This window comes from Trichoderma evansii (assembly GCF_050947405.1).
Source record: "Trichoderma evansii strain SZMC 28006 chromosome Unknown GGI43scaffold_12, whole genome shotgun sequence".
Lineage (NCBI taxonomy): Eukaryota > Fungi > Ascomycota > Sordariomycetes > Hypocreales > Hypocreaceae > Trichoderma > Trichoderma evansii.
In genome coordinates this window covers 688,662-815,434 of record NW_028145194.1, presented here as the reverse complement: position 1 = coordinate 815,434, position 126,773 = coordinate 688,662, and the positions used below count along the sequence as shown (strand labels likewise).

Genomic DNA, 126,773 nt, shown 5'->3' with positions numbered 1-126,773 from the left:
AATTAAAAAATGGCTGTAAGTCGGGATTTGGAGAGAAGCTCGGCTTAAAGGTGACGTCGTTGAATGAGCCGAGCTTAGTTTTTGGTTGCGGCTTGTGTCGGTGCTTGTGCGATTTGGCAGGAGAGTCGGCATTAACGAATTTGAGAGATGGCAAGGTAAAATACTGTTGACCGTGAGAGTGTATGGTATATTATGTGTATTTTATTGCTGTTGATATGAATTTCATTGCATTCATTTAGTGAAATGGTCAATTGTTGCCTTGATGCCCAATGTATAAGCTCTCTAAGCTCTTTAAGTGTCTTAGTGATCACTCATCCTTTTCCATATATATTCTCTTCTTGAAGTAAATACAAGCTCCTTAGGCTGCTATTATTATCTCGAAATAAAGTAAAAAAGGTGGATAACAGCCCACAGCAATACAAAAAACATAAAGACATTGTCACTTGAGCTATTGTCGTGGGTCTCAAAGCTCTCGTTAGCTAGAGCTCCGCGTGCTTCTAGGCAACTCCATTCACTAGATAAGCCGCATTTATGCTCATGCTATTGAGGCTAGCTTTGGGTTTCCATTGGATCCTATCAGTTAGCGATAGTCTCACTGCTAATCTTTTACATGCAATAAGACGGTCATTCGAGACCGAGAGTTGAGGTAGAAGCGGTGTTATAGTGATATCATATGTCAGCTACCTTGGGTGCTGTCAACGACCGCACCTTCCCTTGTCTTGGCTCCAACATTGCCCAAGAACCCTAATCGATAGCATCAAGCTACTTCAACTGTTCCTCTAGGACACCATTTTACAACCCATGCTTCTTGTTCCACTCTTGACACATCACTAAGGCCACCATGGTGCGTGCAATTCTTCATGCCGCTCACCCGCCTCGCCTGCTTCTCGTCTTGGGCCAATGGCGAGCTCCGCCATGCACCAGCTGCAACCACACGTTTTCAATCTGGGGGAGGCGCAGCACTGCAGCGCTGCCTTCTGGCGCTGTTCGATCCTTAACGCTATAAGCAGCCCTGCAAGATCTCGCCAAACCCCTGGGCCCGATCATATATCTGATACATACAATGTTAATCTGTTGTAGATCGCGCAGCCTCCTCGTTATGGCCTTATCAGCCAGTCCAGTCCAATATTGTTTCTCGGAGTTTGCTTTAGCCAGCGCCCACCAAAAGTTCCCGCGGATAAGATGCCTGCTTCCCATGAGAGACTCAATTGGCCAAATTTGACATGGCCGCGTCTTGACCCACCGCTGGGCGGATGACAACAAATCACTTACTTATCCGAGATCAAGGAATATTTGTCAGTAGTGATATAAAGAAGAACCACCGAACGGAGAGCTCCTTGCCGACCACACCGACTTCGTTTCTCTTGTACCACTTCGGCCTGGGGCATGGCAATCGTCGCGGGCCATTAGCAGACCTGAGCAGGCTCTCTAGTTAGGCTACTGCTGAAATAGGCCCATCGTCGGTCGTCGCTGGGGGGGCATCAATCGGTAGGGCACCTATGCTCTCAGAATTTGCTCTTGGTAGTTGGGGGCCGACGAGCGTTCTTTCAAGGAGCCATGGCAGCGACCAGTAGTATAATCTCGTCTGTTATTCTTTCCACCACATTAACGGCGGCACCTACTGCGTCCTCACTGCCACTTTCGGTTGTGGTCGAGCCCAATATTGGGGGAACTCTTGATTTTTTCCCTTTCGACGACCTAGCCAACGTCGGAAACCCGAATGCCGATGCCTTCAGCTTCAAGGACCTCATCAAGTCGAGCATTGCTGGCGACCAGAGCATTGTGCTTTTCGGTACTGGCTGCCTGATTGATGGCGTAGAGGACTGCACTCGCGCTTGCAACCGCACGGATGTCTTCTTCGGCTCTCTCGAGACGTTTTACGACTGCATCGCGCTAGCTTCCATTTCCCACTGGACTCATGATACCGAGAGCTACTACATCACTCCCCAGACAGAGCAAAATGCTAGCGTTATTATGGGTTCTGGGAGCCTCGCCGATTTCGATTATAAGCCAACTCTCGATTCTTTCATCACTTGCGCACAAGCATCCTGCGGCAGTGACCAGTTGAGCGTGGCATGTGACCCCTCTATCAAAGCGCTCTCAATAGGGCACTCTACTGCTGATGAGATATTTGAGGCCATGAACACGTTTTGCCCAGATATCCCGGCTAATATTGACCCTGATATCTTTGGACCTGGAGTAAGATTATATCAATAAGTAGCCATATAGAGTGAAAATAACACTAATCTTGCTGGAATAGGTGCTCATTTCCTATGTGCTTCAAGTATGCTTCTCAGGATCACTGTATCTAGCTGTTCAAGCATTCACAATCTGGGCGCGTCACACTGAAAAGAAACGGGAGCCTTACACCCTCACCCGCGCCGAGTCGCTAATCTGGAGAGACACATCTACCTTGTCGCGGACCAGTGTGGCCATGGCCACCACCCTGGTCGAGTTCCAGGAAGCTCAGTGCTGGTTTGTGTTCGCGTTGCAGATCGCCTCTATCCTTGCAATCGTCATCAACTCCCAGGATGGCACATTCTGGGGCGAGATCATCGTCAATGGCGCCGTCGCATTCCATGTCAGCCTTAATGGTGTTCTTCCCATGTTCTTGGTTCAAGTTTGTCTCCATAACGAAGGCATCCGAAACTGGCATACGTTCCTTGGCTTTTGCGCAGAATACCTATTGGCGATTGTTGCATCTACGCAAAAGATTAGCTTCTCATCTACTTTTGATCTATTCAAGCAGCAGCATAGTATCGAAGAATGCGGTGGCAACCCAAGTCCGCGCACGTATTGCGCTGCTACTCATGGAGTTTCTGGACTAAGCTTGACTTTTTTCCCACATCCACTCTTTTACAAGGTTGTGTTTCTATTATTGGATAGCGTAGCATTTATTGCGCTCGTCATCGACCAGCTGAGCTGGACACTGCGAAAACATAGACGGACGAAGCATTTGAGATTCGGTCGCTGGACGCCTGGTCGATGGCCAGAAAATAGACTTCAACGTCACTGGAAAAAATTTACCAAGTACTTCTGGAGAGGGTTAGAAATATTATATTTCTTTATCAATATCCTATATATGGTTTCACTGGTCAGGGTGATCAGTGCCAAGAGCTTTGAGGCAAATAAATGGTCGTATGGGCAGATCATTGCCATCACTTGTTGGGGTCCTGTCATTGTCAAGCTGATAGACCTCATCATATGTAAGTTTAAACCATCCACGATTAGCTCCATTTCTGATATCTGACCCTTTGCCTATAGCCGGACCACCAAAGAATGGTGAAAAGCTCAATTCCGGGCCGCCACGCTTGCGCATAGACAATGTCATTAACCATAGACTGATATCGGAATACACCGACGAGGAGCCGTTTGAGTCTGATTTGAAGACAGCTCGCGCGGCTTACTCTCGTCAAGAGACACTATTTTCGAGGACAGAGACGGAAGCGTCTCATATATGAGAGATTGGAACGTCGGATGATTATACGAGTTATTCATAATGACTGATGCCCTTCATGATTTAATGTAATGTCACTTTTTTATGCATGTATATATATATAGAACTATCAGTAATCATATAGAGATAACAGATTAGATGCAGAGAAGGTTTCGTAAAATCATTATCTATAGTATTACACAGGATTGGCCACTGGACGTGCCTCTCCTTCTTGCCGGTGAGAGCAGAGAGTTTATAACGGCCTAGACGGGTCAGTCGACTCGAATTTGTCTGGCACAAACTGATAATTCACGTTTTCTCGCTCTCTTAAGAAGTGGTTGACCCTCTCATCCTTGTTGAGCCCCGCCACCATGACTTCATTCCTCTGCAGCCGGCGGCCGACGTTGTTGTTTTGATCAACCACCCACCCAGCGTACACCGTGCTGCTGTTCTCGGCACGGTTTGTCTGCGCAATGGCCCCGACGAGACAGAACATGACGACGATGGTGGCGAACGCTCCATGCGACATGAACACAGGCTCGCCTGCCTTTCCTGCCTGGGCGTCCCGCCAGTTCTCCCAATCCTCCCACGTTGCATTGTTCGCGGCGGTGCCCTGCTGGTGGCGCCAGTTTTTGTCAATATCGCGCAGTGATGTGGCGCCGTCGCCGTGAGACCAGCCTAGGCCATAGTTATCGTACATGCGCCTCTTGGAAGAGTTGCTGAGGAGCTCGTTGGCGGCGACAATCATGCGGTATCGTTCGAGGCGGGTAGCGTGGGGGAGTTTGCTGACATGCGACGAAGTTGACGACGAAGATGACGATGCGGATGGCATTTCTGATGAGGAATTGCTTTGGTGGTCGTGTGTATCGGGATGATATAGCTTAACGAGATCATAGAAATGTCGCTTGTCATAGGTTGTTGCGCTTTTAGAGACACCCAAAACTTCGTATGGCGTGGGCCGCGGTGATTTCGGCCATTCGGGGATACGATCGCCAGATGAGGCTTTTGTGTCAGACCACTTCTTTTCGTGAGCCTCGTTTGCAGTAGCATATCTTCGCTTCAATCGATTGCATAGAGGCGAGGCAGAGGCAGAAGATCGGGCGCAATGTGAGACGTGATGAGAGCTGCGGAGGGGCGAGACGAAGGAGGGGAGGACGCCAATGGCTGGCTTGACGATGGCCATGGCTTTTCCTGTTGTTCTTCTATGAACTAGTAGCAGGCTGAAAAAATAGCAGTTCTAAGAAAAGAGAATTGGCTGTTTAAGAGTGTTATCAGTCAATCGGCCAATGCAGTCATGGCGAAGTTGAGAAGGGCGCCTGACGCAGAATTAGTTGACGCTGATGATGTAGTTCACAAATCGTGCTTCGCGGGCCCGGAGCTACAATGGATCGGGTCACGCTACTCCCCGCTATTTTGGCATTTCTGGCAGCTGTGGTGGGGCGTGTTTAATGGAAGGCATTTGGGCGATTTGCCTACCATTTTTTTAGGCTGCTGCCAATCCACTGTCTTGAGCTAAATTGCTAGCGGCCAACACTGGCATCGTATACAGTATGAGATGTGACCTACGACAAAGGTTTGAATAGAAGACGTAGTGATAGTTGTTCTGGTATTTAGAACAAAGCCACATAAAAGTTGTAATCCTGCTCTCAAAGGTGAGCCAGATCTTTTCTTTTAAAAATTATTCAGCCCTAACTAAACTCAGGGTCGTATTCTCAACCTATCGCTAACAGTTATAGACCGCAACGACTGAACCGGCACGGCTCTTATTCACAAAGGCACAAAGTTATTACGCTGGGCCGGTGGCTAGATATGGTACTTTCTCCTCACTACTTCGCTTCAGTAATTTAACAAGGATTAGACACCGGTAAAAGTAGTCCTAATATTCCATATCAATATACCCTCTCGCTCTACCTCGATAAAGATAAAGGGCTGCTTCATGGCATTTGTTCGGTACTACCAGTGGGCTGCAGACCCTCAAATTTGCTCAAACATACATGTAATTTTGAAAACTGCCTCTCCAGGGCTTACAGCGTGACATCCTTCTGCACGACCTAGAAATGGGCTAGGCTCGGTTGAACCCTTTCGAGACCCTGCTTGGCCGAAGTGTCTGTGCGTACATCGTCAGAAAACGAATTCCTGGCTTGCATTACGGCGTATTATTAAATCATCTCTTTGGGGGAGGCTATGTTCTCCTAGCTACCGTAAATGTAATTGCTCAGGATAGCGCCGCTCATAAACGTCGTATTTTCATCTGCTTGCTTGTTACTTCTCCTCCTTTCTCCCAAAAAGAAGCCACAAATCACTCATTCGATCGTTAGAATTATCGACCTTCCTCTATCTCTTTGGCCCGATCGATCCCCCATCCATCCGTGCTACCACGCCTAGGTTGCACAGGCCCGACATGTCCATTTAGCGGGTCTGGTCCCCTTGCGCAACCTCTACGAGCAGTAGCACCATACATAGTACGAATACTAAAAAGAGCGTTCTGCAGGAGAAGCCCTCCGATGTGTCATATCCAGCTGCAGCAGGATTCTCCAGGCACTCACTTGCGCCATCCAAAGTCGTGGGTTGCAGTGTTGTTGGTTCGTAGCTTTTCTCTGCTCGAGTCCCGATGGCTTGGGCCAGAGCCAATAGGCTCAGTCAGGATGCCGAAATTGGAATTTCCACGTGGGTTCTAGCCGCCGCCCATCTGAACCAAACTGCCGGGATTTGCCCCAAAGCGAGCGCCACGGGGAATAAAGCTCCCGCCCAACGCCCAACACAGCATATGGACTACCAACGTCCTGCTTTCGTTTCGCTACAGCATATTAATGCGGACCGCTCCCTGTCCCGGGAGGCTGCCGGGGAAGCTTGGGCATGTAATACAAGCATATACGAGTAATCGTAGTATAGGTTTAGTATTAGTTAATATTACAGACGGCGCCATGATGACCCCCTTGACAGCTTGACAGTGCAGCTGAATTCGGACGCGCCAGTTGCCACACCCTAAATGCCCAGCACCGCTCCAAAGACACCGCAGCACCCATTAGCCATTTAATAGCTCGTCGGCAAACGGTGATGGAACCTTTGTGGGCTGGTTCCATGCCACCACCACCGCGGGTCATGGAGCTCTCTCTCTGCACGGCGACTCTCATAGTCCCTTTTTGGCCCACCGCAAACGCCGTCGACTCACAGACCCATCAAACCATCCCCCCTTGACCATGTCTTTTTTACCCATACCCATCAAAAAGCATGGCCTATTTATTACATGTGGCGTCGTCGACCTAGCATGGCGGAAAGAGGCTATCCGCTCCCCATGGCCAAGCCGGAGAGAAATATTCGATATACTAGTCTAGAAGGGAAACGGTTCGTCAGCTAGGCAGGTAAATGACCAGTGAGGGGACTAGCAAGCATTGTCTACCTTTGGCAAGAGATTATTAAGGGTTAAGATGGCCGCAGAGGGTGGCCTCTTGTGAGCAAAACATACTAAAAGGGCGTTTTTGTTTGTTTCTTGAAAGCTTCATGGCTAGCCTTCCTCAGCTAGGCTTGTTTTCTCACGTCAAAGCGAATCCCTACAGCTCCTTCACCCAGTTGCTAGAATAGGAGAAAAATGCGCGTTGCCATCATCGGCGGCGGTCCCTCGGGCATCGTACAACTCAAGACACTCACCGAGGCCCATCGGCGCTTTTCAGTCCCGCCCTTTGAGGTTCGGCTCTTCGAATCTCAAGATAGGCTTGGTGGTATCTTTTCTCGTCATAGTTATGAAGAGGCAGAACTGGTCTCGTCCAAATATCTGACAACCTTTTCTGATTTTCGCGCTCGTAGCGATGATGACGATTTCTTCACCACTGATCGCTATCTCGAGTATCTCGACGATTACGCCACTCATTTTGAGTTGTGGCCTTACATCAACTTGAATACATGGGTCAAATCAGTTCGAAGAGGTAGCTCAAGTGAGCATATAGTCACTTACCGGACATTGGCTGGCGAGGAAATTGAGTGGGAATGCGATGCCATTGCAATATGCTCCGGCGTGCACGCCGTCCCAAATATTCCTGATTTACCGGGTATCAAGCATGTCCCTGTTGTTATGCATTCCTCCGAATTCAAATCCCGGGAGCAGTTTGGAAAGGAGAAGACCGTCATGGTCATTGGTAGTGGCGAGACTGCTGCAGATATTTCCTACTTGGCAGTAACAGGGGATACGGACAGAATTATCCTATGTCACCGCGATGGTTGGCTCGGAGCACCAAAGGCATGTATTAATATGCAAACTCTGTTTTTACAAAATGTTCTTTCTCATGGAACGTTACTAACTTGACTTACAGAGAGTCCCTGGTCAGCGATTTCTGCCTTGGCTCTTTGGCTCCAAACCATATGAGTATCCGCAGCTGCCTCTTGATGTATCTCAAATTACTCTGTTTGACTCCATGTATGTCCATCCTATTGTAAGAGACAGCATGATAATATGGAACTATTACCATTTTATTGCACTACCTGCTGGATGTTGGCTCTGCGGCGGTTCGCCATACGGAGTCGACCAATTTGTTGGCCAAATCTATAGTGAACGATTTCACGCATCACGAGGTATGAAGCGTGTACGCCCCAAAACACAGCTATGTTTATGCTGATCAAATGTTATTTTCATTACTTCAGTCTTCTTCAATAAAGCCTGGCAGCGCATCAGCAATCATGTCTCTACTCCCTGGCGGCCAACGAAATGGCCTCTTGCGACTCGCATCCGTCGCTTCTTCTTTAACACCGATATACCTCCCGTCTCACGCATAATCGAAGTCGCACCAATTCCTTCTCACATCTCCAAGGACGGCGTAGCACACTTCCCTCACAATGGCCGTCCAGAGTCTGACCGCATCAACGAAACCGTAGTCAAGCCAGACGTCGTCATATTTGCTACTGGTTACCACTCATCATTTCCTTTTCTAAATACGTCTGATCACGCCAGCGACAAACCTTATCCTATAGCATGGCATGCGGATGTCAGGCAAATCTGGAACTCGAATGAACCGACCGTGGGCTTCATTGGCTTTGTGCGTCCGGGTTTTGGTGCCATACCACCCCTAGCTGAAATGCAGTCAATGCTATTTACCATGAATCTAATAAATCGGATCCCTAAGCCGCTTAATCCAGATGATGAGTGGCATTACCGCATCATCCACCCCCCTGATGCACGTGTCTTCTATGGCGTCGAGCACGATAGCTATGCATATCAGCTGGCAAAGGATATTGGTGCGGCGCCAACATTCACAGAAGTGCTTAAACTGGCTTTCCGTACGAAAAATGGCTGGAGATTGCCGTACGTTTGGGCCGCAGGAGCATGCTTCAATACCAAATTTCGCATGAAAGGTCCCTGGAAGTGGGATGGAGCCGGCGAGGTTATGACTGGCGAATTATGGGAGACTATTGAGCGCCGCGAAGGCCTATTCGGTAAGTAAATTCCTTTCTTTTCTTCCTCTTTACCAGTGATTATACAAGACACTTACTCGTGCGTGGTTAAAGGCAATATTCCACTTAGCATCATCCCAATGATTTATCTCGGCCTCGTCAACCTACTGTTCTTACTTTACGCACTGTTTTGGGGGTTCCTTGCAAAATTGCGTCTAGCTCGGCCAATTGTGATTCGAAACGAGCCGAAGCGAATCATGCAGGAGATGGGACAGCTGCACCGCTGGGGAGAAGAGCGTTGAATCTGAGTCTGAGCATTGTCAAGATGCAAGCTCCGAGGATAAATAGCATCTGCTGAAATATCTGCTCTTTTACAACGTCTCTGGCTTAATGTATGTTAAAAATTCGTTTTAGACTCTTAGATGATACCAACTTTTTTCTGAATTCATTTCAATCTTTTGCCACTTTCCATTATGAATATTGTGAGTCTCTGTCGTACTTGTACTAGGGATTGGGGAACTTCGGGGTGCTCGCACTTTCACAGGCTTGGCTCTTAGAATGAAATAGTCTCCAGCATATACATCAACGGCGAGATGGCCGAGTTGGTTATGGCGTCAGGTTAAGGCTACCTTAACAGCAATTCCTGGTGGAGCAATCCGCGTGGGTTCGAGTCCCACTCTCGTCAGCGATATCTTTTTTTACACTTTTGGCCTGGTGAATCGAAATACTCTTTTTCAATACGGCGAATATTCTCTCCATTTTAAAGCCTCTTTTTTTTTTTCCAACACGCAATTAAAGTTAGGACAAAAGTCGCTTTCGTTTAGTTCCTGTAAGTGCGTTTCCCCCAGCCTACGAACGGTGCATCCTTTCAAGTCGCACTAACGCTCTCAGATATCAAATCCCCAGACATATACGTGACTGAAGTCGGATCTAGAGCGTGTGCTTGTTCAAATGTTTGGTTAATTTCAAGTACAGTGATTTAATATAATTTAATTAAGCATCTAAATTTGCCCAGCGAAGCGCAGATTCTTGGGCTATTATACCTGGCACCACTCCATATAGCATGATGACGATATTGCACTGACGCTCTCGGAGGCTTTAGCAGCTCCTTTGAAAGACGACTGGTGACCAGTATTGATAGTAATACTACCCCAGCTCATGTAACACACTTCTGGTAGGAGGGTAGTAATGGCCAGATGCGTGCATCCTGTGCCAGTATTATGGCTGCATGCTGGCCAGGACGACCTTGCTCGTCAAATGCGCCGAGTGTTGTTAGCTGGTGCCCGTGTTGAGTGCACCTAGAGTTCATGCGAGCGCTAACTGCAACATTCAAGGCTCTAAATTAGCGCACAAGCACCGCCATGCAAACCATCAATCCTATCCGCCGTACCTTACAGAGCGACTAGACCTATAACATGCTGTCTCGGCACAAGACAATGAGACATACTAATGGTAAACGCCAGCTACCGGTTTTTGTCTCAGATCTTCTATCCAAGAAGCGTTTCTACATCGTATACGTACCAGGTAGATATTTCATCTCGCGTGACTTGTCGAGCCCGTAAAGAGCACGAGACGCGGTGCCTTTTGCGTGCGATTGTCATCCGCATGGCTGGCTAAGACACTGCCGATTGTTCCATGTGCCTTGGTAGATACGAGTACCGGCTTCCACCTCCAAACTTCTTTCTCTTCCACAACTTCAACAACCACACACCACATTCTTTTGTTTATTCATCCATCCTAGTTTGGACCCCAAATTCCTCCATGATTTACTTGATGCAGCCATCCACCGCCTTTAGCATTCGTTAGCACCATGACTCCACCCATGATCTCCCCTGCCAGGGCCAAGAAATGCCTTGCCGAGACTCCCAAGTTTCGCATCTGCAGGTCTGCTGACGCTCCTCCACACCATGGGCGAATGCGGACTCGCCAGCTGATCGATGTCCCTTGCTCAGCCTTGCCCTATGTGACGTCCCACTGGCTGTGTCTGCTCCTATACGGCGCCTCTCTCGCTTGGCCTGCCGAGATGATGCGATGTGTCAGAGCCAAGATCCCCAGGCAGAAAGTAAAGTGTTGAGAAGTGCCCACCGCCGTCATACCGGGCAACTAAACATGTGATGGCACTTCCCATGGGTCTTATTCCTCCTCTCTCCGCTGCCTACAGCTACAACTCGTATGCGACTAGTGACTAGTCGCAGCATTTATAAGAGAGATAGCCAGGGGTCAAGTGCCGTGAAAGGAAAAGAATAAAGGGTATATGTTTGCTAGCTCACCACCATTGTCTAGACCTGCGGTGCCTGCGCTTTCTCCAGCTCGGTTCAGCCCTACCTACCCATTTGCGGAGGATACATGAGAGTACAAGTGACGGCCTTTTTTTTCTCTTTGTTTCTTTGAGGCGCGCTTACTGCAGCTGCGTTATTGGCCAAGATCACCCAGTATATACATCTCCCAACTGCTTATCCACGCACCTCCGCAATGAAACCTCCAAAGCATCCTAACGGCGCATCGCCGAAATCATTCATGAGCTCTGTCACCGAATTTTACCGCTGCCAAATCGGCGGCGAGACCGTCATAAACTACGCCTATACCGACTTCCCTCTTCGCCTCCTAGCCAAAGATGTCTACTACTTTTTTGCCTACTGTTGGGCGCTGCCTTGGGTCTTCTTCCCTATACACCCCTTTGGGTCGGGCGAGCTTGATGAACTGTATCCATCGCGGATGAACATATTCTGTCTCACCGTGCATTTCTTCCTATTTATTTCTCAGATTGCTTTTCTTCTCGCTGTGCCATTTGCGATATTTTTTCCAGCCTGGATGGGGTTCGCAGCCATCGTCGGCTTTCATTTTCTCAACAGGCTGGTCTGCATGCTGTTGAATGGCAAAGACATCATCTTTCACTCTGATGAGAAATATGCCAAAGCTCGGCCAGAACATGAACATGAGCAGTGGGTATTCTTAAATGGCGTTTCTACCGGGTGAGTTGTCCCATCATAACTTAAAACGTATAGTCTTTGTAGTTCTCGTTTGTCTAACCTGAATTGAAAAACAATAGCGAGCACTGGATGAAGACGAATCTTAACCGTTTAGCCATTACATTTGGTCGCCCAATCCTCGGCATCCATAATCGCACTTCCGGTGTGGTTTTCGACGTCATCGAGTGCCTCATCCAGCGCAACTTTTCATATGCAACCGGCGATATTCGTGTTTGCTATAGACATATTAAAGATATTCTCTATAACCCCAAAAAGACAAAGGTGGTGTTCATCATGCACTCTCAGGGGGCCATAGAAGGTGGCATGGTTCTAGACTGGCTCCTACAGGAGATGCCCCAGGATCTTCTCGCAAAGCTTGAGGTATACACTTTTGGCAGTGCCGCTAATCATTTCAATAACCCTCACCGCCACGCCATTTCACAAGATTTAACCCGGTCGAAGCCATTTGAGGCCATGCAGACGATCGTCTCCGAAACCTCCTATGAAACTCCGGTCACCACTCCGCTGGAAGTCAAGAAAGATCCAATGATTTCCGCATCCTTATTACGACGATCGTCTTCTATAACGTCGTACCATACTGTTTCTGCTGCCAAAGACAGAGCTATTGGCCATATCGAGCATTATACCCACAACACTGATTTTGTTGCTATTTGGGGCATTCTTCACTTTGCCACCAATAGAATGGCTTCCAGTCAGCTACCTCGCTTCCTCGGTCGTCTTTTCAACCGGTCTAATGGCCACGGCGGACATCTTTTCGTCCAACACTACCTTGATGGCTTGTTTCCTCTAAAGCGCGATCCGAAGACTGGAGAGTTTGTCGGAGTCGACGAAAACAATGTATTCATGGAAGAGGTTATCAAGTTTGGTATTGAGGGCACCGCAATGGAAAATGCACGAGAGGCCTTTGAGATTAGTTACGGAGGCACGGGGGGGTTTGGAACAGGCGAAATATCCACCCCGATCGAGGTATACGACCAGTTCTCTAATCGTAAGAGGCAGCGAAAGGACGTTAAAGTCAAAGAACTCAGCAGGCTGTGGATGTACAGAAACGGACGGAGCCCGCCTGAGATTTCAGCTGCCTTGGCAGCAGAGTTGGCTAGCATAGACAGGAGGAACTCATTGCTGTAAGAGGCTTCCTGAGAATTTGTGCTTTGTGTACGTCGCGTCGAGAATGGATTTGCGACGAGGTTTGTTTGCACATATTACAAGTTGACCGCATGCCACGAACATACACATGTCTGGCTTTATGCATTATCCGGAAATTGCTACTGCTCATTTTCCTTTTTTTTATTTCCTACTCCTTCTTTTTATAAGTTACGAATAGAATGAAACATCCTACGGAAAACGAATAATAGAAATGATACCCTTCAAGATTTATAAGGCTATGGGTATTCAGATAAAAGGCACAATATATATGCTATATCAAATTAATATATTACTATAAAATGAATGAGCATCTATCTCCCATGCCGATCATGAAGCAAAGGGCAAAAAGGCAAAAAAAAATGACGAGAGTGGGACTCGAACCCACGCGGATTGCTCCACCAGGAATTGCTGTTAAGGTAGCCTTAACCTGACGCCATAACCAACTCGGCCATCTCGCCAATCATATCGGTTGAAATTCGGCGTGCGTATTTTGTGTAATGAAGCTGGCACATGAACAATAGCGTGAGACCTTGTACTGACTTACCCTAGGACATAGGAATGATGAGACTTGATATATCAAACTTACAAGAGCTCTTTCTCAGAGAATGTGTATTTCGTCGTATATACTTATAATGAGAATAAATTTTGGTTCTGTTCTTGTTGAACAGCTATCAAGGTAATTTGATAAACATAGCCAAAGAGGCTCGCCGTGTGTCATTACTTGTATCTGTGAATGAATGATATCATACCAGAGGTATGTAAATTGTCTTGTACACCAGACCGAGTTAATGCCACGTTGCAGGATCGATGCTAATCGAATTAGCACTTGGACAGACAGGGCAGTAGTCATGATAGTAGGCAAGACTCCGTGAGGATATTCACGCCTTGGTTGGCCCAATGAACCAACTAGGCTTTAGATGTCGTACCGCCGCAGCCTGTATCTGGAAGTGGGCATGGTGGAGTTTCAAGACGTGGCGACTGTGGCAAGGATCTAACGCGTCCGCCAGCGAATCTTATCGCCCGCCTACCCCTCCAACTCGAGCCCGCCAAATGCCAGGTCTAGCGGCGCATTCTAACATGGAGAGCAGATCACAGGCAGCAAGTTTGTTTGGCTGGGCTATTAGTGGAAGCTTGTTTGCTATGACGCAGTCAAGTCTCAACCGTCGAGGATGTACTAATCCGTTGAGACCCCTACGAAAGATGGCATCTGCCCACTTTATTACCTTCATCCACCAACATTATTTTCATCAACTCTTCTTTTAATCCTTCTACTGCACGTTGCGTCAAGCCCCTGTAAGAGGCACCACTACCTTGTGTTGCAGGTTCTGACTAGGCCTTTTTCTCCTGACGACGGTTGCTACGACACCTTTGTTTTTTTTACTCCCCTCCCCCACCTTGTTCTGCCTACCGTTAATTTCCTCTCGCATTGCTATTTTCCTTGTGCGCAAACTCTGAAAGTAGCAACGACGACTGTAGGAGAGCAAAGGCAAATACTCCTGCCAAGATGTTCGTCCTTAGAAATGGTAAGTGAAGCAGTGAATGCAACCTCAAAGCATGCAAGGCTCCCCAGAAACAGTGTAGCTCAGCTCGCCTTTGTTTCCAATAAATGCCCCTCGGTTTCTGTTACCGCCCTCTTATTTTAGACTCTGGAATCCTTCATTCACCCACGTCAATTTCATCTTCTACTTCTTCTGTTTTTGTTTTCCCCCATCGCGCCACAACCCTTCTGCTAACACCAGCCTCCATCTAGTTGGCAAGCTGATCTTCGGCTCAACTGCCCAAGAATCCCTTATCGAGCTTCCCCAAGGCCAGCTGTACCTCGTACGACCGCTCTCGCCCAAGGGATACTCAGAGCTCATCTTCAAGGACTCTGCTATCCGCATCCGTCGGACCAACCAAGACTTCCAGTACCAGCTCGTCGTGCAGCGAGTCTTCGAAGAGGGAGAGGCAGAACTGCTCGCTGACGAAGAGGGCGAGGACGCTGAGATTGACGCTCTTGTAGGCGAGCGCGACGAGAAGACCTTTTTGCTCGACGAAGCTTTGCGCTTCCGCGTCGAGATCAGAGAAGAAGGCGAGGAGACTGTTCTCGCCTGGAGGGACCTGAACGGCGACAACGGCGATCTTTACGAGTTTGTCTGCGACAGTGTTGTCACGTCTGCGGAAGTGAAGCGTTTCTTTCAAACGGCCCAGGAGTGCCAATACGAGCGGAAATATCGCAAGCCGCATACGACAGCCTCGGACGAGGATCTCGAGCAGTTTGACTTCCCTGAAGAGCAGCCCATCCCTCCCGCTAGCCCGCTTCATAGCCCGACTCTCACCCGGTCTATTGACTCCATCGACGACATGTTTGCCAAGCGAACCGCCAACTCAGCTCAGCGCGGATCCGCGGTAGAGCAGCTGCCTGAAGCGGCTGTCCAAGAGGTTGCGGCACCGCAAAAGGCGCCAGAGCCAAAGACTGTTCCCAAGCCCTTGGAGATTTACGCTGCCGTGTCCGGTGAATTACATCTCTACGACCCGCAAGCAGGGCACTTCTCTCAGGTTGAAGACTCTGTTATTGCTGCTGTTTCTGAAGTCGGAAACTGGCAGTATTGGCTGCAGATTAATGCAGATGACAGGTCGATTCTGGGCACACCCGTTGTTGCCGAACTCAACCCAGTATTTGATTTTGAGCATCTCTCTTTCATCTTCAACCATTGGTCAGAAGATGGAACCGGAAGATCGTGGCTTATCCGATTCAAGGATCAGCCAACTTTGGAGAAATTCCAAGAAGGCGTGATGCAGGCTCTGTGGGAGAAATTAAATGAAACCAAATGGAAGAAGATTCAAGAGAAAGAACGTGAATATGTCTTGGATGCATTTAATGATCTTACCATGGAAGATGCGCCACCAATCGAAGACGAAGAAGAAGAGGAAGATGAGGAGGAGGAGAGAGAAGATGATCGCGCGCGATATGATGAGGACGAGGAGTATGACGACGATGAGGAACAGCAGGATAGGGGCGATGGAGACGTCAACTCTCAGCTGGCCGTTGGCTACAAGCATGATCGCTCCTTTGTCGTTCGCGGTTCCAAGATTGGAGTTTTCACCCACACGCCGGATAACCATCTCAAGTTCTCTACCAATATTTCAAAGGTGACTACTCCGGGAGGCAAACTGCTAAACCCAAAGAAGGTCATGCTTCACAAAGAAGACAGAGATCTCATCATGCAAAACAATGTGGACCCGAATAAGCTCTACCGCATGGACATTGAGTACGGCAAGGTTGTCGATGAGTGGAATGTCAATGACGATATAGCCGTCACAACATTTGCTCCCGAGAACAAGTTTGCACAGATGACTGGAGAACAGACGTTTTTGGGTATCTCTCACAACGCACTCTTCCGAGTTGATCCTCGCCAAGCTGGCAACAAGATTGTCGATTCAGAAACCAAGCAATACGTTTCAAAGAATGATTTCTCCTCCATTGCCACCACCGAGAAGGGCTACATTGCCGTAGCAAGCAACAAGGGTGACATTCGTCTCTTTGACCGCCTTGGAATCCGAGCCAAGACGCAGCTTCCCGCTCTTGGTGATCCCATCATTGGTATGGATGTTTCAGCCGATGGCCGATGGATTCTGGGAACTACAAAGAACTACATCCTCCTCATCGATGCCATGCAGCATGATGGCAAGAACGAAGGAAAGCTTGGTTTCGAAAAGGCATTCTCTGTGGATTCGAAGCCCCGCCCTCGACGTCTGGCCCTTTCACCAGAACACGTCGCCCAGTTTTACCACGAGACTGGCTTGCCTGTGTCATTTACTCCTGCTAAGTTCAACACGGGCGAGGGTGCTTCAGAGACTAGTATCATCACTGCTTCCGGACCATACATCATTGAGTGGAACCTCAAGCGGGTCATTCGCGGTGGCAAGACGCCGTACATGATTAAACGATATGAGGAGAAGGTCATGGCAGATGACTTCAAGTTCGGCTCTGACAAGAACGTCATTGTTGCCCTGCCCAACGAAGTCAATATGGTTGCCAAGAAAAGCCTCAAGGAGCCTACACGAGAAAGTATCATCGGAAATGTCCGACTGTCGGGTGGTGTCCGAAAGTCGGGGAGAATCGGTACGGGCAAGAGTGGCCAGTATAAGCTCGGAAGGGACGACATTGTCGAGTCACCTTATTAGAGCGGCTTCGTACTTGCTTGATATATATCGACCATATTGAGAGTATATGAGAAAGAATACTGAAGGAACAGATAGGAGAAGGGAAAGGGAAAGAAAACGGACGGAATGATGACGACGATGACGACGGGATACCACAGGTTGCTTTATTTAACGCGATTAGGAAGATGGAGTTCGCCGGGTTTACGATGATGCTTACAATTGTTGTTATTACTTTTCTACTAAGATACTCCAGAGTACATAGTTCATAACGAATCAAGCCGATGGCTTTTATTTCGAGATTGTCAACATCAGTGATTGTGGATGTATATTTTGAGGAAAGAATAAACTACTTAGGTAATTTGCTTTTCTATTTTCAACTAATAAACACTTCATGTATTCCACCTCGGCACACTACCGCTAGCCGTCCTTTTTGTAAACCAACAACCATAACAGACACGTTCATAGAATATCTAGATATATATGTATATAATTCCCACGAGGATCCAAAAGAGAGAAGAAGTGGGAATTAATATGATATAAAAGGGATAATAATAATAATAATAATAATAATAGACTCATACATACACAATTTTCACTCGCTAACCCAGCGTAAACAAATACATGGCAAGAAAAGAAAAGAAAAAGAAAACCTTTAGGCTACCAAAGACGGGCAATCAGAAAATAGAGAAGTAAAAGGTAAAGAGAAGAAACAGCTAGTAAGCCTATTCAGTCGTCTCTGGCACCCCAGAGGAAGCCTGCTCGCCGCCTGCTATCAGTTCTTTAGCCTCTTCAGCTACCTGTTGCACCTTTTGTCCTAGACCCACGACCGCACCAGAGATGTTGCGCAGCGTCTTGGACTGCGTATTCTCCGCAGAGAGGCGCGTCATCTCAGCGACGAAGCTGGCTCCCCACCAGGCACTTGTGTACTTGAACACGTAACGCTCGAGCTTACGGTAGTTGGCCTCACGCTGCTCGGGACTCATGGTAACAGCGTCGTGGATGGCATTGGCGAGCTCCTCGGTGTTCCAAGGATTGACAATGAGACTGCCGTTGAGGGATTGGGCGGCGCCAGTGAACTCGCTGAGAATCATGACGCCATGGTTTTCACGCTGAGTGGCAATGTATTCGTAGGAGACCAGGTTCATTCCGTCGCGCGTAGACGAAACTAGACACACGTCTGAGACGGCATATAGAGCTGTGAGCTCTTCAAAAGAAACAGACTGGTGGAGGAAATGGATGGGCATGAATTCGATGGTGCCGAATTTGCCATTGATACGACCGACGAGTTCGTTGACGACGGCACGAAGGTTTTGATATTCCTCGACATCTTGTCGAGATGGAACGGCTACTTGAACGAGGACGATTTTGCCAATCCATTCAGGGTGCTCTGTCAAGAACACTTCCAGAGCATGTAATTTTTGAGGCACACCCTTGATATAATCCAATCGGTCGACGCCAACAATAAGCTTGACGCCCTCAAACTTACGGCTGAGGGCGGCGATGCGCTCTTGGACTTTGGGTCTCTGAAGACCTTCGACGAATTTCTCGGGGTCGATGCCGATGGGGAAAGCTCCGACGGTAACAAAGCGGCCGTTCCAATCAACACCGTTGGGGGTAGTTGGGGTATCAAGAATTCGGGAACAGCTGCTAAGGAAATGGCGAGCGTAGTCGTATGTGTGGAACCCAATTAGGTCGCAGTCGAGGAGACCGGTGAGCAGAGCCTCTCGCACAGGCAGAATTCGATAGATTTCACTGCTGGGGAAAGGTGTGTGCAGGAAGAAGCCAATCTTGACATCCTTCTTTGTGTCGCCGATCTCTTCTCGCAGCATCTGAGGCAGAAGCATCAAGTGGTAGTCGTGGACCCAGATAAGGTCGCCGTCCTGCACATCCTTGATGACGGTCCTCGCGAAGAGGCGGTTGACTTCTTGATATGCGCTCCATGCCGACTCGTCAAAGGTAATTTCGCCGGGGTGGTAGTGGAAGAGAGGCCACAGGATAGAGTCTGCAAAGAGAAGAACAAGACGTCAGAATCAGTTATGGTTAAGGCGACACGCTTATAGAATAGAGAGGGAAGACCCACTGGCAAAGCCGTTATAATGTCTGTCGGCTAGTTCATCGTCGATGAAGACGGGATGAGCGCCGTACTCTTCCTTCAGACGGAGCTTCATGCCATCGACCTCGTTTTCAGGAACCTCAAGACCCGGCCAGCCATACCACTGGAAGCTGGTCGTTTTGCTGAGACCACTGAGACCGGTGACAAGTCCACCAGACGACATGGAGAAGCTGTAGCTTCCATCATCAGAGCGCTTGATGGTGATGGGAAGTCGGTTCGAGAGGAGGAGAAGGCGGCCAGGGCCGTCGGAGCCAACTGTGGCGGGCATTGTGTTTGATTGTTTATCAAGAGATCGGAGGCTCTCAACTCAAATTCGTCGCCGTAACTCGTTGTTTGAGATTCGGCTCTTTAATTAGCTGTGAGAGAGATGTCGAAACAAAGTAAAGCTATTCAGCGGGACAGTGGCGGCGCCTAACGGCCGAGGCTTTGTTCGATCGCTCGGGATGACGACAATCGAGTTGTAGCTCTGAGACAAGAGCTGAGAAGAAGCTCTGGGAGGCGCAAGCTCAAGAACGTGGTTGCGATCGCGCAAAAATGCTTGCAATCGTCAAGCGCACTGGGACAGGCAGACGCGAGACTCTTGCTGTGGCTTTGGTGCTGGAAGAAGTGAAAATTGGGAAGATGATTCGCGCTGAATGCTTACTTATAGCATCCCGTATACAAGAAGCAAAAAGCTTGGAGAGGAAGAGGGGCAGTTCTAGCAGCGGGAGGGGGAGGGGCAGATTTTAGCGGCCATTGCCTGGGCTACGGCGCATTTAGCACAGGCCTAAAGTTGCATTACAGCTACCTGACGCAGTCACACATGCAGTTGCAGCGCGTACTCGTCACTTATTACTTATAGTGGTACATGCTATCTACAGCGCTGATGAGGGATATTTTTTTTATTCTCCTTGATAGCTTGTCGGATAATTAGATGCTCACACGCTTATACCTACTCGGCCAATGGTGATAACAAGTTCTGTGAGGCGTCAGCTCGAACGCGCGACCACTTGTGCATGTGCTATAGCGGAGCAAACAGTCCGTTTTGCACCTGGAGAGATCACCGATCATCGACCCAGCAATACAGCGGGATCCATCAGCATGGGAAATGGGAGAAATACATGAGTAAAGTTCGACGTTATAACATCAGCATTCTACGTCAGTCTATGGGGCAGAGAGCTACCGGGCAGAAAACTTTTTTCTTCCTCTGTCTTATTCATTTTGGCTGGTTGGGAGCTAGGTAGTATCGAGGTGCGCCAAATTCTGTTCCTGGAGGCCCTGGCCAATGGATGATTCTGGCTTGGCCATGCATGAACTTGGGCTGCGCAAATTGAGCAAAATATTTAGATTAAGTGATTCATCCAACCGGGCCGAAGCAACATAAAGCGTAAAAGTAAAGTCGTTGATACAAGCTACATGTAGAATAGCCAGGGCTCGTCATCCACCTTTCACATCTCGCAGCTGCAGAGCCGTAATGCGCCAAGAAAACAAGACTCGCCCGAGCTCAGACCTATTTCGTCATCCTTCTTTCTCGTTCTTTTACATGGTGGTAACACAGGATAAGCACATGATGTTCATGACTCTCTCTTTGCTGAATTTTTAGTTTGAGTAGCGATGAGCCAAAAAGAGAGGGAAAAAGGAAGAATGCTTGGTCTCTATACAAGAGAATGTCGAATACTAGGAGATTCTACCTGGGCTGCATTAACAACTAAGAGATTAACCCGTGTAGTTTAGACAGGTTGCTTGCACTAAATAATTAAAGACTTAACTTGCCTACCTACTGTACGGATAGAGTTGTTACAGTAGAATAGCAGTGCCCACTTTTGCAGGTTCTCGGGTTGCCACTAAAATTCATGCGACAAGACGCGACTAACTCTGCTAACCACCTTTTTTTTTTATCGATAAGCTCTTCCTTGTTTGAGAGCCGCATTTTTCGCAGAGAGTCAATCGCGGCGCCGACGACCTCATCATCCTGTCGCTTTTTGGGGGAGCGGTTGATCACAATGGATCCGTCACAAGATTTCAATTCCCTCCAGGAGGCGATCCAAAAGTCGCTTGTCTCGACCGTCAAGTCCGCCAATCGCATCGCATCCCAAGATCTTAGTTTCCAGCGCACCATCAACCCAGATGTTGCTGAGCAGCTCGATGAGAAGACGTCGCGTATTCTCGACCTTTCTACCCGGCTATTAAGTTCGGCAGCTCAAGCATGTGGCCTCAAGCCGATCAAGTTCGAAGACCCCGAAGATGTAGATATGAACTGGCGCGCGGTGGTGGACGTTGTGGACTCGGTTCTAGAAAAGGCCGATCGATCGATAGACGAGTATACGGGTCTTGTCAAACAAAGAGAAAATGGCGACTCAGATTCTGTAAGGCTTCTACAATCAATATTTATGGATTTAATTCTAATTTTCGTTACCAAACAAGAACTCCAAGACGAAGCAATCCAAATCAACAGGCAAGGTTATTCGCAACGCCAACGTAAAGAAGCCGCAGCTGGACTTCGAAATCAAACCGAACAACTTCTTTGATGGACCTTGGAAGCCTATTCTGACAGAGAAGCCGCATGCAACTGTTCCCTTGGATGAGAGCCTGGTCACATTTGTTCGAAACGACGGCACAACTCAGTATGTTTTCCATGCTTTCTATTCGCCGTATAGCGATCTCGAGACTAATAATCTGTTTTCTCATATAGATACCGACACCCATACGAACATGAGATAACAAACATGCAATATCCGGACCGAATATTCCAGATCCATGATCCGATCCCGCCCCAGCCAGCCGAGACAACTTCAGCTACATGGGTTGACACATATGAGGGCGTTCTTGCTATGCTTGAAGAGCTAAAGGAGGCGAAAGAAATCGCAGTTGATTTGGAACACCACGACTTTAGAACCTATGTTGGCCTTGTCTCCCTGTTGCAAATCAGCACACGAGAAAAAGACTGGGTTGTCGATACACTGAAGCCCTGGCGACATAAACTCCAGGTGCTCAATGAAGTGTTTGCTGATCCCACCATTGTCAAGGTAAGGACTCTATTAGACAAATTTAGTCCATGTTGCTCACAATTTTAGGTCTTTCACGGCGCATATATGGATATGGTCTGGCTTCAGCGAGATCTTGGCCTCTATGTCAACGGCCTCTTCGACACGTTTTTCGCCAGCGATGCCTTACACTACTCGAGTCGAAGTTTGGCGTTTCTCCTTTCAAAATTCGTCAATTTTGATGCCGACAAGCGATATCAACTGGCTGACTGGAGGATTAGGTATGGCGCAATAGCTAATCTTTATCTACTCGTTTTGTCCCCCCCCATTTTACTAACACTAGCTAGGCCTCTCTCTGAGGAAATGATGTATTACGCTCGTTCAGATACCCACTACCTTCTCTACATCTACGACAGGATTCGAAACGAACTTGTTGAATCATCAGACTCTGATAAACACCTCGTACATCGCGTCTTGAACAGATCGCGAGAGCTTTCTCTTTCACGGCATGAGAATCCTGATTGTAACTCGGAAACTGGCGAGGGGTCAAGGGGTTGGTTCAACTTTGTTCTGAGGAACTCACAACTCGGCTATAAAAGCGATCAATTCGCCATATTCAGGGCTCTCTGGAACTGGCGAGACTTGACTGCTCGCAGGGAGGATGAAAACCCCAACTTTGTGCTGGGTAACAACAACCTGACCGAAATTGTACGCGTCAACCCACCAGACGCCAAGGCCCTTCACAGTCTACTACCGCTGAGCGCATCTCTAGCTCGATCTAGAGTGAATGAGATATGGACTCAGATGCAAGAGGAAAAAGCTCGAGGAGGCCCAAGTCTGCTACAATTCTTCTCTTCCCGAGACCCAGCAACACTACAGAGCCAGAGTGGAATTCCGAGAGTAACAAAAACGCAAACCCCGGTTCTAAAAGCAGACGGAGATGTCACGGCCACTAAACTTGCACGATCGCAATTATTTGGAAATATTGCCGTTAGCTCGCGATGGGATGAAACGAAGGAGTCAACAGATGTTAAGGAGGACTACTTCCCCTTCCCTTGGCAGCGGTTTATCGGCGATGTAGCCGATGTCGTGGTCGAAGCCGAGCCCCAACAAGAACCTGTAGTAGCTACTCCTGTAAAAGAGGATACTACACCTGCTGCAGAGGTTGATAAAGACGAGGAATTCACGCTGCGGAGAGGACAAAAGAGAAAAGCTGAAGAGGCTGTTGAGAACGATGAGTCAAGATCTAGCGAAGCCGACTCGGCTTCTGATGGTGACGAAGATATGCAAGATGAGAACGCTGATGACAACGCTGTCATTGAGATAGAAGATGACGATGTTCCTTCTAGGGCAGCGAAGAAAGCAAAGAAGCTAGAGAAGAAGAAGAAGCAGCGAGATGAAGCTCGGGCGGCTCAGGAACAGCAACGACTAGAGCTTCGCACTAAGCGACAAGAGGAGAAACTCGCTCGCAAAGAGCAGCGAAAGAACCAGCATCAAGCGAAGACGGAAGAGCCCACCAAGTACCAAGCTGTTCCTTTTGACTACAGCAAGGCAGCTTCGGTCCTTCATGCGAAGAGAGACGAGACTAAGGAGTCCGCTCAAGAAGCTAAGAAGAAGGCATTTGATCCATACGCTAAGACGGGCGATGATGAGATTAAACCTGCAAGAAAGATGCCTCCAGTTCGGGGCGAGAAGAGCGCTACATTTAAGAAATGAAAAGAAGAGTGTCATAGGGTTGGTTATATGTATAGATTATGATAACATTTAGCTATCTATTGGAAGGAATAAAGGGAGAGAATGGCGTTGCACATAATTGAATAATTGAATATCTTAGGATACAGACTACCTTTCTTTTCATACCGGGATCATTCGAGCTCTTCTTAAATAACATGTATCTTACGGGGTTTACGCTTGATGAATACGCCGTTCTATCAATAAAATAGAGCTACGGCAGTTGCACAATAGCTATCCAACAACCTGGGTTGGCTGTCCAATGCTTGAAGTTTTTCAGAAGACTTCAGAAGACTTCAGGAAAGTCCTGGCCTGTTCATGCTAAACTTGTTAAAAAAAAGAGTCGTTAAGCAAGAGGGATCGACCTCCAGCCCTGAGGCAATCAAACACTCCATAAGGAACTCAGCGGTCGCCATATCAAACGGTTATCCTGTAGTCCCTGTTTCCAAGCGCAGAGAGATTTTACCCGACAGTTACAATATCGCCATACAAGGATCTCAACTCCCCTTAGCTCCCATAGATCCTATAAGTGCTGAGAACCCTATTCGGCTCAGTGTATTTTGTGATGGGGCTATGTTAAGGAGGGGACTACGCAGGCCTTCCTGATTCGAATACTTAGTGTTATACATTAAAACACTCTCGTTCCCTAGGTATTAAAACAACCCGAGATCTAAAGGAGTTCGCCCGAAAAAATTTCATTATAGATATAGTTTACTTGGCTCTTTATATCTGGCACGACATTACCTCATCAGACACATTGTTACTTGAGAAATGCATGGAGGGTTCCTCAAACGCTGAGGGGCGGACAGTCCCCTATGTGTCGCTGGTCGAGTGCCTTATTTATTTGATACTGTTACGCTGGCAGGCATTGAAAATGCATCAGTTATTCATACTATACGGAGCATTACAGACGCGTCCGCATTATAGCTTAACCTGATCAAGCAGCGTGGCGTGACTGATCGTCCGACAACAGCCGTATACTCACCCTCGTTGCTCTTTTCATATACTTACTGATAGCATCACAATTTATATGTGACTAGACTGCAGTGCCTCTTTCATAAAATAGCGAGACCCCAATGGCTGCCCATGTTGGTGGCTTCGGCAACCTAAAGCCATGGCTCAAACTCAATCTTCGCAACGCAACCCATACAGCACACCGTACCGCAGCACATGCTGCAACGCGGCTCTCTGGTGATTTTCATTTCGAGGATACCAATTTATCAGCCCATTCAGCAGGGCTAATTCGACAAATATTTTCTCGAAATGCAGGGCTGATGTAACGTCGTTGCATCTATTCCAGGAGAGGTCATGTGACACGTGAGGGGAATCGTGAGGGGAAGGCATCTCAACCGCATGCCCCTTGCGCCTTCCCCGTGCAACTGTCCATTTACATGCATCTTCTGCTTGTCTCTTAGGACTAGACTTTTCAATCATCCAAAAGTCGACCGCACGAACATCGACACGATGAATGAAGTCGACAACCGGGCTAATCGGATTGGTCCGACAGGTGACGCAGAAGTGCCGTGATACACGGCCATCAGTAAATTGTCCCTGGATCATGGATAAAATTGCAGCTTGCTAACATCCAATAGAGATGTTCCATGTCCTAAATCCAATCTTGAGCGGAATGGCACCATCTGAGCGCTTGATCAACATGGCGGGTTTTCTTCAAAACCTCAACACGAGTAAATGATTACTCCAATCCACTTGGATCATATAAGAACGGCACGCCAAGGATATCAACAATGGCATTTAGCAAAGACCATGGATCCCAGTACTCAGTATTCCTTCCTGCGATTCGAGTATCCAGTAATAAAGGCGATTGTTGGCGATAGCCAGTTTGACTTCCAGGGAGCCTTTGCTATTGGCGCGATTCTTTAGCAACGATTCGCATCAGCTTGCCGAAATAGTCTATAGAAATTGCTAAGTCGCTATTCGCTTGATCAAAAGCCGCAAGGAATCGAAGGTCTCTCGTTTTTACTCGTCAAATGAAGTTACCCAGCTGTTGTCTGAGTTGAGACATACGAGACGATTGGCTGGGCGCCATTTCAGCCCTTAAAAAGAGGGCATGCGCTGCCTTACAAACATCCTCATTTCTTAAACCGAGACGTCGAGATATATAAACGCCAGCTACTGAGACACTCTGCTGATATATATGGTCTCATGCTCTTCAGTTGATCCACTATGGGGCGTACAGGTCATTCCTTTCCTCTTATCTCGTTTAGGTCCACCAGACCATCACTGGGCATTGTTCTCGAGTCCACTCTTGAAACCAGCTCGTCAGCTTTGAGTGAAGCACAAAACAAAACCCCTCCCCCGCTACCAGACTCGTCCAGCACTTTAACACCGTGTGGAGCAATTCATTCCCTCAGTTTGTGGACACCTTAGTCGATATATCACGCACAGTATAGCCCTCAGCGCTCACCAAGTCGGTGAAAACTACAAAAATAATCGCTGATGAGCTATCTGCCCGCATAATAGCTATACCTCCTAAGAGGAACTTCAGTTGCAAAAATTAAACGCTTCTCTGCCCTGTCATACAATGGATTTGTCCTGTTAGAAAAAAAAAAAGTGGCTTGATAGTTATAACAAGTGTTTCTAAATCAAGTTCCAACGTACTTAGTTGGTGCATCAGATTGAACAGATCAAAGCCCTTCATTTACTGAAGAGACGGGATGAAAATTGAGGCTTTTTTTATTTTACAATCGGCTCCATGACGGAGCGTGACGGGTTTTAACCCAAAATCTATGAGACAGAGGACATCATTTTCATCGATGACCAAATTCCCCAATCTCTAACACCGTCTATGATGCAACATCTTCCTTATTTTATTGTGCACGTTGGCACCCCAATTGCATTTGACAAACCATCAAACTCCAAATGGAGGACGGTCCAACGTCGTCCCCTTTTATTAGTTGCTCCATCCACTGGCCGGAGCTGTTCCAATCTCTCGATAGGCAATTTAGGTCTGCGCAATGATCGGTCAGGCGAATTCAATTAAATGGCTCAGGAAGTCTCGGAAACACTTACGAACTTGGCCATCAGGGCAATCATGAGATCGAAAAGAGCGATAGCCTCAACGAAAGCGAAACCCAGAATGGCGTAAGAGAAGAGCTGGCCACGGAGAGCGGGGTTGCGGGCAACACCGTTGATGAGGGCAGCGAAAACAACACCGATACCAACACCAGCACCGGTCAGACCGATGGCAGAAGAACCCATACCCAAGTTCTTGGAGACCTCAACCATGGCCTGGGCGATCTCGGAAGAGTAGGCACGGCGCTGAGCCTGGAAGGCGTTGCGGCCAGCAGCCTGGATGGTCTGGCGCTTCATGGCCTGCATGGGGCTGCCTTTACGAATTAATGTCAGTCATGGAGTTCGCCAATTGCGCTATGCTGATGCCCTCTGGATGATCGAATACTTCACATCGACCATCATTTGTTGAGGGGCATCATTTGCTGAGGGAAAAAGTTTTTTTTGACTCACCAGTGGTGATGGTGCGCTTGGCGGCAGCGACGGGAGCACGCATGGCAGGGCGAGCGGCCTTGGTGGCCATCTGGGAGGCCAGGCGGGAGGCGAAGACACGGGAGGCCATTGTGATGGTTTGAGGGGGATTGGAAGTTGGACTGGATGGATTGGATGGAGTGGTGAAGGTCAAGTCTGGAGGAAGAAGGAGAGAGAGAAAAAGAGAACTGGAGCTGGATAGAGGAATGGCAAGAAAAGAAGACCCACCTTGGGGATTGGCCAAGGAGGTCAGCCGGGGCCAATGTTGGACAAACGAGTGAAATTCCCACCGCCGGACCAAGTGGATGACTGAGGCCGAACGAATTTTTCTTCGAAAATTATGGTGCACATCTTAGCATCAGTTGGGGGATACCATCGGTGGTCTCTCATCCAATCGGGGGAAGCCGGGTGCGGATTCGCAGGATTTGCGAATGCCTGAGGAAAGCTCTTCGTTTGCACCCTCAAGATTTTACAGCCTGAGGCTCCTACAGTGTTTGGCGGTGCCAATTGGATTTCTACACTAGAACGGATGAAACTTTGAGCGTTGGCATTCCAATGAAGGGCTCCGGGGCGTCAGCCAGTGGCCATTGACGTTTCTGCCACAAAGCCATTGGCTTCACTGAGAGAAGGTTTAAAACTCTGCATACAGAACGACAGAAGTCATTGGCTCAAACCTTATTCTAACCATATGCATGACAGCCACTATTACTTCTAAGGTGTGAAAACTATCAACTTTCAACAAATGATACATATTTCCCCGGATGATACTGAGTGAGAATGACGCCAAGCGTAATGCCAGGTGTGAGTGTTGGCTGCCCAGTGCTGGCCAACAAGCGAAGAAAATTTTTCTGCTTCGTGGTTGTTGTCTGAGGCATAAAGGAAAAAAATTTACTAGTACTGCTAGCGAATTTTGAGACTCCTATTACTCGTGCTATCAGGATCTACTTATCCGATAGAGAATTTTTACCGCGTTCAGATAGCATGAAGTTCTACGAGTGGATGAGGCTCGCTGGCTCATGCCCCCACGCCCCACTTGGTGTCATTGCTAGGAATGAAAAAGAAAGATACGAGTACAGCTCAGAACAGGGCCTGCAACAAGTTTTCCAAAGAGTCGTGCCTGACACGTGGGTGGATCTACAAGGATTCTCGGCTTTGATTGCGGTTTAGCTGACCTGCTGCTGTGATACGGCTCTCTGGGAGGGGTGTGCCAGAGAAAATAAGAAATCAAGTACATTGAGTCGATGTATCTCAAAGGGCTACTACAACGCAACTAGAAGCAATCTTGAGCTGCAATTATACTTTAAAGTCAAGTATACATTCCCATTGAGATAAGGATGGAGACGGAGTCACAGCTCATGCTGAAGTGCTCGAAGCTCAAGCTGTAGTCAGACCTGGGCTGGGCCCCCTGATGACTCTTCTGCTGCGTGCAAGAAGCAAAGTTTGCGTAGCAGTATAAAAGGGAAGCCGCCCTGCTACATCTCTTTTCATCTTTCTCTTTGAAAGATTTGGTGAAATGTCTGACATTCCCTGCTGCAGGCGCAGATATGGATGTGAGCCGAACCCCCTCCATGCAAATGCAGCTGGCAGGGTGACCTTGCTCGGGTCTCAGAGCATTACCTTTTACCAACTGCTGCTACTACATCGTGCGACCTCTACTACCGAGCTCCATCCGCCCTTTCGATTTTCTACCTACCGATTCAAGCCATTTATTCGGTACATTTATTCAGTACGCGATGTATGACACGATGCACTCTTATTGAGTGATAATAGTAGTCAGAGACAGCAAACCGACAGCTCCGGAATAATACGCAGGTACCAACCAGAGAAGTAGCCATGCTCACCGCATGCCGATGATGAACGTCGACTACCGAACCTTGCCGCTTGTTCGCCGCTGCTACTGTGCAGCATGACGTGCTATGGATACGCTGCGACTTCATCAATCTCGCTGCAACCCTTTCCAGCGCCGCGGTGTATCCAATAGGAGCGAGACGCCCGACACCATCTTCCAACACTATTGCCGCCGCTACTCGTGCCGCCGCGCCGCAGCTACGTTGAAATTGCAGGGGTGGAGCGTTTGGCGGTGTCCGACCAGTCGCCCGATTGCTCGGCCTAAAATATACACGGAGCGCACATCCCGAATGGCGCATGCGAAAAATTTTCCATGAGCCCGAGCCTCGTTGCTCAGCTGGGAAATTCAGGGTCCACACGAGCTACATAGTATCTGGTACAGGGCCTTGCATCCCCGAAGAGGCGGCATCGCAGTGCTTGGAGACCAAATGGCTCAAAATGACGCATGTCTGCATATGCCCTGCTGGTTTCTGGACCGTATCGATTTTGGATATGCGCGAGAGCCATGAAAGAAAAGCTGAATATTTTGCCGGCCAATTGGCAATTTGTACAGCAAAATGGCGGCTGTTCAACTAATCAGCTAAAGAGCGCTTTTCTACTCCACTCTGCGGCCACTTGGCCAGATCTTTGCGTCTCGAGCAAAAATGGTGCTCAGACTGTAATTATAGTAGTAGTATGACGACTTTCATCTAACTGAGAGAAAAACGATGGAATATGTCGTTTGGTAAGCACGTATGGTAGCTATAGCTGCCTATCGAAGCTGTCGTTATGGGGGTGAGGTTGCCTTAGGCTTAAACCGGGCGCATGGATCTGTCAATCTGCCGTCCAGCCTCGTTTTCCCACGCCCCCTGTCCTCAGGCATTCATCCCGCGCAGCATCTGTAGCAAGGGGTCTTATTTCCCACTCACACACGCATTGGTGCAACGTAGCGGTTATCTTGCTCCGATTTGCCCAAAATAGGAACAAGGGTGCAACTGCGTCAGAGAGGATCCAATTGTGCCTTTGTGCCTGGCTCCGAATTCACGAGAATTATCCGGATCATGCTGGACCGGTCAGATATCAAGACTCTGTGTTATATCGCGCATTTATGGCCGAGGTAGCAGAAGGAGACATTTTGTATCTCGGCCCGTTCTCACATGGTGTCTAACTCAAGACGGGCTCTAGATACAGAGCTAAGGTTAGCACAGAGACGGGCTCTAAAGCTCCTTTTTGCCGCGGAAGCTACTGTATTATATCGCTCCGTGCTTTGTAGATGAGCTAGGTTTCCTCTTTGGGTGAGCCATATAGAGTAGGCTTGTCCGCCAGAGACCTAATTCGGCTATTCCATGAGCGTCAGAACAAGAGCTAGAACCGGCTATTGTGTTCTTTCGCAGTAACTAACTCCAGATGTGAGCATGCTGCTAGCATATGATTAGCCAGAGAAAGAGTCTTAGGTAACTTGCTTCTAGCCTCTGAAGATATGTGTTTGTATATTACACAGATACCATTTAATAAACACATACATGATCGAGACAGCGCTGGTAGACCATATTAATAAATAAATCAAAAAAAGGGGGTATCATTGTAATTCTCGTTGCGCCAGACCCAGCCGCCATGTTTCTATCATTTCGCCAAAGCCTCATCTCTGGATTCCGCGCTTTCGCTTGACGCCTTCTCGGCCCTCTTCATAGCATATCCTTCTATGAATCCGTTTGGATCACACGTCTTGTCTAGAACAATTCGATGAGCCGCCACATATCGCCGTACCGCTTCTTTGTCAAGTCGGACACGAGGAACTTCCTTGACGACCGGTTTCGGCTGTTGTTTCTCATCTTCTGCCTCGGCTGATGCCCCCTTGCTGCTCTGCTTCCCTTCCTCTTCGCCGGTTGCCTGTTTCTTTTTCTTTTCTTCTTCGGATAGGTGCAACTGCGTGTCTTCCAAAGGCTCCGGCTTTCCGGGTCCGATACCTGCATCCTCTACGATGCCCATATCCCTCAACACGCCCAGACAGTCCTCAGGTGAAATCCATGTCGCTTGGCTGCAATCTTCAACGTCCACCAGCGTTTCCAAGGCATTTTCTGAACCCGACGGCGCAATTTCGAGGCCAAGTAGCCAACGGGCAATCTCTCCAGCCCAGAAACGCTGATATCCCTTCTTACCCAAGTCAGATATAGGTTTCTCAGGCCCTCCCATAATACCTTCGCGCCGGGAGATTTCGTAGGAGGCACCCATCAGAAGGGCACCGAGACCTTTCCGCTGCCACGGAGGGAACATGAGGATACATGCCAAGTTGTTATTATCCCACGACATCTTCTCCTTTGAGAAGAAACCTGTGATTTGTGGTGTTGTAGGAGGAGCAGCCGTGCCGGACGGCGCCGCTGGCGCCGTTGGCGGTGTATATACCAACAAGAAGTAGTTAAACCCAGTCACGTCGAAGAAGACTGACTTGTTATCTAAAAAGAGCTTCGCAAAGAGCGATAGATTCTGACAGAAGAGCTGAGTCAAGGGTTAGCACACTGAGATCTGAGAAAGTGATAACCTCGGTAAAGACTCACCACATCCTGCTCTCCATCCACCTCCCAAAGGCTCCATTCGCCCTCATCCTGCACAACTTCTTCAACGTAGCGTATATTTCCTTCTCCTCGCCGCTTCTTCTGTCCTGGGCCCCGGCTACCATCCTGCGCAACGTATACCATCCGTCTGCCTTTGGGATGAATATAAACCTTCTTCCCCGGTACATGAGCCCGCTGCTGGCATAGTTTGACATGACCCCACCAAGCCACAAGCTCTTTGGCATATTTGAAGCAACAAGGGCAGACATATAGCCTCTCTAGCATGGGAACGCCATCCTTCTCTTTCTTTGCTGGCGCCTTCCCGCCTGTGTCCACGAGCCCGTCCTTGCTGCCCCCCTTTGCATTGCCTGATGTAGCTCCTAGCACTTCTTTCCCGTAGTAACTCGGATACCACGTCCGGAAGCATAGATTCCCCAGAACAACCTTGTCAATATTGCGATCTGTTCTCGGGGGCGGTCGATCGGATACGGGCAGCGTCGGTGGCTTAGGTGGGAGCACCGGCGTAATGACCATTGGAGCTGTCGTTATTTTATCTAGTCTGGGGGGTGGCGCGGACGGCCCATGAGGCCTCACCAATGAAGACAGCCGGCCATGCTGGTTCGCCTGGGGAACGTGATATGTAATCTCTGGTGCGACAAGATCCGAGGGTCGCCTACGCTCTTTGGCAGAGACACCGCTAGTCAAATCCGCCGCGGCAGCTCCTCGCTTGAGAGGAACCGGTGCGGCTACTCTGATAGAGTTGGGCGACGGTAGCGGCGGTACTATCGTGCTACTTGGAGTAGCGCTATTTGGAGCAGCCACCTCGAGGCTTGGAAGAGGCACAGGCAGAGGAGAAATCTTCGCGCCAGCTGGACGAGCAGTGCCGTTACGACCAAGTCGCTTTTGCGGATCTGTCATGAGCATCTGAGGCAGAGGAACGGCCGTCACGGCAGGCAGAGGAGCAGCAGCCATCTTCTGAGTCGCTGGCACCGGCGGCAGAAGCGCAGACGCGGGAACTGGTGGAGGATGCACAGGAGTCTGACGCGTCGCACGACGCGTGGACGAGGATTGAGAGTCAGGATCGGGCTGGACAGCGGGCTCGTCTGGTCGCTTGCGCTTTTGGGGCATCGCTTGATGCTTTTGGCCAGGAGAAGACGAACAATTGTAGTTATAAGCCGGGCAAGGGAGCCGAGAGCCTCTCGAGCCTTGTGGATTGGATTCGACGGTCGACGAGGGGCCGCTGGCTGGGATGTCACGGGACGGCTCGGCGCAGATGAGGATGCGACGAAGCCATCTAGGAGCAGGAAATCTATCAAATTCAAATTCGTAGTTTAGAGCATACGAGTAGACGTGCACTGGTTCTCTGGTATGGATTGCTGGAGGGGATGCTTTGGCGGTCGTTGAGCGAGGAAGAAGCTCAAGCTTGGTCCGTCACGTGGGGCCGCGTAAAGGGCGTACATGAGGTCCAGGCCGAGTTGGTTTACAACTGGCATTTTGAACAATTCGATGCTACTAATTGGTAACAATATAATGGCAACATATATTTGATTCAGATTTGATATTGTAATTGATGGTGCTGACAATATCTTTGATTTCTTGGTAGCTTCTACGTCTATAAGTGCTATGTCAGCCGCATCCCTCAGCAGTTGACATAACGTCTATAGCTCCAGTAGCTAATACGACATATGTCATGGGATTAACTCTATTAAAAATTCAAAGTTTGTGAGTTAGATTGGCAGCTTAAAATGACTACATTCGAAGACACAATATATGCCAATGCCCCAAATTGCGGGCAGATAGGCACCACTACGGTTAGGCTATTGGCTCTTCCATCACAAGATGGACATGAATTTGCAATGACATTGCTTTTTAATTTTAAATGAGTGACTAGCTAACATTTTTTCTTCTTACAGAAAAAAGAACGAGAGGAGATGCTGTTATTAAACATTCATCGCAAGGGGCAGCTCAGTTCTGTCCAACATCCAGAACCCGTTGCAAAGTCTCATCGCCCTCCTCCCAGTCTTTAACAAGAGTCAGCAAACGGCGGCGAGCCAATCCAGCATCTCGATTGCGATACACGCTGTCGATTTTGCGAACCACTTTGTCGCTGACCAGCCAGCGTTTCTCCTCAGCCATGAAGTCTGCGTATGACACGTCTTCGCCAAAAGTCTTCTTCACATTAGCCTCAAGGTGCTCTCGGATCGCCTTTTCAGACTTGATCTGTTCTGTAGAGGGAGCATCTGGGTGAGGGAATGCCGAGTCAATTGACGGTACGAAAGCCACAGATTTCCTAGACGGATCAGCCAAGATCGATGTCGCAAAGAAGTATATCAAGCTTGGGTTCTCCATAATTGCCGGCGTCAGCTTGATAATACCAGGCGGCGTGGTGGCGCAATGGCCCAAGTTGAAATACTGCAGCTGAGGCGTGTTCCTGAAGAGCTCCGATATGGCTGGCACAGCTTCATCTTCGATATAATTATACGCTTGGCCAAGATCCTCAGTGGCATATGCTTGACCCAGGTCAAAAGTTCTGATACCAGGATGTCCAGTCAATGCTTTGCACAGCGCCACGGCACCTTGGGTGCTGACTCCAACCGATTGTACGAGCAGTCGAGCCAGATACGGTGCCTTGGGCAGTGCTTCAGCGAGAGCCTGGACGCCCTCGTCTCCAAGCGGATTAAGTGACATATAAATCGAAGTTACGCCACAATGCGGCGATGCGAGAAACTTGCCGATAGCAGCAGCTCCCTTGGCCGACATGCCAACGCCGTTCAAATAAATCTGTCGAAGAGGTAGCTTGTTACCATCGGGGGCAGAATAAGCGGCCAGACGGGTGAACAAGTCAGCAACGCCGCGGTCTCCAAGCTCGGTTTGATCAAGATCCAAAGTGTTCAAATTCTTCGTCTCGGTGATGAGACGATAGACATCCTCGGCAGCATCTGGCCCAAGAGGATTGCGTTTCAACCAGATATTGGTCACGGCAGGCGACTTGACCAACGCATCTACAAGAGTCTTGAAGTTCTCACCGCCTTGGATGCAGTTGCCTGCAAGATACCAAGTGTCCATGCGATCTGGGAAGTCATTGATGAACCGAGAAATGGCCCGGACGCCAGTTGGGCCTATAATGTTATTGCCCAGCAAGAAGTGGCGAACATGGGTGTTCATCCGCAAGCTCTCCATCAACTGCCCAATATGGTCAGGGCCGACGACCATTTTGCAGAGATCCATCCGACCATCTTCATACACGACTCCTCGGCGGAACTCTGCGCCACGGACGCTGTAATATGGCTCGCCGTTGCCATCATGAAGCTCAACAGCACCATCCACGCCGTTAATCTCATGATCGCCGCTTTTGGATAGATGCTCGAAGAATGGGGCCAGCTCTTCTGCTTGAGCAATCTGTACCGGCATGGGGACAGCTTTCGGGCCGCCGAGCGATATGGGTTTCTTGACGGCATCCCACGGTCCCTGGCCGGTGATACGGCTGGCCCAAGCAGGGGCCTGGACGCCAGGCTCGACCCCGCCGGTCATTCCAGGAGCCATTTTACCGTTGCGTTTGGTGGCTTGTAGTAGGTCATAGCGACGCTGAAGTGAAGCCCATGCGCGGAGTCGAACACGGTCGGCGTCGTAGCGAATGATGGATGTCAGTGAGCCATCGTGAACCGGGTGTAGTAGCCCAGATACAGCCACGGCGAGGTTGTGGCGAGTCGATTTCCGGCTCGGCAGATCGTGTAGTATATCTTCGATTCGGTGTTTGTCGAGTGGCAATTCAAGGATTTCATCTGCCGTGTAGCCATGCGAGGGCTTAAGAATGTCTACCATATGAGTATTCAGATCATTGAGAGCGGCGCGGCAGAGGCCGGCCAAGTAGGCTGCTTCATCAAGGGAGACATTAGAGTCTGCGTTTGAACCATCTACTGGTTTGATTCGAAGCATGAGAGAAGAATTCGAGCTGTCAAGCAGCTTAACTTGTGTAGCTGAAGCCATGGTACTCAATGACAATGTAGCAAGACGTCGAACTGATATTGCTGCTAGATGCGATGGCCAATGTCTATCTACCCTCAAGAAAACAAGCGACATCTGATCCTTATATATAGACAAACACGCACAGACACATTAACTAGACGAGGCAGACTTCTATACTACTCCCAGCCATCGCTCTCGCGGCACGCATAGCAACGAACCCCCCTACCAATCAGCCCACGCCTCCATCCCCTCACTCCTCTCCAATATCCTGCAAGATGAACACACAACGAATAGGGAATACAGCTAGTCATCACCACTGCACTAACTCAATCGGAGAATAGACACGACATGCCAAAAGGCGCACGGCACGCAGGCAGGCATCCATCCGATGAGTCAAGACCACACACCGCTAACCGAGATCGAATCAGATCGAAGTGCGACGTAGCTGTAGCAAAAACCTTCATGTATGTTCCCCGCATTGAGGCGCAGATGGTGATTTACAAGGGCGTTAATGCAGGTTTAAAAAGACAAAGGGATTTTTTAGACGATCTTTTCTTTTCTTCCCTTGTAAAATGTCAATGGCAAAGGGCGTAAGGCTGCATATCCATGTCATGTCTTGTCGTGGGTGGCTGTGTTGATGCCTAGCTGTATTATGCATGGAAGTCGCTTAGAATGTCATGGAAGAATATGCGATACGCCTATTATACAGTTAGTATATGCTATCTGTTAACCACCTATCTTCTAGGATAAAATTCTCATTCTATACATTTTTAAGTATCATTTGCTGGATACTACCCAGTACGGAGTTTGATAATGATGGTAAATCAGATAAGGTGGCTTTCTATACACATCTCTTTAAAGCCCACCCAAACGTCTCTTGACAATGGGATGTATCTGTATACGGTGCATCAAATTGTCAAATATCAAATGCAATTGCTTACTGAGGCTATCCTCTCACCAATTTCTTCTCGTTGCCCGTGCGCCCTTAGCCTTCTATAGACCCGATCCTCGCCATTTTGCATGTCTACCAGCAGATATTAAGTCAATTCACAATCATGAATGCCTCCTAGCCATCGTCCACTAAGTATCTTCAGGGTGAAGCACAATCACTGATCACATGGTGTGAGCCACCCAATGAATCCTTTGTAGAAATCGGGCTATTGTTTGGTGTAATAGAAAGTAGCCATAATAGTAAACATATCAGCATGGGTAAAAAAATTATTAAATACCATCCAAGTCTCCACCAAGGTCATCGTCGTCCAAGTCGCCCTCCTGAATCTCCTTGGCCATTTCTCGCTCGCGCTCACGCGCCTCTTGAGCGTTCTTCAGCTCAAGACGGTGTTGATTCATGGGGAACCGCATTGCCTGATAATCGATTACGTTAGCTCAAACTGTCGAAATATATGGGACGATGGGAAAGTATCAAAGAAAGGGGAAAGATAAAAGGGGGGAAGAAAACTCACCTTGACGCTCTCATCGTGAAGAGCAAGGCACGCCCGGATTCGGTCGTGGAACGCCTCTCCTGGCTCTCTTGTCGCATACACATCGCCCACTTCCTTGCTCTTCATGAATCCGTTTTCTCTATCCAAAGTAGCCTCAATCACGCCGTCTCGAATGGCCTTGGCGACAATGTACTCAGCCGACTCCTCGCTACCAAGATGCAGACGGATGCAAATATCACGCAGAGAGATACGTGAGTATGACAGAGACATCATACGAATGCCAGTCTTGATGACATTTTGGCGCAGGCGGAGAATAAGCGTGTAGGTTCCGTCTCGCTTGAAGATGTCGGCGTTATCAGCGATGGTAGTCTCAAAGTCCTCCAAGTTGCCCACTCGCACGGCACGAACCAGCAGGAAGTATGGGTGTAGAGCATCCTCCAGAGAAGGCTGGCGAAAGGTGGCTCTGTCGGGGATATCTCCCATCAACAGCTCGACAACCAACAATAGCTTCGTGGCAGTTTGTGAGAAGCCCACGGCACAGCCGCTCGACGGCGCCTTACGGGTGGCGGCTGTGAGATGCTCGTGTGCCTCTGTGTATCGCAGTTGGATAGATCGGATCCGACCCAAATAGTACAAGAATCGTGCTACTTGGTTGTTCGCAGCATTCTCGGGGAACTGGGTATGTGAGACAAGCAGGTCGGCTTGCTTGATGTGCGACGTCAGGAGATAATTTCTTAATAGCAGGACGATGACCGAAGCCTGAGTATCAGTGTCCTTGCGCAGCACGGCAGTTCGAAGGACGGCAAGAAGAGTAGGTCGGATAGCCACAATGGGCGATTCGGGAGACGGGGGAAGCGGAGCAATGTACTCGCAAAAGAGTGAAAAGTAAAAGTAGACCTTGGCGGAGAGGCAGTCTAGCGTTCGGCGGTTCAGAGTCTGAATGCGATCAGACAGGAACTTGGAGAAATCGGCTCCTTGCTGGTACTGTTTAGCATCAAAAAGGTAGACTTGAATCAGGATGCCCAGGAAGACGTCGATCTCCGGAATGATCTCCTTGGATTCCTTCTTAGAGGCTCCGTTCTTGACAGTCTTAACGTCACTATCCACGTCCATCTCGGCGCTGGCAGCACGGCCAAGAGTGACGTCCTCTCGGCCAACCGCAGCTAGGAGATTCTTCGCAATGCTGCCCGACGTCGTGTTGGCGGGGTATGTGTCGGCAATCGCCTGTGCAATAACATCTGGTGATAGGTGCTTGCGGATGAGGGAGATGGATCGGAGGGCTCGCAGGGAGAAACGGGCGTCGAAGAGTGCAACAGCACGGTCAAGAAGAGCAAAGTTGCTTTTGATGTCTATATGTAGCAACAAAACGAGTGCATATGTCAGCGAAAAAGGGCGTCTTCACACTAGAGATTCATGCAGCCATCTTTGGTCCTCTTTTGCTTACCTGCTACGGCTTGAACTGCAGGATCAACCTTCTCCTCCTTGCCTTCGGCGTTGTCGACATCCATTGCCACGTCGCCTTCTGCGTCAGTCGCCGGGGCTGGCTGCTTAGGAGCTTTCGAAGGAGGTACAACCACAGTCATACTGTCGTCGCCGTCTTTTCCAGCTATTTCACCATTGATATTAGCTCCCTTGGTCTTCTTAGATGTCATTTTTCGAGGGGTCCTCTACCGTTGTTGTGGGGTGTTTTGCTAGGCATGATGATGGCACAGCAATGAATTTGTGGCAAGAGGATTCAAATGATCTTCCCGAAGGCCTTCGGAGACACAAAGGTGATCTATACGATTGACTCAAAAAGAAAACCGACCAAGTGGATGGACCACCTCTTGCGTTGGGTCTGCTGGACGTCAACGGAAGCGTGTATCTGCCCACAGCACGGAAGTACGGCCGGCGAAAGGCCAAATCTGGGGTCGACAGAGGCAAAGGGTTCGAGTTCGTTCGCGGCAGTCGGCCTGGGGTAGTTCGTGAGCGCCGAGCTGGGGACCGCTGAGGCTCGCTTGTTGTGATTACTTGGTATTTGGAGGTGCAAGAAGGCTCGAAGCTTGGAGAACAATTGGGACGGCCAGCGTATGAGGGACAAGGCTAGCGATGTCGTGGTACCCGCAGCTGCGCAGTGATTTGGGTGGGCTCTGAGGTAGCCTAGACTTATCTAATGCTATGTGCTGTAAGCTGTGGCAGCTGTGGGGCTGGGCCGCCACCTTGCCTGGCTGTAGTGACGTTTGCCATCCTGGTGCCTACGGCCAGCTTGAAGCACTGGGCAGATAGAGGCTAGCAGGGTGTAAAGGAGCAGTATAATGATAGCCGCCGTGTTTTTGATGGATATAATTAATCATAGAGTAGTAAATCATTAACTGGAATATCTCATATTGCATGGTAATCAATTTCAAGAGTCTCACGGCTACATAATGAGGCAGCCGATCACGCATCTGGTATACTGGGTATTATTCAGCACCCAGATATCCCTCGGATACAAATCACATCGCAATTTAAACCTCAGTCATCGCGTCACTTCTCGTATTCCGATTTCAATGCATTGCAAAACCCATTTTCTGTAATTCCTTACTACCCTTTGTGACTCTGGATTACCATGTCTTATCCCGCTCCGGTAGTGTAAACGGCCAGAAATCATCATGGTTTGCTCACACCTAGTAAGATTAAATGAGCAGTCAGTTCCTTGTGGCTGTTATTACAAGCAAGCCCTCATAAAAAGCAAAATAAATAGCCTATATCCACCTAGCCAGGTATCCGTTATTGTTCCCTAAACGCCGTTTCGTACCAAATCTCATTACCATCCAACCCTGAGAACCAAGATCATCCGAAGCGAGAATAGCAGCCGGGCTAAAAGTTCGCCCAGTTTTATCGAGAAATGCTATTAATAGATGCTCAACACGCCGCATTACTCGCCCTTTCCGGGCATTACCTTAGCTGCTTGCACAGCACTCATCTTTGCGATCCAGCCCGTAGATGGTTGGACTTTGCGTACTGTGCGCAGTTCATCGGAAGAGTAGCCCGGAACACGAATGTTATAGGTTCGCTCCAGCACGAGTTGAATATCTCGTATTTCGAGAACTTTGGAGCCGCGCTCTTTAGAGTTTCTGCACGCTGCATGAAGGACGTTGTCGACAAAGGAATCTGCCAAGTTCAAGACGCTCTATTGCACAGTTAGTCACGCACATCACTATACTCTTGTTCCATCAATTATGTATCCTTACCTCCTCTACTTCTGGAGTTAAAAAGCTAGCGTCTTGGCCCTCTGCGGGACCTCCGCAGACTTGTCGTACAAGCTCATCCAGTTTCTTCTTGCTCAAAACGTGGTCACCTTCAGCATCGTGATTGTAGGCTGGTATTCTGGGCACAGCAGGTTGATTCATGACTCCTCCCACAATTCCACCGCCTTGAGACATGGTTGGTCGTCCAGGGACGACACCGCCACCGACAGCCACTCCTTGAGGTACTGCAGTAGCCTTTTCTGGCAGTTGCTTGGGGATCGGCATTCTTGGTTGAACGGTAGCTGGCTGCTGCGTAGGGTGAGCATGGGGATGGCCTTGTTGGAGTTGCGCTCCTGATACTCCCATATTGGGATTGTTTGCAGTAATTGTAGCTGCAGCCGCGTTGATACTTGCCGGCTGATTAGGCAGTGGAGCGCTTCCGGGAGTGCTTCCAGCTGCTCTTTGATTAGCGAGAGACATGGCAGCTGAATGGCTGAGAGCTCGTGTTGGTTGTCCTGGGCCAGTCACGGGAGTTGCAGTTTGTGGGGTTTGCACTCGTGCCGCTGCTTGAGCAGGAGAGGCAGTCTGTTGAGCAACCTGAGCCTGTGCAGCAGCTGAAGCGAGAGCGGTGTTGACTGGTGCGGGCCGCGGTGGTTCCGTCTTGATTTGAACCTGTGGCTGAGGTTGTCCCTGGGGCTGAGCGTGCAGCTGTTGCTGCAATTGTGCCTGTTGCTGCGGCTGCATTTGTTGCTGTTGCGGTGCTTGCATTTGTGCTTGCATCTGCTGCTGGCCTTGTAGCTGCTGTTGTGCCGTAGCAGCCGCGTTGGGGACCGGTCGTGCTTGCGGCTGGGGTGTAGGCGCAGCTGCAATGCCATTTGGACCTGGAACACGATTGCCCGCTGCCAGCTGCTGTTGGTTTTTGGCCGCCTCTGCAGCAGCATTACCAGGCATTTGCGCAGGCAGGTTGCCATTCTGCTGTTTGTTTGCGGCAGCGCCAGCAGCTGCTACGACTGGCGAGGCGGCTGGCATGACTGGAGTAGCGTTGCCAGGCTGGCCAGCAGCAGCGGCGCCAGCTGAGGCTTGGTTGGCATGAGCAGCAGCTCCTTGAAAGTTTCCCTGCTGTTTGCGAACACCTTCCACCCACTTGTGAGCCTCGGAATAAAGCTTCAGTTGCTGGTCTTTTCTCAGCTGGAACTTTCTCAGTTCCTCGTCTTTGAGGGGATTTCCCTGAGCAGTTCGGTCGTTCATAAGCTTTTCCCAGTTGGCAACATTATTCTTCGTGGTGTCCATGGTCATGAGCGCCCTTGCAAAACGTTCCTTCATTTCCTCCATCCATTTGGCGCCTTCAGCAGATTTATCTGCCAGCTGCACCGGAGGTCGAAGTATAGCAGCGTTGGCCATTTTCATGTAGTTTTCAGGTATCTTAGGCCGTTGCACTGCCGCAGGAGCTGCCGCCGCTGATGCTTGTCCTTGGGTATTCTGCGCCTGACCGGCTGCACCAGCTGCCGCAACTTCGGTTCCTGCACCTTGTGGCTTCTGCTGCTGAGCTTGAGCCTGAGCCTGAGCCTGAGCCTGTGCCTGAGCCTGTGCCTGAGCCTGGGCTTGGGCTTGGGCTTGGGCTTGGGCTTGGGCTTGCAAAGCGGCGTTCGGCTGCTGCTGCTGTTGTTGCTGCTGTTGTTGCAATTGCTGTTGCGGCTGTTGCTGAGGTTGTGCCCCCGGTGGTCGTGCTTGCGGTTGTTGCTGGCCCTGCTGCTGAGCAGCAAGAGTCCTTCTCTGCTGGATCTTCCCAATCAGCATTCTAGAGAACTCAATGATCTTCTGTCGAGCTGCAATCTGGTCTGGGCTGTTGGTTGGGGACCCGTTCATCTTGGTCCAGAGACCCCGTAATCCTTGCTCATATTTCGTCTTCTCTTCGTCACTGAGATACGGCAGGTTTTTGATCTGGCCGGGCTGATACATTGGAGGCCGGTTCTGAGCAGCAGGAGCCTGTGCGCCCTGAGGCTGAGGCTGGCCTTGCTGGGCCATTTGGCCTGGGGCTGGATTCATCGTCGTTCGCAGACCGGATTCGGTCGAAGCAGGGATAGCAGCTGCTGTGTAATTAGGGGTCTCGAATAAAACGATAATTGAAGATTGTGAAAAGCGATCCCTGGGTGACGAAGCAGCGACAAAGCAGCGACGAACGGACGACGCGTTCTGAAGTTTAAAGTTGGCTGAGAAGGCTGTCACAGTTGCCTCGCAGCTGGCGCTATCTACCAATTAAATTCGTCCACCATGGGTCAGTCTGTTTGCACCAGTAAGACTCGGAGTTTTTATCGGTCCGCAGAGTGAATGAACTGTGATTACATAATCCAATATTGCCTGTTGTAAGCACAATACAGTATAAACGGAGATGTGTGAGATTGAGAGGTGTAGGTGTGTCCATTATAATATATAAAGATTAATTCTCAAATCTGATTTCAATAACTTCCGTCGAGTAGCTGGGTATTACGGAACTCCAGCTAACTTTGTCCTCATACCCAGTTTAAGTATATCAGGTATCCAGCTAGGATTTGGAAGATTTAGCTAGCTCTGTGGAGAGCCCAAGATCCAACTTTATATTCGTAATGGTTTAAATTTAAATACGCTGACTCTCTTCTAGCGTATGTTATACTTGTCAAAAATATTTTATCAAGAAACAAATTCTTGCCGTTTGATCTTGGCGGCCTACTTTGCACTATTACTGTTGGTAGAAGAAGTCTGCATAGACTGACACGCTGGGCATCAAGACAGCATACTAGGTTGAAATCAAATTAAGATGTAATTCTATTTATAGAGCAATCAAGGGTTCTTCTTGCCAACTTGGGAAGAACAGCAGCACTCACTTACGTGTCAATGAGCATTCCAGTTCCACCTTCATAGATAGGGGGCGAGAGTGCATAATGATCTAGCAATGCTTCGCGGAAAGTTCCTCTGATGGCTGCATAAAGATGTTTCTCGCGGCAGCTGTTCCTGTTTCCGTGGACCCTCCAAATCCTGCATGTGCTTGCTTGCTAATAGTAGCACTAGCATATTCCGTAGTACGGAGTACTATATCGATGTAATAGGTAGGTAGCTAGTGTGGATTAGACATATCCTAACTCCACAATTATATACTGTGGTAGAGTTATACGCGGAGAAAGTCCCGGGCAGTTGAAACCATATGTGTGCAGTACGGAGTATTTTTACTACTAGGTATGAGTATATACTATCAGGTGGTATGTATCTCTTTACAGGAAAGCAAGGCTAAGCTGGGTTGGTGTAAACAAGGTATTAGTACCTTAGTAGTTAGTATGTTTGCTACGCGGTATGCTTCATGTTGAAAAATGCCTTGTGGTCAATGCACTTACATCTACCATCTAGACTCTTGTTGCATGGCCGACTTCTCCTAACTCCTAACTCCTGAACAGAGCGATTCATCTCCTGGATTGGCACATCCCCCTTGATCCGGACTTATTACTCCTCACTCGATCGTCTTGTCATGCACCGCGATTGTCCAATAATACGAGCCAATTCTCCGGGCGGCGAGTAAATCCTTTATGCAGTTACTCGCCGTGGCCACCCAATCAAGCAGGGTCAGCTTTGCAGGCTCAGCTACACACCCCTTGACAGCACGCTACAGTAGCGCTGCTATTAGTGTTTGTTCCAGAAGCAGGTACGGAGTAGGTCTAGTAGTGCCATAAGATGATAAGATGGCTGAGCCGTAGATTCGCAATAAGCCAGCCATCCGCCAGGACACACCAATAGAATGGCTTATCAGGCAGTTTCATTTTACGAACGCGCGCGCGTGAGAGAGGGAAAGCCGGGACTTTGAGAAGAAGAAAAAATTTCTCATTAGATTCCGGCTATTTCCACCCAGGACGGAATTCTTGTATCTTGTTTCGATGGAAAGCAGGTTTGCGAGCAGTCTAAGTGGGCAATAAGGCCACTGATGGGGAGCAGCATTGCTGCCCAATGACCTGGGTGGATCATGTAGGTACTCGTACCTGCAGTATGCTTCTAGTAGGATCTGTACTCCATACTGCCAATTGCTCCAAGGAACTGTCAGAACGTGCCGGGATGGCGCCTGCAAGAAGATGAAGAAAGACGCTGGATGGATGGATGCGCCGTAAATAGTGATCGTGTGTAGGTTTGGGATAAGATTCGCAACGCGGCCGCAGTTCTGAGCTGGGAAGGGATGATGCTGTGCCACACCATACACCCCGGAAACTAACAGTGAGCAGCTACCACATCAATCTGGAAATGCAACACAAGACAGTTGAGGTTTCGTTGTTTTCTTTTCTCGCGCTGGATGAGCGGGCCGAGCCTGATGTGGCAGGGAGTTGCCATGTAGAGGTACCTCAGCTGCCAAGCCACTGCTGCGTATTTACGTGTATACTATACTGCTCCGTGCTCTGTCAAATCTCCTCTTTCTCTTTGTGGTTCTGGTGTTTATGCACCGCCAGCTACAGAGCGCCACTTTTGGCTGGCTGCATTGCGTCCGGCCTTTCTCCAGACGCTGAAACAAGGTTCATCAGCCCGTCGACCCGACGCTTCGGCTGATGCACATGGAGTTACATGTTGTCCTGCCGCTTAAAAAGGCCTCGCCATCCAGCAAGGCCATCCCGCGCCGGTTATTCGCCTGTCGCCTGCAGCCCTCGCTCGTCTGCAGCATCCAGGCAGCAGATCGCAGATCCGCCCAGGGCTGAATTTGGCCCTTTTCGTCTATTCCAAACCCGTCCTTGTGTGCCTGGTGCTTGTTTTGTTTTTCCATTTCTTATCGGTTGGTTCCCTTAGCCTTTCTCTTTTTCCTCTTTTCGTCTTTCATCTTTGTTTCTCCCTCTTGTTTCTTCCCTTCTCCTCTCCTCCCTCTTCCGCTCTACTCCCGTCTTATATACCGCCGCCGCCACTATCACTGCGCCATCTTCCTTTTTTCTCCCTCCAAGTCTCCAACCAGCAGCTGCTATTTCATACAAGCCGCCGCGTCGTGTGGGTGCCAATTCAGGTGTTACCAACACGCCGACAGCCAGCGCCAGGCCTTTCCGAAACATTATCATGCCCTTGACCGCAAACAACGTCTTTTCTTCTCCAAGCTGGAGGTTCCTACTTAGGACCCTGACTCCTTGACGCCGCTATTGTTTCCATCTCCTGTATCAGCTACTTACTACGAAGGCAGCACCCCTCGCAATTAGCCTGGTTACTGCGCAATTACAAGTAGCTGCTACCACGCCGTATGTCATGATTCCTGCTGCTTCTCCCCTGTTCTGATGCTGATGGCAGCCACCCCGCGCAGCAGACCACTCTTTGTTTTTCTCTCTCTTCCTTTTCTCTCATTCCAAGCAAAAGTACCCCACGCCATCTAAAAGACCCGCGCAGCCAATTGATCGCAACTTCTCGCGACTCTAGTCCGAGACACGACGATCTTAGAGGACCGAGACAACGGAACTACCCCGTGGCCAGATAAAAAGAGAGACAGCCCCCGGCGACTCATTCAGTCATACGTTTCACACGGACTAAAAGCTGCTCATCTACGGTTCTCTCCACCTCCATTACTACTACTACTACTACTACTACTACTATTACTACAAACAACTATGGTTCGACACAGCAGAATTTCGCGGAGGCGGTCATCAACGCCAAATTTAAAGCTGTCGGCAGCCCAGATGGCCGCGCTGCAGGCCGCTGACCCAGCTTCACCGCCCGATACTCCTGTCACCTCACCAGACTTCCCCCGCAAGGATAACCAAGCGGCATTTTACTTGTTGGCGAATTCCTTTGCTCAAGACCCAAATATCAGGCCATATGGGAGCGGCCATCAGTTCAGCTATCGCCCGCTAGAGCAATTGAGCCCGCGATCATCATCTTCGTCTGAAGCCGACAAGGAGCACTCGATTGGTGGCGATTCTTGCGAAAGCGCTAGCGTTGTCAGCCTGCCAACCTCGGCGCAGCGATTGCGACGTGCTTCGGTTGAAAAGAATGTCCCAGAGTCGCACGAGCTGGATGCATCTGGGGATGCAGATGTAGAATCGGAATCTGAGTCTGAGGCTGATTGCGAGGCGGAGCCAGACAAGCTTAAGCGAGCAAGGCTTGCGCACGGCCCCGCGACAAGCATCCCTGAGCGCTGTGACTTTACGATTGATTTTACGATTGAGGACATGGATCCAATGGACAGTGATTGCGAAGGCCTGGATGTCGTCTACCCCACTGAGATTGAGAGTGAATCCGATGCCGAGTCGCCCCCAAGCCAGTCTGCGCCTCAGCAGAGGGATCTGGACCAAGACATGATGCAAGACCTCGAGAATCTTAATTGCAGCAACGAGGCATCTGATGATGAAACTGAGCCTGAAGAGGATGATGAAGAGTCGGAGTTTATGAGAAGGCAGCAGGAACTGAAGCGCATTCGAAGAGTGAGCATGTCAAGCAGCTTTGGAAAGAGGACGCACAGCGAGCTGAGCGACTCGGATGACAATGACTGCGCTCTCGACGTTAACGAGGCCGGCTCCAGCGCTCGGCGATTCCGCAAGAGGGTCCACCGCGGAAGCTTACTGTTCCAGGATCCTCCTGCACCTCGAATTGATGAGCTAGAGGAGCCCAATTCGAGTGAGGATGAATATGCCAACGAGATACGCCTTGCACAGGAGCTACCGTACCACGCGATGGAGATTATGGACACAGATTCGAGTTGACGACAGAGAAAAAGAACCAAATTATGACAACAACAAAAAAGACAACAAAAAAGAAACAAAAAAATTCAAGAGCTCTCTAGAGAGCATTCCTGGCTATTAGACAGCGAGCCTGCTTTACTATACATGATGACGAATGATGTAACGAGAATATTAGAGAGGCACGTCGAAGCCTCAAGCGAAGTTCCCATGGGAAGCTGACATTTACTTATACGGCACGGTGAATATACAAGATAAATCATTTGGATATCCCCAACCAGGAATTGGCCTCACAGCCAGGAGAGCAAACTCGAAGGCGAGGGCATTTCAACCTGCTCGCCGTTGCGTCAATCATTTTTACATTTCAGCATGTACCGAAATGGTTTTCTTCTTTCGATACCTTTATAGATTACTGCGCTTGCATCAATTTTGTCATTTATTCATTTTATTTTTATTTCAGATTAGCGGGAAGTCGGAGGTAGATTCGCTTGATATTTTGATATTTATACATGGCTGATATCTAAGAGATGCATCGTTGAGATGTCATGGTTGATAGACAATAGATGAACATTGCTACTGTTTACCTTGGCTTTACTTGGAACTTGAAGTTGTTTATGGCACATGTATTTTATCTTGGAGTGGGAACACAGCAGATAAGCCCCGCTGTGGACCGCTGTTTGAAGCTCCAAGCCGCCACAGATCTTAGTGGGGTGGCGCCAATACCGCTGCCACTTTGTTGTGACTACCTGCCTAAGCTACCGTTATCAATCTCGTATCATTGAAAACATCCCACGATAAACGGCCACTACTACCTACCTAGGTACTGGCATTCTTTGGCTTCTTGTGTCTTACAATTTTCAATCTAGCCTTTGCCGTTACCTGAAAACATCTACATACACCTTTTCATTGCCCTAGTTCCACCAAACGCGTCGCCCGAGGCCAGCAGAAGCCATGGACTCGTCTCTATTTTCGGTTCACCTCGAGCAAATACAAAGCTCATGTCAGGGAATTGACTCGCTTCCGTAAGATACAATGTCATATCCAAGAAGTAGAAGGTGTTTTGCTAACTAGACCTACAGCTTCCCGCCTCCAAAAATATTCACCAATGCAATGCTCACCAACAACGACATCACATCCTTAATCCGAGACACCGAGGCTCATGAACGCGCACTCTTCTCTGTCCCCCCTCCACCCCCAGCCGCTGCCACGGCGTCGAAACCCTCCAAAGCCGCCGAAGCCGAGGCCGAATCCAAGCCTAAGAACCGCCGGCAAACAGTCTTCAACGTCGCCTCAGGCGAAGTAACGACGGGCCCGCCCACGCGAGGAGCGCCTCATCGTCGCACAGCGGTGGCCGCTGTCCTGGGCGGCGAGATGCACGAACAGCTACGGCGAGGAGAAACAGATCGCAAAGGCGACTTGGATGTGGAAGTGCTCTTGCGCGGCGCCGAGAAGCTCTGTGGAGTGTATGAGTTGCCAGGAGCTCGCGAACGCATTGTGGCGTTACGGGCCAGGCACCGAAATGGGAAGAATACAATGGCCTATTATGAGGCGAAGGTGGCTGAGCAGGCTGAGCAATTGGCTAGCATGAAGAAAGACTGGATGGACCAGGACAAGGACAAGGAGCAGGAAGCGGATGAACCTCTACAAAGCGGTAGCGATGCGTGGACTGAGGAGGATTTGAGGAGAGAGGAAGAAGAGGCAAAGCAGATGGAGACGAAGAAGAGAGAGCTGCAGGCTAGGCTAAAGTCTATGGAGAGAGATATTGGAGGGCTGAGAAACATGTGAAGTTATGCGATTAGAAGGCTAAGAAATTATGATACCCCCAAATATAAACGACAAAATACTTGTCTATAATTACCCATCCGACTAATATCTACATTTTAATCTCATCCTTCTCCTTTTCTTCCTTTGCCTTGTAAAGCTGCTCAAACATGGCCGTCACATCATCCGCACCTTCAATCACAAACTTCTCATCTATCAAGATCTTCGGCACTCCCTTCATCCTCAACTTCTCCATCTCCTCCACTTCCCGATCAACATCTTCGCCTCCAGATCCATCCTCAAGCCACTTCCTCGCCACATCCCTCTCAATGCCAACCTTTTCCGCCGCGGCGATCAAATCATCATAGCTCGTGATGTCGCCGCCCTCTTCGAAAAACATCTTCATCATCGCCACCTGCACCTTATCCTCCAGTTCATACCCGCCTAGCTCCCGACCCAAATGCGACATCCGATGCGAGTCCCTCGTGTTGCCAATCCGTCCGCTGAAAGAGAACCCGAAGCCCTCCTGGTCGCCCATCTGCGCCATCCGCGCACGCTTAGAAGCCAGGCGGTCGGCGCCAAAGCGCTCTACGGCGATGTCCTGCACGCTGGTGGATTGGCCGTGCGGGATGGACTTGTCCAGCTGGAAGGCGTGCCAGCGGATGGTGAATGTGGACGATGATGCGTTGGGGACGGTTTTCTTGAAGAGCGCAATGGCACGGTCCAAGCGGGCCCGGGCAAGATAACAGAATGGACAGACGGTGTCAGAGATTATTTTGATATCGTAGTTTGCCATTGTGCCTTATTATGAATTTTTAAGTTTGTTCTTTTTGATTTTGAAATAGGAGAATAGGAGGTTTGAATAGTATGAAGTTATATGTTGCCTTGCTTGATAGAAGTATGAAATGATGTGAGCTTTAATATGAGCTTGATTGGAGATGCCTACAACCTTATATAACATTTATCCTACCAATTCATTATTCTAAAAGTCAAATTAAAGCACAGGTAGCTAAAATAAAATATCGGCTGCCTAGACGAATCCGAGTTTCAGTTTTAAACTGGTTGCGTATCCAGCTCGTCTGTGGCCTTGGTGGACTTACATGGATCGGATCTTTTGCGGAAAACTACTGCTAGTAGTGGCGCTGGATCTTCCGCAATTCGACTAAGACAGAGGCCAGGCAGGCAATATTCACACCTCTTCTACGGCCAGCTCTTTAATTAAACTAAATATAATTCTATTATGAAGATGCCTAAAAACTCCTATTTTAATCACCTATCTAGTGGTATGGGTATCATTTTCTTCTATTATGCAGCCAAAGTAACTCCCAAATACGCCTGCCCTACAGATTTATATGTTCCGCAAGGATCGTCACTCCTTAAGCGCCCCTCTCTTTTCTTCGCCTACCATGAGTATACGGTTCATGTCTTGATTTCCGTATCTCTTCTCGGGAACCTCGAGCTGGTCCAGGGCGGTAATAGTCTCCTCTGGATCGCACCTGGTTCTGGTTGTGCCGTATTTGAGGCGCATCTTCATTTCGGCTCCGCCCCGGCGCCGGTCCAGATGGAGACTCCTCTGATGGAACTGGGTCATATTGCACGGCTCGATCCCAGTCTTCAAGCTTTGTAAATGGGCTTCTAAGCCATGATCGTAGCTCATGCAAAAACACCTGCGTATTATCTCGACCAATAAACTCTGATAGCATATCTTCTGCTTGGCCTGCGCTGCCCATGATATCCACAGTCTTCAAAATTGCAACAATATACTCCAGCAAGAACTCGGCGTTGTTCGCTCTTCGCCGCGCTTGAGCTTCGTCTGGACGAGAGGCAGCAGAGGCAGGAGCAGGCTCCTCAGCTGTGAGAAATGAAAATACTTGCAGTTCGCGGCGGATCCACATGCGTGCCCGAGACACAAGATGCTCGTCGCTGCAGAAGAGTCTTGGAGTTAGCTCCCGATATAGGGAGAGCCGATTGGAGCCAACATGCTTTGAGAATCTCTTATGCAGGTAAACATCACGCCGAAGTGTTTGAACCCTTTCTGCGGCATCATTATGAGCCGTATATCTGGGGGTCCTCGCCGTTCTAGCTCTAGGACGAGGAAATGATGGCCGATGGGAATATGTCCTAGTTGAAGATGGCTGCGGCTTCGGTTCTATGATAGTCGTTTCTCGGTGTTCCGGAGGGCCTCGTTGTACTTTGGTTACATCCCTCTTGCAAAGGGGACATAGGGGCTTATCATAGAGCCAGTTCAATATACAAACATAGTCAAAACTGTCATGCCCGCATGGAAAAAGTTCGCAGGCATCGCTAACAGTGTCTAGGCAGATAACACAGCATTTGGTAGCATTATCGGACTGCTCTCTTGCAGCTACCTCTTGCAGCGTATTCTCGAGGATCTTGCGATGTATTTCATCATTTTCATCAGCCAGCCCGCTTTCCATGAGATCAGCGCGACGATAACGAGGATGCGACGAAGATGCCGTGGTGAAGATGCAAGAGAAGAATATGGGAGAAGTTGCGATATCGAGTCTTGATGGCTTAGTGGGGCAATCGACAGCCTGTAGGCTACTCCGTCTAGGGCGCTTCTTCAGTGGGGTTAGCCTGTGGCGGTGGCGGCCGTTTTTAAGTGCTTCTTCTGCAAGACGCGCTTTTCTAATGACAAGCAGCGCGCTTGCATGCGCGACTTGCAGTTCCCCACATGACGCTTTTCGACAAAGGAGGATTCAGGTACACAAAACAAGTCCTCCCCAGCTCTTTGGGGCTGTTTGTTTATTCTTCAGCTTCTCTTTCTTGTTTGGTCACTTTTGGCATCCGTAGGCGTCCTTGTTAAAGACATGTCTCTTCTGTTATCTTGATTCATCACCTACAATTTCAATTGGTGTATACCTCTGTGAATCTTCAGCTTTTGACGCTACAATGGAAGAGAGAGTAAAGAAAGAGTATGAAGCAAGAGCTCAGAGAGTGCGAGCTGATCTGAAGCAATGGGAGGGAGACTGGGCAAAGACGCATGACGGGAAGAAGCCAGGCAGAGAGGACATCAAAAACAATCCCGATATAGGTAAGCTGGCATGCTAATTGCCCACCTTTAATCTACCCTCGCTAAATTCATAAAAGCCCAGAAATATAAAGACTATAATAAGCTTCGCGATATAATAGCTGGAAAGCTAGCTCCTCCATCAGATGCCTCTGCCTCCAAAAGCAAGCATGACAAGCGCAGAGCAGCCCCCGCACCGGCGGCCGAGACTCCAATGAAGCGAGCAAAACATGCCGAGACCCCTTCGAAGCGACTGGCCCCGAACGGCGAAGAATATATGAACAGCCCGGCTATTTCCAGAAAACTCTTCATCCCTGCGCCTGTGACGGCCATTGGCCCGACGCCTCAGCGGGACGGGAAAGTCCTCGGGCTATTCGATCTGTTGGTGGAAAAAGAGTTTAAGAGTCCGTTGAAGGGAGTGAAAGAGATGGGTCGTCCTGCTAGTTCACATGCAACTCCTAGCAGGCGCAAAAACAACTTGAGCGAAGATGCTATAGCCAAACTAGGACTTACACCAAGCTCCGCGAGCAAGCGAAAGCTGTTTTCGACACCAATTAAGAAGAGAGAAGGACAGAATATGGCCGGAACGCCCACGTCCGTATCCAAGCTTCAGTTTGATACACCTGCATTTCTAAAGAGGCATTCACTCCCAACACTAGACGAAAACACAACATTTGATGCTCCACCTCTGAGGCTGCCACGAAAGCCTCTGGTTCGTGGCTTGAGTGAAATAGTAGCTAGTCTTCGAAAAGTCGAGGAAGAACAGCTAGATGACGACCTCGAAGCGCTGCGCGAAGTCGAGGCCGAAATGGAATCTGGCGGCCCCCCTCAGCCCACGATCAAGATACAGAAGCCGGAGCCGAAGCAAGACATATTAGAGCCAGATAGCCAGGCTAAACAGCTACCCTTGGGTGGATTCGATGACGAGGGCTTGTATGATAGCCCTACAGAAGATGCTGTAGATCGTGACGGACAGCCATTGAAGGTATTCAAGAAGAAGGGACAGAAGAGAACAACACGACGAGCAAACATGCGACCAGTTCGAACCAAGCGACCAACGAACCTAGCTGAGGAGAATGGGAGCGATGAAGATGAAGATGAAATTGGTCAAGATACCATTCCAGATACCCAAGCTCATGTTGGCAAATCAGATGTCGCAGGCGAGTCTGATGGCGAGTTTGAAGATGAACATGATACCCAGGATGCGAAGATTGAGAAGACTCGGAAGAAGCCCGCCAAGGAAGAAGGCGGAGTAAAGAAAACGACCCGCAAAGTGAACCAGCTGGCACATGCAAACTTCCAACGGTTGAAACTGCGGAACAACGGTGCCAAAGGCGGACCAGGCTATAATAGCCGGTTCCGTAGAAAGAGATGAAGGATTAAGGGATTGGACGGATAATATCATTTTCGGGACAATGGGCAAGATGGGATCTACTATGGCTTGGGCTTGATTGGAAATGCATACAGGGCGTTCTTCAGGATGGGACGGACATTCAATACATTTACTCAAGCGACATGAACTTGAGAGCGATATATTTTGTGCTTATGAACAATCAAAGTACTTATTCTTATGAAGCATGCACAAAGCTGTTGAGACTATTATCCTATTATGATCCTACTGAACAATAGGTGCACGTGGGCTGCCTTCACCCTCACTTTTACATGACTCTACACCTCTTGTAGGATGGGTCTTTGGTTCTATTCTATTTTTATTTTTCGCCTTCTTCTTCCTTGTCAATCCTTCAATCCCCTTTCGTTCTCTCTTTGTTTCTCTGCACAAAGCTAATGCTTAGCCAACGAAACATGTCAAATATCTAAAAATAACAATCACTCCTAAGAACAAAGAGACCTTTCACCTTTACAGTTTACGGCTCGTCCTTTTATGCTTCCCCTCATCTTTCGGTTTCGTTCCGAGAAACCTTCCGATAAACCTTCCGAAAGCTTAGCACAACATCTTCTTCAACGCCTCTCTGATACCCTAGGATACGAGATCAAGTTATGACACGAATGAACTCTTAATTGCTATCGAGAGTTGCATGGGTATTTCGACTTGCAGGATATTTACCGTCTTTTATTTTGTTTTTGTTTTTTTCGTTCCATTTTTACCAGGCGTTTTCATTTTGTTTTGTTGAATTATCTCGAAATCCTTCATCAGAACTAGACTCGCACCCACTTTCCGCCGCAACCGCCAGCAGCTGGCAGGGCCCATATTCCTAAACAATTTTTTTTTCTTTTAATTCCTTCTCGATTTTCATATACGTCTATCTGGTCTTGTTTCTTTTTCCTCTTTGCCTTCTCTTTCCTTTTTTTTTCTACCTTGGCCATTTGCAAATTTTGGTGAGATTTTCACCTTAACTGGATAAGTTTTGCTGTCCTTTTTTTGTTCTTTTGGGTTTTCATTTGGAGTTATACAACTGATTTCGGAGTTATTTTTTATTTCATTTTGGTCACCAGAGAATTTATTTTCTTTTATTCAAGACTTTTGCGGATTATCGTCGTCATTTTTTGCCGTCTTTGGGATTTAGAAAGGAGCCTGGAAAGGGGGGAATGGAGGACAACGCAGTGCCCAACAACACAACTCAGATATTGGTTGTTTCATCTAGAAGGAAGATTATAACCAAGGAAGATGAGATTTGCTGGAGAACCGATGCTTCCAGGATTCATGACTGGCGCGCTACTGTCTTGAATTTCGATAGTGACAGCCCAGCATCACCACCAACTTATACCTATCATCGATTGCTACCCTTTGAGGTAGCCGAAACTCCACTGAGTTCCAACAAGGCCATTCCTGGCCATACCGAGCCGAGCCAACTTTTATCTCGCTCTGGCTCATCGCCTTCATTTTGCTCGACTATTGAGGACTCTGAGCCTACTGATCCTTTATCAACTAGTCCTTCCTGGAACGGTCATCAACTACACTCAACTGAAAAATCTCCTTCGCCTACACTTTTGAGTGTTGATATACCTGAATTCATTCTACCCGCACCAAAATCTAGCTATGAGGGCTTCGAACCTCCCGATGGCATGTCAATCATGTCCGAGTTGAGGGCTCTTCAAACACTCTCCCCATATTTGGATGGATCGCGGGCAGATAAATGTGCACACGATTTTACAGAGATATTGCTCGATGACTTTTCAATCTACCTCGATAGCAACGACTATCCGGAAGAGATGCGATCTTTGCATCACCTCAACACAAAAATAAGACATAGCAGCTTCTTTTTTGACGGCATTCTCAGTTTTGACAACAAGAGAGTATACGTGCGTCGTATACAGATAGCTGCGGTTCCCATCGGAAATTATGGCTCCCTCTCGAAACACACCGTCCGAGGAAACATCTGGCTACAGTCTCAGTTAGGTTCTAAACAGGCGTTATTTTACAAATTGGGTATACCAGCAAGGGAATATCGGCGTTTCTTTTACCCCTTTTTATGGGTTGCGGATTTGGCGAAACATTTTGTGGATTTTCTTTTCATCATGGCGAAGAATGGGCGCAAGGTTTCTATTCATCACTTTCGATCGACTTTTGCTGCATGGCTCAAGAAGAGCCACATGGATTCGCCGGAGTTTCTTGAGTGGCTAAGCCAACACCCAAGCGACGATTACAGAACTTCGGTTGTTGCCAACATAAAATTTCTTTATAAGGAGACTATAGGAGTGTTGGGCTACCTTAAAGCTTCCTTTCATACTATATGGGCTGAAATTTTGGATTTTCAGCTATTTAGGAGCTTACCCTTGGTTGTGGATCCCCCGACAATCGTCACTCAGTATATATACGCCTGTTTCGAACATTTGCCGTTTGGAGATCGTCTTAAAGTCATCCCTTTGAGTCTGAAGACCACAACGCTACGCAATGAATTGATCGGACAACGGCACTTGGAATACCCGTCGAATTTACACCAGACTATTAAGGATCTTCTAGTGCCATCGCAAGAACGTATTAAGAATATAAAACCCGGCGACACTATTTCAACGCACCGAGATGATGTGGCATCTGGTACTTTATGGGAGCGAGAGCTTTCCAAAGGCTTCTCAGATGTGGATAGGTGGTTCGCTCTCGTACAATCTGTTCACGTTGACAGATATGGACTACGTACATTTGATGTGATCTGGTACTATCGACCAGTAGACACTCTCTGTGGTTTGATGAAGTATCCTTGGAATAATGAGCTGTTTCTCTCAGACCACTGTTCTTGCTCGGAAACATCCAAAATCGACGAAAGCGAAATCCTCGGCGTTCATGACGTTGAATTTTGGGGCACATCCACGACAAAAGCAGAGTTTTTTTGCCGGCAAACCTATCTACAGGAAGAAAGAAGATGGATAACTTTGAAAGAGAGCCACCTATGGTGTGAGCACACTTCGGTGCAACCAAAGACGACCACCACGCCGACATATCAACCCGGACAGACATATTTATTGCACATAGATCTCAAGACTGCCGTTTCGGAACCTTGTGAATTTATAACCTCGTTCAGAGAAAGCGGCGCTATGGTTTATCGATTCAGACGACTCTTGCGCCGTACACAAGTTGATCCAAATGCTCCAAACGCGCGACCGAATGAGCTAGTATACAGCGATCAAACTATCAAGGTAAAGAAGAGTCAAATTTTATCCTCATGTTCAGTGAGGTTCTTTCAAGATGGTGATACAATTCCTACACCATATGATCGTGATGGTACGGGAAATCTCTTCTACATCACTCACCAGCAAGTTTTCATTGATGGAGCCTCATTTTACATCCCGCTGAAGATAGCACCAGCTTCTCTGCATCAAGGACATGATCCTCTCCAAACAATAGAAAAACTTCGTGGAATTGATTTATTCTGTGGAGGGGGCAACTTTGGCAGAGGTCTTGAAGATGGCGGAGGTATTCAAATGAAATGGGCGAATGATTATGACAGCAAGGCCATTCACACCTACATGGCGAATGTCAAAAATCCAGAAGATGTTCATCCATTTCTCGGTTCCATTGATGACTTGCAACGACTTTCTATGCAAGGCGAGTTCGCAAGGAATGTTCCTCAGATCGGAGATGTCGACTTTGTATCTGGTGGTAGCCCCTGTCCTGGCTTTTCTTCTCTCACCAACGATAAGACTACCGCAGCGCAGAGGAAGAATCAGTCGCTTGTCGCAGCATTCGCATCCTTTGTAGACCTCTATCGGCCAAAATATGGCGTCTTGGAGAATGTACCCGGCATGGTCAACAAGAAAACGGCTCGAGATCAAGATGTCTTCAGTCAGCTCATCTGTGCCTTGGTCGGTTTAGGCTATCAAACACAATTCTTCCACCTCGACGCATCATCATGCGGGTCATCGCAGCGCAGACCTCGCATCTTTATCGTCTTTGCCGCCCCGGGCCTCGAGTTACCAAAAAGACCGGTGCAAACGCATTCACATCCTCCAGCCACTCGAGAGCTCGGGATCGGATACCTGCCCAACGGCCAACACATGACAACTCGAGAAATGCCCAAAGCCACTCCATTCAAGTACGTGTCAGCAGAAGAAGCGGCATCAGACCTACCCTCTATTTATGACGCTCAGCCCGATATCTGCGTTCCGTATCCCGACCACCGCGTGACTAGAGGCTTCACCAGAACGCAACGGGCTCGCATATCCTCCATCCCAACTCAGCCATGGGGTATGAACTTCTCACAGGCTTGGTATGGAGAAGGCCGAGCCAAAGTACAAGCCGGTGAAGGGACAATGACGGCAGCTGAACGGGATATTTTTTCCACGGCGAGCCATACGTCGTCGAAACAGCCTATGAATACTCTGCCTGCCTCGAAAGCATACGGAAGAATGTTCCCAAACAAGCTGTTCGAGACAATTGTAACGTCGGCCCAACCGACCGATGCCAAGAATGGGCGAGTGCTCCACTGGCGAGAAAACAGACTCATAACCGTTATGGAAGCACGAAGGGCGCAGGGTTTCCGCGACGAAGAAGTCTTGCTTGGAGACCCCCATACGCAGTACAAAATCGTGGGCAACAGCGTGGCGAGACAAGTCGCCGTCGTCCTCGGGGTTACGTTCCGCGAAGCATGGGTTACGAGTCTGGAAAGAAACAAGAATCTCAAGGTTTCAAGTCACCACGTTGCGGAAGAGGCAGATGATATGGATGCTATTTATGGGCCTATAGTATCGGACATTATGTCGTCCTCCCAGTCCGGGACCTTTTCTCCTATTACGACGCATACCACTGTTTCTAGGGGCTCATCGCCTTTGGCATCAGTAGTTAGCATACGAGATGGCGGCTATGGCGTGATTCAGCAAACAGAACTCGCATCTAGTTATAAACGTGCACATTCAGGAGCACTGGTTGTGGAGATTCCTCAATTCTTAAAGAGACGAAAGTCGGGCGGTGGTGATTGAGTGCCTGCCTACCTTGAGCAGCAGAGCTGGGGAATAATGAGCTATATTTAGACAACATAGACACATATTGTTATCATCCAGTATATGGTGATAAAATCGCAGGCTAGAGTTTGACTTCTTTCTAAAGTTAACATATTTACTAGGTAGAAACAGAATGGATTATGTAACGCTCAAATCAATGCCATTACAAGAGCGTTTCTTCAAGCTGTTGCAAGTTAGACCAATACACCCAAGTATTACAATGTAACTTTATATGTGCTGCGATGCAAATCTGCACATAAGCAGGTACTTAAATGTATCGTATCTGTGGTGCAGTACCTGAAGCTACCTCTACCTCAAGTGGATATCCTTGTCCTGCAAAATGCGATCTGTCAAATCAAACCGCATGAGATCTACGGGAATACCATTTGAGAACGATGTGAATCGGGAAAGACTCATTTCCGGGTTTTGCTATTTAGCCTTATTGCCTGATATTAAGCGCTTAACGAATGTAGCCGACAGCAGGGCATCTCTGCCGAGTAATTAGAGCGATACTGTCTCGATATTCCCTGGCCTCTTTCGTCACTATGCTTACATTAAAGAGTTTATTCTTCGTATAGAGATTTTCGATTCAGCCATATAAGACTACTTGTACCCTACAAGCACCACCTATAAGTGTTAGTGTCTTTTCCAGGCTATGCATTCATTACTGCCGACAACGCCACTCATAGTCGCACACATGTCGCCCCTGATATTACAGTAGCAGTATCAAGTCATACACTCTGCAGCAGAGTTCTTTTCAGATGAACCCGAGGGCTCGGCACTCGGGCGCGCTGAGGATGACAAAAAGGACCGAAAATAAAGCAGGCTCTCGGGACACGATCGACAGCCTAGTTGTTTCGGACGATGTCGACCCTCGGCCTGCTTATCTCCATCATGGGCTTCATCGACATTTGGGTCGTTGAAGCTATTTCGGCGTTGCTCACGCAATTTCCCCATCGGGTAACCTCTTGTGGCAAGGGTCCGGTGCTAGCTCTGACGTATCGACAGGATACCCAGTCAATGTGCGCGGTTGGCGATATTGTCTCCATAGTGGACGGGAGGCTTGCTCGTACCTGTACCAGGTCAAGTAGTGGTGCAAGTAGTACTTGCTACCAACATGCCGTCTTGGCAGTCAGCCGAATCGCAAAGAAGAGAGTAGATGACGATGGCTTCGTAGGCTTACTACAAGTATTAGTAGAGAGCAGCGATGCTGACTGTGTATTCTCACACATAGCATCCATCGTAGCACTTGCATGCTCACACAAGGCGTTCATGGCTTGGTTGCATTTTTTAAGGCGCATGCCACACGCATGCCACATGCATGTGCGTCCCCGACTGATGGGTAAGCTAAGCTGAGTGCATAGGCCCTGTCCCTTGAAGCTCAATCTGCGACCTCTAGCAAAAAGCCTGACCAGGGGCCGTGGTCACGCATGCAAGGCCAGAATGTCAACTCCATGGGGTAAAGTATGCGGTTCTGGGCACGAATTGGCGCCATCTTCGGGATTCTGCTCCCGTACGCAAAACCTGGACTCCGGCTCCCGTATTTGCGCCAGCTTCACATGTTTTTCTCTTCCTCGTTGTTGTTGAATGCACTTTTTCTCTTCTTTCCCATGGAGTACAGGGCCGGGCAAAAGATCCCGTTTCTTCCCTGCTGCGCCGGTGGATTGCGGAAACCAGCAGGACAATCCTGGACAAGTTTCACCGAGAGCAGCACACACACAGATGCTGAAAGGAGGCCGTGATTTTCCTTTGCTACCCCTCACACCACGCAGACTTTATATGCCGCGTCGCACGAGCGGCTGGAGGAAATTTGGGGCGGAATGATGTCTATAGGTACTTGTAGCATCACAGGCCGAGATGGTGTGCCATGAGTAGTATTCATTCTTTGTCCTCCTACTTGTTGCTCGTGCCGCGACAGAGCGGTACGGCTTAATGCCAAAATGCTGGAGGCGGAATATCCATTCGTATAGGCGCATAGGATTAGCCGTGCTTTTGTTCCGTGCTCCATATTAATTGGTGATGGAGCTGCGCTTTCGGACTCGAGAGCACCCGCAGCCGATGCTATTCACAATCCCGACGCCACGTGGTCGATACGGACCAGCATCAGCAGCTAGGCTCATCTTGAAGAGGCTGCCAAATATTAGTTGCGGTGGCATTCAAGGCACGGAAACGAAAACGAATATGCATCCATTGTGTAACCCTTGTCGCAGCCAGGAACCCGAGTCGTGACGCTGGTTCGAGTGCCTTTGTAAGTGGGTGCAAGGAGCGAGCAAGCGAGCGCGCAAATCGACGTCGCGAAGTTTCCGAAAGTACCGACAGGGAGCGGAAACTATGACAGGGGATCTCAGCACGGCACTAGACGCTGCAAGAGCACTTGAATGATATTGATGCCAGGCCTTGGATCCAAGCAGCTGCATGTCGTATCACTTTGGGTGTCGCACTTGGAGTGCCGCACTTTACATGTCGAACTTTATAAGTCATATACTTCGCACAAATAAGGCAGCTACTATAAGGCGTAGTTTGGCACCTTGCACGTGCTAACAGTAGTAGCCGTGACAAGGGACACAAAATGGGTATTTCGTGTATCTGCCACCTAGGCACTACCTGCTCGCAGCAATAGTATACCTAAGTACCTATTCCAAAGTGATGCTATAATTTGTGCCCAGTATTACTAATAGTACTACGTTACTACCAGGCACCTACTAAGGTAATAAGGAAAGAACAAGGTAGAATAGTTTACAAATACAAGTGCTATTAATACTACCTAGAAGGCTAAGCAAGGGCAAGAGCACTCGTACGATTAAGATCACAAGAAGGAGCAGGCGCAACAGAAGGATCGAGTAGTCTGGCTTAGCACTTGGTAGTGAGTGCGAATTAGCTAGATCTGCAGGTACGGGGGTTTCTGTACCCGAAGGAGCGAATGATGTGAAGCTGCAGTCTCCATCCGCTGACAGTTGGCGTGAAGAGGAGCTTCAGCCTATCACAAAATGAGCCTTCACTGGTAATATGGAGAACAAGTACTGCGCACATGTACCGGCGGAGATAGGTACCTTAGGTACTTGCCTGCATTCTCTCTGCCTGAGGAGCCCTGCCGAGAATAGCAGCAGAGGAGCGGAGGGAAGATGGCAGCCATTGTTTCTCTCCTTTCTCACTCTCTATTCATTTCACCCTCTTTTGATGCCCCGGCATTTTAGAATTCGACTGGATGCGGGCCCGGTGCGCTGATCGTCAGGAAAGGCGAACAACAATACGAATACTGCTAGCACTCGTGCTACCTGGACAACTAGCAACCTAGCTCTTTTGCTTGGACAAGACGGCCCCCGAAAAAGATGAAAAGATGGGGGCTATGGAGCCATGCCTTTTGAAATCGGCGACGATTCGGGCATGGCCGACACCTCAAAGCGTCGAATCGAGCCTTTAACGCCCAACGCACCAAGCAGACTACTTGTGCTGCTAGTGCTAGCACCAGGAGCGGGTACCATGCCCAATGAAGTACCGAGCAAGTACAAGTATTTGCTTGTGAGAATTCTCAGAATGAAACAACTATGGAGGGCAATATGTCAAGTCACTTGGAAGTATTCTGTCTGCCTAGTCTACTCCTCGTGCGAGCTTGAGATTGCAACATGCCACTATACCAGGCATGGCTATGGAACCAGAGCGAACCTGTCGGATGTCTGGGGCCTTGCCCTGGACGGTGCCTGGCTTTTGACATCTCTCAACGGGGCGCGCGGGTCCTGCGAGGACAGGCAGAACGAGCGAATCAAAGCGGCAGTGAAAGATGACAGAGCCGGCGGGCACCTGCGGTCTTTAGATTTGAAAGAACCCACGGCGGTCTTCCGAGCTTGACTCCGCAGCGCATGGGGCGGTTGCAGGGCCTCACTGAACCAACGGCGGCTAACCTTTAGCCCTCCACTTATTTTTCTTTCTGGAAACTGGCGAGGAACGTTTGGTGCGGCGACCGGGACCTCGGGAGAAAGGACAGGCCAAAAATAAGGCATGCTGCGGCACAGTTTCGCCTCGCACGGAGTTGATGCAGCTTGATGGAGCCGTGCTCTTTTACAGGCGTCCCATGCTTTGCTCTTCTCGCTTTTGCTGTCCGTACCTGGCTGGGCGGCCGTCGAGACGGATCCCCCCGGCTGCTTGGCAGCAGGAACTTTATCCATTGCCGTACCATTGCCTGCTGGTCAAACATGCTGGATGATTACTCAATCATGCACGGCGGCTTTTGAAACTCTCGCCTTTGCCATGCTCGCCAGAGGTTATGGAGTGCCTATTGCCCTATTCATTAAAGAAAGTTCAATGCAACGGCTAGAATTGCCTTAGTTGGGCAAGACGGCGAATGAGAGTTTGAGCGAAACTAAATCGTAGACTCTAGCGCCCTTTGGAACCGGCACGGCTCCCTACTCGACCGTGTGGCCTTGGCCAGAGCAGCTAACCCGGCATCGAGTCTGTGTGAGAGAATAATTACTCGTAAACGGTTGGCAAAGTTGCCGTTGTGCGAACGGGCGAATGGGATGAAACTATGGATGAGATTGACGTCGAATGAAATGCCGCCTGTCGACCTTGTTATGGAGCGTGGAGCAGATGCTTGTTCATCTGTGGCAGCAAGGCATGCGAACAAGCATATCAATACTGTGTCCCATTGCAGCAACAAGGACCGGCTGTCGCCGCTCCAACGATTGCGCCGAGCTGCGCCTTCTTCTTAAGCCTGGTCGATTGACTTCGATCTACAGGTACTCGTAATGCGGTACCTGTACGAGACGCCTCACATCGCCAGCAGTAGCACCAGCACCAGCATCGTTCACGACAATGTCCAAGCAGAGACAAAGCCAGCAGAGCGCTATACGAGTCTGAATAGGTCGCCACCTGCCACCGAATCAAATCTCACAAGTACCTGTCAAGTACCCACGTCGAACCATCAGGTCAGCCTTTGCCTCTGCGACTTGTTTTATGGCTTGGTGCTTGTGCTTGTGGTACCCACCGCAAGCGCCTAGACCACCCCATCTTTAATCAATCAAGACTGCCGGCCCTGCGCGCACGAAAATAGCGAGCCAGCGAGCCTCCTTCAATTGAAAGGCCCGGCATCTTATTTTCTGTTCCTGCCATTTGCTCCCGGAGAGCTCCCCCAAGCTTACAAGGATTCCGTCACTCCTCTTTTTTTTTTTCCTTTTTCTACTTCGTCCCATCCATTCCATCTTCTTCTTTTTTTATCGTCCCAGGCTATTACCATTCACAGCTCATTGGGCCTCGTCAGGTTCGACGGAATTGGTCTCGCTGCTTTTACCTTTATTTTCTCTATTTTGAGATCTAATCTCCTCGTCTTCGAAAGACATTTCTTTCTTCTTCTTTTCTCCCCATCTACTTCTTCTTAGGTCACGAGATTGCCGTTTTCGATATTTCACACACAACCCCACACACTACGCGAGACGGTCCCTGAACGTGTGTTGGAGAAGTCAGTTTTCTGTATCAAGTACTCGAGAGAGCGTGTCTCAGAAAAAAGTGAGACCGGCCCAAGGGAGCGACGAAACCTGAGCGGCCCTGCGGCTGGACGCGCAGAGTGGCGAGTGCGACTTACATCGACGGCCGGCTTGCCTTTTTTTTGTGACCTGTTACCAGATTACAGCCTTATCAAGCACCAACGTCCGACTTTGAAATTAATCATCCCGACCAGGGCCTCCTAGCCCACGTACGCTCCGAATCCTCGTGTACGGCGGCATACAAGAGCTTACAAACGGGTCATCGACGACGAACATCCAACACCTTTCTCTCGCAGAAAACCATTGGGCTCAAGCGCAGGTCGTTGGGGAAATTCTTCGCAGGCACGCACGATTACGATAATCATCTGTCACCAACGCTGCTGCACATAATCGTGGAATACTTGCACGACGACCATAGGCTATCTCGCGGCTTAGCTTTCAACGTTTCCCGCGTGGACCACGTCTATCCCGTCTCCTTTTTTTTGGCCACTCGATATCATAGTACCGCTCAACTACGTGCGCCATGACATATATTGTAAGTCGCTTCATATCTGTGTCAGAATGTCTCTGCTGCACGTCACATGCATCTCCATCCTCCTCTTCTCGCTTCCCTCTCTCGCTTCCCTGCTTAGCCTTTGCGAAATGGCCCAATGCTAGGCCATTACTCCTCTCTCATGCACCTTGCATGCAATCCCAGTCCACTATGCAGCATGTGCATATGCGCAACCCAACTCATCTTGCAAAGCTGCATTTCTATTTCTACATAGCTCTCCAATCGAATAGCGCCACATTCAACCTCCACGCAAAGGTCCCCCTTTTTAGCCTTTCTTCTTCTTTATTTTCCCATGCTATCACATTTCTCAACTTGATTGCTGGTCAATCTACTGGCTCTTCGCCTACATAAACTTCGCCCCCTTGGCGTTGTTGGCAATCGGCCGCCTGGCTTGGCCTTTTTACTAGCTCCAGATTGGAAGTGTGTGTTGGGGGCTACTGGCAGCCTCAAGTGCCGTCACTATGATCATTCTTGGACGGTAGAGAAGCGGTACACGATGTCCGTTACATGCAGACTCGGAAGTGTACATTCTCACTTGCACACACCGCTTCTGTCAGTCTGTTCCTCCTATCTACCCACATGACTTCTCTTATTGGCATCATCCATGCTGCCCGCAGCCTTACTGGAGTGAGCCGAGGGAGCACAGTTGCCTTTCAGATCCCATGTATATCTGAATGCTTGGTCCCATTGGACGAGTGTCCTAGCCTCTAGGGAAGCCAAGAACAAGGGCTGCGACACTCTTGGTCGAGGCTCATATCACACAAGCATTCCTGTGTGTCGCTGTTGTTCCGTACGCTTCTGAATTCTACTTCAAGGGGTCAAGGGACGCCCTTCCTGCGTGCAAGTGCAATTCCTCTTATCTCACTGTGGCCCTATGGTTTCATGGCAACAGCTCGTTTATTAGATTTCAACGTCATTTAGACATGTCCCTTGGGAAAAGTTGACCCATGATCCGACGACATTCCTCCTATTGCATATCATAACTCTGACGCTCTGGTTACCTATCCACGCTTCGGTCAACAAAGCTTGTGAGCGGATCATGGATATGACGCTTTTGCTGACGCTCAATGTACAGCTATGTCTGGCTCATTACTGTGACATCCATGGGCCGACTCCCTTGATGGTCACCGAAGGTCTAGCGGCAGCTTGCAGCACATGTAATGAGGGCCCAGCCGTAACAATCGACAAGCCCCCGCGCTCCGCCCCAGTCGCATCAGAATCGCAGCCTCGAACCACCTCAGCCGCACTTGCCGACGGTATTCGAGATTTGAGCATATCTCAAGATGCCCAATCTCAACGCCCAGCCCTGCGTCGATCTCCGGGCACTGGCCCCAGCGCTGCTAAAGATGGCACTGCGATGACAGGCCTCGACACACCTCCCGAAAGCCCACGACCCTTGTCTCAGCAGCCACGACGAGACTCGAGTTACCGTAGGACTTATGACGAAACTGTCACCAGAAAACAAGGCCCCTGCGACAACTGCGCTATGACGTTGCCCCGCCGACAGCAGAATGCCGCAGCAGTCGCAGAAGATGTTATTGACACGAGATCACCAACCTTGCGTACCCGTGCGCCAGCTGAGCGTGTCTTTCTTCCTGTCGACCCAGCTGCGTCGCCGCCAAATTCGCAGTCATCTAGTGATACTGATGCGGATCATGACCTTCCTAGACAGGCACGCAGTAGAAGAAACGTGTCCACTGTGAGCTCTCGGACTACGTCGTGTTCTAGCACATCCACGACTTCGGAACGCCACCCCAGTCATATTCACTACGTAGACTACACGTCTACGCATGAGCCAATTCTCGCCGAGTCCTTTTCCCTAATTCGAGCTTCATGTCTGCGAGCCCTGACATTTGAAACTCTGCCTCGAGCTCCTTCAACTATAACACCAACGTCTTCTCCCCAGCATCACAACTCTCCCTCTTTTGTAACCACCCAAAGCGCCGGGGCGGCTGCATCAGGCGGTGCCATCTTCTTCGGAGATTCTGCGACTGGATATACTACAGCCTACATTTTTCGAATTCCCGATGTCCATGCTCGAGGGCATAAACGTGTCTACGCCTTTTTGGCTCTCAGCACTCACAAAGAGAGACTTGCCATGAAATCATTCACGGGGATTTCTTCCACCTTCCGCGAGCTCGCTATTTGGATTCAAACCCTCGCCGAGGCTGAGGCAGAGCGCACTGCAGAATCGTCTCCCATCGGCAGCGTCATGCACAGCGGTGGACCGAGCAGCCATGTGGCATCATCATCCACCACTGATGCGCCGAATGTGGAGCGCAGCGGCAGCAGCTTTCTGACAGGCGGAAGTGGCTTCACCAGACGTATGGGTGGTCCTGGCGGTGTTTCCGCGCTCAAAGCTCGTGGACTTGCGGAGCTAGTTGGGCAACCAGACTTCTTCATCACTCTACACAAAAAGTTTGTGCAGTTGTTGTTCGAAGTGGGCGTGTCCCTAAATTCATAAAGGGTTTACGAACTCTTCTCCACGCCTCAATACTGAGGTTTTCTTATATTGTATTATTCTTTTCCTATAATCGTTTCTACTGATACCCGCCGAACGGCATTGCGAAACATTATTTAAGGGATAATTGGGATTTACTTGATGTACATGCCTAATATTCCTCAAAACTGTCTCACGGGGCATGATTCCATGCCCTTGAAACTGTGTTCATTGTCAGCATAGCACCGGTGTTTTGTCTATTCTTGTCTGCACGAAACGAGGCGTAATGGGTAATGGTTATGCGAGTAAGCTCGGTCATTACGGTCTAACGTCTGGGGTTCAACCCATTCTCTAATTGTCTTTTCGACCTGCATTGATTTATCCTCATTGTTTGCAATGCGGTGACTATGATACAACCACATTTTCTTCAGGCCGATGGGCCATGTGTCACTTCTTATTAGCGAGGGAAAGGATCAAGGCAAGGTGAAACAAAATAACGCATTTCTCATAGACGGAAGCCATTGGATAGGAAAAAGGGACCAGTTTGGATTACAAAAATTGTCAAAAAGAAGAGAAAAAAAAGGAGCAAAGAGCGATAGGCGCTCTTTGATGGAAGGTCTTAATGGTTTAATAGCAAATAGGCTCTACTTGATAAAATTTTATCATGGATAACATTTCAACTGAACTGATGACTGTGACTACGGTCTTTGTGATATCATGCTCATGATTGTAGTTTACCTACCTCCGCATCGTAGAATCACCAGTCCATCTTACTACTAGTAAGAATTAACCATGCCAACTGCAGCAAACGGAATTCAAGATGATACTTTTCAAATGCTAGGAATTACATTACATGCAGCCTCATGCAAGAATCTCTCCCACTGTGCGGGTGGTGATGTTATAAGTACAGCCAGGAGACATGTGGAAGTGCATTGCCGCATTGAGAAGACGACTAGATAGATTCCAACGCCGCAGGTTCATTATTAAAGACGACACCAATAGCTATCCTTTCTTTTTCTTTTATGCTATAATCCCGAATTTGCTCAACTCCCTTGTCCCCTCCGTCATTCCTTTCCCAGATACTTCCCATAGTTTGCATAAGAAGAATAGAAGAGAGAGAGAAAAAGCTATAGATGTATTTAATAGCAGCAAGTAGCCTCTCCCAGTCGTCCCATCCTATTTCGCCAGAAAAACAAGCTCTTTGATCGTCTGACAACAGCCCATGAGATGGATACAATATGATTTTTTTTATTTGTAAAAGTCGAATTTGTTATCGTCGCTGGTTCCCTTTACCTGGCTTGAATAAGCATCTTCGAGATCGGTCTGGATGATGTTGTATCGGTTCTTGCGGACTGCCCGGAGACCGGCCTCTTGCATAATGGCAGCAATGACGGCACCAGAGAGCGGGTCGTTTCGCACGATCAAGCTGTCTAGATCTACCTCGGGGGCCAGGCTCATCTTGCTAGCAATGGTGGTGAAGATGAGTCGGCGCTCGCGACGATCTCGCAGAGAGGGGAACTCAATCTTTCGATCCAGACGACCAGGACGCAGCAGGGCGGGGTCCAAGGTGTCGGCACGGTTTGTGGCCATGATGACCTTGACATTGGAGGTCTGATCGAAACCGTCCATCTGGTTGAGCAGCTCGAGCAGGATACGCTGGACTTCACGATCGGCACCAGTCTGGGCGTCGAAACGTTTTGTAGCAATGGCATCGATCTCGTCGATGAAGATGATGGCGGGTGAGTTCTCGCGCGCCATACGGAAGACGTCACGAACCATTCGGGGACCCTCTCCCAGGTATTTCTGAACGAATTCAGAGCCGACAACACGGATGAAGCTGGCAGTGGTGGAGTTGGCGACAGCCTTGACAAGCATGGTCTTGCCGGTACCAGGCGGGCCGTACAGCAGGACACCGCGAGGGGGGTCAATACCAATCTGCTTGTAAAGATCAAAGTGCGTCAGAGGCAGCTCGACGGCCTCTCGGATTTCCTGCTTCTGCATGTCCAAACCACCAACGTCGGCATATGTCACATCGGGCTTCTCATCGGCGCCAAGCATGGCAATGGAGGAGTCGGCTTCCGGGGGCAGAATGTCGACGAGGGCATTGGAATGTCTGTGCAGCGCAACGGAGGAGGAGGGTTTGAGCAATTCGCGGTCGAGGGTGGATAGAATTCGGACGACATAGTTGGAGCCTGTGCTTGACTGGACAATGCCGGTGCTAGACCGTGCATGTTAGAATGACGAGTTTCTACAGCGCAGTCCCAGTGGGAGGAAAGGTTCATTTACTTTTGATCGATGGCCTCCATAAACTGGCCAATGACGAGGGGTACGCTCTGAATACGCTTGATCTCTTCTTGAGCTCGTACTAGCTCTCGCTTCAGACTCCTAAAGGATGAAAGAGAAACAGGTTAGTGATTCGGTTTGTGTAGTATGATATGAGCGTATATTTTAAGGGGGAAACGAACCTTTGCTCATCCTTGATGTATTCCTCTTGCAGCTGGATGTATCTGAAATGCTGGTTAGCAGCTGTGATCCAAGACAGCGTTGAGGCGGCGGTCCTCTGCGGGGAGAGGCTCTGCGCGGAACGCCAGGAGAAGGGGGGGCATTACTCCAACTGCCTCTGAAGCTTCTTCAAGGTCGCATAATCATCCTCTCCATCGGTCGGTAAGCCCTCGAAGTCGTCAATGTTGGGAATCGCTGAAGGGGCGGCCTTCTTGTGAGGTGGCACCGTGGTGGCCTGGCTTTCCACAGCGACGTCTCCCATGATGTCTGCGTGTGTCGAGTGTTTTTCGTGCAATTAATTGAAGGTTATCGTAATGAAAACAAAGAGAGGGAAAGGAATAGAGGTCAAAACGATGCGGAGAGAAACGTTGAGTTGGTAGCCGGAAGACGTCGATAACTGTTAGCCAGCTACTTCGTTACGCAACCAAAGCTATCACTAACCAGGCGTCAACACAAGACGCAGCCTTTCCCAGGCTCTGCTTAGTCAACGCACGTGATATGCACGTTATCGCGATACGGAGATGTGGAGCAAGAGTACAACTGGAAAGTACCTACATCCAGTTCAGCAGCTGTTGCCAAGACAAAGACGCGCTAAGCCAAATCCGGCACCAGTTGGCTGCCAACGGGGCATGCCTGGAGCTCCGCCCGATGCGGAACCTTGAATCTTAGTGCTTGCATTTGATGCCTAAAAACAGCTTCGAGGAGGGTGTCTCAAGCTGTTTAGTGGTCTCTGGCAGGGCCGTTCAGCGCGCTTCAGCACACTTCACACACACTTCAGCACAGCTGGCCACGGTGAAGTCCCCTCCAGGAGCACAGCCCAGCCAGCCTTAGGCGATCAGCCCCTCTCCGATTGGATCCAGTGCACGGCGCCATGGAGACTGCAGCCCCATCCCGACCCTTGTCCGCTGCTGGGCCTCGAGGTCGCCGCTACCTGCCGCTGCTAACGCCCAGTGCCAGCAGTGACAGCCAGTGCTAATGCCGCGCAGGTACCGGTGCCCAGCGCCTTGACGCCCGCTGGGCATCACGGGTTGGCATGATGGGGCATTGATGTCAAAGACCCAGCCAGATCTGAATCAGGCCTGTGACAGCACTGTACGGAGGTACTGGCTACTTGCCGCACCATGACGGGAGTTGCGCGACTGGAGAGTCATGCCGGCATCGCACGATGTATGGGGTACTTGCTCTGGCTGCCTGGCAACTTCAAACTGTTTGCTCCATGGAGGTACAGATAGATAGGATCAATGCATGTCCTGCCGTGCTTTGTCTGCCCTTGGCGTCTCTTCGATAGGCATTATTCACCCCATGCATGTCCTGCAAGTGGCCAGCACTGCTACAGTACCGCTACAGTACATGCTGGACGGGCCTCCATGGCGCCAGAGTCGCAGCACAGCGAGCCGCAGGATGATCCCGGGCCAAGTCCCGTCCAGTCACCTTGGTCGGTCGAGTTATCGCCAATACAAGGTTTCCGCTACTAGGGAGCAGACGCCCTTAGTGCTCGTACCTGGTACGAAGCCACCCTATTGAGCTGTTTCCTGCCCAGTGCCGTTTTACTGGAGCAGCGTCAAGTACCGAGTACTGCTGGCTATCGGCAAGGCGAATGAGGTACTCCGTAGGCCGGACTGTCTTGCAACTCATTCTCCATGCTCATCTCGCCTACTTGGACCTGCTCGTCACACTTTCATCTTTTGGCCTCACCTCACACCACATCCCGCAACGCTTCGCCGGCTCTCTCACGCTCTTCACAGGCCGCTGTCGGCATTTCTCTCCGCATCAGCCTTCAATAGTCTTCCCAACCTTTTTGCCCGGCTTTTGTTTACTGCCCTTGTGCCGACTCGCATCTTCATCTCTCTCCTGTGCCGACTCGCCTCTTTTGCGTCATTCACGATCCTTGCGTGATCAGCGCCTCCATTTGCCTTGCCTCTGCCACGGGCTGGTCTGGACAGCTTCTGCCTCGACTCCAAGCATGTCTTCATCAATCAACATCCCGGCGGCCAGATACAGCGTCTCTTCGGAGACGGCCGGCAGCTCGTCAGACTGCTCATACTCCAGCTCGCCATCGACCTCGAGCCCCTCCGCCTCCCCCAAGGGCAAGGAAAAGGCCACGGCACTGGGCAGTCGTCGTCCCAGCCTGCTGAGTACGTTTACCTCTGAATCTAATCTTTTGGCTGCGGATCATGGCCGGTGAGGGAGCTGCCAGTCGGCACAGCCCAATGAGCCGTGTGGTCCGCCTTGTGTTCCACCCGTTTGCTGACCACGTTGTACAGGCACGGCCCTTTCCAAGCAAGAGTGCACCGTTATCAACATTGGAGCACCAGATGGCCCTCCCCGACTCGTACGTGCCCCTCTCCTCTACACTAGCCTTGTCATGATGACCGTTGCTCATGCTGACCATATATTAGATTTCGTACTTATCCTCGGGCCAGGGCTTCATGTGGAATCCTGGTATGTTTCTTTATCTTGCACCGTGGGGGTTTGAGAGAAGTGGTAATACGGTGGCTAACTCAGCTTCCTTTTCTAGAAATCTTCCTTCCCTCCTACGTCGACTGCTACTACGTCCCTTTGGAGAATAGACGAGATCCCGTACACGAGATCCACCTGACCGATGAGGAGATAAAGAATATGTTTCCAGAGTAAACATACAACACTGCCTTTATCGTCACGCATCATACGCTTTTTCTTTCTCGCTTCCTTCGGGACCCTGAATTATCTAGATACCTTTTTTTTTCCTCATGAGATGCTTGCTTGGCTTTGTTGTATTCATCAGTGTCGGTCGGTACCCGACGGCGTCTGACGGCTTTGGGATTTGTTGAATGTTTGGCCTCTTGGTTTTTATTGGAGTGTATATTCCTGGCAGGAAGTACGGCTGCGGTGGCTTTGCGTGGAGTATGGATGACCACTCTGGTTTTTATTTCTTTTGGAGGACAGTCCTTGCAGGGCTGCCCGGCGTTTATATTCAAGTTTGGGCGAAGTGTATTGCGGTACTTATTCTGGTCTTTCGTTGTATTTGTTCGGTATTTTACAGGTTATTGGTTCCTAGCATCCCGCCGGATCGGCAGCTGAGGAAACTCTTTGAGATTTGGACTTTGTTTGGCAATCAAGGCACTGGGTTATTAGGTAATTAGGTAGATAGGTAAATTTCTACTCTTGTATCCTTTTGTATGCCTATTGTATGTTGTATTGTGTCTTGTGTATCATGCATCGTATAAGGTGTTTGTCTTATATGCTACTTGGATGATCATCTCCGACTTGTAAGACTGGGGATTGCGCCCTGCTGTGCTTACTACCTGCAACTAAACAGCTGGAAGCTGCATATGCATACAGATATTCTCGCTTCAAAAGATTCTTACTTCACTATGCACTGCGCATTATGTCCTCGCTTGATTGGTGCTCCCTCCTGGCATCGTATGGTATGCTTCATGTAGGCTTCTGTTAGCACTCCCTAACGTTCAGTTGGGTGGTGAAACCCAATCTAGGCCAGCAGGTTTAAGCAATGGGGCTGCCCCGCATGCGGCTGTGGGGATGAGTGCCACAAATATCCCCTCCTTGTACCGCTAAAGTCCGAGGTACTTGCTGGTCTAGGACTGTTACCCCACAGATCGATCAATTTAGCTTGCTCAGAGCTGGCTGCCTATGGTTTCTAAGGGGGGGGCAAGGTACCTGCAACTTGGCTAAGAGCTCAGTGGTACCCGCACATGCTGTGCGGGAATGCGGACCCCGAATTCTAGCTACTACTACTAGACCTACTAGCTTGTGTTTTAGGGGCCTCACCGAGCTGAGGAGGTGAGTGGTATTAGCTGGAGCTGAGAAGGAGGATATTCTTTCGCGTTTGGTTAGAACTAAGCTCTCTGGAGTATTTATACTTTTTGTCTTTTTAAAAAAAGAAATTATAGTTACAACCTGCTAAAGTACAAGTGCAATGTCCGTAGGGTCCGTATTTAGCCGTGCATCACACATGCTTGCATGCGCACGCATTCGAAGAGGAGTACAAGCTACCCCAGTGCGCCTTGCGACGAAGCAGCTGAGACATTGCTGCGGTTAAATGGTTGATGGAATGTGAAACTTTGTGTAGGTGGGCAGGTGCTGTGATGAGCAGTGCTTAATTAGGCTGAAGTAGAGCTGCCTGGTAAGGATGATTGAAGAGAATGTAGAGTGCTGCCTTTTAGGCATTCGTCCTGTTGATCATGCAGATACTTGCATGCATAGGAGAGGCCAAAAACATTTACCAGCGTACTTGGAATGTTTACCGATATAGTTAGCGGTACCTTGTTTGCCGCATACAAGAATAGTAGTGTGGGAGTATAGGTGTGGAATTGGTGAGGAGCTGATACCTTGATGGCCCCGGTGACTTGGGAGCTCCTTATATGGATATGATATTGGAAGTTATCTGTATCAATCCCATTTAGTCTAGTACATCTAACGATCTGCTTTGTACGACTGATAACATATATCCCGAAAGCCGCTGTGGAAGAAAGAAGGACGTTCTTCCACCTATTATACTATGTGACGTCTGCACCAAATGCCAAATAAATGCAACCCAATGTTCATTTCTATGCATTTACCTATAATCCATAAAGAATCCTGCACTGTCTTTATGATGAATTCCTTGCAAGAGTCTTTTTCATCAACAATAGTATCTTTGGCACTTCAGCTTTTTGGGATGAAAGTCGCATGAAATGCCATGCCCCACCCCCCACCAAAGATGGCACTGCCAACAGAAGTACTAGCACCACCGACGTAATGCGCTTCCTTTTTTTGACCATTTTCTTTCCAATTCATCCCACCAACGCGACACCGCATCGCGTTTTGCGCCGCCACGATATCGCCTTTTTTTGTTTTTGATTTGCGCAACCTCATTCTTCTTTTCTTCTTTCGCTGGCCATTTCCTCCTCCTCCTGTTCTTCTTCTTAATACCAATCGCAAAGATCTCGACAAAGCGCAATCGGATGCATCTCTGGACGAGCAGCCATCTTCCAATGGTCGTATAGCAAACAGATCACCAGCGAACGAAAAGCGAACGAAGAGCCAACAAAGAGCAAAGAAAAGGATTTATTTAAAAGAGCCTTGCATATAGCCGTTGTACATACATCGCTGCCAGCACATGGATTCCGACTCCGCCCAGCGCAAGATCGAGCTGCAAAGCCCCGATGATCTCGCCTACCTCATCACAAACGTGCGCAACGCGGCAATCGAGCACCTCAATGAAGCGTTTCCGCCAGTCGAGGGTGCAGATGGAGGGGAGGATGAGCTGCGCAACCAGATTGAATTGCTCGTAAATGAGGTAAAAAATACAATTTTACAATACAATTGCCTCCTTTCTCGTAGATGAAAGACAGGGTAGAAAAGAAAGATGGCTAACCTGTGGGCAAATTTCATAAAAACAGTACATCAACAAAACCTTTTCCCTCGCCGCTCCCAACCTCACCATCAATGGCCTCCCCGTCGCGCCCGAATCCTTTGTCGGCACCGCTGTCCCCGCGCCAAACACCGTCTACGAGCCCTTCGACGCCCGCAAGCGCCGCCAGGTCGCCGACCTCATCACCCAGGAGGAGAAGCTGCTCGAGGACGTCGCCGCGCTCAAGCGCTCCGTGCCCGCCAAGGTGGCCGCCGACCACACCGAGCGCATCCGCGCGGCTATACGGCAGGACGAAGAGGATCTCCGCGAGCGGGTCGCCAAGGACGCTTCGGCAGCAGCAGCGGCGGAGGCTGACGAGGCCGGGACGACAACCGGAGCTGGGAGAGGTCCACCGCTGGCTGCGCGGCTGCAGAGACAGGAGGGCGTCGAGGAGGGCTTCAAGAGTGCGGTTCAGGGGCTGAACCGGCTCAAGAGGGACATGCCGGCTGTTGTAGCCAAGATGGAGAGGGCCAGAGTGGCAGGCGAATACGTCGTATCCAAAGGGCGGTGATGAAAGAACAAGGCAGCGGTGTTAGGCGATCATTTTTTGTGGCGGAGAGGCGCATATGCATCAGTGCTTTTGGTGTTTTTGGGGACTCTCGTATCGGTGGTGCTGCTGCCCCCCATGTGGTTCGGTTCCGGTATTTGATTCGGGCATTTTTTCTGCCAGCTGCTTGCTTAGCTCCCGACCAATATTGCGGGATGCTACCGGGGGGTGCTGTTCTTTTGTTGGCATTCAGGCGTCAAGGGCACGGCGATCAAGTTTACGACTACGGAGTACTATTGCGATTTACATTTTGAGATTCATCTTTGTTTTGGCTTCTCTGTGGTTTTCATGGAATATGTTGGAGAGGTCTAGAATATCTTTGTGTTCTTTATTTTTATCCCCTATCAAGAAGACGGAGATTACATTGCGTAAGCAGACACTATTTACTATAGAGATGGGGCGGGATCTAGAACAAATCTTTTCAATAGGGGCTGCCTTATTCGGCACCCGTCCGGTATAAACGAACTGGCAAGCAATAGATCTCACAAGGCTTAGAACCATGGACGGAAAAATGTTTAGGCAAGGCGGCCTCTTCTCTGACAATTCCAAACATCAAAACCCCCCTAACATGTGTGTATACGAAAGTCTGGCTATCCCTGTAAACGATGTAAAAGAGCTAGCTTTCTCTGCTCCATCCCTTGTGTATCCCTCTTCCCTCTCCAGTCTAAATAATCCAGCTTCCCACTTTAACCCAATGTAATAATTTTTTGAAGAGCTCTTCTCTTCTTCTGCTCCGACAGGTCTTGATTAAAAAAAAAAAAGACAGAAATGAGCATCCAGAAGACCTTCTTCGTAGTGATATTCCTCTTCCCACCATACACCAAACCAAAACACAGACAAAATCACAGCTATCCCGTTTAAGCCGCAGCAGGTGCCGCGTCAGTGGCGACCTCCTCAGCAGCAACGGGGGCAGGGGCAGGGGCACTGCCGGCCTTCTGCTCCCACTTGGCGGGTCTAGCCCACTGGGGGTCGTGCCATGGGCCGGCGTCGCTGTTCTCGCAGCCTCCGGCACATTCGCAGGTACCGCCAAACGCCTTGGGGATGTTCTCGGCAGGGACGTGCTTCAACAGCTCGCTCTGGTAGCTGCTTCCAAGGATGTTGATCTTCTTGACGGTGACGGGGTCCAGCCAGCCCTTGACAACGCTCCAGACGGTAGAGAAGCCCCAGGGAGCATTGATCAGGAACAGCTTGCCCAGACGCTCGGGGTAGTAGTTCTGGGAAATGACAGACGCCTGCTTGACGTATGAGTAGACCTGGGGGACCTTGGTGAGGGTGACACCCTTGAGATCCATGATGGTGCAGCAGGTCTCGAGGAGGTGGCCAGCCTTGCGGGAGCAGGCAGGCAGACGCGGGTCAGCCACGCGCTCATACTCGACAGCAAGGTTGGTAAGCATGCGCTCAGCAGTCGAGATCTTGTACATGGCCGTCAGGTCAATGCCACCAAGGGTCTCGATGTAGACGGGGCGACCATCCTAATCCCAAGCTGTTAGTTTTTACATATAGACGAACTCGCGCGAACAGTCTTACGTTATCAATCTTGTGATAGAACTGCTTGTAGTATTTAGAGATCTCAGGCTTCTCGGGGTAGTCCCAGGTGGGAAGAATCTCGTCGAGCTTGGTCTCCGTGCGCCACTTCTCGGTGTCGAGGAACCTATAGCATAGCGGTCAGAATTGGGAACCCAAGCCAGGGTTGAGCCAGGGGAACTTACATCTGCTTGGCAAGCTCAACGTCGAACTTTCGTGCTCGGAGGAATCGCAGCTACAGTCATCGAATGTTAAACGCTGTCCTATCCCATGATTGTTCTCCCGTCTTCTGTCTTCTCTTCACCGCGTCGTCGAAGCCCGACTCAGCGCCATCTAAGCTTAGGAAATCATACCAGAGTCAGTGAATCCAGGCGCTCGGTGACACCCTCGGCCTCGAGCAGCATGCGCAGCTGGTGAATCTTGGCCTGCTGTTCGGGAGTGATGTTTCCGGAGTGGCCCTCAAGAGGCTCGGCAGCCTCAATGGGGTAGTCATAGTTGTCATATTTCTCGCTGAGCTCTATGGACGCCATGGTGGGGGATATTTAGGTATGAGGGGTTAGGAAGAAGGCGAAGGGGCTGTTAGGAAGAATAGAGAGAAGAGGGGAGGAAAAGAGAAGAGTTCTGGAAGCCCAAAGAGCGGATGCAAAATTATATAAAAAGGGGAGCGCGCGCTGGAGGCCCTGGAGGAGGTTGAAGGAGAATCCCTGGCTGGATGGGGTTGGCAACGTAACTTGTAATTACCACCAAATACGGCGTGGCGGTATAATAATGGTAGCCACGGGTACTTTGGCCTACGATGGTGGGGCTCTTTTCTCGTCATGGCGGCAAGGCGGTGTCTGGATGGGGCGTAGCGCAGGTGGCGGGCCTCAGCACCAGCACAGCTGGCAACCCGGGCGCAGGATGCGGTGCATGTGATGAGTCACATGGCGATAGCAGATCTTATCGTCGGTGAAATCGTCTTCATGCCTCGCTGCATATAGACGAAGCAAGCTCAACGTACAGAAAAGAAGAAAAAGAAACGGCCTTTTTTTCTTTTCCATGGCGAGCAGCAGCTGCAGCCGCCGCCGTCGACTTCCACCATGAGGAGCCCCTCGCTGCGCATCACCACCAACCTCGTCGCCCGTCACATCCACAGCTCCAGCATCGTGGCTGCTGTGCCTCGTCCCCGCCGCTCATTTCATCTCACCACATCTGCCAGCCTACCCCGGAAGCGCAACTTTTTCACATCAAACCCATATCTGTCGTCACAGACTAGCGATGGCGGCGAAGCTTCTTCTCGCGGCGGCGAGCAGCAATCTGGCACTGCTAGCAGCTCCAATGCCTCCTCTCCGGTAGCAAAACGAAAACCGACTCGAGCCACGCCGACCAAAAACTCCCTCCGTCGAGTCGCCATCATCGCCCAGCAGCCGAAGCGGGGTAGCAGTGAGCATGGCAAACTCGGATTGGAGGCTGCAGAGGCCGATCCGTCTAATATGATCAGCGCAACGTGCATTGCTGAGGCCTTTAACATGCCCGTTGTTCTGGAGATCTTGTCGTCGCATGGCTTCGCAATTGATCCCGACGGCACCAGCTTCGACGCCTCAGAGGTTGTCCATGCAAGGGGCGTCAATGGCGGGGATATTTTCGTATTCCCCTCCGGCACAATTGTGACATGGTCGCTGCCCCCCGACGTTGTTACGAAGCAGATACTGCGAGCAGCGGAGGAGCCTCACCCTGAAAAGCTGCGAGAGGTTGAGGATCTCGAGTTCACAACCGACAATGGCCGCGAGACGAGCACGCTGAAAGGCGATCTTGTCGTACTGGGCACCCGCAAGGAGCACAAAGAAGGCGACTTTCTCGACACGACGCTGGCCAAGATTGCCTTTTCATCTGGCCTCGCCCGCAGCACCAAACTGGCTGTCCTCGAGGCTGCACTGACGTCCTACTTCGAGAGCACACGGAACATCCCGGCCCTGCTCTCCCAGGGTGCCGGTGTCCCACTTAGCCGGAAATTCATCCTGCAAAAGACCGGCGAGCTGCTCAGCCTCCGCGCAAAGCTCAACCACTATTCGGAGCTGACGGATAACCTTCCGGACCTCTTCTGGGACAGCCGGTCTGAGCTAGGGCTAGAGGGTTACTATGACCAGGTTGGCCGCGCACTCGACGTCAACGTGCGCATCCGTGCACTAAACCAGAAGATGGATTACGCACAGGAGATTGCTACCGTTTTACGCGAAATGTCTAGCGAGCAACATGGCACTCGGCTAGAATGGATTATTATTGTCCTAATTTTCGTCGAGGTCATCTTTGAGCTTAGGAGGATAGTCATTGAGTACATCGAGAAGGCGGAGGCTACCAGGGAGCCAGATACTGAGATATAACAGCTTTCTCACGCCACTTTTATTTTTCCCATTACACCCGTAGATCACTCGTAGATCACTCTCCTCCACTAACCCCCCTGTTTCAACCTCCCTATCTTCCTTTGTACCACTACTCTACTACTTGTATGCGAAACTCGCACATCATATTATACGATATTTGAAATGACGACGATCTGAAAGGGGGGTGAGACACCTTAAAAAAGGGAAATAGACGGAACGATATGATACGATACCCCTCAATTCTGTATAAATAATTTCATTTATACTGCACAATTACTTGAATCTCCACCATACAACATATAAGATTAACAAAAAAAAAATAAAGAAAACTTCATTTTTTTACCTTTATACAACCACGAAAAAACTTTAAAAGCAAAATATTCATCCCATACCACAAGCATTTTCACGTTTGCTCGCGTATTGAAAATAAAGTCAAGAAAAAGAGAAAAAAAAAAGGCCCTCCTATCTGGCGTCTATTGAACTCCAATATTTGTCCAACGGTATTTCATACACTACAAAGTAACAATAACAGAATCCCAATCAATACCTTTCCCTTAGCCGCTTTTTGTGTGTGCATTCTATGCACACAATCCAAAAACCCTTTTCTTGTCAGCTCCTCTTGGCCTTTACCCTCTTCGTCGCAGAGTTCCTCTGAAACCCTCTCACGTCGCAGTCCCCGCAGAAAATAATAATAATAAGGTGTCTGTCCAGAAGCTTATTCGTGCTTCTGACTATTAGTTAATTGTTTCCCAAGCCTATACCTATGCAAGCATATCGACCATTTCACTAAACTTCAAAAGGGAGAAAAAAAAGGGTAGTGATGGGTCCATACTGCAGTCACCAGGGCCCGTTTTGTCATGTCCCCATCATGCGTTCATGCCCCTTCACGGCCGCATCTTGCACCTCTGTCTCCATATCTCCTACCTCCCAAACAAACAAACAAAAGGTATCGGAAATAGTCATCCCTTCTCCCATATCAACACCCCGTATTCCTCTACCCCGTAAAAAGTTTTGGGGGCAAGTCTTGCATTATCGTCTTCGAAAGCGTGTAATCATTCTCTCAAGTTAATTTTGTGCCGAAACTCCTTTATACGAACCCTAAGCCCTCTTAACGCCTTTTCAACAACGCCATAAAAGTGTTGCTACTCACAAAAGCGTAACTACCCTCCCATTTCCGTGACATTCGTTTTATGAGTTTACCTAAACTATGAAGTCGGCTTGCGTTGCAGAGTAGGGATGACGGGGACAGGGACTGGAGTCACCTTGTAAGGTACATGGCTCGTTCCTGGTGTCCCATTCACGCCACCAGGTTTTGAAGGGGTGGGGGACTGCGGTTTGTTCTGATTCGCCATGTTCGCTCGGATAGCTGCGATTCGACTAGCATCAATATTGACCCCCAAGCCCATGCCTGATAAGCCCGATGTACCCGTTTGTGAGAGCCTATCCGCAAACATGGCCGATCTCTCCTGGGCCGCGACACGAGCCTTGGCTTGGTCTAATATCCGCTGCTGCTGGGCTTCCGGGATGACTGTGTGGTATCCAGTCAACCCGGGGCTCTGGCTATGGCTCCCCGTTTGAGATGAGCCACTAGGAAATCGATTCATTTGGCTTGCCATAGTCGGAGTTGGTGCTGAATAACCCTGGTTTTGTGGCACAGCAGGCGACGGACTGAATGTTTGCCGGGCTCCCACTTGGGGAGACATGGTTCTGGCTGGGATTGCGGCCGGACTATTAGTGTACGTCCCGTAGTTTGCAGGCGCCTGCGGCGTTCCCGGCTGGTGCTGGTAGCCTTGTTGGAAGTTGTAGCGGGCGTTTGGGACGCCTTGTTGCGGCATTTGCCCATAGTTTGGCCTCTGTTGGGTTGCGTATTGTTGCGGCAGGCTTTGGTGGCCGTATGGAGTTTGGGCTTTGGCAAGCTGGGTGGCATACTGGTTCGGATAGCCATTGGTGCGAGTGTATTGATTCGGTTGGGGAGGCCTTTGCTGAGGAGGAGCTGGTGGCCCCAAGTTGCGTGGCTGCTGATAGTTGGGAGCTGGTGTAGGACGGTAGAACTGCTGAGGCTGAGGCGGAGGCCGAGCGGGTGCGCCATATTGGTTTGCCGCCGCTGCATACTGGTTAGGATATGGTACAGCGGAAACACTGGGTGTACGCTGCGGCTGTCTGGCATTGGCTTGCGCTGCCTGAGCAGCTTGCTGCTGCGCCTTAAGTCGGGCTTGCGCGCTCGCCTCATCCTCATCCATAGTACCATTATATTGGTCAGTGCGAACCATAATCTTGGTGCTAATTAGGAGGTCATCAAGCTGGTCACCGTTCAGCTTAGCCACTGCGTACGGCGGCAACGTCTTGATGATGAGCGCCAATTGGGCCTTGAGCATCAGGTAGGTGGCCTGTTCCTCTTCCGAGGGCTGGGGTCCAGCATTGGCCAGCATGTCTCCATTGATAGGGTCGCTTGACTGGCGGTTTTGCGAATTGGGCAATGTCAGGTTGCGAATGCGCTGGTAAGAGGCCAGCGTCTCGATTAAATCGCTGACCTCTTCGAGGATTTCATCGACCTCCTTGTCCTGGTCATTGTGCTTGGATCCCATAACGTCCTCTAATGAAGGGTCGACAACTGTCTCATCCCAGCTATCAATGGCTTCTTGCACTGCGGTTTCATCTAATTCTATTGGCTGCGTGGGGTCGACGGGTTCCGCCTCTTGGAGGTCGCCATAGTATTCCACTTCAATCATTCGCTGGAAGCTCTGCTTGCCACTGCGCTGCCACCAAATCCGGCCAGCAACGCTAGACGGCACTACTGCAGCAGTATCATCTTTGCATGGCGCAAATGTGGAAAAAGCCCCTCGGAAGAGGGTCTCCATTTCAGACATTTCTAGCTCGGAAAGTGAGGGCTTCCGGCCTGCAAGACTCTGTGCGCGCTCATGCTGCTTTGTCTTTGTCTGCCATGAAGGCGTCGCTTGACTGTAATCTAGATAATAGCCAGTAGACAATTTTGTGTTGAAATACGAGTTGCCCCGGTACCTGGAGCTGTCGGTCAAGTGCGGATGATAAAAGTCTAAGCGATTTCCCTTGGCTTGTGTCTTTGGCTGTTTGGGCGGCTGAAGAGGCGGAAGGGGACGCGGCGGAGCAAATAGCTCGCCGAGAGTTTGCGTTCGGTCTTGAGGGTTGGAGGGGATAACTCGGGTGATGGATACGCCAGGCGGGAGGCTTAGGTCAGACAAATCGACATCTTTGGACAGCGGTAAACTAGAAAACAAGCGCCTTTCTTGAGGCGCATAGCCGACCAGCGATAAAACCATTTCACTCTTTTCGGAGGCAGTATGCACCTCGACTTCTCCGTTTGTAGGCTCTTGTCGCGTGTTGGGATACGCTTTTTCGCGGCGGATTAGATCCATGGCTCTGTTTCGGAATTCATTGATCTGCGCGGCCCTTTTCAGGGTAACGGCTCTTGCACCAGAATCCGAAGGTCCCAAGTCCATTTCAGACAGTGAGGCCTTGACGGCAGAAGCGAGGTCTGCTGCGATGGCATCGAGGGAGGTGTATGCGTCGGCAGCCACTTTGTCGGCGATGCTCAGCTTCATTGGCGGCTCAGCCGATTTCTGGCGCTTTGCATGGGGTTCATCTTCTGATTCCGGCTCTGGCGCCGATAGTGGGCGACCGAGGATCGAGGGTCCGATGTCAAAACTGGTGTTGATGGTCAGCTTGCATCCTCTCTAGCTCTTTCAAAAAAACGCTGGGGACATGATTGTTTAAATGACGAAATTCCGTGGCAGCGGAACAGAAAATGAGAGAAAAAAGAAAGAAAGAAAAAAAAGAACCGCGGCGTGGCTCCCGGTTAATGCAATCGTACCTCCGCAAAACCTCGACGAAGGCCTTGACGAGCTCTGTGCTCTTTGTCGTGTCCTCTTCGGGCTCCTGTGTCTTGCTGTCGTCTTCGCTTTGCTGCTCGACCTTGTTATCCACATCCATCTCATCGCCGCCGTCCTCGGCCTGGTCGCCATTGTCGCTGTCGCGCTTTCGCTTCCCGGACGCCGCAACAACATGTCCATTCTCGCTGACATCGCCATCGGGTATCTTGACGCCATTAGCATCTTCGGGCGTTGGCTGCGCCATTTTGGCTCGATGCCTCTGTCAGTCGTCGAGGTGCTGGCCGCGCCCCGTCGCGATACGCGGTAGTAGAAGGGCTGACTTTGGTGCGACTCCAAAACCTTTTCATCAAGGCCGCGCGGGCAGAGCGTCTACATCCAACAAACGTGGTGCAATGAAACGCCGCGCCTGCAAATCGCCTCGAACAGCAGCCAGAGACGATAATAACGAAATTTCCGCAGATTTCCAGGCGGCTGCAGGATGGAATGCCGTTGTTGAGCCAGCTGAGGAAGAATGTGTCCTGGATCGCCAAGTACTTTCCCTGGACCCAGGATTGCGCTAAGGCCCTCGCGGGAAAAGTCTAAAATTGCCTGCACGTGATTTCCTCTCTCTGATGCTGCGAGAGCGCTGCCAGCCCGCCGTGGCTCCGCTAAAAGAGCCGTGCTTGCAGCCCGTTAGTGGTGCTTCGTACTAGTGGGTGCTTAAGCTCCAACGTTTTATACCTCCAGATCGATCTCATTGTATTGCCATTAAGAATACTAGCCTTCCATTGTATGCATGTTCACTTAATGAATGCACGCAGTAGTATTTATTGAATGGACAATAATTACGCTGTTTCTCATCTATAAAAATAGTACAATACACACAAGACCACATGAGAAGCTTACAGTACGGACTTTCTCCATCCAAGCCGTATAGCTCAAGTATCCAGTATTATTAGTTGAAGCGCTTCGGCTGGTAAAGTTTCTTTGTTCTAAATGGCACTCTTTCGGCGAGTGCTTTGCCCAACTTGGAAGTGCAGGCTACTCCTGGTAGGAGCTAGAACCGCCGTCGATGACGAAAGTCCGTTATGATTCAGCACGTATATAATGCAAGATAATGGATCCCAAGCGGACTTTTAACTGCTCCCGAGGTATAGTACTACTAAAATAATAATGCGCAAAATCCCACTACTTACTTCTTGCATTGATACATATTAATGATCCCCTTTCAGCATATGAGATTGGTGGATCAATGTAACTATCCTTACCAGAGACCACCAAAAGAGGATATTACAAAACACGTACTACTACTAACTCACAGAGCAGCCACAAACGCAATGGCCAACTCAATTTAAGCGTCAAGCCACTCACAAAGTACCAGTAGAAGATTAAAGATAAAATCGGTCTCGGATAGTATCAAGTAAAATTAGAGCAGCAAACAAGTACTAGTGTTCCATTATATTACATAAACGGCGCTGCAATCTTGATCCGTACACCTCGCAATACTGTATTCCTGCACGCAAGGCTGCTCAAATAATCAAAACTGCCTTCTGCCAACATATAAGCTGTGCCATCCTAGATACACCTTCATTCCACTATGTATTATTCAATTATTTAGCCTTGGCAAGACCAACGGCGTTCTTGCCGAGGTCATAGACAGAGTAGTATCGGCGCAGGAAAGCATCGCCGAGGATGACCAGGGGGCCCACGGGCTCAGGGAAGTCCATGCCCTGGAAGGTAGAAATGCAGCTACCAGACACCTCAAGGATGTAGTCAGAAGCAGGAAGGCTGTACTTGGAGCCAGCAAGGCTGAAAGTAATGTCGGGGAGGGAGTCGCGCTTGGCACAGTCAATAGTGTACTGGCCGCCGTAGCCCTTCTTGGCGCCAATCTCAGCGTTGAGCAGCTCAGCGATGCCAGAGGGGAGGACGTTGAGGGAGGTACCAGTGTCGAGGATGGCACCAGTGTTCTCAAGCTCAGCGACCTCATCGCCGAAGGCAATGGAGTCAAGGTCAACCTCCCAGTAGGCCTTGCGGCGAAGAGGAATGTACTCAATCTTGCCCTCGAAGTGGGACTCATCAACGCCACCGAAGGTAGCCTCAGAACCATCATCGCCGCTTCCAAGGTAGAAGGCGAAAACAGGCTCATCTAGAAGCTTCTGGTTCACCATCTGGTAAAAGGGAGGAACAATACCATTGACTGAAATGGTATCGTAACCAAGGCCAAGGATACCGTCGAAGCGGCCGAAGGCAAAGGCAAGACCGGGCTCGCTGGTAGCCTCGGCAAAGTCCTGGCCCTTGATCTTGAGGTCACCAATGGTGACAACATCATTGGAGATGAAGCCAGTCAAGCTACCTGATCCGTAGTGGATTTCGAAATCGGATCCATTCTTCTTGTACGTCGACGAGGAAGACGAATCGTACGTGGAGTGCAGGAAGCAAGCAATGCTGTTGCAGGACTGCGAGGGAACCCAGAGGTTGGAGCTTCCCGTGTCAAGGACGACCTTGAAGGTCTGGGGAGGAGAGCCGATGGTAATCTCAGAGAAGTCTATCCCATTCACGTTAGTAAAGCGGTATACTCGCTTGCTGGGGTATTGTCGTTCCACATTGACTTACATTGGGCATTCATGAAGTTGGTGACGGGGACCGGGTGGCCACCCTTGATCTTGGGCAGATTGTCATTGAACATGACATCGGCACGGCTGGTAGGGCGCACGCCCATGTACTTCTGGCCGAGCTGCTGGACTTGGGCCTCGATAGATGAGCCCTCCTGGTGGAAAAAATGAAGTGTTAGTGCTCGTGCGACCGGACAGAGGCAGATACGGGCAGTTCATACCAGCTGCTGCTCTAGGGAAACCTTTTGCAGCTTCATCTTGTGGACGCCGGCTTGGGCGGAGCCAACAAGTGCCGCAGCGGCAATCAATGCGCTCTTCATACTGGGCGACACTTTAGACGTGATGATGGGGTATTTTTGGAGTGGTGGGTGATGAATGAGGGATGATGAGTTGATGGTTTGGAAGAGCTTCCAGAGGAGAAGGGATGACGAAGCTGCCTTTGTAGTGGCGGCAGCAGCAGTAGTGGGAACTTAGATAAGAAGGCGGCAGGCAGCTTAGTACTGGTCAGTCACTGGTGTAGCATCGGTGGCTGGCGGTGATGCTCCCGGTGCTACAAACAAGAGGTCACTGGACCTGGGCTCATCAAACAGGGCGGACGGGGGCATTGGGCCTCGTGCTCGCGCCGTTTGCGTGCTGTCGCGCCTATTGGTGCCTGTGCTGACGGGCTGATGACGCACGGCGTCCCTGCAAGGGGGCCTATCGAGTACCTGTGTAACGATTGCGGAGGTTCTTTGCCGCCTAAATAGACCACTGAGCTACTTCCAATAGCGTACCTGGGTACTTTACCCCAACTTGTCCAGGCCCGAGCCTAACTGGCTGATGGGGCGACCGAGATCAACAAAGTCGCAATGTTATGCCTCAGGCCGCATTATTGCCAATAATATCGCCAGTATTAGGTACCACCAATACGTTGGTATTACGGCATCAGAAACGGTAGACTCATCTCTTGGAATGATTCTATGGATAGTGCTTTTGTCTAATCCGTAAATACAGCTCGTATCTCCGCTGCCCGTCATTTTACGGGCCCGAGCTGCGAATTACAGACTCGGTAGGACCTTATCTTGCAGAGTAAACGCGGCCTGGATTAAGCTGTGTTGGTGCTGGGTACATGTAAACGACCTCGAGTGAAGATAGAGTATCCGCTGCAGAGTTGTTCCTCCGCCAAGTCTACAGCTTGCATCGACGACTCTCGGGTACCAAATAATACGCATGATTGCCACCGAGGGGCTTTCTCATCATCTTGTCGAGTGTGAGCACAAAAGTGAGTCAATCACGCAGGTACCAAGTAGTCGAGACACAAGGGAGAAATGCGAGTACGAAGTACTGTACATGATACAGAGCGCATGTTAGTACCCAGTACCTTCGTGCGCAGTTCTACCGCAGCATTCATCGCTTGGCGCAGTGCTATTTCGTCCAAGTAGCTGAAACTGGACACCCCAGCCTCTGATACATTTCCGAGGCAAGCCGGTGCCAGGGGCCAATAATAGTATCGTTACCCTTCATCGTCATATCATGCCTCCCTTGGCCACAGTCATTGACTGTACCGGGTAACTATTACAGCTGGGCATCCATCAGTTCAGCTGGTATAGCAACTTTCTATTTGTTAGTGCATATCTATTTGCGCCATAATCGCTGTTTAGGAGCCAATTCTCCTCTTTTCTACCTACCCGGTTCCTCCTTATAGAAACTCTTCCTGCATTCATTGCTTGAACATCCAAGCTGAAATCAACAGGTATCTTGAAGGTAGTAAGCTTTAACTCGCTACTTTATCAAGGCCTCAACTGAAGTATAACATTTGGTATCGTAATCTCCAGCCACAGCGTAGTTACGGAGTACTAGCATCAAAGTCGAGTTGTATTATTACTATACGAAATTTATTTCCATCTTGCAGTCGGACTACCCAAAACATGAAAATACACTTTGGTTTACAAAACCTAGTCTACTCATAAAGTTAAGCCCCCAGAGCAATCTTATACTGCGCCTTACTCTCCTCTTAAAGCTTCCGGGCTTCTCCATGCCCAACACTTTAATAGAGCCGAGATGTATTTCATAATACCTATAATAATAGTCATAGACCTTGAACGAACAAAGTCAATACGCAAGCACTATTAACTTACCAATCCCTGAATAATATTTGCTCTTTTCAAAATAAATGCAAAAACATCAGGCTTATGATTAATTCGGTGTAATAGGTTCATCTTGGTGACTTGTACGATACAAACCACTCTACTCTGCTCTACTCTACTCTACTTCATTCTACTTGTTTTTGTCCAAAAAAGAAAGAAGAAGAAAAGGAGAAAGAAGAGGGTGTGTAATGAGTCATTCTTCTGTAATTACCTACCTAGGTGGCGCAACATCGCTGGCTGACCCCGTCATTTTGGTGAGCGCCTCCTGAATCGATAGCTAAGTGATACGACCGATAAGTCCATCGTCAGTTACGCAGCCCAGTGACGGTCAGTATAGTATAAGATGTCAATAGCTGAACAAATTCTATGGTTAGGTTGGCTGCCCTACCACTGATTGAGGCTTTGCTAGTTTCCAGTATCTTTCTTTAGAGATGCAGGAGATGCTTGTGAAAATACGTATCTTGGTAGGTTGTGAAGAAAGATGCGGAGAGAGTGATGTAATGTTACACAGCGCAGAAATTCACTGTTAGGTTCAAGAGCTCATCTGTGTGGATGAGGGAGATGGCAGTATTGGCATACTGGCTATTGTGTTCCGACGACGGACCAACATGAAGGAAGTGACACCGCGTGCTGTCTCGACAAACCATCCTTAATTCGCCAAGGTCCCTTAGGTATGCATTATCAGACAAAGCCGACATATACATTTGTGACCTAGACTACTTATGAGGTATGGATGTTTGCAATAGCAAGATATTTACGGGCTGTTGGCTCTCATGAGACATAAAAATAAAATATGTCGCTGACAATAACTGGTTTTCTGTTCCAAGGTGATGGATAACTAGACTGTTGGCTTCAGGTGCATCTACGTCTATGTCTATTGCTCTCTGTAGCTATACTCATTCACTTATATGCACCGGTCTTTGCGTGCCTCTATAATATATAACTGGAGGTTTCCGATAGCCACTATGCTGGAATTTATTTCGCTGCGTTGTATATTTTCTTTTGCCCAGACCCTCTATGCAACTGGTCCTTTGGCAATGACGGGTTTAGTATTTCTATGTCGATTGAAAGCTTAAGAATTTGGTGTAATATCCGAGTGACAGTTATTGGGCTCCCGGTACTAATATTGATATAAGAAATGATGTGGTTTATGCCTTATGGTATCAACGTCTAACCGTATCCGCGCTATCTAGCTGCAATATTGGAATGGGCATAGCATTCAATATCCATGCCATTAGGAAACTCATCCCATATCACACAAAGAGCTATTTTGCATACAAAGAAAAGTGGGATAGCATGGAATCATACATCTTGCGAAAGTGCGATATATATACACGGCAAGTCTTGAGAATCACCACAACTCATAATTGGCAGGCAACTAGGTGATCGATCGATATGCTGGGTAAGTTACTTTATATATATCCATTTCAGTGTCATGGAGATTATAGCTTCGTGTGCTGACTTCGCTATGAGATTTGGAGAGAGCTGCTGTATCACACAAAATACAATATAGTCTACGGGACATGGGACGAAGTGTTGAGACACAGCTGTACTAAAACCAAGCACTTGCTATCAACTTCAAGCCAAATTTTTAACTCATGTAGAAATATCGCTCAAGATACGGCATACCTAGTAGTGCTCGGCACAGCCGTGGTAGCTCGCAGATCCCATTGTATATTTTCTACTAAAGGCCGATGTTTAGGAAGCCAAACATCAAATGCCCTACGCGGCATAAACCATTACATTCTATGGAATATTTCTAATAAAGTGGGCTGTTATTTTTAGAATCCACCAAGCCCTCTCAATATGCACGTAATGCTCTCCTTTTACACGCATTGTTTAGATCTCGTGGTCAATGCGAGATGAGAGTACCCAGGCTCAAAACAAACGGATTCGCCTAGGCTATTGATCAAATTCTTGACAAATTCACAGCCATTTACGGAAGCTTCGGAGCTTATCACATGGAGGAACCATGTATCGGTTGAAAAGTAGTAGTGGCAATAGCAGTATTATTGGCACTAGCAGGAACTTCGGCTTCGGAAGGCATCTTCTCGAAGGAAATTTCCTAATGCTGTTAGTTGCCTGCGGGCTCCGGATTTTACCTTGGCACCTTTGGTAGCTGTACTCCGAGCTGCATTAGGATAATATTGTCTAGACGCCGAGTTAAGCAAACCCTACGCATGATGGCCCATGCATGTATTGCATGATAAGGCAGGCAAATGAGCGGCATTGAGAATACGCAAGACGTACATATGCACATAGTAAGTTGTGATACTGTATGTGAAAAAGCCGACGAAGATTTTTACAAGAGGATCAAATACTACTACAGTACGGAATACTGGTTGTACACGTTGGCACAGCAAGGCTCAGAAAGCCGGTTTGTGTCGATTCGATATCCGCCGCCAGCGTCACTGCTGCACTGCATAGGTACGCAGATAGCAGTCTTACAAGTAGCCGTTCACGTACTCCGTACCGGTGCTAGCGATGCATGCACGGTGCAAAACAGCAAGCGGTGAAGGTGAGATTGTGTGGCTTCGTTCAAAATGCTATCCTTGTGGCCGTGCTTACCTAGGGATGGGACCCGCAGCGGTGCGTCTTCGTCCACAACAGAAGAGGGCTTTTCGGCGCAAGTTCGAGAAGAGGACGAGCACTCGTAAAAAAACAGGGAACAAGGCGCATGGCGGCATTGACACTGAGATGATACTCCATCCTAGCGGAGACACACACGTGTTCGGCGCCGAAGACAAAGCTAAGGCTTCCACCTCCAATCAACAGCAGCTTGGCTGCCCGGCCGCCAAGTAAACATCTCGATCTTCGCCTCGCTACTGTGATGTGCAGCGGGAGTCGACAAATCAGGCAGCGATAGACGATATGCGCGAGGACATGAAGCACTGAGGGAACTCGTCGCTGTCGCAAGTTGGCACGAAGGAGGGTCGCGCTGTCTCAGCTTTGCGACCATCAAGGCGCCAAATTCGACGTGGCTGCAAGAGAAAGAATCAAGATGGCCGTTGTACAGGTACTCGCGGCCCACAATTGCTTGCACGTCGAGTTATGCATGCACAGGCCGGTGTTGATATCAAGTTGTGCGTCGACTGGATAAAGTAATGACATGAAACGCACTGCTCTCCTATTATTATGGAGCCCATGGGCCTCTGCCAGTTCCTCTTTTCGCTAGGCGCAACACGAACAAGGCCTCGGAGGTCGCACGACGACGCATCAGCAGCCGACTCTGTGCCTTTAATATTAGCCAGTTGGTCTGATCCCTGTCGATGGCGGGCGGCCGTTGGAGAGGCCGGGTCCAGCGCGATAACAGGCCGCTATTCCCTCAGTTTGTCTCGCGGCTCGACATGGCATCGCCACGAACAGGACAAATACGGGATGCAAATGACGGGCAGCTAGCCGTGTCTCCCGGCTCGCACGCAGCAGGTCGCTCAAGTGAACTAAATATACTCGGCCTGGTTGCCGCGTTGTCGTTATTATTGGAATGCCTGACGAAGGGCTGCATTGTGTGTGTGGAAGAGCTTTTGATTGAGGTGGAGTTGGGAAATAGGACGGAACGCCACTCGGACGCCGTCTGCAGGAGCTTCTGAATGTATCCGCGACACCGATTCCAGGCTCAATCCAGGGACGCCGTTAAGGTTTGTGCGCGCGCGCAGTGCTGCAGCACTAACACGACCGAGGCACAGCCCCCGTAGGCACTACCTCTGGCGCCGTGCTGCTCCACGCGTCCCTTTTTCCCCAGCCTGTAGCGTAGCTGTTCCTGAAGTTTTTTCTGGCTGTTTTGGGCGTCACCGTGACAGGTTCGGGCCTTGCAGGCCTAACCTGTTAGCGGCCTAGCTAGCGGGTGCCGACGCGCTGAGCAGCCCAATAGGCCCGCTGCATTCCAGCATGGCGCTTGCGATTGGCTGCATGGGCGGCGCATTAGGCAAGGATGCGGGAGACACAAGACTGCACTTGGCCAGGGGCTAGAGCTGCTTTGCTGAGCTTCGCGCCAGGTCCAGGAACGAGATGTTTTTTCCCTTTGGCGGATCGCGGCACTGCATTGCTGTGTGGCAGTACCTGCAGGCAATATTTTCTCCCTGCATTAGTAGCAGTACGTACAACTGCGCGGTGTGCTTCGGCGCAGTAGCGTCAATATTGACAACAATGAGAGGTTGAAGAAGAGGAGAATCTCCAAGGGCGCCTCAATAGATCTGCTGCGATGCCAGTCAGCAATAATATTTGGCGCCCAGCAGGTGCTATGCCTGTCCGGTGAATCACTCACGCAAGCACCGCGCAGGTACAGGTACAAGCACCAGGTTCGTATCCCCCAGCCCCGGTACCTCAACGGCCTGCAGCGTCCTGTACTTGCATTTCGTAGCTTCCGGAGTAGGCACTCGCACAGCCAAAGCGCCAGCGCCGGGCGGGCCAGCGCACTAATTTCCCCTTAACCACACCAACTGGCCTAATCCCAGCTCCCTGATCCGTGTACGAGTACCTGGCGGTACGTACTGCCACCTCGACGCGGAGCCACCCCCCAAGCCGTCCTGCTTGCCTTGTCCGCCCCCCCAAATCTGTCGTTTCTCCTTCTCGTCTCCTCTCCCTTTCAACAAAACAAGTCACGCCTCTAGGACGCTCGTTCCAGTTCACTCCTTCTTTCGACGACACCGACTCCCTACAGCGTTTCTCAAAGCCCATCGGGTCAAAGAAATCAGATGCAGTCGGTCTTTGCTCTGATATCTTGAGAAATCCTAACTTCAACCAGCAAAGGCGTCTGTCTGTCGAGCCTCTCGTTTCTCGTCCTGTCACTCGCCGTCGAACCAAGTCATTCGAATTTCCGACTATAGCAGGCCCATCGATTTAGAAAGGAGAAAAACCCGCACAATCGCCATACAAAGGCGAACGGCTACCGAAGTCCAAAAGCTTTCTTCTGCCAAAGTCTCGTCTCTTTTCTTTATTCTTTGACAAACTCCCCGGTGGAGCCAGCCTGATATTAATCTTTTATTCTGCCTGTTTCGAATCGACATTCAAGCCGTAGCCTCCACTCTGAGGCTCTTTTTTTTTCGACCTGATTTACTTTGACATCTCTCTTCTCTTTCACACGCTCGCTCTATCAACATGAAATCGTCAACGATCCTTTCCGGTGCCTTGGTGGCCGCATCTCAGTTTTACACAGCTCTCGGCGCAACTCCTGTGAGAATCGATGAGGTCAGCCATGTGATCCGAGCCAATCTCCAAGTTCCATCAGCGCCGCCTGTGCCAGGCGCCGTTCGATCACAGGGCTGCTGGAGTTCCCGAGGAAACATGACGGCCGCTACCGCCGTGAAGAGCACAGAAGTTTCTTCCGGTTCGTGCAACAAATACTGCACATCCAAGCAGTTCGCTGTGACAGCACTGCAGGCTGATGTGTGCTATTGCGGAAATGTTTATCCTCCCGCGGATGATGTGGTTGATGACTCCAAATGCAATTTCCCTTGCCCTGCCTATGGCAATGAAGCTTGCGGCAGTCTTGGAAACCCAGGTTTCTACAGCATATGGAACACTGGTATCAACATCAACCCTCCCAATTATGTGCCCCCATCATCGACATCATCGTCATCTTCTCAAACCAGCTCGACGTCATCTGATGCCGAGAAATCTTCGGCCGCCTCCAATCCTTCAGGCGGCCCGGCTTCTCAGTCTGCAGAGGCAACTCCATCAAGTCAACCATCCGGAGGAAGCAAGACCAACGTTGCCGGTATCGCTGCGGGCACCGTTGTTGGCGTTGTCGTTTTGGGAGGCCTTATGGGAGCTGCCTTTTTCACCATGAGGCGAAGACGGAATGCCGAAATCGAGGAGGAACATCGCCGCAATGCCGCCGTCAATGCCTTCATCAACGGCTCCAAGCCGCCTTCTACTAGCGGTAGCATTTCCATGACCGACTCTCGCCTTGACCCCATCATGGCCCACCGCAGGCTCAGTGATGGCAGTATTGCAGACAATGAGGACTACTCTCGTCGTATCTTGCGGGTATGTTGCAGTTGCCGCACTAGCGGCTCATTTATAATTAATTAGATTTTTGATTGGCTAACGATTTTACAGGTCACCAACGCATGAGCAAATAGCCACATATCCACTTAACGACGAGCGAATTTGCCTTTTACTTGGCCTCACCAATTTCTCCTTCAATCATGGGCATTTACGGCGTTATCGGGATGGTAGCTCATGTCCATTTGGTTGACCCCTCTTGGCCTGATGGCCTAGCGGCGTTTTGACATTTTCTCTTTCTCTTTTTTCTTTTATTTCAGGCGTAGGGATAGACTTTTTACTACACAGGGAAATGAATGAGTTTAGCCATCTTCAACATCATACCCCGGCTTTCCCTACGCCGTCCACTCCTTATGTGTCCGATTGACTCTTTACAATTTAATTTTTTGGCGATTAGAGAGCGAAGAATGCAACGGCATTGGCTCCTCGTCTTCACAACTTTTATGAAGAAAAGGGGAGGCGCAAGGCTGCCCGATTAACACGCTTTGCTTTGTCGGCCCAGCGTGTTTTTTTTTTTTTTTTTTAACAATTCCCATTTCCAGGAACTCCCTGTGTATAAATTTGTTGGCGTGGGGAGAGAGGCATTAACCAAGCTATCAATGCTTCGGGTGTATGTATGAAAGAGATAAAGGCCAGGGACGTGTGTTTGTGTGAAGGAGCTAGAAGATAAAATATGGTTGCTAACTGAGTTGTTTACTTCCTTTTTTCTTTTTCGGACGTGGGCGATGGATCTTGGGTGGGATTGTGTATGTAGGGATTGCGCATAGCATAGTAACCAAGTACCGTCATGTCGAAACAAAAAAAAAATTATTCATTGAGACTGTGAGCGCTATTGAATTGTTCTGCCTGAGCTGCTTGTGTGAAGATGTCCTTCCTGTTAGAAAAAGCGTTTCAAGAACTACACTGGCTACAAGTTGGTATTATGCAAGAGAGTGCTTCTTCATGAATAACGTATTCTCTCTTGCTACCGGGGCTGCGTCAGATATTTCTCATAATGGCTGATGGCGTACTGAGCCAAGCCATATCCCTCGCCAACGTAGAATCGTCATATAATACGGAGCATTCTACAACTAAGGGTCGTAAACTACTACTACTATTAATGGCAGTCGATAAGCGGAGACTGCGTTGATTTTATTGCCTTGGATACAAACAATAATCAATTATTTCATCAGTATTGAACTTCTAACTCTTTTCTTTATATCTCTTCTCATTCTTGGCTTTCTCTATGTGTGCACACACGTGTGTTGAACATCCAGGTTCTACTATGTACCTAGATAGCATAGCAAAGAAAGGCCATATGGCGAGTCTAGAGTAACTAGCGGGTGAGAAGTCGTGACCAGGGCTTTAGATGAATCTTTCGGTCATGTCCTCGAAATTTGGCTATTTCGATTAAATTCCCCTGTATGTAGTTTAATCTCAGGGCCATTCACCAGCAGTATATAGGTACGTGTGATGTTTCGGCAAGCTTGCATGTGCTTCATAGTCAATGGTTCTGATAAGGCAATGTATAGAAGTTTCAAGGCTAGTAATTGCTCATATAAAATCAACCCGGCACCATCGGTCTTAAGATTAATACACACCTATTTACCAATTTCTTTAAACAATTGAAAGCTGCCATTGGCATAATACATTTTGCCATATGGGACAAGAAGTTCGTTTTCAGGGTAGATGAGCTGCAAACATCACGTGACATAAATTTTCTAGAGCTTCCTACTGCTAGCATGTCGCGTCAAGGAAAAGTTCCCATACAAAACCACCCGTCGAAATCCATCAAGTCGCTCTCTATTTTGCATTTTGGCTGCAAACGATGCACTAAGGCCTCCCGACGCGCAAAAAACCAGAGCTTCTTACAATCTTGCTCTCACCTTAGGGTGTGTGGCCATAATCAGATCATATCGCAATGGGCCCTGCAGCTACGCCTAGAATACGTCGAACGGCGCAGAATACGCAGTTTACGTGAGTCTGCGGCGAAAACAGCGCTTAGCATGGGGCTAATGCCAAGAACACAGGTACAATTTATCACGGCGGGTAAACGATGTTCAGACATACCCCGTTCAATCCCCCCAGGGAGCTACCATATTAATCTATGGGCATGATAACGGCGTAACTTTGGTCTGGCGAGGCGGTCGACGATTCAAAGCGTCCAAAGAAGCTCCAACACAGCCATCAAACCATAAAGAGCAGAGAAATGGAGCTTCTGAAGATTCCGTCATGATTATTGATTCAGATGACGACGAGCCGCCGGCGAAATCACGACCTTCCCAGGGCTATATCGACAAGCCTGAGTTCGAAGACACCGTCGAAAGGAATCCTTACCCTGAAACCATTCAGACATTGGACTTGGCTTTTGGGACGGCTGTTCTGAAAGTTGCTGTAATGCCTCTAGTGCCATGTTCTTCAGCTGAAGCAGCGTCCAACGGCGAGCCAATCTTGGCCGAAAAGATGGTGTTTGCAGTTTCCTGCGCCACAAACGATGCCTACCTTGTCACCCTACCTTTGACGCCACCCTCTCCTCAAAGCAAGGCGCGACCAGAGCTCAGAGCAGATCTCTTGGCTGGGCAAGCTGGATCTGGATCCTGGGGCGAGTCGCTGACTCTTCTCAGTGGCCAGACAAAACACAGCGACGGCCTGGCCATCACTCTGATTGCCCCAAGGTCCATCGAATCATCAAGCAAGGCACCAAGGGCGGTGGTAGCCGCCTTTTCAAGACAAGCATCTGGTGTTCTACACCTGTGGGATATCGCGCTAGAAGACAAGATGCTCTCCGAGCGGCCAATCGAGCCTTTTCAAAGCGAGTTCCTCCCTGCTCCCCTTACGAGCATCTCATTCAACCCTACAAATACCTCACAGCTCCTAGCGGTATCGTCACCTCACGCCGTAAGGATATACGATTTTGCGCAGCCATCATTACCCCCAGACTTGGATGCCCGAGGGCCCTTCCCGGCCCAAGGCTCATGGCTTCTTTCATTATATCAGCCATTTGCTAAAACATCTTCCTCACGCAAGCCGATATTGGATGCCGCATGGATAGCTCATGGCCGAGCAGTCTTTGCTTTATTAGCAGATGGCATGTGGGGCATCTGGGACATTGAAGGCGCGAAACCACTGCAGTCGGGAGCTGCTATATCGAGTAAATTGAAATCAGGTGTTCAGGGGGCTGCCTTGACTGCCTTTAGCGTCTCAGGATATGTTGAGGGAACGGGCGCACTACGAACCATTGCGACACAGCAGAAAGATAAGCATGCTGGCGACTTTGCACCTATGACGCCTCACACCCGTAAACAGGCCGCCACATCTATGACTACCGCCACAAGCCTTGATCGCCTGTTCGCAGTTCGTGGAGGTGTGAAAGTTATTGGACTTCCTTCAACTCCTGGCAAAGCACTCCAAGATGAAAGCCTGGCTCTGTGGATAGGGAGCCTGGAACACGTCTGTGTCATCCCAGGCGTGTTGAGATTCTGGGATTCACAGCTACGAAGAGGATCTGGTGGCGGTGTCAATCTATTTAGCGGTGCTCAACCTACTAGAATGGTCAAGCTGGTTGATCTTACCACTGGTCTTCTGGGAGAAAGATGCTGTGGAGTTGGTCTGATTCCAGATACTTCCAAGAATGATGATGATATTCCCGACGATGGTGGTCTCCCAGTTGACGTACTCATCCGAGGAGAATCAAGAATAGTCATTGTGCGAGAGGGAGAAGACGGCCCAGGAAGAAAGATTGGCGACGTCGTTGCCAGCCGCAGGAAACGCCTGTTCTCAAGAAATGAGAAGTCAGAAGCTATCATAGTTCACGGCAAGCAGGACAGATCAGCAGGCTTGTCGTTCAACCTGAGTACTGTTAAACCCGGAACTCTAAGGCAGAAGCAGGCTGCCAGAGATGAGTATGAAGGAAACGGGAGCGGAAATGGAAACGGAACGAGTGACAAATCGGATGATGTGCCAACTCCGGTCACTCGATCGCGTGCCGGCTTCGGATTTGCTGATACTTTGAGCGCAGCGGCAGACGTCACAGCAGATTTCACAACTCGGGACGTGGAGGCAGAAATGCTTGATATCATGGAGATTGACCAAGCATTAAATAACATGGAAGATTATCGAGGCAGTGGGAGGAAGAAGGTGTTCTTTGAGGAAGACTGATTATAATTAGACATTTCAAGGCGACTGATGAGAACAGGAATACTGGCGGCATTGTCAAATGACAACTTTAAAATGCGCCAAGATGGCACAGTGTACGATACCCCGGACTAATAGGATATTCAGGGACGGCCTCATAAGCCAGCCCGTGAAATTACTTGGGCCTTGGTTTTGAGCCCCATCGACTTTTCGCCCGGTGAATGTCCTTTTCTTTTCTCTTTTCTCTTTTAAATGCATGTGACTGAACAAGCTCCTCATTGCTGAGGATGCTTCCTTTCCGCACGGCAAGGTGGAGCGCAAGGCGAGATTCATCCTTGACTGCTCTGTATTCCGAGCGGTATATCAAACACTTTTACTCGATGGCATCTACAAGGGAAGGGAGAGGAAGGGATTTATACAAATGACCATTTGCTTTCCTGATCTGAGGGACGCCCTGCTATCTACTGTCTGCACACAGTTGTGGCTTCTCGGGGCAGGCTCTGCCTTGTCCCGACAGCTGCTGTCTGTTGAAGATGGTGGGGGGCGTGCTTCCTTGGTTAGGTGGTGGTGACTGTCGAGACATTTTGATAGACGAATGTAATGGTGAATATTTGCCATGACTTTACGATAGCAACTGGGCTTAGCAATATTTTTTATTTTGTATATCATTTTGCCAAAAGAATATAAATGTGGACCTAATGTTACATTCGACGAAATCCCTTGATAAAAAATTACTACTTTTTCGTCTTTCTGTGTTGCTTTTGATGGTGTTGCGCGCTGGGTACCAATCTAGAAAAAAAAAGTGGAAACCACTTAACATGCCACTATCGAATTCGCGAATCGGCGCGTCATTCACCTTCTTCAGCGCGTGTCCATCGTCTGCCATTAAATAGTCTTTCTTTTTTCTCCATTTTCTCCGAGAAGATTAGGCAGCCGCACAATTGTTGAAAGAAGGCTTTGAAGCTGATTGACAGCCGGCGGAACCAAGCGAGCTCTCTTCTTCTCTCTTCTTCTCTCTTTTCTTCCTTTTTCTTTCTTCCTACGAATTACTGCAACGTGAATTAGCTTCCGAAGCAGCTCCGCCGCAACCATGGGTATCAAGCAGCTATTCCAGATTGTCAAGGAGGAAGCTCCAGATGCCATCAAAGAGGGCGAAATCAAGAACCAGTTTGGGCGCAAAGTTGCTATTGTGCGTTGACAGCTTGCCATAGCTATTTCGTTGCGGCTGCCGTTGCTAATTAGCTATCTTTACATTATCTAGGATGCCTCCATGAGTATATACAGCTTTCTGATTGCTGTACGATCCGATGGCCAGCAGCTCATGAATGAGAGCGGTGAGACAACGTCGCACCTGATGGGCATGTTCTACCGCACTCTGCGCATGGTGGACAACGGAATCAAGCCCCTCTACGTTTTCGACGGCGCACCACCGAAGCTCAAGTCTGGCGAATTGGCGAAGCGATTCCAGCGCAAGCAAGAGGCTACAGAAGGTCTTGAAGAGGCCAAGGAAACAGGTACCGCGGAAGACGTGGAGAAATTCTCTAGGCGAACGGTTCGAGTTACGAGAGAACACAATGCGGAGTGCCAGCGCTTGCTCAAGCTCATGGGCATTCCATACATCATTGCGCCTACAGAGGCTGAGGCGCAGTGCGCAGTTTTGGCAAGAGCCGGAAAAGTGTATGCTGCGGCGAGTGAAGATATGGATACTCTGTGCTTCAATACTCCCATCTTGCTGCGTCACCTTACTTTTAGTGAGCAGAGAAAGGAGCCTATCCAGGAGATTCACTTGGACAAGGTCCTGGAGGGGTTGAACATGGAGCGAAAACAGGTATGAGATATCATGATGCTGATACACAACCGAGACTCACGGTAAATCTCTAACACTTATGTCTTTCTCAGTTCGTTGATCTCTGCATCCTGCTGGGCTGTGACTATCTCGACCCAGTCCCCAAGGTTGGTCCCACCACGGCTCTGAAACTGATCCGAGAGCATGGCTCTCTGGAAAAGATTGTCGAGGCCATCGAAAAAGACAGCAAGAAGAAGTACACGCTGCCTGAGGACTGGCCTTACAAGGACGCGCGAGAGCTATTCTTTAACCCGGATGTGCGCCAAGCGGACGACCCTCTTTGCGATTTCAAGTGGGAAAAGCCTGATATGGAGGGACTAGTTACATTCCTTGTCACTGAAAAGGGATTTTCCGAGGATCGTGTTCGCAGTGCAGGCGCTCGGCTAGAGAAGAATCTGAAGAGCTCTCAACAGGCACGCCTGGAAGGGTTCTTCAAGCCTGTTCCCAAGACTGACGCAGAAAAGGCCGCGCACAAGCGCAAACTGGATGAGAAGAATGAAGAGAAAAAGAAGAAGCTCAAGCAGGAGAAGAAAGACAAGGCTACAGCGAAGGCAAAGCCTCGTGGTGGCGCATGATTAATCTCTCCAAGGAGTAATATAAGATGAGATGGATAGAATGGGCGAAAAATTTGACATTGGCACTGGAACCAGAAGGTTTAGGGCATTTACATGGCTTGGTTTGGCTTGCTTTCAAGAGTGCAGTATTATGGAGTTTTTGGCGTGTAGAGGGAGGATATAACGCTGTCATATCTGGTATTTGTGTATTTTACCGAGGCCTATCTACCGAGGTAGATTCGTTTAATGAGATTAAATGAGTAAAATCATGTCAAAAGTGAAACGGGTCATTGCATGTTATAGCAAGCATATAATAGTTCATTCAATCTATAGGTCGCTCTGTTTGTGAAATAATAAACAGAGGCTATTCATACGGAAAAGGACCCCTAAAAACAGTAAATGTTTCCATATCTCAAAGAGACGTAGTCATACAAATCATATACACGGCAATCCCAGCAATTTTGCCCCGACTCCAAATGTACAGAGTTATCCGCGTCGGTATTATTAGTTAACGCCTTTCATTATCCCCTTTTACAGCTTCATGCCCATGGCCTTGGCAACTCTCAAAGATTGTCTCATGCTAAGATCCAGCATGATTTCTTCAGAGCCACCAGGGATAGCATAGGCACGAACGTCACGGTACAGACGCTCGACCTTGGCACCCTGGCCACCGCGAGAGTAGGACAGACCACCAAAGATCTGACTGGCCTCACGAGCGCAGAACTCAAAGGTAACGGTAGCCTGAGCCTTGAGGCCGGCAATGGGGCCACCGAGACGGAGCATGGCCTCGGTCTCGCCCATCTTTTCGCACTGGTAGATGAGGTTCTCGAGCCAGTTGTATGAGGCCTCAATCTGGCGGGCCATGTGGGCCAGCTTCATGCGGATGACGGGATGCTCAATGAGCTTCTTGCCAAAGGTGCGACGCTTGTTGGCATACTTGACGGACTCTTCGTAGCAGACACGGGCAAAGCGCAGAGACTGGATGATGATACCCATGCGCTCGTGGTTGAAGTTGGTCATGATGACTAGATGTTTTTGTTAGCAAACTTATCGAATACATATTCGGGATACAAGTGGGTACTTACCTCGGAAGCCCTGGTTCTGCTTGCCGAGCAGGTTCTCAACAGGGACCTTGACATCCTCAAAGGTGATGTATGTGGTACCAGAAGACCAGACACCCTGGCAGTCCATACGGCGAGTCGTGACACCGGGGCCACGCTCAATGAGCAGCAGGGAAACACCGTTCATGCCCGGGCCGCCAGTTCGCACGGCAGTGGTGAAGTAGTCGGACCAGATACCGTTGGTGATCCACTTCTTCTCACCGTTGACGATGAAGTGCTTGCCATCCTCGCTCAGCTTGGCCTCGCAAGTGAGGTTGGCAACGTCAGAGCCGGCATCGGGCTCAGTGATGGCCAAGCAGATACGCTTGTCACCGCTCAAGATGCCAGGGCCGAGGCGCTCCTTGAGAGCCTTGGAGCCAAACTTGAACAGTGGTGGGCCACCGATACCGAAACCTCCAATCAGGTTCCAGACGAAGCCGCCAGAGCCGGTTCGAGACAGCTCGTCGGTCACAATCATCTCGTGGAAGAGATCCCACTTCTCAGGGGGAACGGACTTGACGCCTGCCGGGACGAACTCGGTCGGGTATTTGATACCCAGCAGACCGGCAAGGTAACCTCGGCGACCCATCTCCTTGTAAATCTCCTCGGGAACACGCTTCGCCTCATCCCACTCAGTCACATGAGGCTCAATATCGGTCTCAATCCATTCACGCAGCTCAGCACGCAGGGCTGCGTGGGTGTCATTGAAGTAGGGAGAGTGGTAGTTTTGGTACCAGCTGGGGTCGGCAAAGGGAATCTGGTCACCGAAAGCCTCGAGAGGCTCTGAGTCTTCCTCGCTATGGCTGCTGCTTGAGGCCTTGACAACGGCCTTGGAGGCAGGGGCGGGAGTAGGCTCGGGCTTGGGCTCCTCCTTGGGCTTGGTATCGAGGGAGCCCACCTGGAGCTTGGCCTTGTACTTTTTCAGGATGCCCTCGTTGTGGTATTTCCAGAACTGCTTGGAGGCATCCTTGCCGGCAACACGCTGCAGAATCTTCTTACCACCTATAGTTTTTTACGGTTAGATGTTGGGACTTCAAAAAGCGGCAATCAGAGAAATGAGATGGGCTCACCAGGGTGGTCATCTTGGAACTTTGTCAAATCATAGACGTCACCGTCAACGGTGATGTACAAGCTGTCAGGCTTGTTGTGCGAGGCAACCTCGGCAGCTGTGAATACCTTTGCCATTGTGGGAATATAAGAAAGAAGAAATGATGAATCACGGCTATAGAATTAAACGCAAAGGGAAGAAAATGAGAGAGAAAAGGAACAGAAAGCGAGCATGAGTAGCAGACAACAAACGGTATTTAACAATCCGTCGGCAAAGGTCAATCACATGCTCCGACCAGCAAACCAGGGCGGCGCGTGTTTCGATGCAGCTTATACGGAGTACAAGCCACTAAATTCTACTCCAAAACCAGCCGTCCGGAACGCTGTCTTCTGGGCATTTCCCCCACAAAATTCCCCATGCGCTCCGCAAACTTGGGCCTATCCCGGCGCTTGCAATGGCAATTCGGATTCCTGCTGTCTGCTCCCACACTAGTACCATCGCGAAAGGCACCGCTGTCATGTGCTACTCATTTTGAGTCGTGACAAGCATCTACTAGGGGGCGTTTTTAACCTGTCAGCCTGCAAGCATGTGAAAACTATACTTGCTGATGTCATGGGCTTTTGTCACCGACGTAGCCGCAACCGCAGCCGTAGCGGAGCTGCGGAGATGCCGAGGCACTGGCTAAATCCTTCTGGTAGGCGCCCACCTTGGTAATTTCATCCAATGCGCCCAAGCTCATTAAATATTTGTGTTTGCTGTTTCCACTTGCCGAATACAAGAGTCATGCAAGGGGAAATATAATATTATGTTTGCGAGTCTAGAGATAACTTCAGTCATATAGCTGGTGTAGAAAAAGCGTCGTAGGCAAGATAGCAAAGTAAGAGCCAAGCGGGAGAATAAAGATGCCAAAAACTATCCAGAAATTAGAAACCAATACTGGTTAATAAAATATGAAAAATAGCAACCCTATAGATGAGAGCTGTTTGTATGGGATGCAAGCGCGCTTCAATTTGAGACTTCTTGTTTTTCTGGCCGCTAATAGACGATATACGATGTGGCCATGGCCTAGCATTTTATATATGCACCGCTCATGGCGCTATTCGTTGACCGCAACATGACCTGTAGATACTTTTTCGCCACCTGGAAAGTTTTTTTTTTTTTTTTTTACAGTGATCATATTTGCCTTTGTCTTCACCAAAAAAAAAAAAAAAAAAAAAAAAAAAAAAGAAGAAGAAGAAGGATGCAAAAGTGTATAGAGAAGGAGATGTATACCTAGCAGTAAAGTGCTGGCATCTGCTAGGTAACAGCCAAGGCGCTTCTTACTAACAAGTTTAAATGCTTAAGTAGAAGACCCGCATATAACAGTATAACATAATCAAGTACCTCGAATACGTGTACTCATGGGCATATTTTATAATGCGTATAACTGGCTTGTCTCATATTACACGAATATCCCTTCTCCAGGCTGCCTAGTGTCATACATACTAGTAGCACCAGTCTGTTCTCTGTGCGGAGAAGAAAGTACCTGCTCCCTTGTACTATCTGGGGTAAGATGCAGCTGTTTAGGGCCTAACTGGTCAGATAAAACAGGGGGATGTTAATCGCATGCGACTACCGTAATCTCTGGTCTGCACTTTGTAGTTTAATCTCACCTCTTTTGTCGCCGTAGTTCTGCTGTAATGCCCGCCTGGCACCAAGTTCATCAGTAGTATAGCAGCTAAATTATAACCTAAACGTGTCAGGGCCTTGTTGCCTCCAGAGCGGTGAGGCAAACAATGAGCATTTTAGGAGAGGCTGAAAGGCTGGAGCTGCCAAAGAGCCCCGCTAGCACGTGACACACACTAAAACGGCCTCTCTGCATCTCAGCTGCTTCATCTGCCTCTTATCTATTAGGATCCTTTCCAATCTCAATTCTCTCTTCCCATCTCATACATACCATCTCCACACGATTGTAGGCCTTTGTGCCACAGTAATTTCCAAGCGAATAGACAAACGGGCGATCTTGTCGACACTTAACAACCCGGGCTCCTTCACCACCGAATTGCATTGCCTGCTTCCTCCTCTCCCTCTCCGCTGCTACCCAAAGTCGTATCCTTTCTTCAAAGAATAGGTTCGACTTATCCGCTTCTTCGACTATACAACGCTAGATACGACACCGAAATAACAACGACTTTCATCTCGCAACCTTGAAGTTGCAGGGCCCGTTTTGAACCGCCCATCATACGAACCGAAAAAAAAAAAATTGAAAAAAGACGTGGACACCTCGAAGATTCGAGGTTCAGACTCCGCCGAGAATGGCCAGCCAGCTAGCAGATCAGTTACAAAACACCCAGTTGAGGTTAGAATGAATTTTAATTTCCTTGCCCAGAGAGCCAAAGATTGTAGTTTCTCCCTGAGTAAGGAGGAGATTCATCTGTTCATCAATTGCTAACGCACTGCCGCTATTAGTGATGGCGCTGCCCCACGAAATGAAGACTGGAAACAGAACCTGAATATCCCTGCCAAGGATACCAGACTGCAAACAGAGGTTTGTTCTTCTCTAATGCCTGATAGCCCGCTATGGCTCGATTGATGGCTGATGATGTGCTGCTTGTTATCGGACAATAGGATGTCACAAAAACGAAGGGCCTCGAGTTTGAGAACTTTGCTTTAAAGCGAGATTTGCTCATGGGCATCTTTGAAGCTGGCTTTGAGAAGCCTTCTCCCATCCAAGAAGAAGCCATCCCCGTTGCATTAACTGGCCGTGACATCCTAGCCCGAGCCAAAAATGGCACGGGAAAAACCGCCGCCTTTGTCATCCCCGCCCTGGAACGCATCAATCCCAAAGTCTCAAAAATTCAATGTCTTATCCTTGTCCCTACACGCGAGCTGGCTATGCAAACATCTCAAGTCTGCAAGATGCTGGGTAAGCACCTCGGTGTTAATGTCATGGTAACAACTGGTGGTACTGGTCTGCGAGATGATATTCTCCGTTTACAGGAGCCCGTCCATATTGTGGTCGGTACTCCGGGCCGAATCCTAGATCTCGCAGGAAAGAATGTTGCAGATCTCAGCGAGTGTCCCATGTTCATCATGGACGAAGCTGACAAGCTTCTCTCCATTGAGTTCACCCCTGTGATCGAGCAGCTGCTTCAATTCCATCCCAAGGACCGACAGGTCATGCTCTTCTCCGCCACTTTCCCCCTCTCGGTCAAGGACTTCTCCGACAAAAATATGACCAGCCCCTACGAAATCAACCTCATGGACGAACTCACCCTACGCGGTATTACTCAATACTATGCCTTTGTCGAAGAGAAGCAGAAGGTTCACTGCTTGAACACGCTCTTCTCAAAGCTGCAAATCAACCAATCCATCATCTTCTGCAACTCAACCAACCGAGTCGAGCTGCTCGCTAAGAAAATCACCGAACTCGGCTACTCGTGCTTCTACAGCCATGCTAGGATGCAGCAGCATGCCCGAAACCGAGTTTTCCACGACTTCCGTAACGGCGTTTGTCGAAACTTGGTCTGCTCAGATCTTCTCACCCGAGGTATCGACATTCAGGCTGTGAACGTCGTCATCAACTTTGACTTCCCCAAGAACGCCGAGACTTATTTGCACCGTATTGGCCGATCTGGTCGCTTTGGTCACCTTGGTCTGGCCATCAACTTGATCAACTGGGACGACCGGTTTAACCTCTACAACATTGAGAGAGATCTTGGCACTGAAATTCAACCTATCCCTGCGAGCATCGATAAGAGCCTTTACGTCTACGAACATCCCGAGTCCATCCCTCGCCCCATTTCGAACCTTCCCAAGAACGCTACTTCTCAGCACCAGACACTTCTAGCTGCGGCACCGAGCCAACCAGCTTACCATCAACAACCCCAAGGAAACTGGCAGGCTCAAAATGGTCCACAGAACGGCAACGCCCAGTTTAACGGCGGACGTGGCCGAGGTGGCCGTGGCCGTGGATACCGAGGTCGAGGTGGTAGCGGTGGTGGCAATGGCAGAGGCCGCGGCCAGCCACCTCGAGACCCTCAATCCTAATCTACCTTACCCCTTATTTTCGTAAGGAGGCGCAAGTGGATGATTGACGATGTTGGAGGATGACATTTCTTTTACCTTTTCTTATTTATTACCTTCTTTTGATTTCAGCATGGATTTTCTGTAGGACTTGGGGCAGTTTTAATTGTTGGATTGTACATTATCCGCACGAGTATTGGCGCACGAGCGGAACGGCGAATCGGACTATATTGCTGATGAACTCTGAACATGCCACATTCTTGGGGGTCCCTGGTTCAGCTTTTTCTTTACCTCATCTACAAAGCGCGAACGAAGCGAATCTGAAAAAAAAAAAGAAGGATGCATCCCAGTTTCAAAGCGGCGAGCTCCTCATCTATATCGTCTTCGGCTTTTTTGTGTCTTTAAGCAGCGCTTTTTGTCGACTTTATACATTCTGCTATCGGCTCTGGAAATTCTTTTCTCTTTTGTTCTTTGCATGGCTGATGGCGTTGACGAATGAATAAAGGATCGGACGAACTGGGGACCTGGGAATTAGTAAGAGAAAGCGAGATGGATACCATTTTTCAAGGAGAGGCAGTGGGCAGAACTTGTTGCTATGGGGCTGGCGTAGTTAGACGCAAGGGGCGGAAGAAGCATGCATCACGGCGTACCTGGTTTTTTTCTCAGTATCTTGATGCTGGCTCCTTGCATTTTGGGGGAGAGCAGTTGCGATTTTCTGTTGAAAGGATCGGTTAGGTTAGGTGCATCGACGAGACGGCTATGATACCTTTTTGACGAATCATCACGTTGGACGAACGGAACCTTGATGACGAGGGTTTGGAGGAAGTCAACCTTCTACACGCATTTTAAGGATCTTCTTGGAGGAAGTCAACCTTCTACACGCATTTTGAGGATCTTCTTGGGAGAAGCGAGTGATAGTTTTGGAAGACTGGTTGGAAGGTCGCATGTTCTGTATCTTGTCAGCTCACGCTTTGACGAGTTTTTACGTCCTATCTTTGACAATGATCGCTTTAAACGACTTTGGACGATTATTGACAAGTATCAGAACACACGGCGGAGAAAGATGAAAACAAGTGGATAAAATATCAGAAAAAAACAGAAAAAAAATTTTTTTTTGAGAGAGGAATTGTAGGGCTTAGTAAGAAGAATTTGATGACTTTCAGACTAACTGGAAAACTCAGTCAGACAATTGAGATCATTCGGTCTCTATGTTGGACAAGAGTATTTGGCAGATAGTGAGTAGCATGTTCTTGATTAGACTAGACAATTTCAATCGTTTCTCTCTCACTTCATGTGGTGTATGTGATCTGCGGTTTCCCAAGAAGTAATGCCATTGGGCATAGAGTGGAATATGTTTGTGGAATCAGTTGAATGAAGGTGGGAATTTGACGGCCATTGCCAACGGTCACCTCATCGAGACATCCATTAAGTCGGAATTACAAGACTGTGAAACAGAGGTGTATATTGCTAGCTATACAAGGGTATTGTATGCATTTATGCTACTCTTTGTCTTTCGATGATGTCGCTCTTCCTAGTGTATAACTCTAGAATGTTTTGGTTCTGAGTATCAGTTCACTATCCTCTCTTTCGAATTATCGAGTTAGCTTACTTGTAATAACATCCTTTATCATACATGTGTTTATAACCCTATTGACGTACGGAAATCCTTCCTGTGCATAACGCTCGACAAGTTTCCAAAAACAAATAAAAACACATATCAATTCATTTCTTTTTAAATGCCCTATTTAGCCCCGCAACTGCTTTTCGCCTCTCTTCTTCCCTTGACTCGCATACTGCGCATATGCCCATTATTTCTTGGTCTATCTTCTTAAATACATATTGTCCGCATGCGCCGTTTTTGCAGAGGAGAATGGCTCCAGTGGCTAATTCGGAGATTGCTCGTTTACATGATCTGCAAACGAGAGTGCCGATGAGAGTGAAGCACATTTGATAGTTTTGTTGTTTCTGCTTTGCTTAGTATGGAGAGGAGTGGCTTGGCCTGTTTGGTTCAGGATTAAGTGGAAATTTGAGACTTGATTTGGAAAGTTGTCATGTATGGATAACGGCTAATGGAATATTAGAAAGGTATTTGGAGAAGAGAAGAAGAAAATCAACAGTGATATATATGCCTGTATTCATAATTAGGAAAGAAAAGAATGATGAAGAATCGGCGTGAACGGGGACGCATTGAGTCACTGTTGTTTAAAGGTAGTAACTGAACTCTTTACGTATAGAACTGAGAGGTAGCCTCACAGAGATAAGAAGAGTTCTGGCTAGCAGTGAATATCTTGTTGATAACTGGATCTAAAGTAATCATACATATATGTCTTTCCCATATTCATTTAGCCTCGAAAGTAGTTTGTACATATTATCCCGCCTTTCCTGGATCTACCATTCAAAAGAAGAAAAAAAAAAAAGCGTCAGTGAACCCTAATTGGATTCTCCTTATACCTGTCCTTATGCACCAGCTACGACCGCCAAGTTGTCGTAAATTGCTCTCTTGACTTCATATAGTGTACTCCTCTTCCCACCAAGCGGGAGACCCACGCTCTCAACGTCGATACGACCTTCAGCCGTCTTGCGTACTGCCACCGAGCCGTCCACGACAAGAGTACCCTCGCCGCGAAACTCGGCAGAGTGACCAGCGCTTTGCATCGCACGACGTAGATCAGCAAGTCGCAGATCGCCAACGTGAAGGGACTGGGCGGCTGAACGGGCTGCAGAAATGAGGTTCGCAGGGAGGACATCCAAAGTGGGCATAGTAGCCGTGTCCGCTGCGTTGGTGAGTGCAACGGCTGTGGATGTTGACGGCTCAGTCTTTTGCCTCTTGTTTGCCATGTCTTCTTGCGTTTGGCCCTCTGCTTCTTGAGCCAGGGCTGAGGCAAGCAGCTGACCTGTAATAGTGACGATGCCTAGGCCTCGGACATTCTGCCACTTAAGCTTCTTCACGAGGGGATCTGCCAGCTTCACGATCCAAGCGTTTGTATCCATGCTGGCGTCCACCCATGTGCCTATTTCGGGCGTGAACACATCGACGGAGCGATCTCCATCGGATGCCAGTGCGGCCCGACAGTCTGTCGCCAGAGTCATGGTCTCTTCCTGAGTGCCTCCCACAAGAATCAGCTTCCGTGGCTGGATAAGGGGTATTAGCATGTTTAAACTTCGTTTGTCGTGCAGTCCGCTGAAGTCTATAAATGCAATCCGTAGGTTGACTGTCATTGTTTCTGTGTTGTATACTAATTTGCATGGTCCTGTGGGTTCCTCTGGTTCCGTGTCTTCAACCATGTCTAATTCGTCCGCGACAGCACCATCTGCCAGGTCCATAGCCTCCGTATCATCTGCTGTAGCTGTTCTGTTCATGCTAGGCCGCTTGTTGGCACCAGCTACCTGCTTGACGACATCATCCCACTTGCGTTTCTTACCAAGCTTTTCGTCTTCTGCAGCGACTTGAGCACTGTCAACTGCGTCATCTTCCTTCTCCTCTGCTCGTAGATAATCTTCGGGGCGAATCAGTTCGCCAAAATCATCATGTCTCTTTCGTCTAATGGCCATGGGGAACGACCGCTCTCTACCCCTTTTACCTCGCGTGTCGAAGTCAAACACAGTTTTCTTCTTGATTAGGATATTAATGCCCAAATCCTCATCCTTGAGGACCACGTTTTTACGGCCAGCTTGGCCCATTGTAGCCGAAACATTGAGCGCTTTACCCTGCTGGTCACCTTCTTCTTCAGAGTCGGATGATGATTCAGATGACGCATCATCCACGACATCAGCAGATGCCTCCAGCGCACCTGCTCCACCGGCTTGCTGAGTTGCCTGTAGCTGTCTCTGCGTCGCCAACCACTGTTGATAAATGGCAAGTTCGTCTCCTTCCAATGGTTCGCGGCGAGCTTCGCGAACCTCCAATTCGCGGCCGCCGCTGTAGATCGTCTCTAGGCTCTCTCCACTGCTGGCATGCTCTGTAGAAATGCCATCTCTTCTCTCTTTCCACCATTCCCACATCGTTCTCGATAAAGATGGAGCATTGGTATTAGCCAAGCCAGGCCGCTCTGTTAAAATGACTAGGTTGCGAGTATCTTTCGCCAGGCCTTTTACCAAGTCCTTGGAAAATCCCCAATCCATACTAACATCACTGGCTAGGATCACACGTCCCTGCGTTTCCCCATTCTCGATGCTCTGACTTAAAAGCTTTGCGATCTGGGCTTTCCGTTCTAATAGGCGCAGATATTTGAAATCGAATGGTGCTCCTTCCTTTTTCTCGCTACCCCCGTTGGTTTTCCTCTGCCCCTCTGCAAAAGCTTCAAATTCTTGGACAATATTGTTGTCCATCCATTCCAGCATGCTCCGCGCATATCTCATGGTACTAGACACATTTCGACCTGCCAGATATAGCTTTGAAAACTTTAGCACTCCGTCTTTATTAGCCGCATCAGTCCTCCAAGCATTTTCCAGAAGATACGATATCTCCAAAACCCTGGCACTAGAATCTACGGGTATGAGAACGGTTCCACCTCGACTAACACAAGATTTGATCATATCAATCAGATGCTCGTCTCGCTTGGCACGACCACCCGCCTGCGCAGTTTTATCAGCACCGCGAGAACTGCAAATCAAAGCGGTTGGTTTGCGTAGTTGCTCAATAACCTCTGCACCGCCACCTCCTGCACCGCCAAGCCAAGCAGCTCCAGCGAATACATTTTCGCGGGCCTGGTTCCAATCCACAGCATATACGATAGATTCTAATCCGTGCTGAATATGCCAAATTGTGCCACCAAGAGTGTGACCGGAGTTGTAGGCGGTAATCGTGAGTCCATTTAGCGGGGGAGAGAAAGGCGAAGATAAAGGTTGATGGGGTTGTGAGTATTTGAGCGGCTGGATGAGGGAGAAGTATCGTGCAATCTCTTCGGGAGTGGGAGATTGGAGAAGGAGATTCTGCGCAGTTGTAGCCGTTTGTGAATATGCGTATGTCGTCTCCGAAAGCGAGCTTTGGCGAATCGTCGTGGCGGCTGCGGGTGTAGAAGAGTAGAGGTCTTGTGTGAGCGTTCGTCCTAGATCGATGACTGGCCGAGTCGCATAGACGGGGATGCGTGTGAAGAGAGCAATGTTTTTGCAGCAGTGGGCGTAAGCAGCAAGATGCGATACCGTCGCATGGGTTAGAAGAATAAGAGATAGGGTGGGCACTTGTCTAAAGCTCATGTTAGCTGTATTGCTCTTTTTGCTCCGACTCCCGATTCCACGAGCAATCCAATATCAACACCTACTTTTCAAGCTCCTCGAGCTTCTCACTGCTGAAAGACTCATCCCATCCCAGATCGACCAGCACCTTGACCCCTCCATCAAGCTCCAAGAGGGATTGCGACGCGAGCGACTCTGAAAGAGCGCCCTGAAGCGGGCAGAAGGTGAACATGATGGACCTCCTGTTGCGATCGCAATGATTTAGTCGTGTTGCTGCAGCATGATTCGTTGTATGGGGAGCAGGAGTTGTTGCAAATCGCTTCGGTCGATTGGTTGAGATGCTTCAAGAGCTCAGTGTCGTATGGAAATGCTAGCCAATCTGATAGCCGAATCGCGTCGACACATTTGATGCGATTCGAGGAATTGCCTGTGACAGGGATGTAGATAGCGGGTCGGGGATACTTTACCCCGGGCATTAGAAAACCTTCCCATTTAGGCAATTTGCTCTTCAACTACTGATATAGCAGATCGAGGCAGGATCCAATGGATTTGCATGCTGTTCAATGGTCTGAATCAAGAGATTTTAATTACAATATACGGGGCTGATGGAAATGATTTATATCTCAAGATACCTCATAATTAGCGAAGGAAGTCTTATTTTGCAAGCCACCATAGTACATGCTCTATACCTAGATCGACATAATTCCGCATGTGAACTACAGCTTACATGTAGCTAGGTCCATTTTAACGCCCCTAGAACTAACGGGCTCTTAACCCAGACTTTTATTCTAGCTTCTACAGATTATGTATAGACTGAAGTTGGCGATACAAATATGTGCGCGTAGTCACAAAGAGCAAAGTGGTAGCTGGTCTATCTTTGTCATAATTGAGCTACCAATGCCGTAGAACGAGTCCTCCAAGAAGATAGAAGATAAGTGCGAGTTCTACTATCGCAGGATTCATTTTAGTTCTAGTGCTTTACTTGAAGGCCACGTATGGTCGCGTTAATAGTAGAGATTCAGAAATTCAGTCGTAGCTGCATCTATGGTATCGATCACAACACTAACTGGGGAATTTGGAGAGCGCAAGTACATGTACGTCCGGTGGCGCATTTTCTGGGTACCTGTTTTCAAGCAACCATGCTATCAAATTTAGTATTGTAAACAGTCTTAAAGCTTCAAATACTGCTATTAAAATGCCTATGCGATGCCCAGCCACTGCATCAATGGCTTATGATAGGCTCAAGTTTCATGGAGTATCCATCCATGTTTGAGAATAGCCGAGCCTAGAATCCCAACACTCTTATTCGAAGGAGGCCCGATTACAAAGTCTATCCATATATATAAATAGTCGTGTTGAATGAGTGAGAATTATACTTTCGTGCCGGACCGACTTATAAGCATCTATATAATCGTGAAACCGCGCGAGCGTATGATAATGCAGGGCATAGCTTTGTTGAACCGTCGTTTGGCGAATTAATCAACTAAATCACATCGTATACAATGTCTACCACGACCATCGCATGTCAGTGCTCTCACTGGTACACTCGCCAATGTTCCCTTTGCATCACGGACTCGGATGTCGAGATACCCAGCATAATCGATGAATGGTCTCCGCAATGGCTACAAAAATCTTTTGACGATGAAGACGACAACAGGGCCGTCGCCACCAAAATGTGGCGATACAGGATTAAACTAATGCTCTACACCCTGAGTTCCACGCGTATTGGCAGCTACAAACTACCACATCCAAAATTGTCGCCTATAGTGCGGCCGTTTCGGTGGCTGATCTCATATCACATTCTTCCCAAAGGATATCGATACACCGATGAGTATCAAACTCCGCCATGGCGTATGCTCGTGCGGTGCCTTCTCGTCGATCTTCCCTCACAATTGACTTCTCTAAGTCATCTGCGAGATATAAAAACCTGGAAACAATATCCAGCAGAGGAGAAGACCAAAGTTCATGATTGTACAGACGAAAACCCCAATAATATCACATGCGGAAAACGGGTCGTCTTTTCGAAGCAGCAGAATGGCCCAAAGCCGGTTCTCTGTGGAGATTGGCTTTTTGTGGCCTATCTTTGGGCTGCTGATCGGTCATGGGTAGAGCATATTAATGTGGCAGACTTGCTTAATTTTGCAAAGCCATTTTGGTTAGTATATCAGATTTCTTTCCTGATCTCTGCTATTTGCCTGTTCTATTGCTTACGATATCATTTGTCTTAGTATTCAAGGATATGAATGGGCTGATACAGTCGGCGCATCTGCCGAGAAACCAATTTTATTCCATGAGTTAAGGATAAAAGAAGATGGGCAAGAATGGGCAAATTACGGGGAATCTTTTGTAGGCAGAGCACCCCCCAACTCACCACAAAGACTGACCGAACTGCGCCGTCTTATAAACACTCACGCTAGTAACCTTCTTTAAACGGCTTATGAGGGATAGGGGGTGAATTGATCAACACTTTTCATGCTGATATAGTCAAATTGTTAGTATTCAAGATACTTGGTCCGGGTATTGGATTCTAATAATAGAGGTCTCCAACAAGGAAGACGAGCTTTGTGAGAGGGTGTACAATACTATGGGATATAGGATTTCCAGTAGAGATGGCGCAAGTTTATATAAGTAAATTGACTTTGTTTAATTTTCTAAAGTCAATCTTAGTCGTCTAGTTCACTTAGATCGCTATATTTAATTAATTTTAATATATCTGTATGACCAGTGCAATAGAGTCACCAAGCACATGGATTCGTGCTCGTGGATCTCGGTGTATGCTTAATATGATTACAGACCCAAGAGTAATGGTGATGATGAATTCTTTAACTAACACTTTATGTATAGCTTCTTATAGATTAAATAATGAGAATTAAGCCATTTACTAATAGAACACCTACTCTTCACCAAAAAAGTACACATATCCGTCAGCTTCATGTGTAGGGAGTTCTACTATTGCCGAAGTTGTCAAAGCAAGCGCCTCGCCGTCTCTCATTTTAGGAAGGCAAACCATGCTCTTCGTGAATAACATACGAGGGTTATTTTGGCCTTCCGGAGGGTCGTCGAATTCAAGCACTGGGAACTCGGCCTCTCCTTTTCCACGCGCCTGACCGGTCACCCATAATTGCCGGACGTGTTCTTTCCACTCTGGTGAATCGTCTTTTTCCTCATCAAAGTCATCTTCAATAGAGGTATAGAACATACGAGACACAACAGTCACTCTGGCGTCAGGGTTGTGCTCTTTTAGACGGGCCTCAAGGTCAGCGCGCTCAGAATTAGGTGAAAGCTGTCGTAAATTCTTGCACCGATTCTGGTCGAAATCATAAAGATAGAGGATTCGGAACTCGCCAAACGAGTTGGCCCTGTGGAACCCACGAAATTTTTCTTCATCATGCTCAAATTCGAGGTTTTCTTGCACTAGCAGCTTGTTCCCGGCTAGACTAGAGAGTCTATCATATAGCAAACCTTTGAGAGTTCGTGCGCTAAACTTGTCGGAGAAGACATGAAAGAGATCCTTGAAATAATTTGGATCCATGAAATACCCAGGCGTTGGGAGTGACTCAGACTATTCGTTGTTATGAGCTTTAGATCATTTAAGTTGGTTAGTAATATCACTTACCGGAATTTCACCAGTGAGCAAACCCACGTCTGCAACTGTGAAGCGACCGCCGCTATGATGGTAATGAACAACGACATCATTACTAGCAGAACTTCCTGGAATTGCTAGCGCATCATGATTTTCTGAGAACTCAAAGTTCTCGTGGTGGTGGAAATATCGCCCAGCTTGCCTCTCTGAAGGATTAGTTGAGATCGATCTCAGGACAGAGTATGGCCTATCATGATTAGGATCAATATGGCCACCCAGAGCAATACGCTCTGGCGTGACAAACGTAAAATTGCCACTGTGCTAAAGGAGTTTTAGTAAAATGGTATATGATGTGTACGGAAAGGCAGTTCGTTTGTTTGCTCAACTTACACACTGAGGTGCGCGCTCATCTTGAGGTATATCGATCCTTGTAAGGTCTCCAGATTCCAGATTCCAGATTACAATCTGGCTCAACGTGCGAGAACCGCCAATGCACCATGTTTTTTTTGGTTCATTATCCACGCAAAGGGCAACAGATGGACCATTAACGACGAGTTTACCGTCAATAGAGGCCGCAACTACTGTTGTTTCTCTAGTAGTATTTCCATCCCAGTCGTGCGTGCGTAATATTACTTTCTTTTCACTAGATATAAGTTTAGCAACGTAATTTTCAAGAATTCATGGCTTGATAAATATTTACTCCTCTTTGAAGTCAGCGGTGACGAACCCCGCTCGGTGGCTTAATAGCCTTGACCTGGTGGCGTTGAACGGCAGCTTAATGATCTTTTTGAACTCGACAACGTCGTCGGCTTTCCCCAAAATATTGTGAATATCAGCCAGGAAAATAGAAGATGGATGTTTGATAATTGTGCCGTCTGCCTCCTCTTCGCAGGTCAACAGGATCTGATCGTCCATGACGCTCCATTGCGCCCTAAACAAGGAGTAATTTGATGAAAACTCAGTGGGCGGGCGCAGGTTGAAAACTCGCTGAGGTCGGCCGCTAAGCCAGCTCGTACGGACTGCTTCGTCTTCCATTGTGAAGGCTGCAGAGAGGTGGTAAAACTACTTGTTTTGAAGTTGATAAAACACGTATGTTGGCTGGCGAAACTAGTAGGGACGGGATTTTTTCTGCCTTTTTTTTTGTTTAGTAAACTATCCACCACCAGCATTGTTCTCGGATATTACCAAAAGCGGTGCCAAAGTCTATGCCTATGGTGGTAGTTTAGAAGTACGCACACATGCGAAAAATTGCAATATTTGCAAATAATGAGAAGAAAAATAGTATATGCGCAGTATCATTGCTATCTTTTATCTCTTATAGCGCTCTAAAAGGGTGAGTCCATTCCCACCTCATATTGCCTCGTGCCATGCCCGCCGAGCTCCTCCACGCTCTAGCTTTAGGGAGCGAGATCTCAGCAGCTCCCTCATACTAGTCATCGGGTCTGTAAATTGATCCAAATCATAATAATTATACAACTGATTATAATTATAATTATCTTGGTAACCGCTTGTAGTGAAATAAACCCAGAGTTGATCATCTGGAGTCCGACACGACCCAAGACAGTGATATGTGTTGAGGACAAAGCTCCACTCGTCTTTGATCTTATCTTGTTTGAGTGACATGTCGTAATCGGTGGCGCAGAATAAGCATGATCCCTTTTCAGGCTCAAAATCGTTGGAGCGTGTCTGCCGATATTCACTGACGAGTGAATCAACGGTCAGGCGGCGATCTACACGTGGCCCTAGTCCATCATTAACAGTATGTGCACAGATTCTTTGTGGTGGTGCTGAGCATGCCATATGTTGGCATATCAATGGCCGAACGTTCCTAACCAGGGTTGCAAACTGTTCCCAACACACCAGCGGCCCAACTATTGTGAAACGTCGAGCAATATAAAGCATGTTGTTTAAGATTTTGGGGGTAGATTGAATGGAAAATCTCCAAGCATTTCTCTTTCTTGGGCGTACATTCAAAGTTGGCTTGAAAATTTCGCTACCAGGGTTGAAAAAGTCTTGAAGGCTGCGAACGTCTCGAGGGTTGCGAAAGTTTCGAGGGTTGTGAACGCCTCGAGGGCAAGGATCACATCTGTCTAATATAAAATAGCCGTCATATGTTGCAGACCGTTCCATACTTTGGAGTGGTATGCCGTGAGAAGGACCATGGAAATGACGATTCATTGCCAAGTATGCATTCATGAAATAAATATCGGAACTTTCCAAAAAAGTAAAAAAAGGTTGCGAAAACCCGATATGGCTTCTGTTGTAGTCTTTACTTGGCCAGAGCGAATTCTTTATATCTCCAATGGTCCATCTGTGGTTCTGGCCATTCCAGTCGAGGTTGGGGTTTAACGGGCGCACTTTGTTGCAACAGAAGCAGAAAAAAACATTTGGAATATATTTTGGCAATGTTACCAAGAAATCACCCATTTCTTTCCTGGATAGATGGGGCAGAGTGCTTCCAGGGAATACGGCTGCTTTAAAACGTTTGCAGGTCAAGGCCCAAGAGATCTGCCATGGTATTTCCATATAACTTTGTACCATAGAGATAATTTCATTTGGAAGGGACATGATAGAAGAAATCGATACCTTTTGGTCTAAATCGAAGGAATCATTTGCTGGCCGCAATCGTTTTTGGGATGCGCACGCCTCCATAAGCCTTTGGCTTCGCCGCTTACGAGGATAATTTTCACCCATGTCGGTTTCCGTATACTTTGGTAATCTAGTCAAAAAGATTGCTCCTCTTACAGCTGGCCGAGGGATGGTGTCGTCGCTTTATAATTGCCTCTACAGCACTTGGTAGACAAACAACCGACATAGAGTGCTTAAGAAGAGAAAAAAAAAAAAAAACTCTTCAATGAGGGGAAAATCCCCTCGAGTTATTTATTACCTTAAACTTCGGTTCATGAAAATTAAAAAGTTTTACTATCCACCCATATACGAAGTGGCGCGTTATAATATAGAAGGGGAGAGCGAACTAATGGACAGAAGCCCATTTACCACAGCTTAAACGGCATATAAGTACATTCTACACTCTCAGTTATGCTGATCGTTAGTCTTCTACCTGGGCTTCATTATCTACAAATATGCCTTACTAAACTCACGTGTTGGAAAAGGGGGGCTCACAAAATGCTGAGAGCATCCGCGTGGTGATCTTCGCCAGCACCGAGCCATAATGATCCGGCCATACAGAGATCTTCCATTTAATTTTACGCGAAAAGCATTAATTCCCAGGATATCTACCAATGGGGACCCTCTGGTACCTAATAACCTGTGTGGAACTATGGTCTCACGGTGGCTTGCCCTTGGAGCAGAGAGTTTTCCACTCGACCTTCTCAACATAAATTGTTGAGCTATATGGCACAGAGTACATGTAACATCATGCGTAATAGCTGCGTACCAGGGTCAGAACCTACAAAGTGCTATTCTAAATACCCTGTGCCATATGCAAAATGAAATTCTACACAGCTCTCGATTTTGTGTTTAATTGAGTTTCTTTCCACGCTACGAAAAGATATTCCCAACACGCATTTTTGCTATTGCTGTAATAAATTGCGTCTGTTTGATCCCAATCTTAGTTGGAAAAGCCAACCCCATGCAAAGATTTCCGCTGATTTCCCTTCCTTACACTGGCAGCCCCATTCATGCAATACCCAGCAGGTCTCCCTTCCGGAACAGTTTCACGAATTCATGTTCAGCACCAAAATCTCCTTTATGGAAGCCAATTTGGTTATGAGTCGGCATTTTCACGGGTTCTCTCATGGTATATCTCTTCAGAGTCTGGAACGATACGATTCATTTGAAGATATCATCAAAATTGGCAAATGCATCAAATCCCGTAGACCATGGACATGCAAATATCGCAAATGCATCTGCTCCCATAAACGATGGAACACTAGAGCAAAGACTAAAACCCAGCCAGTCGGAGATAGCTTCCATACGTTACAAAGGAAGAAAAATACATGGAGATTTTTCTTTCAATCTATTCCGAAAATCATCGATTACAAACTCTATATTGCCAGATTCTTTACAATAACTGGACCTCTGGTATCTGAAGAGCGCCTTGGAAATATTATAAGCAGCATGTCAATACCGATCTGCCACCATCTAACTTGCTCAGCCTACCCATCTTGCTGCAACCTCATGAGCAGAAGCTTACCAACGCCCTACCTGCGCTGTCCATATATTCGATCTTTCTGGTCTTGTCTTCAAGAAGATGGAAAAGCGATTGTATTTGATCTAGAACAGGATTCATGTCGATTATGCAGTACAGATTACCCTGTTTCACTCAACCGAGGAATAAGCGATAACGAAACAAACTTGAATATTAGCATTTATCATTGTCTTGGATCATGCCGGTCTCCAAACGATAGACTTTAGAAATCCTTCTCTCAACGCCCTCCACATTTTTGACGAATATTTAACTCTTGCGATATAAAATTTGAATGTAGAAGTTTACGACGAAAATGGCACGAAGCAGCAATAGTTGAAGATGAAGTCGGAGTGGCTGGAGATATGGTATAAGCGCTGGCCTTGGGGTAGAAAGACTTTATGCCACGTACGGCCGCGAGTGACTGCCAGCTGGCAACGCCGCAATCAACTTTACCACAAACTGAAAGGGAAGTGAATGGCCGATTCTGAATCAGAAATTTTCTCAAGAGCAAAATTTTCAAGCGCGTTTGTTTTACCCTTCTTCCTATCCCATCACCATCCTTCTATTCTTTCCCTAAAGCCCCTTTTATCACGCGATTTCAGCACTTCAAGATGGTTTGCTTTGGTACTCGATATGGCTACTCCACAAGCGCCAGCCAATAATCTCTGACTCCAGGGAATCAGGTGCCTCAACAACCGACAGCGACCCAAAAGCTGCACATCAGGCAACTTGTCCGATTGTACAATGACTTGCCTACAGGAAGTGCGACGAAAGCTGTCTTTAAGATATGGATATTTTCCATCTGAGATGGCTGCTTGATGAGAACAGCTCGGCAGCCCACCCCGAAAAGTACAGACAGAACGCTGCCGAACAGAAATATCCTGCTACCTGGCTCACGCCACAGGGGGCCACCGATGCTTTGGCACATTTCGAAACGTTTCACAACCTTTTGCCCGGCTGGCTTCCCACTATAATCCAACGGGGCGCTGGTGCTGTAGTTAGCCAGTTTAATCTCTCCATTGCGGTTGTGCCAGACGACCATCAGCATAAACATATAATTGGAAAGGTCGCTGACATAGCACTCGCCCTAATCGATTCTCCGAAGAGCCAAGAGGCCCTTCGAGAAATGTATCTTGAGATCACAAACAATTGGAATAGAATGGGAGTGAGGGGTATTCCCGTACCCGTTGGATTCAATCGAAATGGCGTTGTAGACCACTTTATACGCACTCTACAAAATGAATTTCCAGTTCCAGCTGGTTCGGTTGCGGTAGAGGTGGATGAGGGCGCCGGCGACAAAGACGTTGATGATAGCAAAAGAATATGAGATGAGTATCAGGTCTCACGCGATGTTGGAGGGAGAGAGCCAAGGTCCTCGGGATGAGCCCTTGGTCACAGAACAAGGATCATTATATGAGGTTGTAAAAGGCTTGTATTGTGAATATGAGGTCCGGGAGGTGACGGAGCTATATAGTCTAGTCTGACTTCCTTCCTTCCAATTCGTGGAGGCAAGTGTCCCCCAACAATGAGGCTACATAAAATATGTTAGCCTGAACGAGTGTCTATAGTAATTCAAGGGAAATATTATTCAGCATCTCAGTTTTGTTATCCAGCACCCCAGCTGTTGATACTGCCTCTACTGCTTCTATTATTTCTATTACTTCAAGTATTATCTAGTGGTTAAATATTTTTATATTTTTATACGTGTGCTGACTGCCTCGTTTAATCACGATTGGGGTGCTGGGTAATGAAACTGGGATGCTGAATAATATTTCCCTAATTCAATGGTCATAAAACGTATATCTGTTCCTACTAAGACCAAGTAGCATTGCCAGCGACCTCAGGTTTCTTTGTTGTCCAAGAAAGACCAAGAAAGTGAAGCGAAAGAGTTGCTTGGAGGCAATGCCTAATGCAAAAAGAACATATAAAGGAAAATAAGGCCGATCTGTTCAACGAGCTCCCTCAGCTCAAGTCAACTGGGACGCGTCATTGGTCAACAATCACGTGCTAGCCCGGTTAGCTCAATCGGTAGAGCGTGAGACTCTTAAGAGGGACACACGTTCTGATACAATCTCAAGGTTGCGGGTTCGACCCCCGCATTGGGCTTTTCCTATAAATCCAGTACCTGAGGGAGTTCAGTATTTTTTTGCACTTTTTTAGTCCATCATTTCTTTTCTTTGCCTTTTTTTTTTTTTTTTTTTTTTTTTTTTTGTTTTTCACTTATCAATGCCAATATGTATTGTTCCCTCGGAGAATTCCTTTTATCCGTTTAATGAGATAATGGTGGCGTATGCTTTGTGTAAGAGCTTACTCGACTTAAGCTTCGGTGCCGATCTGCTTGCGTGAGCCTCTCTCAAAAAGTAAGCGCGGTTAAACCTTCGCCTAGAGAGAGGTGTAATTACAGTTGAAATAGAACAAGGCAAGGAGAACCTCTCAAAGAAGCTTGTCCACGTGTCGTACATTAGAGTTAACCTCATCGTGAACCTTGAGTCTCGGTACCGGATCCGCTGCACGCAGTAGTGAAAGCAGCTAAGAGGGTACATGCAGTAGTATATTAGGGTGCAAAAAGTTGAGAAAAAAGTAAAAGCTCCAGTATGGTTTTGCGCTAAAAAGCATATACTATGCGTCTATACATGCCTTTTCTTGAGATGCAAAATAGCTATTCTGGGTATAAGATTGGTAATCTAATCCGCACAATGAGCAGAGGCCCTTTTTTAAAAATTGAGATATACAACTAAGGTTGCCGAGAAATGCAACCCAACAATATAAAGCCTCTTGTTTCGCCTCATAAGCTTATCAAATTTACGTAGAACTTATTTTGCTGCTAGCCATACTCAATATTAAGCCACCACCCGCATGCATAAACCACAAACAATCATTTCCCCCGGGTAGCCCACACAAAGCGGCCCGAAGTGCGCGCTCTCCTCAATTTCCTAGTCTTTATTTATTTATTTATTTATTTCCGCATATACTATTGCATACACTATGTTGGCCTATCTTACAGTAATTAATTCCTGTCCTTCTCCATCTTATTCCCTCCCCTGCACAAATTAAAACACCCCCTCTTCCCTAACTCGGACCCCATCTCTCCCGGCATTTCCTTGCCGTGGGCTCACACAGGTTTGGCCGAATACGGATGGTATCAAATAATCGCAAAATGGTGGATGACGCGGCCTCTTTGAATAGAAAAGGTCCCCACAGATTATGCTACCGAGTATGCTTTTCCGTCAATTTCAACTGCTTTTTGCTTATCCACTAGCGGCCAATGCGATACGGTACTAAGGATATCAATTACAACGACATGACATGGGGTCATAACTTTACTTTATGGCAGTTTCTATTTGCGGTAGTAACGTTGACAATCAAATAGTAAGATGGAATCAAAATAGTAAGAGAAGACCATTTTACGGAATATCGGATCATGTTGGAAAAAAATAACTTCACAGAGATGAGAAAAGGGCGTGCATAATACAGGTCGGAGGATCAACGATCCAAGCTCAATGAAGTAGTATATGTATTGTATTCGTAACGTTAATTTTATGGAACAGCGGAACATGCCGTAGGAAAACCATAATAGTAAAACAGAAGCATAATACATCTAAATGTTATAAGACCCCGTATCAGGAATACGAATTCTAAAGCCATGTACGCTTGCATTTAACATAATTTTATAAATCAACTGCAAATAAATAAAGTCTGAGGAGAATAGATTAAGACAAAAAGATATACGAGGAAAAGGTTGATTTCCTCCAATTACAATCTGCGACTCATGTCTATCGAATTGCCCACATCACACAAGCACAGCCACATTAGAAAATAAGGAAACTCAATCGAGATAGTAAAAGAATAGCTCTCTTCACTCTCAGCTATGTTATATACAGTACTCAAAAAGAACAAACTCCTAAACTCAGTCCGAATATTTCCATGTAAACTCAAAAGAACCTTCTTCCCTTCAGCGGGCCGAAAGAGTTTCCCCGTTATGGCCAATTCCTAGTTTCCCACCGGCCCAAAAGTCCAGCCAAAGCCAAGTCCAAATAGACATATCGCTAGCTCCTCCTTTAGACGCCAGAACAATGCATCAGATATAACAACAGAATCGTGACTCCCAAAGCCCTAGTATTTCTATACGAATGAAAGAGAGAGAAAATAAGTATAGAGACGAAGAGCAGTTTTTGTGTTTTTTGTTGTGGGTTTTTTTATAATAAAAAAGAAAAGGGGGGAAAGAAAGATGAAATAACGAAGAATGAAGGAAGAAGGGAAAGAATGAAAGGTAGTTTAGTTCAGATCTACAAATTCTAGATGCAGAACTTTCGATCAAGCATTCTCAGTGCTCGGGCATCCTCGCTCGCGCCACCCTTTTCTGCGAGAGCGACGTTACCGGTTCTTGGGCTGCTGTGGGCGCTACCATTTGCAGCAGGTTCAGCATTTGGAGCCGGAGTGGGGTGCAATAGAGCAGATAAGCTCGCCTTATTGCCGCTAGCACTGTGCGTCTCCAAGTGAGAACTCTGAGGCGGACTAGCGCTCATTGTTCGGTTTGGAGGTGTGTGTAGACCGTTGTGCTGAGGAGCTCCAGATCCGTTGGCAATCGGGCCCAAGGCTGGGAGAGGGCCTTGCGGCTTCTTCTCAGCCAATGGCCGAGTGTCGCTAATAGCGGCTTGAGCAGCGGCTTGTAACGTTTGTTGGTGAGGAGAATCGTGAATTCGCGGCGGAGTGGGTCCTTGTGAGTATGGCTGGCTGTGGTACAGAGGCCCAGAGGCTGGCTTTGGTGGGTTTTGCAGAGGAGGCAGTGAAGTGCGTTCGTAACTGTGAGGCGGCGGCGGGACGTGTGCATAGAGATGGGGTGGCGGCGGAGCTGCCGTCATATAGCCGTGGTGCGCTGGCGGAGGGGGTGCTGGCGAGGCGTAAGGCGGAGGGAGATGGTGAGCAGCAGGAGGATAAGGCGCGGGAGCGTAATGTCCATACGGTGGTGTCGCAACTGGCGATGGAGGCCATCCGTAGCCTGGCTGCGCATAATGAGGGGCGTATGGCTGATGTCCTGGGTGAGCGTGGTGATGCTGAGGAGCAATCATGTACGGCTGCTGCATTGGAGCCCTCGTGAGTGCCGGCGTCTGGTTGGTCTCGCCCATGCTGGACTCGGGATACATGCCCTTTACTGGTACGATTCCCCGCAGAGTCGGATCGGTGGTTGGTTGCGGCAGTTCTGGCTGGCCAGGCTGTGGTCGAGAGTAGTAGGATATCAAGTGCAGATGCTGGCCAGTTGATGTCGTGATACTGAAAGATTGCTTCATGAGGCCATCGGCCTTGTATCGGTATCCTTCAGGTTCGCCATCGTCGTGGTCTTCGTCGCTACCGCGACCAGATTCGGGAGTCTTGCCGTTGCCTCGTCTCCCTCCACCAAAACCACCTCCTCGCTTCCCTTCCATTTCGCGGTACGTCAAAAAGCTCCCTGATACTCTGCTGGCGCTCCAAGATTTGCCGTCTGTCCAGCGCCTCATGCCAGCTTCCCGCTCATCCCATACAAAGACCGAGCCGGATCTAATGGACTGTCTTTCCTTTTCTGAGAGTCGTCGTTGCACGCGAGGTAGAAGGCCTAGCCGGCAAGCCTCGAACAGCTTGATGGCATCAGCTGGAGTACGTACATAGCCGTGGTACGTCTCCATCTTCTCCGAAGCTATTGAGTCTGTTTTGTACATGTGATAGACCTGGTGTCCGATTTAACGGACAATTCCTCCCCTGGTAGATGGTAATAAGAGGGCCGAATCACTCAGACACTAAAGTCTAGAGTGTTCTCTCGTTGGCCGATTAAGTTTGTCAACTACTGCCAAGCAAGACAGTAGAAGCGTCACCGATAGAGCTGAGTTATAGCCTTGTTTTTTTGTCAATGGCACTACGATCATGGATGTTAGTTTATTACACTCGGTGATTTTTGTAGATGAAGATGGCATCAGAGACGAAGAAGTGCAAATTTGAAAGTCCCAAGAAAAGAAAGGCGATGAGAGAGAAAGCTCGATGCTAAATCACGGATCAAAGAGGGCCTGTCTGCATCATATGTGCTCCTTGGCTTAGGATGGGAGAGTCGGTAGACCCGCTAAACAAAGTAGCACACTGAGTGCAGAGAGTGATATTCCCTCGATAGAGAAACGGCCAAAACCTTGCTTGGTCCAGTAAGTTCTCCCATTTGGCCCCTTCTTGTCTGATTTGACGGCGGTGCCGACGGAGCACTTGCCACGACAAAAGGATGGATGCGTTTGCGGTTCCATGGACGTCGTAACTGGTCACTGGCTGCTCCCGGCACGTCCTGGTTACTTCGTGCACAGAACCGCATTCTCACACATTCCATGGGCCCTGAAATAGCAGACCAAGCTCTCCCATATCCTTTCTCTTTCTAACTTTTCTGCTCTTTTTTTTTTTTCCTTTCTTACCTTTCCCCTTGTCATACAGCCCATTCAGGGCAAAAAGACTGAGGCGGAAAGCACAAAGGGAGTACAGCCAACGCCTCAGTATGGGAACACTAGATCCATGCAGGCAGCCTCGGGAAACAAAACCACAGGTTTTGCCGTGGAGGCACGCGGATGTCGTCGCAAAGGAGGCCAGGAAAAGGCAGGCGATGGAAGGACAAAGGGAAGATCGGAGGCTCACCTAGAACAATGGAGTGTGTATATATAGATATAGAAATATATATATATATATATATAGACGGCGGAGGAGCCAACAAGTGAGGTGCAGGAGAAAGAATAAGCGCTCTGAAATATAGTTGTTGCGATGGCAGTTGAAAGAACCGCGTCGTCTGTTGCGCCTTTGTCGTCACGCTGAAATGAAATTCGGGGGAAACGGATGAGTCTGCACACGGAACAAGGTTAAAACTAGCACATATAAGCCTCAAAAGGTAAAAAAGAAGAAGAAGACAAAAAAAGATGGAGGAGAGAGGGAGAATTAAGGTTGGGCCAGCCAAGTGCGCAGGGTGTGGTCATGGATGGATAAATCGGCTCGTAGACGCAGGGACGTTGTGGGGTACGGTGGGCTTGGGGGGCGTCTGGGGGGTGCAGCTAGCGAGCAGGTCTCAGGTGGCCGCTGGCTGGGAATTTTTGGTGAGATTCGGCGCTTCTTTGCCTGCTAAGAGGTATATTTTATTTTTTCTGGTCCGTTGGTCTTTTAGTCCTTTGGGTGGCTGTTTAGCGATGCAGCAGCGCTGGATGCGGAGTAGCAGTAGCCATGCCGCTGTAGAAAAATGTAAAAAAAGAAGTCTGTTAAAGCCACTTGTACTCTGTGTATTATTAGAATCCATATTATTAACGCGACTGAGCGCAGCACAACAAAGACGGCTATATTTAAACATATAAACTTCCTCTTCTTTTGTTTCTTTATTTCTTTTACTTTCCTCTTCTTCACTTGCCAAAAGAGAACGCAAGATGAGCGAAAAAGAACGAGGCAGAAGGAGAAAGAAGGATACTGTCTTGTGCTCTTTGTTGCGGTACACCGGCTGGTAACTGTACTCGTATCCTTTACTGCCCATCAGCGAACTTCGCAAGCACTTCGGAGTACGAAGTACAATGCGATCAATGCACACATT

At 48.8% G+C, this 126,773-nt stretch overlaps 40 protein-coding genes and 3 non-coding genes across 43 annotated transcripts; 23 read left to right on the top strand and 20 right to left on the bottom strand.

Annotated features, from left to right (window-relative positions):
• Nucleotides 1-1,377: 1,377 nt before the first annotated feature.
• GGI43DRAFT_75891 (uncharacterized protein) lies at nucleotides 1,378-3,575 on the top strand. The gene is made up of 3 exons (XM_083210252.1): nucleotides 1,378-2,199; nucleotides 2,261-3,206; nucleotides 3,265-3,575. Exons 1-3 carry the CDS (start codon nucleotides 1,558-1,560, stop codon nucleotides 3,459-3,461), a joined length of 1,785 nt encoding a protein of 594 aa, XP_083059938.1. The 5' UTR covers nucleotides 1,378-1,557; the 3' UTR covers nucleotides 3,462-3,575.
• Nucleotides 3,576-4,783, bottom strand: GGI43DRAFT_75892 (J domain-containing protein). The gene has a single exon (XM_083210253.1). It carries the CDS (start codon nucleotides 4,617-4,619, stop codon nucleotides 3,690-3,692), a length of 930 nt encoding a protein of 309 aa, XP_083059937.1. The 5' UTR covers nucleotides 4,620-4,783; the 3' UTR covers nucleotides 3,576-3,689.
• Nucleotides 4,784-6,784: 2,001 nt separating this feature from the next.
• Nucleotides 6,785-9,369, top strand: GGI43DRAFT_428109 (dimethylaniline monooxygenase). Its single transcript, XM_083208909.1, has 4 exons — nucleotides 6,785-7,607; nucleotides 7,744-8,002; nucleotides 8,072-8,860; nucleotides 8,933-9,369. Exons 1-4 carry the CDS (start codon nucleotides 7,026-7,028, stop codon nucleotides 9,118-9,120), a joined length of 1,818 nt encoding a protein of 605 aa, XP_083059936.1. The 5' UTR covers nucleotides 6,785-7,025; the 3' UTR covers nucleotides 9,121-9,369.
• A 36-nt stretch (nucleotides 9,370-9,405) lies between these two features.
• Nucleotides 9,406-9,503, top strand: GGI43DRAFT_t135. Its single transcript has one exon. It is a non-coding gene; the product is annotated as a tRNA-Leu (tRNA).
• A 274-nt stretch (nucleotides 9,504-9,777) lies between these two features.
• On the bottom strand, nucleotides 9,778-10,474 carry GGI43DRAFT_75839 (uncharacterized protein). Its single transcript, XM_083210250.1, has 3 exons — nucleotides 10,340-10,474; nucleotides 10,214-10,281; nucleotides 9,778-10,063 (listed from the first exon to the last, which is right to left on the bottom strand). Exons 2-3 carry the CDS (start codon nucleotides 10,261-10,263, stop codon nucleotides 9,856-9,858), a joined length of 258 nt encoding a protein of 85 aa, XP_083059935.1. The 5' UTR covers nucleotides 10,264-10,281; nucleotides 10,340-10,474; the 3' UTR covers nucleotides 9,778-9,855.
• Nucleotides 10,475-11,091: 617 nt separating this feature from the next.
• On the top strand, nucleotides 11,092-13,394 carry GGI43DRAFT_75762 (uncharacterized protein). Its single transcript, XM_083210247.1, has 2 exons — nucleotides 11,092-11,790; nucleotides 11,868-13,394. Exons 1-2 carry the CDS (start codon nucleotides 11,291-11,293, stop codon nucleotides 12,934-12,936), a joined length of 1,569 nt encoding a protein of 522 aa, XP_083059934.1. The 5' UTR covers nucleotides 11,092-11,290; the 3' UTR covers nucleotides 12,937-13,394.
• On the bottom strand, nucleotides 13,315-13,412 carry GGI43DRAFT_t133. The gene has a single exon. It is a non-coding gene; the product is annotated as a tRNA-Leu (tRNA).
• Nucleotides 13,413-14,338: 926 nt separating this feature from the next.
• Nucleotides 14,339-17,251, top strand: GGI43DRAFT_75792 (VID27 cytoplasmic protein-domain-containing protein). Its single transcript, XM_083210249.1, has 2 exons — nucleotides 14,339-14,477; nucleotides 14,705-17,251. The coding sequence occupies exons 1-2, from the start codon at nucleotides 14,459-14,461 to the stop codon at nucleotides 17,119-17,121; spliced, it is 2,436 nt and encodes an 811-aa protein (XP_083059933.1). The 5' UTR covers nucleotides 14,339-14,458; the 3' UTR covers nucleotides 17,122-17,251.
• Nucleotides 17,252-17,726: 475 nt separating this feature from the next.
• On the bottom strand, nucleotides 17,727-19,985 carry GGI43DRAFT_75775 (alpha,alpha-trehalose-phosphate synthase (UDP-forming) TPS1). The gene is made up of 2 exons (XM_083210248.1): nucleotides 19,181-19,985; nucleotides 17,727-19,102 (listed from the first exon to the last, which is right to left on the bottom strand). The coding sequence occupies exons 1-2, from the start codon at nucleotides 19,479-19,481 to the stop codon at nucleotides 17,823-17,825; spliced, it is 1,581 nt and encodes a 526-aa protein (XP_083059932.1). The 5' UTR covers nucleotides 19,482-19,985; the 3' UTR covers nucleotides 17,727-17,822.
• A 1,096-nt stretch (nucleotides 19,986-21,081) lies between these two features.
• Nucleotides 21,082-24,101, top strand: GGI43DRAFT_407527 (exosome nuclease subunit RRP6). The gene is made up of 5 exons (XM_083206238.1): nucleotides 21,082-21,558; nucleotides 21,617-21,816; nucleotides 21,885-22,218; nucleotides 22,267-22,457; nucleotides 22,524-24,101. The coding sequence occupies exons 1-5, from the start codon at nucleotides 21,196-21,198 to the stop codon at nucleotides 23,890-23,892; spliced, it is 2,457 nt and encodes an 818-aa protein (XP_083059931.1). The 5' UTR covers nucleotides 21,082-21,195; the 3' UTR covers nucleotides 23,893-24,101.
• Nucleotides 24,102-26,604: 2,503 nt separating this feature from the next.
• GGI43DRAFT_75588 (ATP synthase subunit C family protein) lies at nucleotides 26,605-27,976 on the bottom strand. The gene is made up of 2 exons (XM_083210245.1): nucleotides 27,391-27,976; nucleotides 26,605-27,254 (listed from the first exon to the last, which is right to left on the bottom strand). The coding sequence occupies exons 1-2, from the start codon at nucleotides 27,497-27,499 to the stop codon at nucleotides 26,914-26,916; spliced, it is 450 nt and encodes a 149-aa protein (XP_083059930.1). The 5' UTR covers nucleotides 27,500-27,976; the 3' UTR covers nucleotides 26,605-26,913.
• Nucleotides 27,977-30,858: 2,882 nt separating this feature from the next.
• GGI43DRAFT_423455 (acyl-CoA N-acyltransferase) lies at nucleotides 30,859-33,280 on the bottom strand (the record flags this gene model as incomplete). The annotated part of the gene is made up of 3 exons (XM_083208243.1): nucleotides 30,859-31,731; nucleotides 31,791-33,081; nucleotides 33,138-33,280. The coding sequence occupies 3 exons, from the start codon at nucleotides 33,278-33,280 to the stop codon at nucleotides 30,859-30,861; spliced, it is 2,307 nt and encodes a 768-aa protein (XP_083059929.1).
• A 472-nt stretch (nucleotides 33,281-33,752) lies between these two features.
• On the bottom strand, nucleotides 33,753-35,774 carry GGI43DRAFT_423454 (uncharacterized protein; the record flags this gene model as incomplete). Its single annotated transcript, XM_083208242.1, has 1 exon — nucleotides 33,753-35,774. One exon carries the CDS (start codon nucleotides 35,772-35,774, stop codon nucleotides 33,753-33,755), a length of 2,022 nt encoding a protein of 673 aa, XP_083059928.1.
• Nucleotides 35,775-36,863: 1,089 nt separating this feature from the next.
• On the bottom strand, nucleotides 36,864-39,161 carry GGI43DRAFT_75665 (proteasome regulatory particle lid subunit RPN3). Its single transcript, XM_083210246.1, has 4 exons — nucleotides 38,867-39,161; nucleotides 38,640-38,792; nucleotides 37,217-38,544; nucleotides 36,864-37,118 (listed from the first exon to the last, which is right to left on the bottom strand). Exons 1-4 carry the CDS (start codon nucleotides 38,892-38,894, stop codon nucleotides 36,975-36,977), a joined length of 1,653 nt encoding a protein of 550 aa, XP_083059927.1. The 5' UTR covers nucleotides 38,895-39,161; the 3' UTR covers nucleotides 36,864-36,974.
• Nucleotides 39,162-39,541: 380 nt separating this feature from the next.
• On the bottom strand, nucleotides 39,542-42,725 carry GGI43DRAFT_407511 (transcription initiation factor TFIID subunit A-domain-containing protein). Its single transcript, XM_083206237.1, has 2 exons — nucleotides 40,408-42,725; nucleotides 39,542-40,346 (listed from the first exon to the last, which is right to left on the bottom strand). The coding sequence occupies exons 1-2, from the start codon at nucleotides 42,448-42,450 to the stop codon at nucleotides 40,092-40,094; spliced, it is 2,298 nt and encodes a 765-aa protein (XP_083059926.1). The 5' UTR covers nucleotides 42,451-42,725; the 3' UTR covers nucleotides 39,542-40,091.
• A 3,018-nt stretch (nucleotides 42,726-45,743) lies between these two features.
• Nucleotides 45,744-47,117, top strand: GGI43DRAFT_75318 (uncharacterized protein). The gene is made up of 2 exons (XM_083210243.1): nucleotides 45,744-45,803; nucleotides 45,828-47,117. The coding sequence occupies exon 2, from the start codon at nucleotides 45,993-45,995 to the stop codon at nucleotides 47,082-47,084; it is 1,092 nt and encodes a 363-aa protein (XP_083059925.1). The 5' UTR covers nucleotides 45,744-45,803; nucleotides 45,828-45,992; the 3' UTR covers nucleotides 47,085-47,117.
• A 550-nt stretch (nucleotides 47,118-47,667) lies between these two features.
• Nucleotides 47,668-48,889, top strand: GGI43DRAFT_75297 (DASH complex subunit Spc34). Its single transcript, XM_083210242.1, has 2 exons — nucleotides 47,668-48,082; nucleotides 48,140-48,889. Exons 1-2 carry the CDS (start codon nucleotides 48,012-48,014, stop codon nucleotides 48,843-48,845), a joined length of 777 nt encoding a protein of 258 aa, XP_083059924.1. The 5' UTR covers nucleotides 47,668-48,011; the 3' UTR covers nucleotides 48,846-48,889.
• A 38-nt stretch (nucleotides 48,890-48,927) lies between these two features.
• Nucleotides 48,928-49,853, bottom strand: GGI43DRAFT_407507 (thioredoxin-like protein). Its single transcript, XM_083206236.1, has one exon. The coding sequence runs from the start codon at nucleotides 49,615-49,617 to the stop codon at nucleotides 48,934-48,936; it is 684 nt and encodes a 227-aa protein (XP_083059923.1). The 5' UTR covers nucleotides 49,618-49,853; the 3' UTR covers nucleotides 48,928-48,933.
• A 186-nt stretch (nucleotides 49,854-50,039) lies between these two features.
• Nucleotides 50,040-51,373, bottom strand: GGI43DRAFT_407506 (uncharacterized protein). Its single transcript, XM_083206235.1, has one exon. It carries the CDS (start codon nucleotides 51,257-51,259, stop codon nucleotides 50,198-50,200), a length of 1,062 nt encoding a protein of 353 aa, XP_083059922.1. The 5' UTR covers nucleotides 51,260-51,373; the 3' UTR covers nucleotides 50,040-50,197.
• A 130-nt stretch (nucleotides 51,374-51,503) lies between these two features.
• On the top strand, nucleotides 51,504-53,615 carry GGI43DRAFT_407505 (DNA replication regulator SLD2). The gene is made up of 2 exons (XM_083206234.1): nucleotides 51,504-51,876; nucleotides 51,933-53,615. The coding sequence occupies exons 1-2, from the start codon at nucleotides 51,735-51,737 to the stop codon at nucleotides 53,225-53,227; spliced, it is 1,437 nt and encodes a 478-aa protein (XP_083059921.1). The 5' UTR covers nucleotides 51,504-51,734; the 3' UTR covers nucleotides 53,228-53,615.
• A 784-nt stretch (nucleotides 53,616-54,399) lies between these two features.
• Nucleotides 54,400-58,405, top strand: GGI43DRAFT_428085 (S-adenosyl-L-methionine-dependent methyltransferase; the record flags this gene model as incomplete). Its single annotated transcript, XM_083208908.1, has 2 exons — nucleotides 54,400-54,441; nucleotides 54,475-58,405. 2 exons carry the CDS (start codon nucleotides 54,400-54,402, stop codon nucleotides 58,222-58,224), a joined length of 3,792 nt encoding a protein of 1,263 aa, XP_083059920.1. The 3' UTR covers nucleotides 58,225-58,405.
• A 525-nt stretch (nucleotides 58,406-58,930) lies between these two features.
• Nucleotides 58,931-59,717, top strand: GGI43DRAFT_75202 (uncharacterized protein). Its single transcript, XM_083210241.1, has one exon. The coding sequence runs from the start codon at nucleotides 59,110-59,112 to the stop codon at nucleotides 59,599-59,601; it is 492 nt and encodes a 163-aa protein (XP_083059919.1). The 5' UTR covers nucleotides 58,931-59,109; the 3' UTR covers nucleotides 59,602-59,717.
• A 1,882-nt stretch (nucleotides 59,718-61,599) lies between these two features.
• GGI43DRAFT_384637 (uncharacterized protein) lies at nucleotides 61,600-62,091 on the top strand (the record flags this gene model as incomplete). Its single annotated transcript, XM_083203548.1, has 1 exon — nucleotides 61,600-62,091. One exon carries the CDS (start codon nucleotides 61,600-61,602, stop codon nucleotides 62,089-62,091), a length of 492 nt encoding a protein of 163 aa, XP_083059918.1.
• Nucleotides 62,092-64,970: 2,879 nt separating this feature from the next.
• On the top strand, nucleotides 64,971-66,945 carry GGI43DRAFT_75140 (vesicle coat protein). Its single transcript, XM_083210240.1, has one exon. The coding sequence runs from the start codon at nucleotides 65,315-65,317 to the stop codon at nucleotides 66,737-66,739; it is 1,425 nt and encodes a 474-aa protein (XP_083059917.1). The 5' UTR covers nucleotides 64,971-65,314; the 3' UTR covers nucleotides 66,740-66,945.
• Nucleotides 66,946-67,366: 421 nt separating this feature from the next.
• GGI43DRAFT_407490 (proteasome regulatory particle base subunit RPT3) lies at nucleotides 67,367-69,721 on the bottom strand. Its single transcript, XM_083206233.1, has 4 exons — nucleotides 69,325-69,721; nucleotides 69,181-69,222; nucleotides 69,002-69,100; nucleotides 67,367-68,933 (listed from the first exon to the last, which is right to left on the bottom strand). The coding sequence occupies exons 1-4, from the start codon at nucleotides 69,477-69,479 to the stop codon at nucleotides 67,964-67,966; spliced, it is 1,266 nt and encodes a 421-aa protein (XP_083059916.1). The 5' UTR covers nucleotides 69,480-69,721; the 3' UTR covers nucleotides 67,367-67,963.
• A 774-nt stretch (nucleotides 69,722-70,495) lies between these two features.
• GGI43DRAFT_407488 (uncharacterized protein) lies at nucleotides 70,496-72,376 on the top strand. The gene is made up of 4 exons (XM_083206232.1): nucleotides 70,496-71,352; nucleotides 71,482-71,549; nucleotides 71,617-71,659; nucleotides 71,736-72,376. Exons 1-4 carry the CDS (start codon nucleotides 70,815-70,817, stop codon nucleotides 71,849-71,851), a joined length of 765 nt encoding a protein of 254 aa, XP_083059915.1. The 5' UTR covers nucleotides 70,496-70,814; the 3' UTR covers nucleotides 71,852-72,376.
• A 1,817-nt stretch (nucleotides 72,377-74,193) lies between these two features.
• GGI43DRAFT_74994 (uncharacterized protein) lies at nucleotides 74,194-75,260 on the top strand. The gene is made up of 2 exons (XM_083210239.1): nucleotides 74,194-74,495; nucleotides 74,599-75,260. Exons 1-2 carry the CDS (start codon nucleotides 74,316-74,318, stop codon nucleotides 75,118-75,120), a joined length of 702 nt encoding a protein of 233 aa, XP_083059914.1. The 5' UTR covers nucleotides 74,194-74,315; the 3' UTR covers nucleotides 75,121-75,260.
• Nucleotides 75,261-75,896: 636 nt separating this feature from the next.
• On the bottom strand, nucleotides 75,897-77,494 carry GGI43DRAFT_407484 (CRAL-TRIO domain-containing protein). The gene is made up of 4 exons (XM_083206231.1): nucleotides 77,034-77,494; nucleotides 76,866-76,915; nucleotides 76,684-76,807; nucleotides 75,897-76,628 (listed from the first exon to the last, which is right to left on the bottom strand). The coding sequence occupies exons 1-4, from the start codon at nucleotides 77,208-77,210 to the stop codon at nucleotides 76,014-76,016; spliced, it is 966 nt and encodes a 321-aa protein (XP_083059913.1). The 5' UTR covers nucleotides 77,211-77,494; the 3' UTR covers nucleotides 75,897-76,013.
• Nucleotides 77,495-77,649: 155 nt separating this feature from the next.
• GGI43DRAFT_74940 (RMD1 family protein) lies at nucleotides 77,650-79,450 on the top strand. Its single transcript, XM_083210237.1, has one exon. It carries the CDS (start codon nucleotides 77,760-77,762, stop codon nucleotides 79,038-79,040), a length of 1,281 nt encoding a protein of 426 aa, XP_083059912.1. The 5' UTR covers nucleotides 77,650-77,759; the 3' UTR covers nucleotides 79,041-79,450.
• A 718-nt stretch (nucleotides 79,451-80,168) lies between these two features.
• GGI43DRAFT_74946 (uncharacterized protein) lies at nucleotides 80,169-83,541 on the bottom strand. The gene is made up of 3 exons (XM_083210238.1): nucleotides 82,888-83,541; nucleotides 80,303-82,721; nucleotides 80,169-80,240 (listed from the first exon to the last, which is right to left on the bottom strand). The coding sequence occupies exons 1-3, from the start codon at nucleotides 83,148-83,150 to the stop codon at nucleotides 80,229-80,231; spliced, it is 2,694 nt and encodes an 897-aa protein (XP_083059911.1). The 5' UTR covers nucleotides 83,151-83,541; the 3' UTR covers nucleotides 80,169-80,228.
• A 477-nt stretch (nucleotides 83,542-84,018) lies between these two features.
• GGI43DRAFT_74896 (proteinase A) lies at nucleotides 84,019-85,932 on the bottom strand. Its single transcript, XM_083210236.1, has 3 exons — nucleotides 85,719-85,932; nucleotides 85,499-85,652; nucleotides 84,019-85,430 (listed from the first exon to the last, which is right to left on the bottom strand). The coding sequence occupies exons 1-3, from the start codon at nucleotides 85,815-85,817 to the stop codon at nucleotides 84,496-84,498; spliced, it is 1,188 nt and encodes a 395-aa protein (XP_083059910.1). The 5' UTR covers nucleotides 85,818-85,932; the 3' UTR covers nucleotides 84,019-84,495.
• A 5,883-nt stretch (nucleotides 85,933-91,815) lies between these two features.
• On the bottom strand, nucleotides 91,816-92,510 carry GGI43DRAFT_74866 (uncharacterized protein). The gene is made up of 2 exons (XM_083210235.1): nucleotides 91,888-92,510; nucleotides 91,816-91,819 (listed from the first exon to the last, which is right to left on the bottom strand). The coding sequence occupies exon 1, from the start codon at nucleotides 92,298-92,300 to the stop codon at nucleotides 91,947-91,949; it is 354 nt and encodes a 117-aa protein (XP_083059909.1). The 5' UTR covers nucleotides 92,301-92,510; the 3' UTR covers nucleotides 91,816-91,819; nucleotides 91,888-91,946.
• Nucleotides 92,511-92,906: 396 nt separating this feature from the next.
• GGI43DRAFT_384628 (WSC domain-containing protein) lies at nucleotides 92,907-93,698 on the top strand (the record flags this gene model as incomplete). The annotated part of the gene is made up of 2 exons (XM_083203547.1): nucleotides 92,907-93,611; nucleotides 93,684-93,698. The coding sequence occupies 2 exons, from the start codon at nucleotides 92,907-92,909 to the stop codon at nucleotides 93,696-93,698; spliced, it is 720 nt and encodes a 239-aa protein (XP_083059908.1).
• A 1,831-nt stretch (nucleotides 93,699-95,529) lies between these two features.
• On the top strand, nucleotides 95,530-97,766 carry GGI43DRAFT_423443 (uncharacterized protein; the record flags this gene model as incomplete). Its single annotated transcript, XM_083208241.1, has 2 exons — nucleotides 95,530-95,585; nucleotides 95,639-97,766. 2 exons carry the CDS (start codon nucleotides 95,530-95,532, stop codon nucleotides 97,764-97,766), a joined length of 2,184 nt encoding a protein of 727 aa, XP_083059907.1.
• A 1,066-nt stretch (nucleotides 97,767-98,832) lies between these two features.
• GGI43DRAFT_423442 (multifunctional nuclease RAD27) lies at nucleotides 98,833-100,163 on the top strand (the record flags this gene model as incomplete). The annotated part of the gene is made up of 3 exons (XM_083208240.1): nucleotides 98,833-98,931; nucleotides 99,004-99,570; nucleotides 99,642-100,163. The coding sequence occupies 3 exons, from the start codon at nucleotides 98,833-98,835 to the stop codon at nucleotides 100,161-100,163; spliced, it is 1,188 nt and encodes a 395-aa protein (XP_083059906.1).
• Nucleotides 100,164-100,673: 510 nt separating this feature from the next.
• GGI43DRAFT_423441 (acyl-CoA dehydrogenase/oxidase) lies at nucleotides 100,674-102,427 on the bottom strand (the record flags this gene model as incomplete). Its single annotated transcript, XM_083208239.1, has 3 exons — nucleotides 100,674-101,167; nucleotides 101,228-102,244; nucleotides 102,313-102,427. 3 exons carry the CDS (start codon nucleotides 102,425-102,427, stop codon nucleotides 100,674-100,676), a joined length of 1,626 nt encoding a protein of 541 aa, XP_083059905.1.
• Nucleotides 102,428-104,159: 1,732 nt separating this feature from the next.
• On the top strand, nucleotides 104,160-106,508 carry GGI43DRAFT_74739 (DExD/H-box ATP-dependent RNA helicase DHH1). Its single transcript, XM_083210233.1, has 3 exons — nucleotides 104,160-104,628; nucleotides 104,739-104,817; nucleotides 104,898-106,508. The coding sequence occupies exons 1-3, from the start codon at nucleotides 104,585-104,587 to the stop codon at nucleotides 106,317-106,319; spliced, it is 1,545 nt and encodes a 514-aa protein (XP_083059904.1). The 5' UTR covers nucleotides 104,160-104,584; the 3' UTR covers nucleotides 106,320-106,508.
• A 2,061-nt stretch (nucleotides 106,509-108,569) lies between these two features.
• GGI43DRAFT_407463 (cleavage polyadenylation factor subunit CFT2) lies at nucleotides 108,570-111,898 on the bottom strand. The gene is made up of 2 exons (XM_083206230.1): nucleotides 111,557-111,898; nucleotides 108,570-111,480 (listed from the first exon to the last, which is right to left on the bottom strand). Exons 1-2 carry the CDS (start codon nucleotides 111,700-111,702, stop codon nucleotides 108,753-108,755), a joined length of 2,874 nt encoding a protein of 957 aa, XP_083059903.1. The 5' UTR covers nucleotides 111,703-111,898; the 3' UTR covers nucleotides 108,570-108,752.
• Nucleotides 111,899-112,972: 1,074 nt separating this feature from the next.
• On the top strand, nucleotides 112,973-113,900 carry GGI43DRAFT_384622 (uncharacterized protein; the record flags this gene model as incomplete). Its single annotated transcript, XM_083203546.1, has 2 exons — nucleotides 112,973-113,625; nucleotides 113,699-113,900. The coding sequence occupies 2 exons, from the start codon at nucleotides 112,973-112,975 to the stop codon at nucleotides 113,898-113,900; spliced, it is 855 nt and encodes a 284-aa protein (XP_083059902.1).
• Nucleotides 113,901-114,198: 298 nt separating this feature from the next.
• Nucleotides 114,199-116,157, bottom strand: GGI43DRAFT_407461 (uncharacterized protein). Its single transcript, XM_083206229.1, has 4 exons — nucleotides 115,754-116,157; nucleotides 115,444-115,696; nucleotides 115,087-115,374; nucleotides 114,199-115,032 (listed from the first exon to the last, which is right to left on the bottom strand). The coding sequence occupies exons 1-4, from the start codon at nucleotides 116,086-116,088 to the stop codon at nucleotides 114,364-114,366; spliced, it is 1,545 nt and encodes a 514-aa protein (XP_083059901.1). The 5' UTR covers nucleotides 116,089-116,157; the 3' UTR covers nucleotides 114,199-114,363.
• A 3,267-nt stretch (nucleotides 116,158-119,424) lies between these two features.
• Nucleotides 119,425-120,827, top strand: GGI43DRAFT_407459 (uncharacterized protein). The gene has a single exon (XM_083206228.1). It carries the CDS (start codon nucleotides 119,991-119,993, stop codon nucleotides 120,528-120,530), a length of 540 nt encoding a protein of 179 aa, XP_083059900.1. The 5' UTR covers nucleotides 119,425-119,990; the 3' UTR covers nucleotides 120,531-120,827.
• Nucleotides 120,828-121,213: 386 nt separating this feature from the next.
• Nucleotides 121,214-121,309, top strand: GGI43DRAFT_t136. The gene has a single exon. It is a non-coding gene; the product is annotated as a tRNA-Lys (tRNA).
• Nucleotides 121,310-123,039: 1,730 nt separating this feature from the next.
• GGI43DRAFT_407456 (Gti1/Pac2 family-domain-containing protein) lies at nucleotides 123,040-125,137 on the bottom strand. Its single transcript, XM_083206227.1, has one exon. The coding sequence runs from the start codon at nucleotides 124,894-124,896 to the stop codon at nucleotides 123,499-123,501; it is 1,398 nt and encodes a 465-aa protein (XP_083059899.1). The 5' UTR covers nucleotides 124,897-125,137; the 3' UTR covers nucleotides 123,040-123,498.
• Between the last annotated feature and the right edge of the window lie 1,636 nt (nucleotides 125,138-126,773).

Excerpts from the sequence above, each read along its gene's own strand:
- GGI43DRAFT_75891 (XM_083210252.1), top strand. The coding sequence starts at position 1,558 with ATGGCAGCGACCAGTAGTATAATCTCGTCTGTTATTCTTTCCACCACA. Across the intron at positions 2,200-2,260 it reads CTGATATCTTTGGACCTGGA|GTGCTCATTTCCTATGTGCT; the intron begins GTAAGATTATAT and ends TTGCTGGAATAG. Across the intron at positions 3,207-3,264 it reads GCTGATAGACCTCATCATAT|CCGGACCACCAAAGAATGGT; the intron begins GTAAGTTTAAAC and ends CTTTGCCTATAG.
- GGI43DRAFT_75892 (XM_083210253.1), bottom strand. The coding sequence starts at position 4,619 with ATGGCCATCGTCAAGCCAGCCATTGGCGTCCTCCCCTCCTTCGTCTCG.
- GGI43DRAFT_428109 (XM_083208909.1), top strand. The coding sequence starts at position 7,026 with ATGCGCGTTGCCATCATCGGCGGCGGTCCCTCGGGCATCGTACAACTC. Across the intron at positions 7,608-7,743 it reads CAGATATTTCCTACTTGGCA|AGAGTCCCTGGTCAGCGATT; the intron begins GTAACAGGGGAT and ends CTTGACTTACAG. Across the intron at positions 8,861-8,932 it reads GCGCCGCGAAGGCCTATTCG|GCAATATTCCACTTAGCATC; the intron begins GTAAGTAAATTC and ends GCGTGGTTAAAG.
- GGI43DRAFT_75839 (XM_083210250.1), bottom strand. The coding sequence starts at position 10,263 with ATGTCTCATTGTCTTGTGCCGAGACAGCATGTTATAGGTCTAGTCGCT. Across the intron at positions 10,064-10,213 it reads GTTATAGGTCTAGTCGCTCT|GTCGTCCTGGCCAGCATGCA; the intron begins GTAAGGTACGGC and ends TTGACGAGCAAG.
- GGI43DRAFT_75762 (XM_083210247.1), top strand. The coding sequence starts at position 11,291 with ATGAAACCTCCAAAGCATCCTAACGGCGCATCGCCGAAATCATTCATG. Across the intron at positions 11,791-11,867 it reads TTAAATGGCGTTTCTACCGG|CGAGCACTGGATGAAGACGA; the intron begins GTGAGTTGTCCC and ends GAAAAACAATAG.
- GGI43DRAFT_75775 (XM_083210248.1), bottom strand. The coding sequence starts at position 19,481 with ATGCCCGCCACAGTTGGCTCCGACGGCCCTGGCCGCCTTCTCCTCCTC. Across the intron at positions 19,103-19,180 it reads ACATTATAACGGCTTTGCCA|ACTCTATCCTGTGGCCTCTC; the intron begins GTGGGTCTTCCC and ends TTCTCTTTGCAG.
- GGI43DRAFT_407527 (XM_083206238.1), top strand. The coding sequence starts at position 21,196 with ATGGATCCGTCACAAGATTTCAATTCCCTCCAGGAGGCGATCCAAAAG. Across the intron at positions 21,817-21,884 it reads CGAAACGACGGCACAACTCA|ATACCGACACCCATACGAAC; the intron begins GTATGTTTTCCA and ends TTTCTCATATAG. Across the intron at positions 22,458-22,523 it reads CTGGCTGACTGGAGGATTAG|GCCTCTCTCTGAGGAAATGA; the intron begins GTATGGCGCAAT and ends AACACTAGCTAG.
- GGI43DRAFT_75588 (XM_083210245.1), bottom strand. The coding sequence starts at position 27,499 with ATGGCCTCCCGTGTCTTCGCCTCCCGCCTGGCCTCCCAGATGGCCACC. Across the intron at positions 27,255-27,390 it reads CAAGCGCACCATCACCACTG|GCAGCCCCATGCAGGCCATG; the intron begins GTGAGTCAAAAA and ends TAATTCGTAAAG.
- GGI43DRAFT_75665 (XM_083210246.1), bottom strand. The coding sequence starts at position 38,894 with ATGCCTAGCAAAACACCCCACAACAACG. Across the intron at positions 38,793-38,866 it reads CAAAACACCCCACAACAACG|ACGGCGACGACAGTATGACT; the intron begins GTAGAGGACCCC and ends TAGCTGGAAAAG. Across the intron at positions 37,119-37,216 it reads TTCACGATGAGAGCGTCAAG|GCAATGCGGTTCCCCATGAA; the intron begins GTGAGTTTTCTT and ends ATCGATTATCAG.
- GGI43DRAFT_407511 (XM_083206237.1), bottom strand. The coding sequence starts at position 42,450 with ATGAATCCAGCCCCAGGCCAAATGGCCCAGCAAGGCCAGCCTCAGCCT. Across the intron at positions 40,347-40,407 it reads TAACTCCAGAAGTAGAGGAG|AGCGTCTTGAACTTGGCAGA; the intron begins GTAAGGATACAT and ends ACTGTGCAATAG.
- GGI43DRAFT_75318 (XM_083210243.1), top strand. The coding sequence starts at position 45,993 with ATGGTTCGACACAGCAGAATTTCGCGGAGGCGGTCATCAACGCCAAAT.
- GGI43DRAFT_75297 (XM_083210242.1), top strand. The coding sequence starts at position 48,012 with ATGGACTCGTCTCTATTTTCGGTTCACCTCGAGCAAATACAAAGCTCA. Across the intron at positions 48,083-48,139 it reads CAGGGAATTGACTCGCTTCC|CTTCCCGCCTCCAAAAATAT; the intron begins GTAAGATACAAT and ends CTAGACCTACAG.
- GGI43DRAFT_407507 (XM_083206236.1), bottom strand. The coding sequence starts at position 49,617 with ATGGCAAACTACGATATCAAAATAATCTCTGACACCGTCTGTCCATTC.
- GGI43DRAFT_407506 (XM_083206235.1), bottom strand. The coding sequence starts at position 51,259 with ATGGAAAGCGGGCTGGCTGATGAAAATGATGAAATACATCGCAAGATC.
- GGI43DRAFT_407505 (XM_083206234.1), top strand. The coding sequence starts at position 51,735 with ATGGAAGAGAGAGTAAAGAAAGAGTATGAAGCAAGAGCTCAGAGAGTG. Across the intron at positions 51,877-51,932 it reads CAAAAACAATCCCGATATAG|CCCAGAAATATAAAGACTAT; the intron begins GTAAGCTGGCAT and ends AATTCATAAAAG.
- GGI43DRAFT_75202 (XM_083210241.1), top strand. The coding sequence starts at position 59,110 with ATGTCGACCCTCGGCCTGCTTATCTCCATCATGGGCTTCATCGACATT.
- GGI43DRAFT_75140 (XM_083210240.1), top strand. The coding sequence starts at position 65,315 with ATGGATATGACGCTTTTGCTGACGCTCAATGTACAGCTATGTCTGGCT.
- GGI43DRAFT_407490 (XM_083206233.1), bottom strand. The coding sequence starts at position 69,479 with ATGGGAGACGTCGCTGTGGAAAGCCAGGCCACCACGGTGCCACCTCAC. Across the intron at positions 69,223-69,324 it reads AAGCTTCAGAGGCAGTTGGA|ATACATCCAGCTGCAAGAGG; the intron begins GTAATGCCCCCC and ends CCAGCATTTCAG. Across the intron at positions 68,934-69,001 it reads ATGGAGGCCATCGATCAAAA|CACCGGCATTGTCCAGTCAA; the intron begins GTAAATGAACCT and ends TGCACGGTCTAG.
- GGI43DRAFT_407488 (XM_083206232.1), top strand. The coding sequence starts at position 70,815 with ATGAGGTACTCCGTAGGCCGGACTGTCTTGCAACTCATTCTCCATGCT. Across the intron at positions 71,550-71,616 it reads CAGATGGCCCTCCCCGACTC|ATTTCGTACTTATCCTCGGG; the intron begins GTACGTGCCCCT and ends ACCATATATTAG. Across the intron at positions 71,660-71,735 it reads GGGCTTCATGTGGAATCCTG|AAATCTTCCTTCCCTCCTAC; the intron begins GTATGTTTCTTT and ends TTCCTTTTCTAG.
- GGI43DRAFT_74994 (XM_083210239.1), top strand. The coding sequence starts at position 74,316 with ATGGATTCCGACTCCGCCCAGCGCAAGATCGAGCTGCAAAGCCCCGAT. Across the intron at positions 74,496-74,598 it reads TTGAATTGCTCGTAAATGAG|TACATCAACAAAACCTTTTC; the intron begins GTAAAAAATACA and ends TCATAAAAACAG.
- GGI43DRAFT_407484 (XM_083206231.1), bottom strand. The coding sequence starts at position 77,210 with ATGGCGTCCATAGAGCTCAGCGAGAAATATGACAACTATGACTACCCC. Across the intron at positions 76,916-77,033 it reads GCCTGGATTCACTGACTCTG|CTGCGATTCCTCCGAGCACG; the intron begins GTATGATTTCCT and ends CGATGACTGTAG. Across the intron at positions 76,808-76,865 it reads GTTGAGCTTGCCAAGCAGAT|GTTCCTCGACACCGAGAAGT; the intron begins GTAAGTTCCCCT and ends GCTATGCTATAG.
- GGI43DRAFT_74940 (XM_083210237.1), top strand. The coding sequence starts at position 77,760 with ATGAGGAGCCCCTCGCTGCGCATCACCACCAACCTCGTCGCCCGTCAC.
- GGI43DRAFT_74946 (XM_083210238.1), bottom strand. The coding sequence starts at position 83,150 with ATGGCGCAGCCAACGCCCGAAGATGCTAATGGCGTCAAGATACCCGAT. Across the intron at positions 82,722-82,887 it reads TTCGTCGAGGTTTTGCGGAG|TTTTGACATCGGACCCTCGA; the intron begins GTACGATTGCAT and ends CATCAACACCAG.
- GGI43DRAFT_74896 (XM_083210236.1), bottom strand. The coding sequence starts at position 85,817 with ATGAAGAGCGCATTGATTGCCGCTGCGGCACTTGTTGGCTCCGCCCAA. Across the intron at positions 85,653-85,718 it reads TTTCCCTAGAGCAGCAGCTG|GAGGGCTCATCTATCGAGGC; the intron begins GTATGAACTGCC and ends TTTTTCCACCAG. Across the intron at positions 85,431-85,498 it reads CAACTTCATGAATGCCCAAT|ACTTCTCTGAGATTACCATC; the intron begins GTAAGTCAATGT and ends TGAATGGGATAG.
- GGI43DRAFT_74866 (XM_083210235.1), bottom strand. The coding sequence starts at position 92,300 with ATGGGCTTTGAGAAACGCTGTAGGGAGTCGGTGTCGTCGAAAGAAGGA.
- GGI43DRAFT_74739 (XM_083210233.1), top strand. The coding sequence starts at position 104,585 with ATGGCCAGCCAGCTAGCAGATCAGTTACAAAACACCCAGTTGAG. Across the intron at positions 104,629-104,738 it reads TTACAAAACACCCAGTTGAG|TGATGGCGCTGCCCCACGAA; the intron begins GTTAGAATGAAT and ends TGCCGCTATTAG. Across the intron at positions 104,818-104,897 it reads ATACCAGACTGCAAACAGAG|GATGTCACAAAAACGAAGGG; the intron begins GTTTGTTCTTCT and ends ATCGGACAATAG.
- GGI43DRAFT_407463 (XM_083206230.1), bottom strand. The coding sequence starts at position 111,702 with ATGTTCACCTTCTGCCCGCTTCAGGGCGCTCTTTCAGAGTCGCTCGCG. Across the intron at positions 111,481-111,556 it reads AAGCTCGAGGAGCTTGAAAA|ACAAGTGCCCACCCTATCTC; the intron begins GTAGGTGTTGAT and ends CATGAGCTTTAG.
- GGI43DRAFT_407461 (XM_083206229.1), bottom strand. The coding sequence starts at position 116,088 with ATGGAAGACGAAGCAGTCCGTACGAGCTGGCTTAGCGGCCGACCTCAG. Across the intron at positions 115,697-115,753 it reads ACCGCTGACTTCAAAGAGGA|TGAAAAGAAAGTAATATTAC; the intron begins GTAAATATTTAT and ends ACTTATATCTAG. Across the intron at positions 115,375-115,443 it reads ATGAGCGCGCACCTCAGTGT|CACAGTGGCAATTTTACGTT; the intron begins GTAAGTTGAGCA and ends AAACTCCTTTAG.
- GGI43DRAFT_407459 (XM_083206228.1), top strand. The coding sequence starts at position 119,991 with ATGGATATTTTCCATCTGAGATGGCTGCTTGATGAGAACAGCTCGGCA.
- GGI43DRAFT_407456 (XM_083206227.1), bottom strand. The coding sequence starts at position 124,896 with ATGTACAAAACAGACTCAATAGCTTCGGAGAAGATGGAGACGTACCAC.